A 144,179-nucleotide genomic window follows, 5' to 3' on the forward strand; every position below is an offset into this window, starting at 1 on the left:
GATCATGCTGCTGTTCAGTTAGCGATGAATTGTAACTTATCAAATAAATTCATGATAAATTTTAACTCATGAAATAAAACAAATTATCAGTGAAGGCTGGCTCATTACAAATGAAAGAAATGAGTAGAAAAAAGTAATGTTTTCAAACCAACTATAGGAATGAACCTTAAGGATATAAAACAAGTTTAAAAAAAAAAAAAAAAAAAAAAATATATATATATATATATATATATATATATATATATATATATATATTATGAACTATAAAATGTACAGCGAAGTTAGAAGACACTGTACACTTAACTGATGATATATTACAAAAACAACAAATTAATCTGAAAAAGATAATATTACACTGACCGAAATACAAGCAAATGTTATGACTAAAGGTGATTATTGACAGATACAGGAAATAAGGGACTCCTGATTAACACGAATATATAAGTAGAAGAAACAAAGTATGCAAATACTTTATGTTGGTCTACAACTAGTGAAATTTTATTCTCAGAACAAGAGATTAAACAAAAATAAAAAATAACCACCTTTATAATAATTCAAAAGTTCTGAATATTCAGAAAACGTACGAGGATAGTTTAGATTAAAACATTTTTCTCAAGAAGACATTTGATGTTTAGAGTCTAACATAACTCTAGCAGAAATAAAAGAATTAACAAAATAATAAAATGAGGGCCCAGATGGTTTTCTTATCAAATTTTGTTAATGGGGACACCACAATTGTATGCTTTATTAGCTAAACTCTTTAATATGATTATAGATAAAAATAAGTTGAAATGTTTATGTAAATGGCTACAATAATACTTCTCCCAAAATAAAAAATAAATAAATAACACTAATGAGTCAGTGAACTATAGACCAGTTTCATTATTAAATACAGACATCAAAAGTCTGCCTAAAATACTTGCTAATAGGCTAGACACAATTTTATGTAAAGTGATTTTAATAAGACAATCTGGATTTATATGTGACAGACAAAGTATAGATAACTGGTGGTCTTTAGTCACTTTTAATTGGAAAGAGGAAGTTGATGATGCTCATGTAAGTAATAAGTTATCTGACGTCAGGAAAAACATTTGATGCATTCAACTGGGAAATTCATGTTTGATTCTTTTAAAAATAGAAACTTTGCCAATAGTTCCCAGGTATGGCTCATTAATTAATAACAATCAGTGGCAGATTACAATATGGGCATTTTTAGCAGGTATTTAAGGCCTGTAACTTCAAGGGGCCCCATTTCAATAGTGAATGCTTTGCAATTCAATATTGCTTCATTGTAGTCGTTATTTTAAATATCTTTTGTTTCATTCAATAAATTAATAGCCATGTCTTTATAAGTTAATTTTTTTAAAATCCCCTTAAACTATTTAAATGTCACTTATTTTTTATACTTGAATGGCAAAATCTAATGTTTTCATATGTGCAGTATGTGCCTGTTACACTCACTCACACAGAGAAGATAAGTACAGTTTGCATGGGGGATTTAGCTTTGGCAGGAAATTGTGAATGATAAACTCAGGAAATTGGTAAGTAAATTTCACTGATCGGACAGAGCATCTTTTATTTTAATCTTGAATTTGGGGTAAATTCCTGTAAGAATTATGGTTTTAGGGATAATCACTGAGGTTTGCAGTCACTTATGGTGTGTACCCACAAGTACAGACCATGTGAGTCTGCATTATTTTAAAACAAGGGAACAAGAAAGTGCACAGGTAATTTATTATTTGTTTTTGTTGACCAGGAAAGTCCAACTGGGCAGAGCCCATTTTCAGTGGAAGCCTGGGCAGAAAATATCCATTACAGTACATTTATGTTAACAAGTGAATTTCAGACAGTTTTCAAAAAAAAACAACAGCTACATTTTTCATGAAACAATAAACATATTTACAAGACAGGTATATGCAGTAAAGTATTTACATCAACTATTATAAGTCTCTACAGTCTTTCTATCTGCAAAATCTTGCAGAAATAAATGGAATGATACTGCAGAAGGGAAGCATTATTGTAAAAAAAGTTTAGTGTTCTTTCATTTCAATAAAGAAAGCTTTGCAAGGAGTTCAAGATACTTAATGAAGTTAGTTATAAAATTATGTAGGAAGGGAGATTTTAGTATTGTATAGGTATGTAAAGAGTTCAAGAGATATACTGCAGTAAGTTATAAAATTATGTAGGAGGGGATGGAAGATATTAGTATTATATTGGAGGATAGTGGTAATAACATATGACAGAGAGCATGGTGTAGGATTGTTTCTATTTAGACTGCCTGTTCCAAATTGGTGTATCTAGAAAGGTTATAAATTAGGTATCCTGGAGATGCCTGAAAGGGGTAGAGCTGATGGCAGTAAGAAAAAGAGCAAGATAAGAAGTGTTGTTTAAGGTGGGGGGTGTGAAAGGGGATGTATTAATTCAGGTGCAGGAGAGACAGTTGTTAAGGGTGTAATGATTCAAGCAGAGGAGGGCAAAAAGTTTGTGATAAGCAATAAGAAGTTTGTGCGTTTACTAGAGGTCTCAAACTGGTGATGAACATGAGCATGACCAGAACTGGGTAAGGTATTGTTTGAGCTGGATTTCATAGCCTGGAAGTTTGTTAATCATTTTTACTTATGTAGGGATGGTGTTCCAGAGCTTGGAGATGAAACAGGAGTACAGTGAGTCCCTTGACAAATTATTTGCTTTATTAGTGGCTTAGTGGAAATTTATCACCAGAACAGTGGTCCCTTGTGGGGTGTAAGGCAATAATATATATATATATATATATATATATATATATATATATATATATATATATATATATATATATATATTTTTTTTTTTTTTAATGCAAAGCATTGCTCAGGAAAATATATTACTTTGTATGCCATAACTAGCTGAGAGTATGTTATGTAGTTAAGTTCTAGCCAGTTTAGCTGTTTTAAGGCTTGGCAGTGGTGAGCTTGGTGTGCAGTGTTTGTAGCAAATTTAGCTACTTTGTTGTAACAGGAGGCTAGTTTGGAATTTAGTGTAGAGCTTAGGTTTGTAAGGATAGAGGAGGCATATAAGAGGGCTGGAAGAAAATAAGATGAGGCTAGGGTTTTTCTTTTTGGGTCTGTAAGGCGCTGTTTTGCCCTGTAAAAGGAGCAAAAGATTGTTTTTGATGGAGATAATGTTTTGGGGTGAAGAGCATCAGTTTTTTTTTTGGGGGGGGGGGATTAAGGAGTAGGTTTGAATTTTTCAGCCAGATTTTGATTGAAGAGAAAGAAATTTTAGTTATTTCTTGTAGTCTGGATGTTGTGGGAACTACACATATTAAAGATGAATCATTTGCATATTGTATTATATTTGCTTGGTGTATGGCTATGTGAAGCTTGTTTATAAAAATATTAAAAAGAAGGGGTCCTAGTATAGAGCGCTGAGGGACACCTCTGGTAACTGGAAGAGAGGAAGAGAGGTCCTGTTGCCGTTTGACTATTTGTTGCCTTCAAGATAGATAACTAAGGAACCATTTAATGAAGAATAGAGAGAGAGAGACCTATAAAAGACAGTTCAGCAAGGAAATGTTGATGTGATACAGTGTCAGAAGCTTTGGATAAGTCTAGGAACACGGTACTTGGTTACCATTATTCCTATGCTGGTTTATAGTGTTGGCAAACTGAGGAAGGGCGGTGGTTGTGCTGTGCTGGGGTCTGAAACCATGCTGTGTTTCTGTGAGCATATTATTTGAATTTAGGTGATGTAGAAGCTGTGTTTAAATACATTTTTCAATTATTTTTGATAGGGGAGAGGATTGCAATGGGCCTGTAGTTTTTAAACTCTGTAGATGTGCCATCTTTGTGTAAAGGTATAATAATGGATTTTTTCCCAGATGGAATGAATGTATTTTTGGATATAGATCTGTTTATCAATACAGAGCTTGGAAAAGCAATTGCATCTGAGTCATTTTTAAGTAGTCTGAGGTTGGTCAGAAGCTAGGGTGGTTGGTTGTAGCTCATGTAGCAGTTTTTTAATGGTGGGCTGAAGTCAAATAGATATGGATATTTAGAAGATGCTGCAGGTTTGAGAGTGTAGTGGAAGTATTAATGTTTGTAAGGAACACTATAGTCTGTATAAAATAGTTGTTAAACTGTGTGGCAATTGAATCAGTATTATTGTTGGATATCAGGGTGGGGGTGGTAATTTGGCCTGGATGTAAAAGCCTGTTTATGGATGTCGAAAAGAGTTTTGGGTTGTTTCCATGTTTATTTTGCTTGTTGTGTTTTATTTGGTATTTTTTCCTTTTCCTCAATTGCTTGAAAAAATTGAAATGTATTCTGTGTTCTATTTTTAAGCCACTCTTTCCAGGCTTTGTCATGCTATAGTATCAATTTCTTAGTTTCTTTTGTTAGCCATGGTGCAGGAAGGGAATTGACCCTTTTAGTACATACTGTGGCAAGGCTACTGAGAGTTTTTAGGAATATTTCAATGAAGTGTGAGACAATTTTAACAATTGGCTAAAGTATTGGTGTCATTCAAAGGGGATCCAGTGTCTGTCAGCCTGGGATGACATGCTCGACAAGCCACGTTGCTTCGCTAGGGACGGCTTGCACCTGTCACCCCTGGGTTTTCGAATACTGGCTAAGGCTCTTGCCTCCCCCATAGTGCCTTTTTTAGGCAAGGCTCAAAAGACAAACCCACCCCCATAGACAACACAAAGAAAAAAAAACTAAGGGTAATGCTGCTCAATGCCAGAAGTCTAAACCTCAAGATGCACACACTCGAAACTCTCCTCAGTATGGAGAATATCGATATCTGTGCAGTAACAGAAACCTGGTTCAAGACTCCCGAGAGCACCCCAGCATTACCAGGCTATACTTCATACCATGCTTTCCGGCCCCAAAACTCAGACCGAACCACAAAAGGAGGGGGAGTATCCATATTTATCAAAGATACCCACACCTCCAGGCTAGTGGCACTGCACGAAGCTTCGGAGACCATCCATGTGCAACTAACAGTGGGCAAAACTGCCTTTCAGTTTGTAGCCTGGTACAGACCACCCTCCCAAACACAGGAACCTCACTCGGCTTTCCTGAGAACACTGGAGAATATGAAGGTCTCTCCAAACACTATTATAATGGGTGACTTCAACTACCCAAACATCGATTGGGAAAACTACTCAAGCCCAAACACCCTCACCCAACGGTTCCTAGAATTTATAAACTCAAATGCTATGGAGCAACTGGTCACCACTCCCACAAGAGGGGAAAACATACTGGATCTGGTCATCACCAACATGGGGTCTCTATGCTCCACACCAGAGATATACCCCTCATTGGTAAGATCAGACCATAAACAAATATCACTGGACATCCATATTCTGTCCCCACCCCTAGCCAAGAAAACCACGGTGAAGAACTTCTCAAAAGCAAACTTCACACTTCTCAAAACTGAGGTGGAATCCTTCAAAGCCACCAGGCCAGTGGACAATACGGCCTAAAATGCAGAATCCTTTACAAAAGCATTCTATGGACACCTACAGGAATGCATGGAACTTGCTATCCCAAATAAAACCAAGACTCACTCCTCCAAAGGCAGGAGACCTGTCTGGTGGACCCCAGCCATAAATAAGCTATACAACAGAAGGAGAAAGCTACTACATGACAGAGCAAAATCCCAAAAAGGGAAGACGCCACTGATCAGTACTAGCAAGAAACTACGATCCCTCATAAAATCTTCTAAGGCCAACTTTGAAAGAAAAATTGCACAAGACACTAAAGATAATCACAAGGCCTTCTTTAGTTATGTCAGAAACCTGGGAGGCAATTCCCAGATATGCTCTGAGTTAGTGCAAAATGACAAAAAATTCACTGAACCCACAGACATTGCCAACATTCTGGCAGAAAGGTTCAGTGCAAACTCCCCCCCCAAAAAAAGAGCAAATGTCTATCCCAACAGAGTGTAGCCTTCCTGAGATCACAGATGCACAGGTGAGAGCTGCCCTCTCCAAAGCTAAAAACACAGCATCAATGGGACCAGATGGTGTCCCGGGCTGCATCTTACATGAGCTCCAAGAAGAACTAAACCCTCATATAAAGTCACTGTTCAGTCTCAGCCTTACTACAGGATATGTTCCCAAGGAATGGCGTACAGCAACAGTGGTCCCACTCCACAAAGGTGGTGCCACAACAGACCCCAGAAACTATCACCCTATAAGCCTGACTAGCCTGGTCTGCAAAGCTATGGAATGTATCATCATGGAAATCATAAACAAAGACATTGGGAACCTCCAGACACTGGATCCTACCCAACTCGGCTTCGTTAAGGGCAGATCTTGCCTCTTGAACCTGGTCGACTTCTTTGAAACAGTTACCAAAGCCATAGATGAAGGGAAGGTAGTCCACACAGCCTACCTGGACCTTGCAAAGGCCTTTGACACAGTACCCCACTCGGGCATCATAAATAAGCTCACCAGCTTAAATATCAAACCCTATGTCACAAGATGGGTTGTAAACTGGCTCAGGGATAGAACCCACATGGTCAGAATAGCAGGTGCCATGTCAGACTCTAAACCAGTAACAAGTGGTGTCCCACAAGGCTCAGTCCTGGGACCTCTCTTGTTCGGTATATATTTCTCCGAGGTACAGGCTAACACGGGTAGACTATGGCTGACCAAGTTCGCAGATGACTGCAAACTGGGTGCTATAATTGACTCTCCGACTGACACAAGCATCCTCCAAAAGGGTCTCACAGAGACGGATAACTGGTGCCAGAGCCATGGCCTAAAGCTAAATGCCAAAAAGTGCATAGTCACCCCCTTTGGAAAAAACAAAGTGCCCACAAATTACCACATAGGTGGTAATCCATTAAGTACGGAAGATGTAATTAGGGACTTGGGGACCCAAGTAGATAGCAATCTCTCCTTTGACAATCACGTTGCCAAAGTGGTTAGAAAGACCTTCTATATAGCCCACCTTATCATGAAAGGGTTCACATCTAGATCAAGAGAGGTCATTGTGCCCCTCTACTCATCACTTATCAGGCCCATAATTGAGTACAATTCCCTGTTTGGGATGTACCTTACCCGACACCTTCAGCAACTGGAAAGACCCCAAAAGTATCTCACCAAGAGGATCAAGGGGCTCAAACAGGTGCCCTATGCAGTTTGGCTAAAGAAACTCCAGCTCTACTCAGTTGCATACCGCCTACTCAGAGGCGATCTGTGTCTGACATATAAAGCCATGTCCAACCCAGAATTAATGAACATGCTTCACCTCAGGAAATCTAAATCCCTTAGAGCTATATGCTCCAGGGACCTGAACCTCAGCACAGAAATAAATAGGACATGCTGAAGGAACAGATTCATATCCCAGAGGCTCCCCTCACTCTGGAACAAAATCCCAATCCATGTCAGGCAGAGCCCCTCACTGACCCTCTTCAAGAGAAATCTTGATGAATGGATGGGAGATCATAAGTTTACTCCTGGGATCTCTTCTGTGTCGCTGCTTGACAGAGGTACAGTAAACAAACCTTAAAAGGGCTACCTTCTGTGACCTACTATACAGAGGTACAGTCAACTGATCTAAAAGGGTGGTGTAAGCCAAACATACTCTGGCTAGGCTTATAAATGTCCTAGGGTAGATAGCCTAGTATCAACCTATGAACCTAAGTAGAGTCTAAGGGTGTAGATCTTAGTATTGTACAGCTGCTATATTCTCTTAAGGATTTGATAAAAGTGTGTTTGTCAAAGTATTTTTGAGTTAAGAACTTGGTTGTTAATTATATGTTTATCTTGGATATTGTAACTTCTGAGAGTGTAAGTAGGTTGATGATCACTTAGGCTGCATGGAAGGCTGCTGGCTGCCCTAGTTTTGTTAGGTCTATTAGTAATAATCCAGTCTAAGGTTGATTGCCTATCAGTACTTTTCTGGACTCTAGTAACTGATATAATTAACTGTGTGAAACCATACAGGTTTATGGAATCAGATGGGATGTTGCTATTAATAATCTGCCAGTCTATATTCAGGTCTCCTAGTATTATTGTTTTGTGTTGTATATGGAAGGGTATCCAGTTCAGGATATTTTCCACAGTGCTATTGTTTTAACCTTGTGGGATATATATACCTGCTAAACAAAGGGTTTTCCTGTTATTGATTCTGAGATGTGATACAATGAGTTCTGCATTATTAAACTGAGGTATCTCCTGTGCATATGCAGTTATATTTAAGGAATTCTTATTGGTGATGGCTGTGACACCTGCTTGCTTATTCAAGATTAATTATACTGAAAGCAGGTGGGGTCATTTCATTATTGTTTATGTCTTTTTTCAGCCATGTTTCCATAGCTATGATTACATCTGGGGAATGTGTGGCAATAGAAGCATATATGTCTTGGATTTTATTGCCTATACTTCTAAGATTGATGTTTAGGAAGAGACGACTGGAATTGGGGGATGGGAGAAGAAACGAGAATGGTTCATTTAATATTTTAATGTTTTGTGGGATTTTTGCTGTTGTGTGGGGCCAGGGTTTGGGTGAATGTCTCCACTGACTTTTTGGGGTGGAAATTTTATGAAGGAAAGTATATATCCAAATGCATTTGTGCTTTTATTTTAATGAATTTCTTATGGTAATGTACTTGAATTTAATATACCTGTAACTGAAAAAAATCTAAGAAAGCTTACTGGTTCATTGAAGGGGCTGTGATGACTGACAGACTTGATAACTGTTGGTGTAGCAAGTATGGGCTTGTAGGACTATTAACTATATTTACTTGGGAGGTATGGTAGTTGGTAGAGTGTGCTAATATGCTGAGGAGGCACACTAATAGGATTTGAGTCAGAGTCATTTTTATAATATGTAAGTTAGATTTTGCTGAATATATTAGTTTGCACTGTAAAATGCTACTGGGTAAGTGTAGTTCTAGTTACAGCAGTATAACTTCTAAAAGGACAGGCTGAATACAGCACGCTAAGTAAAGGAGTTACAGATACTAATTGTAGGGCAACTGTGACTGTGTTATGTTTTGATTGTTTTGATACAGAGATGGGTTGGAAGAAATCTAGAAATAGGGATGGAATAGTTTAAATGCAGAGTAGAAGGGGTGGGTGGGAGTTGGTGGTAGGGTAAGGTAGGAGAGTGAGCTTGTGCATAGCAAGGGTGAATGGAGCAAGGCCCAACCACACTGAATTAGCAAAGTAATAATGTTGACAGAAACAATCAGAAAGCTTTGGCTATGGCAAAAGGTAATAAGGTTTCCTAGAGATAACTGTATGGTTCATCTGTGTGAAATAGAAGCTGAGAGGGTGAAAGGAGAATTTCAGGGAGCAGTAAACAAACCCAGGATGAGTAAGCAATATTTACTTGTGTGGTTAAGTATTTAGAGAATTAGATGCAATAATTTGTAATAAAGGAAGAAAAGGAGGAGGGAGTAGTCTGAAAAAGAAAATAAAGCATATAGTCTGTCCTATGTCGGTGGCGGTGACAGTGAGGGTGGGGTTATCAACAAGCTGTGTATTGAAGGTTATTTTGGACTACACAAAAACTTGCTAAACTGATTGCCCATTATTATGGGCTGCAGTATATACCAGTGGTATAGGTGTTGGGGGTTCTATGAAGCCACACCCTCGAGTACAGTGTATACATCAGTACAGCTACTTATTTCAAGTGAGTGTACATGGACACTCAGCCGCCCCTACAGTCTGATTCTACATACTGTAAGTCTTAGCTTTTGTTAACTTTGCTGTATTACACATACATATTTACTTTAATTGCAGACTCTTGGTCCTTTCTGTTGATGGACAGTGATAGTTCCTTTGCAACCTCTGCAGTATATTAGCTAGGATTGGTTTAGTCAGTGCTGACAGAGGAAGAGTAGAGATGGCTGAAAGGGAAGAAATGTTTACTTAACTCAGATGCTAAATATATTACTGTGTTTGAAGAATTCAGTTTAAATTGAAAAAAAACAAAAGATGGGAACAGACTGTGCTTGTTACCAGGACACACATTCAAAATACTGTTTGCAGATATTTATGCACCACTGCTAAAGGGTGATTTTAGAGGTCCCTGTATATCTAGGAGCTCTTATTAGCAAAAAAAAAATAACTTTTACAGTCCGGTAGAACATGATACAAAAATGCACAACAGTATAGCACAGTGTATTTAGCATTCTGTCTGTTGCATCAAACTGGCATTAAACCCTATCTGTCCATAGAAATTAGTACAGCAACATCTGAGGTCTACAATTAACTCTTAGCTATAAGTTAATAAATCACAGTTGAGAGGGTAAAAAGGAGGATTACAGGGAGTGGTAGACAAGCTCAGGAAGAGTAAGCAGAGATTTAGATGTGTGGTTAAGTATTTAGAGAGTTAGCTGCAAGATACTGTAGTAAAGGCCAAAAAAGAGGATGGAGTAATCTGAAAAAGAAAGCAAAGCAAATAGTTTGTCCTGTCGCAGTGGGGGTGAGGGGGATAATAAGCACATATCTCTCAACTATCTCTCATTATGAGGAATGTTCCTCATTCTAAGTTTTAAAAAGTCCATGTTCCACATTTAAAGGAGTCTGTTAGACAGTTGTTGCTAAGACGTTTTGTTTCTTCTCAATTGCTGAATCATATTGTTTCATCAATTGACATTGTAGAAGCATAAACTAAATATTCTAATCATATTGTGATCTTAGTAACTGAAGTACAATGCTCCACATTTTGGAAATGGATGTTTGATAGCTATGGTATGGATAAGGGGAGTACCAAAATGCAGGTCCCTCTTTCTTTCTTTTTTAATATATAATGTAGGGAGTTAGCAGTAGATATTAATTCTAATGCAAAATGTGTAATTCTCACAGTTTTCTAAGTATATAACATCAATATTTAAAATCTGTTCTTATTTTGGAGGATTTTATCTTCATCATTTTTTTGGCTTTGTCCTTGATTCTTGTGCTAATAGGCTGAGTGTTTTTTTTCCTGCACTCAGATGAAACATATAAAGCAAAGGAAAAATGTTTTAATGACTGAGCTGGGAAGGTGGAGTCTGTTTGTGGCTGAAAGTGTTTCCTTAGTTAGCTGTTTGGTTTTTCAGGGCTAGTGTAGTGTGCCTTTATGTGAAATAAGTTTGCATGCTTGTGGCTATTAATTTGTGTGGAGCAAATTTAAATTTGCATAGCTCACAACTGTCTCAGATTCGTGCATTAATACGCTGAAATATGCTTTTATTATTCTGTCTTTCTCTCTATCTATTTGTCGTCATATGATATGTACACAGTAACTGCTGAGTGAGGGCAGAGAGTACTTGTGGGAGAAAGTAGCTTACTCTATTGTCTTTTGATCAGTTAAACCCCTAACTTGCAGGGTTAGTGTACACTTGTGTAAAGCAACTATGAATAATTTACTGTGGCCATTTTTTTTTCTTTGGTCACTATCAGACATCTGATATACATGGTCAGGTTCCTGTAATTGATGGTTACTGAAATTAGTGAATTATGACAGCAGTTTGAAATGGTCTTTTATTGTTTAAAACATTTAGGAAGGTGAATCCAAAGGGGCATATGCATTTATGAGGGGTCCACAAAAAAAAAAGTTTGTGGCATTGGTTTGAAAACCACCTGTGGCCCAAGGTAGATTTAATCTACCATGGATAACAATATGACAAACATACAAACATTAGTATAAGTAGTAGACAACATTGTCCGCTGTCATATAGACCACTGATGCTATGTATTCCGAAGATTGTTTTCAAATCAATAAATAACTACAGATAATGTTTCAAGAATCTGATGATTGTAAAAGTCAGAAGGGATAAACAGTCATGCCAAGAATAGTAAACATATTCCAGCATTTTTTTACAGTATTCAGTATTTAATTGTAAGAAAAAAAGACAAGATTTCAAGATTTACTATAATGAGGAAAGAAAACATATGGGTAACCATAGTGAGGCACAAGAGAAATATGGCAAAGGTTATTCAGGTGTAACATTAAGAAAGGACCTTAAAGACATAACTGACAAAATAATCAGAATACTGAAGAGAAAATCATGGGCAATTTTGCACTGCAAACATTTAAAACCAGTACTTTAGCAGACAGAATTCATGCAGTTAAGGTTATGATTTCCTGAATTATTTTATGTCTGATTAATTAAGTTCCTGTTCCACATGGTCAGGATGGACTAGATAAACTACAGAACAAGATTATAAAATGTATAGAGAATTGTAACAAAGCAAGGGTATCTCTATAGGTAAATTATTTTAAAACAGCAGAGATATGGGGGCTACTAATGTACTCAAAATACACTGATGATTTTAACTTGGTTCAGGGTGTTAACTTAATCAAAGAAGATCCCCCTATCTGGGGATGTATCAGGTGGGATCAGGTTAATAAAAAACAACATTGATGCAACAGATCTAACTTGGAGCTCATCAATTCAGACTAGAAAAATGCTTTAAGGAAAACAGGAACTATGAAGTGGGAAATATCAGTAAGAATAAATTGAAAATTATACCTTGTGAAAAATAGAAGAATGCTGGAAAGGAAGAAGTACAACATTTTATGCTGACTTGTTGGAGGAAAAGGGCACTGATATTCGATATGAATAATCTGAAAAACAGAAAAATAATGAAAACGTTAATGTTACATTTAAAGATGGGGGAAAACTATGGGATAGATGTTATTTCCTACAAAAATTGGGCATATATTTGTGATCAACAAATGACACTATTGCATATGTGTTTTTTTTAATTTATTTCAGATTTTTAAGGAAAAACGTCCTTACTATAGTTGCAGTTGATTTTTTTCCCTGTATACCTCAAGACATTGGCCTGAGATGGTTTAATGATGCCCTGATAGACTGTAATTTTTGATAACCATTGAAATTACTATTTTAATGACTTTGATGGAATTTATTTTGAGCAACAACTTCTTATTGACTGAAGGGAATATTTACAAGCAAGTTAGACGAATAGTGATAGGAGTAGCTTCTGCTCTTGTTTATGCCAATATGGTTTTGAGCAGCTGAGAAAAGAAGATGTTTTTTGACTAAATTAGAGTATATACATGAGATATTTGGATGACATCTTTATTATTTGGAAAGCTGCATCTTGTCTAATACCCTAATTTGTGGAATATTTAAATAGTTCCACTGATTTCCTTAGTTTTAGTTATGACCATGATGTGGTAGTAATTTTTTGGACATTATTATTAAGGAAAATGGACATTTTACATATAACATATTTAGGAATCCAACCTTTTCAAATAGTTAATTACATTATTCTAGTTGCCACTTGATGCACTGCAAACATAATTTAGTAAATTGGCAATTTGTTAGTTTGTTGAGAATGATTTCTAGGAAGGAGATTTTTATGGAAGAAAAAATGGAAATTGGATTTGGTTGGTATTGATGGAGGTTCACAAGTTGCTAGTGAGTGGGGAAAAACATGAACCCCTGCTTGGAAATGAAACAAAGTTTTAGTTGTGGACTATTATTCAGTGATGTTGTTTTTTGAAAGTGCTATACATCATTGGAGTTTCCCTTGGGTTACTAGTTCCTGTTATGCTTTTAAACTCAGCGACTCTTGAATTGTGTACCCCTACTATAAATCTGACTTTGGAAGCTCTCCCCATTATCACCTCATCTGCTCATACTGCTGGGTACTAAAATGTCAAACTGGGAAGGCCCTCCTACTAGTCTGCTAAAGTCTGAGTTTCCTTCTATTTTGTATCTTTCTACTGAATTAATACTAACTACAATATATAAATTATTAACCCCTTTTTCCATCTTACTACTGAAATCCGTAACATCTGGGACAAGAATACTGATCAGCAAAGACCTTACAAAGCACTTCTCAGGAATCAGCTAGGGATTAGTGCTTTTGTTTTGCTCTTGGTGAGAGAAGGAGTAAAGGTACATTATTTCCTAGCCTTCCTTGGGAATACCTACCAGTCACTTGACAGTCTGATAACTGCTTAAGAACCAGCATGGAAGTACTACTACTATTTTTCTCCTGGTGGAAGAAGCAGCACAGGACTTTGACTTTTGGCTGACTCTGATTGTACAGTGCATATGGCACTTTGCTAACTGACCTTGCTGCTGTTTTGGTGGGAACCTATTCAGTTTTAATTTTGAGCCTTTGTGCAACTTGGTCTTCTGTTGTGCCAAGTTGCTGCATGTGCTTTCCAGGGCATCTACCAAGAGATGACTATAATAAGTGTACTGAGCTCCAGCAACATCTGAGACTATACTACTTTTCAGGAACTGGCTTGGAAGCAGTGCTACTCTTTTGCATCTGATGGCAGAAGGCACAAAGGGCCATTGATTCCTTGCTGTGTCTAGCTGTGGTGAGAGCAGCAGTAGTAGCCAGATAGTAACCAGTAGGTAAATCATTAGTATACATCATTCTTGGCAGACCTAATTTTGAATTTTCACTAAGTACTGCTATATTAGCTACCATCTAATCTAAAAGTATCTATCTAAATACTTCACCTATAAATCCTCAGGGTCTGTTGTAATAGTCTCCCTCCAACCATTGAGTACTGTGACAGGCTCGAGTCCTCCACCCTGTGGCAAAATTGCTGAAAATTCGTTTCTCATCCCATCTGTTACTACTCTGATCACATTAGGCATTTTAAAGCAATGTAGCAGCTGCCTTATGCTTCCTGACCATTCACTGCTTCTATCAGTTGATAGTACAACCTGTGAGAGATGTAAATATTTAGGAAATGTGGAAGCAAACCCTTACACCAGCACAGTATTGATAAGCATCATACCTCCACAACAACACATCATTCACCAATCACCCCTAGGCCCAAAATATATGCCAAATCTGGAGTCTCCTAGATCACACTCCCTAAATTAATATGCTTAAAGCACAAAAGGCAATGCCTTCTCCACCTTCTCACATACACACACACACACACATACTGCAAATCGATACAGTTCATCCAATAGTCACCGGGAAAGCAGGCCCAAGCCCTTGGGTCCACTTAAGTCTTCTCATGCACAGGGAAATGTCTTAGTTATAGGTGATTACATAGCAGACTAGACAAGAACAGGGTGACTGTATGTTATTTGCCAATGACAAATAAGACTACAACCTTGTGGTTGCCCATGCCTGAGTTAATAACCTGAAAAAATGCACCCAGGTGAACATGCAGAGAGACATGATAGAACTTACTATGCATGTGTTAGTGGCAAAAAAATTACACTACTCTTCAGTAATATCTTACCTTCATCAAGAATGATGTCTAGATACTAAGATAATATAACTGGAATTAACAATTGGCTAAATAGTTGGTGTCATTTTAAGTAGATCCATTAAGTATTGGCCTGAGATGAGATGGTAGATAAGACTTCTTATTTGTGGCTTACACTTCTCATACCAGGGTTTCTGTCCAATAGTGCCTTTTTATAGGCAAACACCCTGTATTGGGTATTCCTAACCAGCAAAGTTAAATTCAAATTTGGATAACATCATGGTGGTATTACTCAATGCTGGGAGCCTAAATATAAAATGCCTGGACTTGAGGCCCTCCTACAACTCATACACATTCATATATGTCTAGTTTCTGAGACATGGTTTTATTGCAGTGATATCAAGGTTTAGCACCTACCATGCCTTTAGGCCCTTGGCTAACTGTGAAGGAGTACCTATACTTCTCAGAAATAACTTTACCACCTGTTGAATTACCCATGACCCTAACTTGGATCACCCTAAGATCCAAATCACTATTAACAAATATATTACTTCATTGCTAGCTAAACATCTGCATAAATATTCCCCCAAAATCATGCAAATTACTGTATCATAATTGAGAGGTTAAATAACAAGCCAAATACCTTCTTGCTAGGATATTTCAGTTACCCAAACATTAAATGGCACACTTACATCTTGAGAATGGATCTGTTCAACATTTCCTTGACTTTGTTAATGTCAGTACAGTAGAACAAATTGTAAAATGTTGCACCGGATGTTCTAATATACTTGAATTAATCCTTATTAGTATAGCCCCTGCCTGTACCCCACCCCACATCTAATCATCTCTTTTTAAATCTGAACATGAACCATGAGAACTAGACCATGAAAATACTCTGTTAAATAAATTAACATTTATTTAATCCACATTAAGCGCTTTTGTCCACCAAAGGGATTTTTATCAGAATGAAAAAAAAAAACAGAACAAGTACATAGGCACCTTTTATACTCTTAAAACCCCTCCTACTTAATTGAACAAGTTAAGCTAATTAAAGATGAACCATTAAAATTTAAAGGCAAAGTGTTGAACACAATGATTACCCCTTTGACAAACATTGACTGATAAACCAAGAAAGATACATAAAACCAAAGAAGCTAGTACACAAATTGAATAGTTTCAATCTGATCAAGACTGAAACCACCAAAACTGAACCTAAAATCAAAAATATCAATTGAAACAGAATAAGCACATGTACAAAATGGAGGTGAATAAAAAATGAACATTTACAATGTATAAGACCAAGGCCACACTAAGCCTTAAAACTTGGCATCAACCAAAACTGGTAATCAGTACTATCACAGCATAATAGAAATAAAATTAAAAGAACACTGAAAAATCACATGTAAAAGAAGTTCTGAGCCAAAAATGCTGCTAATAGACACACTGTTATTAAGACTATGCCCACTGGTTGAATAGTTTTAGTTGCCACCTTAGTTCTTTGAGTTCCAAGAGGTCCGTTCAACACCCCCCAGCCATTGCTGTCAACACAATCAATAACAAAGAATTTAAAACAGTAGGACTTAGTAACTTAATATGTCTAAAAAGAGCATTCTGCTCATCCTTCCCATCAACATCATATATATGCTGATGAATACTTGTTTTAAGGGGCTTCACTGTTTTCCTGATATGGAAAGTGGGGCAGGTCTGACATTGTGCTATGTAAACAACCCTGAAGCTTGAACAGTAAAATCTCTGCTTTGGGAAAACATCACCACAGCCTGTAATATTAAAAATGGAGCCCTCCTTAATAAATCTATATTGATTATAATGCCCACATTTCATTATGTAACAATAAAAAAAGCATTGAACATTGTTTTCATAAGAGACTGAAATGATATATCCTTCTTGTAAGCAATGCTAGGGGAGGGACCCAGGACCTGAAACTTCACCAGTCATGGACAAAATGTTCCAGTTTTTTATAATAACAGACGTAATGTCCGAAAAGTCCAAGTTGAATGTAAGAACTATGGCCTTTCCGTAGTTACCTAAGGTCATATCTTGGGTGTTGCTACCAGTGCAAGAAACCTCTTTCACAATTAAGGGACAGAAAATAGACTGGTCCTGTTTGAGTGTAACCTCACACCTAAGGTCATCACTTGGGCATTGCTGTCAATGCAAGAAACCCCTTTCCTGATTAAGGGAAAAAAATAGACTGGTCCCGTTTGAGTGTAACACTGCACACCTCTACAGAGACTCTTGGGACTTTCTGAAAAGAGTTTCCATGGACATACACAGTGAGAATCTTATTTTTGTCACCATGGACATCAAGGACCTCTTTTCAGTTATTTACCATAATTTGGGTCTAGAGTGGTTTTATGATTATTTTTGTTTTCAAAGTACACTGGAGCATAGTAAGATCAAGCTTCTCAGGGACTTAATGGAAATTGTTCTGTTGAACAACTTCATGTGTTTCAAGGGGCAGTTTTTTAGACAATGTACCAGGGTAGCCATGGGGGCTGCTCATGCCTCGATCTTTGTCAACCTTGTAATGGTTCATTGGGAATTTAATTTTGTTTTTAAATCCTGTTACAGCAGCATGTGGAGTTTGTACAGCTGCTACTTGGATATCATCATCATTTCCTGGACTGGTGGCCTTGAAAAGCTCAATGAATTTTTTTGTTATTTGAACAACAGCACTGATTTTCTCAGGTTTACTTTGAACTAATCCATTGAGCACATCAACTTCTTATAGGTTCATAGGTGTGTACTAGGCTAATGGCCCTGGAGCCTTTACAAGCCTAGCCCATAGAAGTGCCCTGGTATCATTCTACCTGACTTTAGTTCCCAGTGCCTCTATCAAGTAGAGCCACTGCAGTGATCCCCGGGGTGAACTTTCTATTTTCCATCCCCTCATCAAGATTTCTCTTGAAGAGGGCCAGTGGGGTGCTCTGCTTGACATGTATGGGAAGTCTATTCCAGAGCATGTGCAGTCTCTGGCTTATGAACCTGCCCCTCCAGCATGTGTTGTTGATTGTGGTAATGAGGTTGAGGTCTCTGGAGCATGTGGTGCAGAGGGATTGGGATTTCTTTAGATGTAACATTTCTAACAGAGATGGGTTAGACATGGCTTTGTAAGCCAAGCAGAGATTGCCTATTCATAGACGATATGAGACAGAGAATAGCTGGAGATTTTTTGAGTCTGCCCATATAGGACATGTGTTTAAGGCCTAGGATCCTTTTTGTGAGGTACTTTTATGGCCTTTCCAGCTGTTGTATGTGTCTAGTGAGGTACTTGCCAAATGGGGCATTATACTCAATGATTGGCCTAATGAGGGAAGAATAGAGAGAGATGGCCATCTCTTTCTTCCTGGAAGCAAAACTCTTGGTAATGAGATGTGCCAAATAGAAGGTCTTTCTGTCCACACTGGCAATGTGGTGGTCAAAGGAGAGGTTGCTGTCAACCTGTGTCTCCAGATATCTTATAATTCCTTCAGTATTCAGTGGGCTCCCATCGATGTGGTAATTAGTGAGAAATGAGTTTTTCCCAAAGGGGATGATGATGCATTTTTTGGCATTAAGCTTAAGGCCATGGTTTTGACACCAGTCATTGGTCTCAGTGAGGCCTTTCTGTAGGATGTCTACATCACTTGGGGAGTTAATAATGGCTCCCAGCTTGCAGTTATCTGTGAACTTGGTCAGCCAGAGTCTCTTCATGTTGGCCTGAACTTCTGAGAAGTAGATGCCAAACAGGAGAGGACCCAGGACTGATCCCTATGGGACTGCATTTGTGACTGGTTGGCAGTCTGACTTGGAGTCTGCTACTTTCACACTGTTGGTTCTATCTGTGAGCCAATTTGCAACCCACCTAGTGATATAGGGGTTGATGCCTAGTTTGGTGAGTTTATCAATAATTCCTGAGTGGGGAATGATATCAAAGACCTTGGTCAGATCGAGGTAGGCTGTATGAACTGCCTTGCCCTCATCCACAGCTCTGGTGACTGACTCAGAGAAGTCAACCAGGTTGAACAGACATGATCTACATTTCACAAAAAACAAATTGCGTGGAATCTAGAGTTTGGAGATTCCCTATATTCTTGTTAATTAGGTCCATGATGATGCACTCAATAGCCTTACATATCAGATTCATCAGGCTAATGGGGTGATAATTCCCATGGTCTGTAGTCACTCCCCATTTATGGAGAGGGATGACTGTAGCAGTGCACCATTTGGTAGGGACAAAGCCTGAGGTGAGGCTGTGACTTAACAGGGCACACAGATGTGATGCCAGTTCACTTTGTAGTTCATGTAGAACACATCCAGGGATATTGTTGGGTCCCATGGAAGCTGTATTCTTGGCCTTGGACAATGCAGCTTTAACCTGTGCTGCAGTAATGCTGGGTGCCTGGCATTCCTCCGGTATTGTGATTGGTCCTTTAAGGGGGGGGGTAAAGTTGGCACTGACTCTGTCTGCCAATATGTTGGCAATATCTGTTGACTCGGTATTGGATGTACCACTGTGCAGTAACTCAGAGCAAACCTGGGTATTGCCATGGAGATTCTTGATATAACTATAGAAGGCTTTGTGGTTGTTTTTAGTGTCTGCCACAATTCTGCCTTCATAGCTGGCTTTAGAGGTTTTGATGAGGGATATCAACTTTTTGTTGAGGCTACTAAGGGAGTTTTTCCAGGCTTGGGACATCACCTCTTTCTGCAACAGATTCTTCCTTCTTATTTATGGCAGGGGACTACCAGATTGGCTTTCGTTTTTGGAGGAGAGCATCTTGGTTCTGTTGGGTATGGCTAGTTCCATGCATTTATGTACGTGTTTGTACAGTGCATTGGTGTATGATTTGGCAGTCATGCATCTACTTTACATTGACATGAGTGCTGTGAAGTTGGCCACCTGTTTGTTGGAGCCCAAAGTCAGCTTTGGAGAAGTTTTTCATGGTGGTTACCTTTGTGGGGGGGGGGGGGTGAGATGTGGATTTCTATGGTGATTAGTTTGTGGTCGGATCTAACCAGGGAGGAATTGACTATTGGTGTAGAGCAACGGTTGCCCATGCTAGTAATAAGCAGATCAAGGATGTTGCTTCCTCTAGTGGGGATAATAATAAGCTGTTCCAGGGCATTGAAAGTGATGAATTCCAGGAAGCGTTGGGCCAGTGTATTAGTGCATGAGTAGTTTTCCCAGTTGATGGAGGGGTAGTTGAAGTCACCTAGTATGAGAGTGTTGGTTTGGACCCTAATAGTTTCCAGGGTGCTTAGGAACATGGAGTGAGAGTCTTCTGACATGGTTGGGGACCTATAGCAGGCTACGACCTGAATTGCCATTTTACCCAATGTTAATTGTACCTGAAGTATCTCAGATGTGTTATGCTGGGCTACTAGTCTGGAGATGTGCATATCCTTTATGAATATGGAGATACCACATCTTAGAAGTTATATTCTCTAGAAATAGAGAACATTATTGTTTTGAATCACATGTCTATAGAAAGCCAATTTATTCTAACTCTTTGCTGCACTTTTCTAGTTGGCATCTGCTACACCAAAAAAGGCACTGGTCTAGGATCAAATGGTTAGGCTTGTTTATATAATTTCACAACAGGAGGCTTTTCTCCAGGAGAGTACTAAATTAAACAATGTGTTTGAGATACAGGGCTACCCCCTAACCTTAGTGTTATTATGGGAGAGCTTGCATTCAAATGGGACCAGTCTATTTTCTTTCCCTTAGTTGGGAAAGGGGGTTCTTACACTGGTAGCAACACCCAAGTTACAACCTTAGGTAACTACAGAAAGGCCCTGGCCCTTAAATTGAACTTGGACTTATCTGACATTGTCTGTTATTATAAAAAACTGGAACATTTTTTCCTTGGCTGGTGAAGAGTTTCAGGTACTGAGTCCTTCCCCTTGCATTGTTTACAAGAAGGACATATCATTTAAATCTCTTATAGAAAAAAACAGTGTCCACTACTTTTAATTGTTGCATGATGAAATGTAGGCATTGTGATCAATTTGGATTTATTAAGGAAGTCTCCATTTTTATTATTGCAGGCTATGGTGATGTTTTACAAAGCAGAGATTTTACTGTTCAAGCTTCAGGGTTGTTTACTTAGCACAATGCCAGGTTTGCCCTGCTTTCTATATCTGGAAAACTGTGATGCCCCTTTGAACCAGAATTTATCAGCATATGTACGATGTTGACAGGAAGGATGAGCATAATGCTCTTTTTAGACATAGTAAGTTGAATAAGTCCCACAGTTTTAAATTCTTTATTATTAACTGTGTTGACAGCAAAGGCCAGGGGAGGGGGGCCTGGAAGGACCACTTGGAGCTCAAAGAACTAAGGTGGCAACTAAAATTTAATTCAACCAATGTGCATGGTCTTAACAACATAGTGACTATTACCAGCATTTTGCGGCTCAAAGCTTCTTTTTACATGTGCTTTTTCAGTGTTCTTTTTATTTTATTTTAGTTATGCTGTGATAGTACTGATTAATGGTTTTGGTTGTTGCTGAGTTTTATGGCTTAGTGTGGCCTTGGTCTTATACATTGTAAATGTTCACTTTTTATTCACATCCATTTTTGTACACGTGCTTATTCTGTTTCAATTGATGTTTTTGATTTTAGGTTCAGTTTTGGTGGTTTCAGTATTGATCAGATTGAAACTATTCAATTTGTGTACTAGCTTCTTTGGTTTTATGTGTCTTTCTTGGTTTATCAATCAATGTTTGTCAAAGGGGTATTCAATGCATTCACTCCTTTGCCTTTAAATTTTAATGGTTCATCCTTAATTAGATTAACTTGTTCAATTACGTAAGGGAGGTTTTAAGAGTATATAAGGTACCTATGTACTTCTCTGTTTTTTTTTCTTTCTGATGAAGTCCATTTGGGGGACAAAAGTGCTTAATGTGTATTAAATAAACAATTTTTTAAGAGAGTAGTTTTAAGATCCATTTCCTGTCTTTCAGGTATGAATTGCTCAGGTGAATTTTGCGGCTTATCTTTTTCTCTTTAAATCTGACTATAAGTCAGTCATATTCTCTGTCAGGCCATGTGGTGTCACCTCAACCTAAAAATAAGCCCATCTTTAGGTACTTTACCAGGGCAAACCTTCTACATCTTCTAGAAAGCCTGTGCAAAATACCCAACCTCCTGTACCAAATAGTAACAAATAGTGACCAACCCAATATATACTGGTCCACATTTAGTGACACTTATTTTTGTGGTATGCTATGGAATCTCTCTGTTTTTGCCTGGGTTAAACTGCTGGGTTGGGGCAATGGCCATCTTCATAAGCTTGTAAAATGGCACTGTTTTTGCCATCCACACAGACAAACTTATCGAGACTCTGGCCAGGAAAGGACTGAATTTAAACAAAGTATAGTTTTGGAGGTACTTACCGAATCTCACACTTTACTGCACATATGGTGGGAAGAGATGCTTCCATGGACTTAAATCCATTATTTTTCTTTTCTGCATCACAATTGTTGTCCTCTGCTGTACTGTGGATGTGATTAACCTACTCTCACTAGAGCTATGTGCACTGGAATAGGAGAGTGCATGGCATCCTAGGATTTTACTCTGCCACGGGATTCTTGCATTTTTTCATATCTACAGTTGGAAGCAAGAATTCTGCCATGACACTGGTCTCTGTTATGTTGCCCTGAGCTCCTGCAATCTGGTTCTGTGACTGTTTGTGTATAATGTTGTAGTTTATTCATGGTAGGGATTGTGTTGTTTAGGCTTAATTGTACAACTCAAGTCAGTAAACCAGTCCAGTTTCTATAAAGGGGGAATTAAGTTGGAATCTTGTGTTACACTGCACACTGTTCAGGGCAGTTATTTTGTCTACACTCAGTTGTAGAGTAAATGGCCTATGACATGGTTAAGGTGCTAAAACTCTCCCCTTTCTGTCTTAGATTAGAAGTAGGTGAGGCAGTACTTTATAATAATCCAGGACCATGATGCCAGTGTCATGCTTACTATCTCATTGTTTAGCAATAGTGTAGAGGAGTTTGGCTGTCATTATGGTAATTATGATAAGATCATTTTACTTATCAACATGGTGGCTGGAGAGAGTAGAATTCAGCAAAGAAATGAATTGAGAAGACCTCTAAAAGTCATATATGATTACTGAAGAAAATAGCTGTCACTGAATCAAGAGAGATGGCAACAGTTGATGTGACACCTTGATCCCATGCAGAAAAATAAGAAAAAGGGAGTCGGTGGTAACGGTGGCTGGAGAGGCAATACAGCATCCTTCTGGCAATCATTTTGATATTTCCATTGCGTTTGATGCTATATACAACTATGGTCTGAGTTAGAGGACTTTTGTTTATATGTTTCTACTGGTTTTCTTTTAACTTCACCCGAGCAAAGTAATATGCAGAAAGAAGAAAATCTACAATGTGTTGCTGCTGATGAAAGCTATTACTTTTTTACTAGAATTCTTTAAAGGAATTGCTTTGAATATAGCTAAATGAATGCTTCCAATTTCTGACATATCTGATTGGAATGTGTGTAAATGAAGATTATCATTTGTTCTGCTTATTTGAATGTCTCATCATGTGGTGTTTTCAGTATGCAATAAAGGCATCTGCTTAGGTTTTAAAGTAATGGGAGTCAGATTTTGATCTAGTCCATATAATATATTGTTGATTATTTCTCCAGGTTGTTACATCATCAATGAATTTTTTTTACAATGTATTTCACTATATATATATAATTCTGGATTATACTGGCTAACAGATGGTATATTTCTATGTATCCCTAATAATGATGTATTAATGTGACAAAGCTTTCAGAACTTTTTATAGGCAGAAGAAAGAGGTATGTTCTGGTGAAGGACCAGTTAATTTAAGTGAAGAAGATTGCTATGGTATAGATTCAAAACTCAGTGAATGAACCTGTTGATATGTTACTCAAAAAGTTATAACACCTGGGGGATGGAGGAAAGAAGGGATTTATATCTGGTGTTAAATGAAGGAAGTAAGGGGAAGGCTGGGTCTGGAGGTGCTAAGATAAAAAGAGTAATAGATGAGATTGTTTAAGTTCGGTGAGTGATGACTCCTATAGAGATCCTGTTATGTCCATGTCTGAGGAGGAGGAGAAGGAAGCGGAACGATATATGACTAAGCAACAGATGGAGTGGGAGACAGAATGAAGAAGTGGAATCAAAGACACTTTAGGTAAGGAAGATTGGAAGGGGAGTGGAGTGGTGGTGATAGTGTGATTGATGCATATCCTTATTAGAGGATATTTTGCTTCTTCCTCTCACTGGTCATGTGAAGCAAACTGCAGAAAACAGAGAAAGCAGGACAAGTGCTATACCTAAGGCTGTTGTAAAGGTTAAAAATATTTGTGCTGAGCAACTATCCTGAAACAAAAGGTTCTTTATTATATTTTTATATATCTATGGATGCTGGCTGTAACAGCAGCAGAATGGCATATTATTGCTCATACTTATTATTCATACATGTTATTCATCAATATTATTCAACAGAAATTATTCTACCTTACATGGCAATTACGACCTGATATAAAAGGTTATTTGAACAAGATGTTCAAGGCAATTCAGGTTTGTAAATCCATGCCTGAAGTTACATATTGATAAATGTGCGTTAAATTAGAGTAACTATACTCTTTTATATAATTTGTTATTTCTTTTTGTTCTTTGCAATGTAATAACAAAATAGTAATTGTTGATAGATGTGTTGAATGGGTAAAGTATGTAGAGTGTTTTTTTTTTCTGGGTTGTTGCAGGTTTGTCTGGGCATATACATATGGGGTAGGACCTGGGTGGCATTGTAAGCTAGATTTTAGAAACCACAGGTGAGAGAAGATAAGCAGCTGATTCAGAGGAGGTGAATGTGATATAGGAGAGGGCTCATAGACTGGTTAAGTAGAGATGGAGGCACTACTCATTATTGGAGATCTGCAAATCCTTTTTCAAGTTTGTTTTGTCTTTCTTGTCTGTTCTGAAGGTTCAGAAAGGACAAACTAATGTATAACGTTGCAGCAATGCAGTCAGTTGTTGCCAGACTAAAACACAAAGGACAGACAAACTCTCCTATACAAGTTTATATTATTGAAATGCTTAGGTAATATATGCTATAAATATATGTGGAATGTGCTTCTGATTTTAATAATTTGCACTATATAGTTTTCATATGCAATATGTTGCATACTGAGCAATTATTTGTGAAGGATAATTTTGAGGACTGTTGTGTTTAGGCAGAAGGGTGTGGACAAGTTTTTGAGGTTCACTACACTTTATATGTTGGTAGAAGAGTTTCATGAGAGATGTTGTATGGGAGAAGTCATGGACTCAGCACCTGAGATGTCAGTTAACAGGGGAGGAGCAAGTAAGTAGTGTGGAGGCCAGAAGGTGGAATTCATTGTATTTTTGGATACTGATGGGCCCCTTGGACCAGGCTTCAAAGGAGCATTTGTGGGCTGTGGTGGGATACAGAGTATATGTGGCCTCCTGGAAAGTAGGGGATTAAACAACTTTTTGGCCAAGGTTCAAGAGAGGTTGAATAAAAATTACAGCTTTCCAGGAAAAAATAGATTAAGCTAGAAGACATTGCTAAGCTGTGTAGGAAAGGATATGAGGTTGAAGTGGTTGATGAACCCTGTGGATTGCAGAAGTAGGACTGTTTGGAAATGGGAGATTAGTATATGTGGCTACAGGGAATGGAAGAGGGAGTATTTGGAGAGAAATGGGGGATAGTAATGTTAGAAACAGAATTAAGTGGGATGCACCAAATGTGACCTGAAGGGAGTCATTATGTAAGAGAGGATGGTGCAGAGGAAAAAAAAGAAACATAGGCATGGAAATTGTAAATATAACTTAGAAAGGTGAAAGTGAGTTGGTTCAAAACTTCAACTAGCCAAAATTAGCAGTAGATAAAACTGCATGAATTGAAGTGAAAACTACAGATATCAGAGAAGACTTAGAGTAGACCAGAAGTGGGAAGGAGGAACACAGTATGGTGACAAGAGGGAGACAGGGTGGGGGTGGAAGTTATTGCCATGGAAGTTGAAGAAAGAGCAGAGAAGGAGAACATTGCTAGATGAGGGGGCTAGTGGTGTTACAGATAAGTGGGTGTGACAATGATGGTGGCAAAGCGCACTGCAGGTCTGTATGCATCAGATAGAGTGCAAGGAGAAGATAACAGGCAATTGAGAAGAAAGGTTTAGAAAGTGGCCGGTCTGACTAAAAATGGAAGCAATAGACTGGGGAGATGTAATGAAGAGGAGGAAGCATATTTAATGATTTAGCATCTTAAGGTAAAGGTGATCAGGCAGGAAGGATTTGAAGCTTTAAGAAAGTTGTGAATGATATTTTAGTAGGGAAGAGTGCAATCACATACTAGGGGAAGCATATGGATTGGATTATGCTGCAAATTACAGACCTAAAGATCAATGCTGATGCAAAACTAATGGCAATGGTGCTGGTAGTCAGATTAGAAGTGGTGCTGGGGAAGATGGTGGAGTAGTGTCAGACTGTCTTCATGATGGGGGGGAAATCATCCACAAATCATCTAGAAAATTATTGGATTCAATGGTCTGTGTAGAAATGGATTGACAAGAAGGGTACAGGGTGATATTATTTCACATTAAAACATTTGATATGATTTATTGGGATTTTATGAGAAAGTGCTAAGAGAAACAAATATGGGTGTTTCACTAGGGGTATTAAGGTTTAAGGAATTATATAAGTAGCCCAGAGTGAGAAAACCAGTCAGTGGAGTTAAATAAATCTAAGTTTAAGCAGGTAGATGGATGATGGAAGTATGCTCGGCCACTGTATTTCTTTTTATTAGTTATGGAAGTTGTGGGGGAGTGTTTGGCAGAGTGCAGAGTTCATATGCAGCTTTAGGGAAAGCATACAGACAGTGGATCTAACTTCTCATTCTAGTTAGACTTATTTCTTGTATGTATACACCTGCAAAACTGAGAAAATTGTGTAATTTTTCTGTGGAATAATAAAGGGACAGATTCCAAAAGAAATGTTTTTAGTGTAAGTTACCAGTTATCACTTAGAGCAGGCTGAATGCAGGTGTTTTGGAATTTGGCCCCTGTGGAAGCCTGTTTATACATAGGTCATACATTGAAGTGGGTCATTAACACTGAGAGCAAGTCTTTTGGAATCAGGGCAGACTTGCACTGAATGCAACTCTTAGAATCTGGCCCAAAGAGTCAATTAAAAACACAGAAGGGGCTGATTGGCATATGTTTGATTAGAGTGTTTTCTTTTGTGAATTTTCTTGGATGTTTATAAATGTAAGCTTTCAATAACTTGTGTAGTTGATTTGCCTATGACAATGTTGCATTTAAGCGAATGACAATATATAATCATTAAAAGGTTTACATATTATCTCTGTTTTGGCCACAATGTGTTACTGGTTACCATTAAATCAGAATATGAATGCTTGTAGATTTTACAATATTGTGACACTTCTGGAGATTTCTCTGTAATATTTTGCCTGCAGTGATGGTTTCAAGGGTATATTCTGCCATTTAGAAATGCAAGGTTGCATCTGAGGATCAAAGGAGAGGCTTGTTTATCTTCCAAGTGCATGTGTTAGCTATCTAATGGATGGAGAACTGCTGGAACAAGTCATGCTACTGCTGCTGCTTACCTTTGCAACTAAATAAAGTTCAAGCCCAATACCTATCAGCAGCAACCATTCAGCAGGAGAGTCATACTAGAAGCCTTAAGCATTTCTGCATCTATTACTGCACACATGCTTCACTTCCTGATTATGACATCTGTGTTCTTGTTCACATCATGAATGCCACATGATCAGGTCTTTTCTATAGAGAAATCCTAAACTCTATGAAATGAGGCATCATGGATTATCATGGCTTATTAGCCCACAGCTGATGGCACTTTAGATAAGAAAATATGCAGATGCCAAATTTATGGTTTCATCGAGAGGCGCAGAAATGTCCAGATATTTCATGTTTTCATAAAGAAATTGTTTTTGGTTATTTTTCAGTATAACAAGCAAACAATGACTTTATTAAAAACAGGATTATTTCAGGAAATTTTGCTGTGCTGCAGTCATTTTTCTAAAGACTAATACAACAACTGTTAATAGACTCTAGTAGCAAATAAATTATTTCACAAAATGGGATAAACACTTTGAAATGGTTTTCATCATAACCTTTATTAAGCAAATTCTGCTGTGGATTTTTCAATGGTTTAATGCAAATTTGCAGTTCTGGTGTTTGTTAACAAGGTTCTCCCATGAATAAAGTCTGTTGAAATTACTTCCTTGAGATAAACTAAAAATATCAATAAATAAAGTCATCTTAAGGCTAATAAGGAACAAGGTCATTTTATTTTTGGCTCAGTTGATTCTTTGCATAAATACATCTTAATGGCGCTCTTCTGATGTGCCCATCCAGCAAGTGAGGAACGTTCTCTCTCTCTCTCTTTTTTTTACCTCTTTCATGCATTTCGTTTCATTCCTCAAGAGCTGCAAAGGGTACACGTCATGAACTTGCATGCATTTCCCCCATATTGCACAAAAGTAACACAGTCTTTAACCCCCCATGAGAGAACCAATTCATATCTAAGCCCACTGAAGCTGTCACTCACATGCATTGTGTAGCTGTCATTGTAGCATTTTGATATTTCCGACAAACCCAAAGTTCATTCACTTCCCTTAACTTCCTTTCTTATGGCATGTGAGGTGGATTTTTCTACCATTTTAGTTGTCTTTATTTCCTGTTCTAAATGTTCATCAAATTGCTCTACTGTCTTAGTGATTACTACAGATTCTGTAATATGTTTAGTACCATCAATCCCTTCTGTTGTAGATTTTTCAATTTTTTTTACTACTATTGTTTTTGCTGTTGTATCTCCTATATCCTCCTCTTTGGATGGACTCACATCAATGCCATTAACAATCATATTTTCTTCCTTCTCTTCTTCTTCATTTTCATCTTTATCATCTACTTCTCCATTCACTGCAGCATCTTTCTCAGTTTCCTCTTCTGAAGGTTTCTCTTCTTCATGTCCCTTTGAGGTAGTGTCCTTCTTACTTTTCACTGCACTAACAGTTTTTGTTTTTGTTTCTGAGATGACCTCCTTCACTTCCTCAGCTGGAGAAGAAGGTTTTGATTTAGAGTCTTCTTCTGTGGAAGCAGCATCTTCATTTTCTACAGTTTCATCTTCTTTCTCTTCATCAGCTTCATCTTCTTTCTCAGAAGCTTGTTTAGATTTGACAACTTCTTCCTCTTCGGTGTCCTCTTTGGCATCCTTTTCATCATCTCCTTGTTCACCTTTTTCATCAGAATCACTTTTATCTTCTTCTGTTTCTTTTGTTTCTTCTTCCTCATGTGCTTCTTCTTGTTCTGAACCTTGTTGAGCTGCAGTAACACTTTCAATTTTCTCTTCTACAGTGTCTTCAGTTTCTTCAGCAGTGGTCTCTGCATCTTCAGTTTCTTCTTTTTCTTTTGCTTTTTCATCTTCATCAGCTGCTCCTTCATCTCCCATATCCTTTTCTTCTGTTTCAGCATCTTCTTCTTTCTCAACTTCTTCCTCTACTTCTTCCTTTTCAGCCTCAGGCTCTGCTTCTTCCTTTTCTTCCTCAACTTTGGCTTCTTCTTCCTCCTCAGCATCCTCTGCAGCTTCTCCTCCTTCTGCACCAACATCCTCCTTTTCTGCTTCATCTTCTTCCTTTGCTTCTTCTTCACCTTCTTCTTCCTCTGCTTCTTCTTCAGGAGCTGCAGATTCAACTGGGGCTTCCTTGGAGGCTACAATTTCCTCTTCTACAACTGCTTCTTCTTCTTCCTTGACTTCTTCTTCCTCTTGTTCAAGTCCTGCAGCTAATTCTTCACCGACAGCTGCAAGGGCAACATCCAGCTCAGACTTTTCATCTTCCACTTTTGTCTCCTCAATAATTTCCTCTACAAATTTATGTTGCACTTTTAGCTTTGGAGCTTCAGCTTTTGACTTTTGTATTTTGGTTGGAAAAGTTGGTTGTTTATAAGGGAATGATGGAACACTACTGCCAGGAAATGTGAAAAATCTTGTCTCTTCACCTTCCAAAAGTTTTCTGAGAGACAGAGAGAGAGAGAGAGAGAGAGAAGGAAAAGAAAGGAATGTCAGTAAATGACAGAAGTGTCAACACTCCAATATCTTCTAAACATATTACAGATCTTCATAATTAATGCATTCATAAATGCAAAAATAATTTCAATAATACCCAGTAAGTTCACACAGACATAAATATTCAGGTATTTTAGTCAAAATATCACTGATATTATATATGATGCATTTATACATATTACACAGATTTACCCTGCCCGAGTGTCTGTGTGTATGTGTGTGTGTGTGTTTATAAATATATATATATATATATATATATATATATATATATATATATATATATATATATATATATGTGGTGTACCATCAGAAGGTCGAACGAATGATGGGATCATCGGCCCACTTCCGCGAAACCGACAATGTTGAATTCCAACATTGTCGAAATACAACTCAATGTAAACCTCTGCACAGGCTTTAACATGGATTGAGATGGGGCGAGATTCATACTTCGACAATGTCGAGTTTGACATTGTCACCATTTGGCCTCTGGACTTTGACTGAAGTGGGTTCGACCGAACCCACTTCGACCTTCTGATAGTAAACAAATAATGCTAATATGTCACTATAAAGACACTAATATCTACCAACTGACCCTGACCCTAACCCTAAGGTCCGTCACTATCGCACACTCACCTGACCCGCGCCCTAACCCTAACTCACTTAAACCGCCCCTAACCCCAATATTTGTCACTATTGCATACATGCCTAACCTGCACCCTAACCCTAACTCACTTAAACCGCCCCTAACCCTAACATAAAACCAACCGCACACTTACCTGAACCCAACGCATGACCCAACACCACAGGGCTAACAATAGCAAAGCCACAATGACGTCAGTATGTCCATTTTGTGTTTTCAGGATTTTGAGTTTCGGGATTTTGGGCTTTCAGGATTTTGAACTTTCAGTCTATAGTTTACATGATTTTGATTTTCAGGCTTATAGTGTTTCAAGCCTCTGATAGGGAACTATATATATATATATATATATATATATATATATATATATATATATATGGGTCTACTTCTAAATTTTGAAGTTTCAAAACTTCGAATTTCTTATGGTCGAGACTATAAGATCAAAATTTTGAAACCTCAAAATGTAAATAAAAAAATCTTTTTTTTTTTTTTGCATTTTGTAGGGGGGGCAGCCCCCCTGCACCCCACACATTCCTTGCTAATTAAATATACCAACTCTGAGATTGCACTATAGCGAGGAAAACAGTAAATATACTATTCCGTGCTGTATGGCGATCTCCATTTAAACAGTTCAACGTTTCAAAACTTTAATCTTATGGTCTCTACCAGAAGAAATTTGAAGTTTTAAAACTTCAAAATTTAGAAGTAGACCCCCCCCACACACACACACACACACACACACATGGAATTCTGATAGTCAAGTTACATTTTGCTGTGTATTTCACTAGGTTACCTATTTGTTGATGACAGTTATAGATGAATTTTATGTCCTCAATTATGGTACTTTTTCTTTGTAATTTTTGCTATCATTCCTGCCAACCAAGTTCCACCTCAATCCGATGTGCTCATTCATTCATTCAGTTATTCCTATTACCTAGAGATTTTATCTGATTTCAGGACAAGAACTCTGTGGGGAGGGGTCATCATTCAAGAAGCCATGAGGATGTTTTGTGCTCTTGCTACTATCCTGGCAATGAAGGCATATTTCATGGCTTAATCCAATGGCTTGATTGGGGAGTTGAGTGAATTGCACCACTGCAGAGGCTCATAATGTCTTTGCTACATGAATGCATGCTACTGTGCACCTGTTATGAAGCATATGCCACTCTTTGGTGTCTTATTGAACTTAATGCTCATAGTGAAGCCATGCATTTCCATCCCAGCTCTCCTCCAAAGGGACCTGTGTGGTACACAACTATTGGCAACCTGTTGCTCTTCAAGAACTGTCACACCTATTGTCACTGACTATTTTCATCTAGTCCCGAGCAGCTAATTAAAAGCAGGTCACTCAGGCCTTACTGAAAAACTTATGCCTCTAGTTTCAGCTATAGCATTTTTTACACTTTTTGCCCCACTGCCTGTTGACCATCAGCCCCCTTCTAGCTCATCAGCCCATTCTTATTCCCATCACAGGTGTACGGATCAACTGGACGGGTGTCATTTAGACAGCCTTAAAGGCATTGTTTAAGGGGCTTTTGGTTTTTCCTTACATTACCCTCATGTGGAAACCCAGCTTACAGAATCAAACAGGGGTATGCAATGGTCTGTCCACACTGGACATACCTTGCTTCCACAGCAGACACTGCTAGCAAGGAGCCCCACCTTCTCCCCTCAAGCATAGAAAGACATTTCCCTGGTCTCCACTGGAGAAATATTACTTCCCCATGTGCTCCCCAAGCACGAAGCTAGGCACTGTTTCAATTACAGTAAGATTTGTAGTATCTTACCCTGGTTGCTGTAGTGCAACTATAGAGTTAGTGTATATATAAGTAAGGGACTCGGGCAGGGGGGCTGCAATCCGCCATGTACACATTACTATGTGTCTAGAGTTGTAATTTTTATAAGTGGTGCAGGTTGTATGTCTATAGCATTGCTAAAAGTACTTGGATAAATGTGGCTATAACTTTAGTTGAAAATTAAATATAACATTCACAACATTTAATTGTATCTTGATTCTGTATTGTATAAAATAACATGAAGACAAGGCAGATCAATGCAATATACCATTATTGTTCAGACATATAAGTTTTACAAATGGTGGTGGTTGCATATTCACAGCAATGCCTAAGTACTTGTAGAAATGTGATTGCCTCTGTACTCTCAGATCAAATGTAACATTCATATCATTTCGATACAACTTGATTCTGCAATGTATAAAGTAACATAAAGGCAGTAAGGTTGGTACACTGCTCTTACCTGAGTACTGCTGATGTATTTTAATTGGCTCAAGGGATACTTTGTGAAGGAATGTATTGCATTCTCTGCCGGTTTACATTTTGGCCTATGCGAGTTTGTATTTGGGAATAGTTTGTGTTTGTATTAAATCTAGGGAATTTGTAATTTATAAAGTATTATCGTGATTAGGTGAATGTGTCGTTTTTGTTTTAGCTTGATTTCAGTCAGTGTTTTTATTAAGTTTAAATGGTGCTTCATGTGCATACACTTATTTATTTACAGTTCTTATGTGTGTAAAGACGTTACTGCAGGTTCCAGCTCTCACTATATTGCCTGCATATTTCTATACTGCACTAAAGTTACGTATCACAGAGAATAATGCTACTAAGTGGTAGGCCTATTTCTAAACTGCTGGATTAGAAGTGCACCACAAGCAATTTAAAGTAATTGCCAATGTACTGGGAACGTACTTCACTGGTTATAAGCCATATAGAGTACCAATAAATTATGTCTTCTAGATTCCTTGACCCTGTACCAAACAGATGATTCCCTGCACTGATTTTGCTACTAGTTGCATGGTGTCATATTGCAGTGCTACAATAGACAGCAGTTTACTATGACTGCTAACTTTCTCAGTATAGTGCTTTGCTTCTCTTGCAAATATAAAAATACAATCTAGTTTACGATTCTTACTATCTACGATCATAGTTTCATGAAATGACCATTATAATCCTTATTCTTGACAGTTCAGTGCCCCATTAATCCCCAGATCTTCTGGAATAAATATTTAGTGTTGATGTTGGTCCTGTTAATTGCAACTTCTGCTTTATGAAATACCTCATATTCCACTGAACTGTTTATTGTGCCATTATCATTTCATTCTACCCCAAGGCAGTGAGTGTAACGGTTTACTGCTTGGCTCAGTGGACAGACAGTGAGCGAGCCATGAAGAATCACAAGTTACTCTTCAGTGAGAGACACTGTCATGAAGCAGAAATATAAAGTTCTGAATATAGCCCAGATGATCCAGGTTCAATTAGTGGTAGCTAGGTGTGCCTACTATGGGGGAATGGCATGCACATAGTTACACCTCATGGTAGGTATCTAGCAAAGGTTAGTGATGCACAGGGCATTGTCTAAGGGAGGCAGGGGGTTAGTCACTGTGGAGGTGAGATGACATCCCAGCATGCTTCATTGCACACCTGTCCCAGGGATGTTACAGGACTGTGAAAAGGGTGGGAAAAAGTTAAAGCATTACAATAAAAATGCTCCTAGCATCAGTATGACATTGCACCAGGATCCTTGTTCTTCTCACCTGTCTTGGGTATGAGTTGCAGTTAGTCTGCAGGTGGCTAAGGTGGATCTAGTAGACCTGATGAATAGGAGGACATGATGTAAGCTAATGGTCAGTTGCAGGGGCAATCAATAAATGTAATATAATAGAACAGAATATAATAAAAATGTTACTCATCAGTGGATATTCTGTGGTTTCTACAAGCCTTCCATTGCAGTGTGCATGCAGACAGCTGCATGTAAAGACAGGTAGCTGATTAGACATATAGAGCAATGAATAAGTCCTTTAATGCCTATATGTTGGTTCTAGGTGTTGTCTACAAGAAACATAAACAAAAGTACATACAGCATTGTGTTTTCCTTCAGTACTCTGTAAAACATGGATATGCAAGTGGGAGCTGAGCTGTGACTGATTGTTTCATTACTGAATACAGTAACAAGGAGATTTATTTACAGATTTCATAAATCCCTTTAATATATGGGATAGTCACTACGCAGAGCATTGAGGTTGTAGTGGTCCCTGGAATAACAGAGATACTTCACTGCTTAGTGTACAAGTGTTTGGATTGGAGGATCACAACATAATCATGGTTAGGACATACTGAAAGTAGTGTAGGTAGGTATAAGACTGTGAAGGCAATGGTGTACAGTACAAGGCTGGTCTTGTTTGGGGGAGCAGGTACATCAGTATGTCAAGAGATGTTTTCTGTATCACAACAGCAGTTGTGAGGGTGTGGTGGATGTCACACTGCTACATGTTACAGATGCTAGTGTACACTGTTATTTCTTAACAGATCAGAAGGTACTTTGATCATTACACTCTGCACATAACTTTCATTCTCTTAGTAAAATAATTCTGGACAAAGTCATAAAGAGTGGGGGAACAAAGGATCAAAATCAAGGACAGATTCTAAATACTGCTCTTACAAACTTAGAGAAATGACACGGTAACCACTTTTGCACTGACATGCATTTTCTGAGTGAAAAGAAGTCTGAGATTCAAATGCCTGACATTATTTAGAGCGTTAAATCCTCAGTGATTTGCCAGAAGACTGCAAACTTTATGAGGAATAGACCAAAATTAGTAGACAAAAATCTGGACATTGTACAAAATTCTGGACAGCTGAATTGGGTGACAAACTGCTGCTAGTTTTTTTTTTTTCAACCTTACACTGCTATATCTTGATCTAAGTTTTCACAAATCTGGTTAATACATTAGCATTTACCCCCCCCCACCCCCCAAAAAAAAAGAAAGAATGAAAAATGATTTTAAGATTAGCATCATTCTAAAATGTCATATCGTGGTTTATATTGATTTAATAAACACCATTATGTTTTTATTACTAGATTTTGTGCTTAAATATTTTTTATGAATTACCTCTTGAGTTGTTTTGCTGCGGTAGGGTTGTTGCCTCAGTAAGTACTGAGTTCGATTCTCAGCTAGAGCGTCTTCTGTGTGGAGACATGCGTGAATGGGCGTACCTTCGTTGAAGGTTATGCGTCAGGGTCAGCAACTCGACACGTAAAAATATACTGCCAATCATTAGCGGACCGGAGTTCCGCTGTGGCGACCCCTAACCGGGAAACGCCGAAAGACACAACAACAACCTCTTGAGTTGTTTTCATTTTTTTGTGAGTGCACTTACTATTTGAAGTTACCCAAAACATTGTCCCTAAATGCTGCTTCCACAGAACTGCATCATTCTCCAACCTGCTACCCATTTGCTCCCATAATTGGTACAGCATTGTTATATTATTCTTTAATTAAAAACAGTGCCACCAAAATGTGTTGAGGGCATATAACATAAAATATGTTAGGCCAAATACACAAATAATGTCAAGACCATGCTTGACTGTCTGTAGGTGCAAAATTGCTTTATTTTTCATTCACAGAAAAACTACCTTTACAAAAAGTGAAATATATGTGCAGACTTTGGCAATAATACATTACTGATGAGGAGTCTGTCTGGCATTTTAAAGGAATTGTTTGCTTTATGAAACATATATAATCACTTAATTCAAACAATGACCCTACATTGGACTTTAAGTATATCCTAATTTTTAATATAATGCTAATTGACTAATTTCTACTCGGGGACATGCATTCTGGTTTAAGAGCAAAACTTCTCTGATTCATTAGTAAGATAAAAATGCTAACGCATTTTACATTTGTTCTTGCTAAATTTTCTAATAATCTGTTGAGAATAATGCACAGCAATTTATTTATATTAAACACTCGACGCTTGGTGTCCTTGACTTTAGCTTTGTTTTCCTTTTGAACGTTCATCGTTATGTCTTCGTGGAATTGATTTTACTCACATTTATTGCAATAAAAATATTTGCAATTATGCACGTGTTAGAGTTTGTCCGACAAAAAAAATGTTTGACTACATCTAGAAAAAAAAGCTTTTTTAGTATCCAACTGGATTTTTTGAGGTCTGCAGAAAATTGCTTATGTAACTATGTCTCTTTAACTATATCCTAACTAATGTCTAAGCATAACTTTGGGAAAACTTTCCAGAAACCATTAGACTCTTATCCCTGCCTGTGTTAAGATTACACTTGCTCAGAAATGCACATGACAGTAAAACTGTTTTGTTAAGTGATTGTGCCTTTTCAGTTTAATATATACCTAATACCTCTCGTGTACCTCATTTGGGGTCCTAAAATGTTCATGTTCCTCGAATTTCCACATTGAAAGGGTCTTTTACACATCCAGTGTTAGGAATTTGTAACTGATATCCATGGTAAATAGAAATTAATAATATTAATTCATTACAATATCTTTTTTCATGAGTAAAACCAGCTAATTGAAGGTATTAGTAAGCCTTCAGTAAGTGTTCCACATTTTACCCATTTGTTCCACATTATGAGGGTTAATGTCCCTCATTTTGGGGATGGGAGGTTGAGAGCTATGCCTACTCAGTATAAAGATTGTTCGTTTCCTACATCCGCAGAGAACATTTTGTCTCATGTCTGGATATTTATACCGTAAATACTGCATTTTTAGCGTTAGGCTACGGACAATTCCTGCATTCCTGTAGAAAAGTACATGTGCAAAAAAATTAACATAACTGGTAAGCAGAGATTTTGCCCCACCCAACGCTCTCGCACACGTAAATATAGACAGTTTACACACATGCTACATACATTGCAGTCATGGTTCTCAGCTGTGCATATTTTCGCAGATTGTCCAGATTTTTGCCTCGTTTTTGGTTTGTCTCTCATAAAATTGTGTTTTTTCCGGCAAATCACTGCCAGTCAGGTCATTCTATGAAGTTTCTAGATTGTAAAAGCAATATTTAAAAACTGCCCCTATTTTTGAGCCTTTGTCCCTCCATTATTTATGGCTTTGCCCAGATTTCTTGCTCCAAGAGGTTGAACGGTATGATTGCAATGCCTACCACATCCCCCGATTTATTAATTAATAACAAGACCTTAAAAGTAAATGTAAGTCAGTGCTGCGGATAACTACAGTGGGGAAAACTTGCAAATTCTGAAACATTGTATAATGAATACTGAAATTCCCAACAAATTGCTTTATGGTCATTGTATAGCTCACCGTGGGAATTGCATTCTTTTTACTTTTTGGGGGTTAAATAGCGGACAGTGAAATCACCTCTACAGACATTGCAATAGCGTTTTAAAAATAAAGCAGGAACGGTAGTTCACTGCTGAGAAAACTTGTTATAAATATGCATCTAGTCAAAGAGAAATTCTACAAGTTAATAAAAAGTTTGCAGTTTAAATGTCAGTACTGATTATTACTAGGCAGGCAATTAGTAGACCAAAATAATAAAATAAGCTGTAAATGTTCAAACTGTATGCTGGAAAGAACTTTGGGGGATTGTAGTTCAGTAGAAGACACACCCACAGAAAGCTGCTTCATATACCCTTTTGCCAGTAAAGCAAATACGCAATATGACACTTTTCCATAGTTTCAAGTCTGAACATCTGCAGTACTCATTCAGAACACACTAGTGTGCTATGCCTAGTAAACTTCCGGTGACTTAGGCCTGTGCCCTAGGACGCCTAACCCAGCATCTGCAGTGTCATTACTATTCAGAACGTTATCTGCAATGTATGCGCATCACTACCTGTAGGCTGCGATCTCAATATCCAGGGCCATTTTGACATTGAGGAGGTCCTGATATTCCCTCAGGTGGCGGGCCATTTCCGATTTGGTACCCCATAGCTCATTCTCCAGCTGATGAATTGTTTCCTGAAATAGAAAAAAAAGTCTATTAGCTAGCTTCCATTAGGAGGGGAACTCCTCTATGCTGTATGTTCAGAGTATAACATGCAGGGTGTAGTTATTGTTAACTATAGCTATGAGATATTCACTGTCTGTTAGATGTAAGCAGAACAGTGATTTGCAATGCAATCTGAAAGTAATTACAAAGTGGGCAGTTGCTAAAGTTTCATCCACTGAAATGCAGCAAACATGCAGTTGAGTGGTATTGCTCTGGTCATTGAAGAGTGCGTGTAACATGGGCATGTAGATTCTTTTTCAGCTTTTTTAAAGAAAGGACAACTAACTGCAAAAAGGACCTTTCAGTACATTGCATTTCTAACTAGGGCACTGATTGGAAAACAATTTCCAAACGAGACAAAATATCTTCAAATTACAACTATATGCAGAATGCTATGGTTCATAAATGCTATGCATTAAAAATAAAACGGTGAACTTATAACATCCATTTCACAATACTGTATATGTTCGGTAAAGAAGCTAACATCTACACAGAATTAAGCCGCAAGATATTTACCTGATAGCTGGTCAAGTCATTACTATGACGTTCCTCAATGTCATTCAGTTGCCTCTCCAAGGACTCCTTGGTACCCCTCACAGACTCTAACTCAATGGTTTTACTCTGCAGTTGACGTCGGTACTCAGCAATTTCTTCCCTTGCAGACTTGATGGCATCCTTGTTCTGTTCTGCAGCTTCACTGAGCTTGGCAAAGCGGGTCTTGAACCAGTCCTCAGCATGCTGCAAGTTTTTGTCTGAGTGGCACTCCAGCTGGGAGCGGATTTCTTTCAGTGCTGCGCTGATGTCAGCCTTTAAGTAGTCTTTCCTTTCTACTGCGATGTGGGACGCCTGAATCTGAGCGAGCAGATCCGCAACTTCTTCCTCATGATTGCCTCTCAGGAAGGCAACTTCATCCTGCATGGACTGCACTCTCTTGTCTAGCTCTGCTTTAATCAAAGCGGTTTCTTCTATATCCTTATTCATGGCTCTTATGGTGGCATCAGTGTCATCCTTCAGACGAACCTCTTCATCGTACCTGTCCTTAAGGCGTTGTAGGTCTTCTTCAAGGTGTTCGGTGTCGAGCTGTATTTGAGCTTTCTCATGGTTTACCTGTTCCAGCTGGGATCTGAGTTCCCTGATCTCCTGGTCGTATAGATCTCCGAACTGGGACTGGGCAGTTTGCTTCTGTCTGAGAGCCTGTATTTCAGCTTCGATTTCCTTATTTTGTTGCTCCAGGTAATGCACTTTTTCAATGTAGCCAGCAAAACGATCATTGAGCCCTTGGAGTTGTTCCTTCTCTGATGACCGAGGGGAGAGTTTAAAGTCCCCATTAAGTCCGGAAGACTGGCTGAAATCAAGGCTATCTACAGATGAGCTCAGGACTGTTGAGCTATATGCCCTGGGAACAGCAATGTTGCTTCTCTTGTAGGAGGATCCCACGGCAGTGCTAGGGGGACCTCTGGACCAGGTCTGGGATCGAAACCCGCTGGAGGGGGAGCCGGCTGCTCGGCTGTAAGACGTTCGGGTTTCCACCATCCTCCTGTAAGAGGGCGGTTTGCTTAAGGTTTCCAGAGTATAGCTCATCTTGGAAGACTTTGGGACGTGTGTGGCTTTCACAGCGCGTCTAAGTACTCTGCTTTCCTTTATATACCCAGACCATATTCGCTAACATGGCAAGAATGTGCACTCTGCTGGCTAATTGATCCGCTGAAGGTTTTTTTCGTAGTTGATGAATGAGCCACGTGGATTGGGCATCAGCCGTTGTCCCCGCCCCTTTTCTGCCTGGGTACCGGATTCTCCATCCTCATAAAAAAATGGATGAACAAATAAAATGCGGCGTCTCAGAAACCGGATTAAAGCTGCATAGCGCCATTTACTTTTTGTAAAGAAGGTATTTTACTTTTTGATGGACTTAGATTTTATAGACCAGCAATATATTTGCCCCCGAGAAGGTGAGGGGTTTTGAATGAAACATGAGATGCGGCTATTGTTCGCAAGCGCCAGAATCCTTGTTTGGGATGGATGGCCTAGGTATCCTGCTCGCTTCCTTTAACTCCAGTCGTACGAGTATAAAGTGAAATGTGCACCGATGTAACTCTCAAAATAAACATTTTTTATAATCAAGTGCGTGAGATGTGGTTTTACTTCTTTAATGGGAGGTGAGCAGGTAACTACAAAGACAAAGGACGGTTCTTGGGAGGAGATCAAATGATGTGTGTCATCCCCGAAAGTGGTTTCATCGTATTTACGATGCATATATTTTCCATTTACAAAGTAATATCTGATGTGTTGAAAGACGTTTAACTGTTATAAATGTATGCACTTAGATAACGATGCATGTTTTGCTTTTCTGTGAGCTTTGATTACTTGAGATTAAAGGTAAGAGAAACAGGCCAGGTTTAAATATCTCATCAAAATGTCTCTCAATAAGCTATTGCAAGAGCTAATAAAACAGGGGAGGCATTAAAAGCAAACATGTTGTATGTGGACCACTGTGATGCTTTTCGCCATTATATAACATTGGGATCCGCGAATAACTGGAATTTATTGCCTTTATTAACCAAAGACCATACTTCATATAGCTGGAGTCCACATTGCTTGTAAATGTCACTGAGTGCTTATCATCGGTTTGTGAATTGGGACTTTAGCAAAAAAAAAAAAAAAAACGTTTTCGAAGAGATTTAAGCACTTGCTAAAACTGGTACTGTTGTTAAAACTGTCTTGCTTTGTGATGCGTTCAGATGGCTTTCACTGGAATAAAATCTAACATTAGGTCAAATAACTCAATATTTAGCTGCAGACATAGCCCACACCTGTCCCTGATTTTGTAGAATGAGTATTATTGTTGTCTATATTTTTGCACTGTCTCTCGATTTTTTTATTTTCTATTAAATCACTGAAGTTGTCGAGCAGTGTGGTGCCGAGCATTACAGTCGTCCAATAATGCCATTACCATACATATGAGTCTCATACCATCTTATTGTTCAGGAAATGCATGGTGAAGCAAAAAAAAAAAAAAAAAAAAAAAAAACAGCTGTTCTTTTAACTTTTTAAGCGAATTTGAATCATATGCAAAATTGTCCCTGTTTTGGGCCTTTGTCCTGTAATTATTTTTTTATCTTAGTCAAGAATTCTTGAGCAAAGAAGTTGAGAGATATTTTTGTCACACCTCTCGACCTCTCAGGAGTACAAAAATTCTGGACAAAACCAGAACTAATTTGGGGTTGGGGGTGGAGGCTGGACAAAAGCCCCAAATTGGTGTCAGATTTTAAATATTGTTTTTATAAACATAGCAAGTTGCTAGAATAACACGTTTTCCCAACGCATGCATTCTCTGAAAGATATGTCTGCCATTTACTGAGTTAAATCCTCAACTATTTGATAGAAAACTACACATTTTGTGAGGAGTAGACTAAACTAGGAGATAAAAATATGGACATTCCGCAAAATTCTGGACAGTTTTAAGGTTGCTAGGTGGAGAACTGACTTGTTTGAGTTAAAAATTGTATAGAGTATCTTGTCCTGGCTGAGATCTTCTAGAGCTTCATTGCAGAAGTGCCCCTCGGCTTTTCAGAAGACTTAACTACGTCATAGGCTGGGGAGCAGGCTAAATCCTCTCAGGGCAGTGGAAAAGCTGCATTAAAGACTTAAAGTGTGAAGTAACTGATAACTTGCAAATGCACTGTTCTTGTGAACTGGAGCTTCGGATCACCCATAGTTAACTGTAAAGGTACATGCACTGTTGGTTGTTTATAGACAATTGCGAAGATGCTTGCTTACAATTATCATTACACTTATATTTAGCCTTATTCAGGGAATACTGAATCTTATACAGCCCAAGATGGGTTTGGAGACAAAACTGCAACATATGTTGGGGCAGTGCTACTACAAACGTAGACTTTAGTTCAGTCGGCCACCATCTGCATACCGTTTTACTATAAATAACTGATACAGCTTTTTCGTAGTCAGAGAGCAGACTATATAAATGAATTAATAAATAAACGAGTAAATAACCGCCTCCCAAAAAGTGTCAAGAGGGTCTGCCGCCTGATTAAACTAATTTAAACGTATGCATGAAAGAATGGGTAACCTTTGCCCCTCCCAAATATGCTAAACACAGGTAGTTGTGGAAATGTACATTTCTTCCACCTATTTTTACTATACGTGAAATAACATAACCTGCTCATAGTTCTCATCCTTTTTGTTCTAAAATAAGGGACGAGCAAAAAAAAAAAAAAAGCAAAAACTAAGACCCTCTATCAGCAACACTTCTAAACTATTGACAGTATTCACCTGAACAGTTTGTCAAAATAAGAGGAACTGTATTACCAGCATTTTTTGATAGACCTATCTATGTACCACTGGTGCCAGGAATTATGTAATGACTTTAATTCACAAAATGTTGTCACCAAATCATTCATTTTTTGAGGCATAAAACGCACTTTATTGGCAAAATCATGGACGTCCTTGAAAATTAGGGAAACCTGAGAGCTGGCACTCTTTATTTAATGCATCAGCTATTTTATTGAAATCACCGAGGCGCGGGAGATGAATGGACAAATGACTGCTTGCTAGGACCGAAATATGGGCAAAACGACCTGGTGCACAATGCAGCATAAAGTGGCCGGTGGTCTAGAGGCAGTGAAGCAGTCCATGAAATGCATGACTGAGCTTGACGTCGTGACTTTTTACACAGGAGCAGCGTGGAATAATGAAAATATATTTCAAAAATATTTAAGTGGTAATGTTAGAACTGTCCTGTATGTGCATTTGTTTCTATATATTTGTTTCCATCTGTCTGTGTACACGCGCGCGCACACACACACACACACACACACACACACACACACACGGCAAATTTATTTGGTGCCTGAAGTCAAGGCACAGATAGGGCATTCTCTGATGGCAAATACAATACACGTAGCCCTGCTTCGGCACATATTTCCGTCTGCATATTTCACAAAACAAAATGTGCAGTTGCACCTTTTTCACAGCATATATTTGCACTTTCTTTAGCTATTTGACTAAATATTTTAAGACGAGGGTAAACTGAATCCATATTTAAGTTCGTTGCAAAACTTTTCTGACTACCTCCTTTTATAAAAAGGGTAAACAGCTCCCCTTAAAAGATAACATTTTAACAATAATTCAGATGTCAGTGAACATCTTTTTGCAATTAATAGGGAAGCAAAAAAAACGCAGGGCGAGTTTATTAAAGAAGACATTTTCGAGCATGGATGTTAAAAGGTTTGACATTAAAGCCGTACTTGCTGCCAGATGATTGCAGCAGCTGATAGAGGTGTGTGTGTGTGTGGTTAGTAAGAGTACAATGCGTATAATAACTGTATTTTGTGGACATTTTTATTTATGTCGGTACAAATTCTTGTTTATGGGCACTTCTCCGAGGCAATCCATTGCTTCCACTTTGTGGGCGAGAGTTCATGGTAAGTAAGCGTTGTCATTCAATGTTTGGAACCTAGTTCAAATATTTTGTAGACAATTATACTTCTCATAGAATAGATAGATAATTCAAATTGTGTGGATCAGGATTACTAGCGACTAGATTTTTTTTGCTGGATATTCTAATGATTTGGACCGTTAAAGGTCTGTCATTTTAGTATGAAAACATTGAGCAATTTTTCACTAAATGTTACAGAAAACTGTTACCGAGGCCGAAAAACAGCAATAGTGGCAACGATCAATAGAAATAATGCAAGATTTGCAATAGAGAATCTTTATTATTTATTTATTGAATATAAGTTGAAACAAAATCATTTTCATTAGTCAAGTATGGGCTTTTCTTGTCAGAAGTCAAGGGATAACAGGATCAAAGAAACTACAAGGCCACTCAGTCTAAAGATTATCAAAGCCTTGCTATATACCCACCCTTTGGCTCTGCTTCCTCCCTCAAGGAGTGTAAGGCCAGTTAGTCCTGGTGTAAATTTGAGGGCACCCATGCAGTTGTCCAGGTTTGTATGAATGAGGGTAACACAGTAAGTCCCATTGCTTAACCTGCAGGTGAAAGTTTTTTTTTTCCAGAGAAAAGGGAGACACCGGTGATATACGTCTGATTTATGTACTGGTGTAGGCTAAGATCGCTAATTCTAGAGTAAGACACTGATATTTATATATTACATCAGCATCAGTGCAGAGCAACGTCTGTCCTTATTGAACAGCAGAGTGTAACGACAAGCTCTTCAGATAAAGAAGCAGTTTACACAGACCAAACGGGATGACAACAAAAGTTGTCAAACATTAAGATGCCTGAGAAACGAGCAGGTATCACGTTAAGCGAATTGATATTTCTTATATGATCCATAGCTCTCATTCTGTTGAAAATTATTAATTAAACATATGTGCCAAGTCTCTTCAGTGTGTAAGAGATGGGAACACATGATTTTTAAGACTCAAAATGAAGAACGTTCTTCATGATACGGTGCATCTAAAACTGGTGATAGGATCTGTGCATAAATAACATATCCAGTGGGAGACCCAGAAGCTACTGGCAATGTAGATAATAAAGAATGATGTCAAACATATGTGCTATATATGAAGGTAAATATTTTGTTAAACAAAAACAATAAAATTCCCTTGTTCCCAACAGAGGCCCGTATTCGGTCTCCCAAGTTGCTGTACATATCATTAATACAGTTTGTTTAAGAGCATGTTGGAGTTCTGAAATAAATCATTACATGTTTGCCCAGCCAGGTGGTGCATTTAAAGAAGACAGTGAAGACTAACTATTGATCTACTAGTTTTCTTCTCAGAAATTATATGCATTTCTGTTACCAATGTTTATATATATGTGTGTATGTGAATATATCTATATCTCTACACACATATATATATATATATATATATATATATATATATATATATATATATATATATATATATACATATACATGTATATGTGTGTGTGTGTGTGTATGTCTACAAACACACATACGCAAACACACTTTTATATATATATATATATATATATATATATATATATATATATATATATATATGTATACACACACACACGCGCACACACACACACACACACACACATATAAAAATAAAGTGATCTAAACAACATAATACTGACAGTCGAATGATAAACAGTCAAAATAATAACTAAACTGTAAAATACCTAAACACAGAATTTTGACAGAATCAAAATTATACTGCAGAAGGGTTTATGCCCTTTCCCCACTGTTGTGCGACCTTGGAGTTGATGTATATAATTAACAGAGGGTGTGTGGGGTGCAGGGAGTGTGGCCTCCCCTACAAAAACTTTGAAAATGTGGTAAAATCTAACCATGTAGAAAACACCGAAAAATCTGAAAATGTCAAATCACATTGTGTCAATGGTTTTGTAGAGAAGCAACCCACCTGCACCCCCACACCCCCTCCTAATTATATATACCAGCTTCAAAGCTGTACAACAGTGGGGAAAGGGCATAAACTCTTCTCCAGTATAATTTGATTTTGTTGATATTTTGTGTTTATATATTTTGCAATTTAGATATTTTGGCTGTTCATTTGACTGTTGACATTATGCTCTTTAGATATTTTTATATAGACCCATATATGGATGTATATTACACACACACACACACACACACACACACACACACACACACACACACACACACATATATATATATATATATATATATATATAGAGAGAGAGAGAGAGGGAAAACAGCAAACTCTTAACAATAAATTACTAGTAAAAAGAATGATCATTCCTCTATTGGCTGTGTTTTGAAATTGAAAGCATTATTGAGACGAAGTTTACAATAATATTTAGTTTGTATTGTTTTATTGTTTTATTTTATTTTTAAGAGTTTGCTGTTCATTTTTTATTCTTTTTTATATTTTTTATTATTTAGTATACATTTAAATTAAATAATTATGAGTGTTCATAGTATTTTAGATCAGTTCTACTAGGATTTGTATAAGTGAATTTAGTATATGTTTGAGTTTTTCGGGCTTGTCACTTTTAATAAGACTTGTGAAGTTACAGTGTTGCATGTCATGTGATTTGAGTTGAAGAGTTATTTAAACTGTGGATCTTCTCTGTTTTTAATCTGATGAAGTCTTTTAATTCTGTGGATGAAAGCACTCATCACAGTGGATTTACAGACTGCTTTATTTGGGACCATAGCTGTTTGGTGTTATTCTCATAATCATTATGCCAATTTGCCTAATATACCAGCATAATTGTGTTAGGTTGAGGTGGGGAAACAATCACACTTAATGCCATGAACAACAAAACTAGTTTGACCAGTGTAGCAGTTTTTTTTTTCAAAATTAGACTATTCACATTGGTTTTGATTTAATTTGTTTCCATAACATTCTTACACATGCTACATCGTCCATATTTTACATCCCTTCTTGAAATATAATGTTCTTACTTAATAGAAAAAAAATTCTTATAGTATTAATGCTCTCTTATAAGATAATGAGGGGGAATGTTGGTAGAATTGTTCTAAGCTTAAACATTTGTCCTCATAATTATCCAGTTATCCCTTGTAACTTTACAAAGTTGACTTGCAAAAGCAACATCCGTGGTCAAACAAAATATCTTTTTACTTTTCTTCTTCTTGTCTTCTAACTTTATGCTGTTTACTGCTCTTAAACCAAAATTCACCATAGCTTCCTTCAACTGCCTTTTGTAGCCCTCATTAAACGTTCCCTGTGATATGTCAATAATGTCCTTAAGATACATTTTCATAATTATCCACCATTGTCATGCTTCTCATTGCTAGTATAAGTTCTCCAATAGGAAGGGAAGAAATTAAGTCAGGTGGTTATCCACTCTCAAAGGATGATGTACTTCTCTATGCTACATACAGGAGATTTTAAAGCACAGTGCCCAGGTACACAACAGATTCATGATCTTTGGGCCTCTGGAGGGACCAGGGAGGACTTTAGTTGGAGTTATGTAGACCAGAAGAAAAACAGAAGGCAATTTGGGGGTAGCTGTCTGAGGGAAGGAAGTTATTTCTGTCTGGATGGAAGGTGAAGCTCTTTAGTTGTTCCCCATTGCAGAATTGAAGGTTAAGCAGTTTTGCTGTTTCCTGTAGCTGAAATCAGGAAAAAAGTTATTCTGCTGTCTGGAAGTTTCAGCACTTTTATTACCTGCTTTCCAGATGCCTGTTTAGAAAAGAACATAAAGTATAAAAATTTGTATTCAAAATACTGATTGATGGAATTTGCCACTTCTCTACTGTTGTACAATCTTGGAGTTGGTATATATAGTTAGCAGGGGGTGTGGGGGTGCAGCCCCCCATATGAGGGGCACGGTGGCTTGCCCCCTGCATTACAAATGTGTTTGGTATTTTGAATATTCAGTCTTTTGGTTTGTCAGTATTCTGAAGTAGACCCGTTACTTTGTATCAATCCACCCTACTACATACTGCATTACACACTGTGTATGTGTATTATGTATCTCTTGAATCAACGTTACACTGACATGCTCATCGTCAACACAGTAATGTTGAAATGTACAGGGGGAAACACTTCTGTGCATGCACTGAGGTTATTCCTCAGAACATGCAGAGTTAAAAACTGTGTTTTTGCAGGGGCAAGCCCAATCTCCAGTAACTACTTACCCCTCCCAACACCCAGCCAAATAAATTTGTATGGCTTTACCAGAGCCCTAACTCTAACCCTAAACTCCTACCCAGTTCCTGACCAAAGTCCTCAATTCCTTACGCTGAAACTCCAACCCCTCCCTTCCTAAAACTATATTCCCTGATTGCTTTCTAACCCTTAAACTCTTCTGCTTCCTTAACCTAAGGCTCCCTTTCTGCTCTCTAACCCTAAAACTCCTTTCCCATTCCCTAAATCTGAAATTCCGCTCCTGCTCCCTAACTGTAAATCTCCTTACTGATTGCTGCCTTAATCTGTACTCCTACTTCCCCAGTCCCTCATCATGGCTGCCACCCTTACCTTGCACAAACTTAAATAATGTGCTCAGGTAAGATGTGGCAGCTGCTTGCCCAAACTAATATTTAAATTCAAGTGTGACTGGCAGCCTAGACAAGCTACAAGATGCTCGAGTCCCTGATTTCATGTCAGCTGTCTTCAGGTATATGCTTGTATTAGAACCTATATATATTTATACATACAACATGTTATACACCCAGCAATTCTTGGCATAAGTTTGTGTCATCCTGTGAATCGTATAATGACTTCAGTCCAACTCTTCAGTGCAGAAATTATATTGCCTTTTTGCCTTGCCCCACAAACCTGTTTGAGCAACACGTCCTGTTTTCATTCTTTTCAGCAGGACTCACATCCCTAAGTGTATTAGCATATCATTTTAACCTGTCTTGGACTGTATAGCTTGGTCTCTCATGATCCTATTTTTATAATTTAGGAGTTTCCTGCATTCCCTTTCTTGAACCTAATTATTTTTAGGAGGTTACATTGATCAGCATTGTTACTGAAGAAGGTACAGTTAATTTACAGTTCATATTGATTTATTTTATAGTCATATCAAACATTTATATAAATAGGCTCTGATGGTGAGACAGTCCCGCTGTGATATGATGAGAATGTATTTTGTTGGCTTATTGACTGATGCAACATTATCAATTTGTTGTACAATGAAAAACCTACTATTTTTTCCCTGATAAAGAACTTTACTTTGAATTTCAGATAATCAAGCCAATGTGTGTTTGCATGGTTGTATAAAGACATTTAAGCTATTAATTACCTACTATGCATTTTTTTGCTATTTACTACTCTACTTATATCGCATGCTCACACACGTGCATACATGCTTACACACACACACACACACACACACACACACACACACACACACGCACTCATGCAGACACACACACACACACACACACACACACACACACACACACACACACACACACACACACACACACACACACAAACACACACACAAAGCACCATTCCATTCCATTTTGATTGAGGTTAAACTGAAGAGGCTAAGGGATTTTACTGGTATATACAATGAACTGAACTGCTGCTCTGGCTTTTCCATAAGCTGTTGTCACATATCAAAACAGCAAAGCTAAGTAGGTCCAGGTAATCAGAGTTGGGGGAATGTGGCTGTAACAGTTTTTTTAAATATTTATGAACCCCCCCCCCCAGTCAGCACCAGACCCTAGCCAAGTACTTAGGTCATCTAGTGCTGGATCCAGCCCTGCTTACTGCTGCCTTCTCCACTGCTAATCTGCAGAAAAAAAGAATATAAATAGAGAAGAAAAAAATAACATAACTAAAGGAAGAATAGACAAAAAGAGCATAATAAGTCACAAATCCAGTGCCTGGTGCTGGCTGGGGGGGGGGGGGGGGGCTCATAAATGTTAAAAAAAATAAATAAATGGTCACAGCCACAACCACATCTCCAGTTGTCTGGATCTACTCAGCTTTGTTGTGTGATGGGTATCATTTATTAAGGCAGATATTGGAGGAGAAGTTGTGCAGTATCTAGGGAACATCCATCATATGACTGAAGCTAAAAACATCAGGGTATATGAATGGGAATGTAGCTGTTGCAAGTGTGCGGGACAGTAGTAAGTATATGGATGGAAACCAGTGTGCATGGCTAAGCAGCAATGAAGCACTGCTGAATTTATTAAGTGAAAACATGAAGTGTCCACTACTGTGGTAAACAGGCTACATACAGTTGTCATGCATGTCATGGCATATGGAGGGATAACTGGCAACATTTAGGACAGTAGCAGAGATTATATGTCTATAGTCTAGTAATCCTTCATAGGCAATGAGCAACTAAGTAAAGGTGTGCTAGGCAAAAGGAAAATAATGTCCCAGTGCTGTGCTAAACAGATTCTGCAAATTTATTATCCATATGGAAATTGCAGGAATAAGCAGAATATGCAACATTAACAAAGTAGAAATGCACAAAAAATAATACTCTGTAAAATAAATGAACAACTACACAAGAGAGAAGTAGTAAAATTCAAATAAAAAAAATGGTCACTGCTGAGGTAGTCAGGCTTAGCACAGATACAACCATACGAGCAAGACTGTACACTTACTCCATCTCATGGAAAGTCTGAGTTGACTTCTGTCACAAGCTTTTCTATCTACTGCAATTTCTTCCTTTGCTGCAGAACAGAAGTATCCCATTAATGAGCACGGCATACTCATGTCAGCAGAAAGGAGGTATTCATGTACTCTGAGCACTAATATACAATGATTCAGCAAAAAAATGAAATCTTACTGTTGTAAAAAGGCTAACCTTATTTTTTATTCTCATTGGAGAGAAGGTGTGGGTGTCACCTCTACAGACCACTATATTTATACTGGTAGTGCTTGCCAAGGGTAAATTATACTCATTGCATCACTTAGTGACCTGGTAAGTGCATGCCAAGCATCTATTTGTACATGAGATCTTCAAAGCAATTACACAGCATGAGCTCTCGCCACTATATTTGCAGCAGGAACAAAAATAATTTTGGTCTTCTTGTTGCAACACGTGGCAGTCCTGCCAGAAACAGATCTTGCTGTTGCCATGGACACTTGTCACACATTGATGGCACCATGTGTGCATCATCAAGAAGCATAGTAGCACTATGTCTGTCTATGGCAGTAAAAGCCACATGGTCATTTGAGTGGCAAGGATGACACTGCATGGTGAAGCTCCACAAGCATGCACACCCTCTGTGACCTAAATACCCAAGTATAGACACAACAGGCAGCTGGGTGGCATGATGACCATGGTCAGTAGCATTATGTAAATGTTTAGTAGCATGGCCAGGCTACAAAGCCCATGATCTCAGTGCTCATGCATAAGCTAGATCAAGTCCTGTACCATGGAATAGAGCTAATAGTGCATTCTGTTATTGCAGAAATTCAGAGACAGTCATGCTAAATTACCTAATTTGAATAACAGCTATGCTAAGAGACCCATTATTGTACAATAAAATACAAATTTACCATTTTATGGAATACTGCACAACAGTGAGAAACACAGACTACAGAATCCAGAAGATATCTGAATATACTAGCACAGAGAAAGTGGCAGCAGACAGGATTAATGGCAATGCTCACCACATTGCAGGGACAGCTTCAGGGTGCATGACTACCTCACACATTTGTCACACATTGTGGAGCATTATGTATGCTAAGAAAGCAATGGTTTTGCCAGGTGTATGACAGGGTGTGTGTGTGGAGAGGTCCAAAACATAAAGACATAGGAAACAAGCAGGACAGGCTAGATCCCCAAGGTGGTACAACTAACAGAGGAACAGAGAACAGACAGGACAGCTGCCATTCCTGGGGGTCACATCTACCAATGATTTGCAGTAGAGACAGGACAGGTTGCAGTTCTCATAAATCTCTTAAGTCTGATACAGTGTTCAGCAGAAAGACTATCTAAGAACATTGACTCTGAATATGCAGGATTATAAACATTTATATTTATATTTACCCAGGTGTCTAATTTGTTATTACACACATATTGTGTTTGTGACTTATATGGCATATCCTTCCATAAGTCAGGTACCTTTCTTGAGCTAAGTTGTTTGTTAAACACAGAAGAAAAAGATGGGTCTAATTAATTTCTAACATTAGCAATCATAATTGCTAGTATATGATCTGGGCCCATAGAGGCATCTGATTTGATCTTTCTTGTCTGTTGGCTGTATAGTAATGACAGGACATAAATCTTGTGGTGCTAATTCCATGTCTTTATATTTCCTTAGTGTAATATTCATGAACATCTCAAATCCCAATGTTTAGGAAGTGCACATCAAATATGTCTGCTGTTGGCTTAGGCTTAGTCAAAGATGAACCATCTATTGTTATTAATAATTTTTTTTTTAATTTCCTGCAAGAGTTACTGTAATTATAGTAATCCTTTTTATTTGCTGAACTTGCCAGCCTGTTTTCATGTTTCACATTTCCTGACAAAGTTTGAGTTTGAATTCCTTTGAGACTATATTGAATTTCATCTTAAATATCCTAGTTAGATGTTTACTATAAAGATTATGGGTTCTTTCTTCTCATTATTTATAAATTTGTATTAGTTTTAAGAACCAACAATGGACACATGCTATAGTGTTGGTAGAGGTGCAAGGGATAGTGCACTTGGCTAACACGTATAGCTGACACACTGTGGCACAATGTTAGAGCAGTCAAGTCATAGCATTCACAAATTTGTACCCCTACAGGTGTACTAGGGCCAGTGAGGTTGTAGGTGTTAGATAACATAAACATTCTTGTACCCAGGTGCTCATGAGCTGTCATTACACCAAAAGAATGTCAGTACCTGGAAAAAAAAACACCCCATGGGAGACCAAGGTACTGCTGCAAGCCCTACAAGCCCAAGGCAGGAGAAACTTGAACTAAGCATAGGGGGTATGGTCTCTCAGGTGCACATATGGCAGGAAATGGTGTGAGGTATCAATGTGGTAGGTAGGCACAGCTCTACAGTGCTAAAAGTGTATTGTATGGTCACTGATATAATTTTCAGTTGCAAGAACCAGGCCCAAGACATAACCATAGGCAGGTTGCTCACTGGGAGTGCACTCCCTGAACATTACCAGGTCACAGACTAGGAGGAGGTCTCTCTAGACTCCAGCGGTGAAAAGTAGAAGACACTAATGCCTGGTGGTAGGTTGGCTGTGACAGGTGGACAGGCAGAACTGCCTGGGTATCTGTTGGGAATGCTTCAGGTTAGTAGTGGGAAATGCAATTCCAGCAGAATATTTCCTAGCATATCAGACATTCACACATGACCATTTTTTATTTCACCCAGGAAATATCATGTCTGCAGATAAGAACACCTGCACCACAGGGTATAACTGCCCAAGATTCTGTGGGTGATGCCACAACTGAGTAGTGTGACATGCATTCCAATAGCACATTGCTTAGCACCTAAGTACAACTTACTTCGCTGCACCATACCACAATTCTTTCATCCTGGAACAGTGGGTCTGCAACAAAGACCTCCTGCACCAAAATGTATGTATGTACTGATAGGCTATTCATATTATTGGCATAACTGTCCAACACATGGTGTGTGTCACATATGCACCAGGTTGCATACAGATACATTATCTGTATGCATTCACTGGTTCCACAGATAGCAGTTATGCACATGCTTGATGATAGTAAATATCTGTCACCAAAGACTACCAAAGACAACCTAAAAAGTTGCTGATCATGCCATAGTATCCATCTTTCATAAACTGTATTCCTCACCTATGAATATCACCATTTTGGCCCTCTTGCTCTTATTTTAGTAATGTCTCATCCCTCTTAGTCATTTTATCCAGGTAATTACCTGTCACCCAGTCTTAAAGATATTTCTACTGATATATTACCTGTGTAATAGGTTCATAGGTTCATAGGTTCATAGGTTCATACTAGGCTATCTGCCCGAGGGCATTTACAAGCCTAGCCCATCGTTTTGTGGCTTAGGCCACCCCTTTAGTATGGGGAACTATACCCATTATTTTTCTGTGCCTCTGTCGAGCAGTGACACTGAGGTAATCCCTGGGGTATATCTGCGATCTCCCATCCATTGGTCAAGATTTCTCTTGAACAAGGCCAGCGAGGTGCTCTGCCTCACATGTACCGGGATTTTGTTCCACAGCATAGGGAGTCTTTGGGTGATGAATCTATCCCTCCAGCACGTCCTATTAATAGCCGTGTCAAGGTTTAAGTCTCCGCCCTTGTGGCTCTGATGGATCTAGATTTTTGAGGTGAAGCATATTCATCAAATCTGGGTTTGACATGGCCTTGTATGTTAGGCAAAGGTCACCTCTGAGCAAGCGGTAGCGACTGAATAGAGCTGGAGTTCTTTCAGTCGGGCAGCATAGGACAGATTTTTGAGACCCTTTATCCTTTTGGTGAGGAACTTTTGTGGCCTCTCCAGCTGCTGCAAGTGTCGGGTCAGATACATTCGAATGGGGCATTGTACTCAATCATTGGTCTGATGAGTGATGAGTAAAGGGAGACTATGACCTCCCTTGATCTAGATGAGAATCCCTTCATGATAAGGTGGGCAATGTAGAAGGTCTTCCTAACTACTTTAGCTACATGGGTGTCGAATGACAGACTACTATCAACCTGGGTCCCCAGGTCCCTGATAACTTCTTCTGTGCTCAGTGGATTGCCACCTATTTGGTAGCTAGGGGTAACCTTGTTTTTCCGAAGGGTATGACTATGCATTTTTGGCATTTAACTTTAGGCCGTGGCTCTGGCACCAGTTATCCGTTTCTGTGAGACCCTTCTGAAGGATATCTGTGTCAGATGTGTTTTCTACTATGGCCCAGTTTGCAGTCATCTGCAAACTTTGTCAGCCATAACCCTCCTGTGTTTGCTTGTACTGGAAAAGTAGATGCCAAACAAGAGTGGGCCCAGGACTGAGCCCTGTGGGACACCACTTGTGACAGGCTTTGAGTCTGACATGGCGCCAGCAGCTCTGACCCTGTGGGTTCTGTCACTCAGCCAGTTTGCAACCCATCTTGTGATGTATGGGTTGACATTTAAGCTGATGAGTTTTTCAATGATACCCGAATGGGGTATTGTATCGAAGGCCTTAGCCAGATCGAGGTAGGCTGTATGGACTGCCTTTCCCTCATCAATGGCTTTGGTGACTGTTTCAAAAAGTCAACCAAGTTTAAAAGGCATGATCTGCCTTTGACAAAGCCAAACTGGGTTGGATCCAAAGTCTGCAAATTCCCTATGTCTTTATTTATGAGGTCCATTATGATCCTCTCCATGGCTTTGCAGATAAGGCTTGTCAAGCTAATGGGCCGGTAATTTCCAGGGTCGGTGGAGGCACCGCCTTTGTGAAGTGGTACCACAGTTGCAGTGCGCCACTCCCTGGGTACGTATCCAGAGGTAAGACTTTGATTAAACAGCTGTCCTAGCTGTGGGTTTAATTCCTCATTGAGTTCATGGAGCACACAGCCGGGGACACCATCAGGTCCCATGGATGCTGTTTTTTGCTTTGGAGAGAGCAGTTCTCACTTGGGCGCTGGAGATGTTTGGGGGGCTGCAATCGTTTGGTATAGATATCTCTCCTTTTGGGGGGGAGGGGGGGGAGAAGTTTGCACTGAACCTGTCAGCCAGTATGTTGGCAATGTCTGTAGGATCAGTAATCTTCACACTAAATGTACTTACAAATATCACTTTCTGTTTTCTGCACAAATATTAACCTAGATGTCAACTCTAACACTATAAATAAGTTTTATGCTTCTACTGTTCCAACTTAAAAATGTTGTGATTTGTCTATAATTACTTTTATTATAATTCTTGGAGCTTTTCTCCCTGGGTCAACTCAGCTGGACAAACCCAGTCAACAAATGCAAAATAATAATAAATAAATGTGCAGAGGCTGATGCTAATGGCATTTTGTGCAGGGTATAGTTTGAAGAAACAATGCCATTGTCAGCAATGTTAACAGTGACAATAGCACATCCCTTTCCCACAGCTATGGAATCTGTAGATGATCAGGATGAACTGTCTGAATCACCCATATTTAGTGTGGGACATCCTAGCAATGTGAGTTCCACAAATGGTACACATTCAGTACCAGTGCTTCTGACATCAGAGGGACAAATTGACTCTCCTGTGAATGCACAATTCATTGAGGTGACATTTTGGTGATCATCAGTGCCTTAAGGTTCATTTATTCTATGATGTGGGCATTACCCTTGGCATCAACCAATAGATGTTCAAGGTTGTGATCCAGACACAGCTAGATACTATTTAGGCCATGTCAGTGTTGCTTGGTGTGCTGAATGGCCTGCATGAATTCCTCCATGGCCTTTGGTAAGACTTCCAACCACTTCAAGGAATGCAGGAGGGAAAATGGGTAATTGCAACACAAATGGTAAGCATTACTGTGGCCCAGTGGCTGCTTAGAACTGGCTGACGTACCTGAGGTAGTGGATGGTTGCACATAGCAAGTGTGCATGACCACTTTGACAGGTGGCACATACCATTCCTCAGGCAGCTATATGTCCATAGTTCCCTCCACCTTTGGCAATGAATGCTAATGTGGACACGGCTGACAGTCATCTAACTCCACTGTGGCCTCAACCCCTAGTAATGGATGCTCATGGAAACATGACCGACACTCATCTGGCTGCAGTGTGGTCCCCAGCCCTGGCTATGGGTGCTCATGTGGATGTGGACAACATTCATCTGGTTCCACTATGGGAGCACCCCAACAGACATCTCTATCAAGGCAGCACAGTTTGACCACAGCCCACTACCCTGTAGGTGTCCCCCAAGTAACAGGAATCCCTTTGCCTGACCATGGAATAATGGTGGCCGTCCCCTTACCAGAACCACACAACAGGCACCAAATTGACATTACCATACATGCAGGAACACAGGCAGATGGCATACTACTCTATCTCATGAAACACATAGTGTCAGACGTGACAATACAGTGACACATGCTAGACACAGTGAACATTCTACCCCTGGAAGCTCCATCTCATCATTGGAGGAAATAATCTCTGACACCCCCTCACCTGCTTGCCATGTGCAACTTTACCACAGGTACCAGTTATGACTCTTCCACCTATGTTAATGCTGTTGTCCCATGTCACTGATTGCGCACCATCACTATCAACAATCCCCTTTTTCTCATCTTCTACATGGGTTTGGCATACCACATCAGCTGCTACCATCTCTCTCTCTCTCTCTCTCTCTCTCTCTTTATTCAGAGCCATTCTCTTACCTTTGACAGTCATTGCCAACTGTTGCCGGCCTTCTCTCACACAATATGTCCATCTCCTTGTTGGATGCCCTTGTTTCTTCTTGCCTTCTTCATGTTTGTCTTAAATCTTCACCAGATTGCCTTCTGCTTTCTTGCATATATGCCTGGACCACTGTAATCTGTTATCTTTGACTTTCTCTGCAGTTTGAGCTACTTGGGCTTCTGTTCTGATGTCCTCATATTTCTCTTGCTCTCTCTCTCTTTCTCTCTCTCTCTCACAGTGTGGCATCCTGCCACCTATCTTGAAACACAGTAGTGATAGTACCCAGTTTCAGACCACAAACGAAGTTACACCAAAACCAGTTTATTCGATAAAGCTTTCGGGTCTACACCCTTCATCAGTATAATTTTACAGCAGAAATGAGACATTTAAGTAGGAGAATCAATTAAACAAATGCTTCAGCCCAACCCACTCACTCACTAACCTAAAATTATTTAAAAGGGCAACCCCATACATACAAGAGAATTTTTATATATACATACAACGAATTTTTATCTATAACTTAAATTCACTTTAAATATATCTTAAAAATATGCACATATATACATACATACAACACATACATGCATGATTCACATTATTCAAATAAATTAATTTAAACATATATTTATACCTATAAAATATATAATTATTATAATAAAATAATGCCCTCTTACTATAGCTAACAGCTTCATAATTTTTCTCTTTGCTTCTTCACTAATAAAGGTTTTAAGTTCACAGCATTACTCAAACCTGGACTCATGTCTGCTTGAAGCCTAATGATCCATTCCAATTCCTTTAATTCTAGGAGATTATTAATGTCTCCTTTTCTTATACTAATATTGACTGCTGCCAATACCCTAAATTTAAATATATGATTACTTCCTTCTTCCATAATGTGCTTACTTAAAGCATTAGTTTGTAGCTTTCTTCTAATGTCTGACTTGTGTTCTATTATCCTTTCTTTAAGTTTTCTAGTAGTTTTGCCTACATAAAATGAGGTGCAAGCTAAACACGATGCTAAATATACAATTTTTTCTACATTACATGTGGTCAGTGTAATTATTTTATAAATCTGTCCATCAGTAGGATGTTCAAAATAATCTCTACCCTCAAATAAGTCATTGCAGCATGAACAATTATAACATTTCCTAGTGCCTATCTCTTTCTGAGTTGTAGGTTTACTCTTAAAGTCTTTATAGCAAAGCTTTTGTTTTAAAGTTTCAGCACTTCTATATGCCAAAGAAGGTTTACTTCCCACTATAGATTGAATTTCAGGCATAGCTAACAGTATAGGCCAGTTTTTTCTTAATATAGCATTCATAATATATGTATTAAGGTTATAGGTAGTTATATACCTAACAAATTCCTTACCTTTATACACTTTATCCTTTTCAGATGTTATACCTCCTAACAATATAGGTTTATAGTATCCTTCTCTTTCTATTATAACTTTATTTAACTCCTGCTCAATAAGTTCTAGGGGGTATCCACTTGCTGTGAACTCTTGAGCTATGCTGTTAACTTGCTCAATAAAATTACCATCATCTGTGTTTAACTTACACAGTCTAATAAATTGTGATTTCATAACACCTTTATAGATATGAGGTGCATGCATACTATTCTTAGTTATATATCTTAAAGAGTCAACCTCTTTCCTATATACCTTTGATGTTATTTTGTTGTTATTTTTTGAAAGTGTTACATCCAGGAAGTTAATACTATCCTTAGAAGCTTCTAATTTAAATCTCAAAAAATCAGTCGAACTATTTAAGTATTGCACATATTCCTCAAGTTCTAATAGTGTACCTTTCCATAACAAAAAACAGTCATCGACAAATCTTTTGTAAAAAACTACCAACTGATATAAAGGGTTGTCATTATGCATTAGCACTTCTTTCTCCCATTCATATAGTACTAAATTGGCATAAGTATTTGCCACTGATGTACCCATCGCAACACCTTTAAGCTGTAGAAATAGTTTCTGATCAAAAATAAATACATTGTGCATCAATACTACTTCTAAAAGCGCACATAAAGTTTCTATTTCCCTACTGTGCATTTTTATTTCATTATTTAGAAAATTCCTTACTGCATTAACCCCATATTCATTAGGGATAACAGTGAATAGGGATGTAATATCTAAAGTAACCATAATACAATTGTCCATATTATTTTCAGACTGCCATTTATACAGGCATTCTAGGAAGTCATCAGTATTTTTTAACACTGTATTACAAGTTTTTAAATACTTTCCTAGCATATTCTGTAGATATTTGGAAATGGGTTCTGTTATCCATCCACCACCTGAGACTATAGACCTCAGGGGTGGATTTAGCAGATCTTTATGTATTTTGGGGTTACCATAAATTTGCGGTATTCTAGGGCATGAAACAGTCAGATAATTAAACAATTCCAAACTAATGTCATTTGTTAATTGTAAATCATAAATCATCATGTTAACATCAGCTATAACTTTCTGCACTTGGACATATGGAATTTCTTTAAAAGTCCCCTCATCATTCAAGATCTCATAGAATTTTTCATAATAATAATCTCTTTTCATGATCACACTTGCACCACCTTTATCTGCTTGTTTTATCACAATAGCATCATTAGTCATCAATTCATTCATGGCCAAGTTCTCCTGATATGTGATATTATAAACTTTCTTCTTACAAGTTCTACTTTTGTAATAATTTCTTATATCACACTCAACTACATTTGAAAAAGCAAGCAAAATCGGGCATAGTAAAGGCATAAATAAACTAGATCTTTTAAAAACAGGCTTGTGTTCATTTTCATTTTTAAAAATCAGTTTCAGTGCAATACTACGTATAAACATTTTCAAGTCCATCAACGCTTGCACTACGTTGTCTCTCTTATTCGGAATGAATTTTAGCCCTTTGCTTAAAAGTGAGCTTTGCGCTTCTGTTAATATAATGTTAGATAAATTTAATGTACCTTTGATTACTCTAGTTAGCGTTTGTTCGGTTTGTCATGAATTAATGGACTGCTGACCTTCCGTTTCCCGCTCGCATTCGGTAGATGTTGCTGTTGGAATAAAAAAGGGGTCTCCTTTTGTATGGAAGGTGAAACGACCTTCTCAGGAAGTTTTAACGAAAAAGGTGAAAGCGAAGTAATTTCCTTTTGGATTAATTTCTTTTTACCTGCTGTTAGTTCCGGCACCATGTTGGTTTTCACTCTAGGGCGTACTGCATCATTTTTATTAACGTCGTCGTCATTGACATGCGTATCTTGTCTTCTTTCAGCTTCAGCAGTTCTTAAAGTGACAGATGTACTAATCCTACCAGGATTAGAAACTGCAGTAGAAACAAAAGTGGTGAACCAACCACCTGGAGTAAGCAGCAAAATTGTTCATAAAACTGCAAAAACTTCAGTTGAATAAGAAGATAGTGCTCCGTTGTAAAATCCAAACAATCCTTTATTGAGAACAGAGAATAAGCGCTTTCACGTGGTAAATCCACGCTTCATCAGATATCATTAATCAGTGTAAAAATCCTGTTATTTATCCTGCTAAACGCGGGAAATCAGTCAATTAACTAGACAATTTTAAAATTAGATCAGCTGGGTATGCGTTGCTAAGCATTAAATGAGAGTTTTCATTATACTGCAGAAATCTCATTGCTATATATAAACAAAGCATGAAAAACAAAATTAAAATTATCTACACACGTTAAGAAACTACATCATGTTTCTTTAGTTCGTGACAATTGCTAATATTCCCTTTGTAAATACAAAGCGGTAACTTTCATTATCTGACAATTAAAATGTAAAGCTTTCCTTACGCTAAATCTCTCAAAAAACACACATAATAGGATAGTATTAGGTGAAAAAATCATCAACACAAGCCTGGCAGTCATCAAAGACACAATAGTCAGAAAGGACTGTACAGGTCATAATTAAAAAACTTTATATACAGATGATTTCGGACCCTCAGTATACATGTGATAATTACGAGGACCCTAATCACGCTTAGCTTGTATATATTTGCAAATTTAACTCAGTTTCAGCAAGTAATAAAAAGCAAAGGCTGAAACTAAGCTAAGAGTAGACATTAACTCTGACTGAAAAGAAAACGGAGAAGTTAGCACGTTTCCTTAAACAGCGTCTGTAAGTCAGTGCTTTCAAATACATAAATAAATCACTGACATATTAAAACTAAGCACTAAGCATAAATCACCATTACAAAAAGAAGCTGATACCTTCAGACATATCCAAATCTGAGATAATTTAAGATATATACATATATTATCAGGCATGCTACATAACTCAAATGGCATAATTAATATATATCCAACTGTAGACACATTCATTCAATGGCTATAACTCAAGTGCAAAAATGCACAAGCCCAGATGCACTAAATAAAGCGCATTATCAGAAATAGATTAGAGAAGGCGCACTGTAAAAAATGTGCTAAGGAAACAAGGAAAAAACTTAAAACAGGACCAAAGGCTGTCAACTATCAAATCATGATAAGGCTTGGAAAAGCTAAAAAACTAAAAAACTGAAAAATTTGCATGAATAAGGCAAATATTCAAAAAAGAACAATCTGTATGTCTAATGGTAAAAATGTTCAAAAAAAGAAAAAAGAAAAAATGTATACATTATTAATATACAGTCATTCAAAGAAAAATACTTAAACTAAAAATAAAAATATAAAAAACAATAATCCTAGATGAATAACAATATTAATGCATAAATATCTAGAATGTATATAACTATATACTGAATCAGAAAATGAAACATAAAGTTCTTTAAAAATTAAAATTAAAACAGGCCATATATATTCATGCATGACATAGCAGATATGTCCAACTACATGGATCCCTACTCACATCAACTGTATGCATGATAGTGAGAATTGATAATTTATCTAGATAGCAAGACTGGCTTTATGGATACAGAATTATTAATCCCTGGTGTCAAGTGGGCTCCTAGTTTCAATATCCAGTATAATTCATTAATGGCTAGATTATTTTCCTTATTGCCTTCCCTAGAATTGGCAATTACTATTTGCAACACTCTAAAAGTGAAGGAGTGTGATGGAAAATCCATAACATGTTTCGCTAATGCATTTACTTCTACTTTCTTCCTAATGTCATATAAATGATTATATATGCGCTCCTGTAGTTTCCTTTTCGTTAAACCTACATAAAACGCCTGACATTTAATGCAGGTAGCAAGATATATGACATTACTAGTGTTGCAATTAGCAAAAAAGTGTGGTGTAAATACATAATCCATTGTTGGATGTTCAAATGATTGTTCCTTGGTAATGTAACTGCATCTGTTACAACTGTAACATGGAAACGTACCTCGTTTATAGGAAATAGGATTACAGGAAGTCATTCTATTGCCATCAATTATAGTATGTATATCACCACACAAAATCCTCTTTAGATTTTTGCTGTTCTTGTATAGAAAATTTGGGTTCCTACCTACCAGCTCTCTTGTACTGGCATCTATGGTTAGTATATGCCAATTATCTCGGATGACCTGTTGTATTTTATTAATATCACTAGTATAGGTAGTCACATATCTAACAGGATTGTTATGAGGGGATCTCATTTTGTTGTGACACCAAACCTCATGACTTTTTGATTCTATTCTAGGTGGTTCCATAGATATTCTTTGTCTCAATATATCATATTTAATATTCCCAACCATTACAGGGTCATAGCCTCTATTTAGAAACAAATCTTCTAATATTTGGGCCTCCCTAATAATATCAGCCTCTTTGCTACAAAGTTTCATAATCCTAAGAAACTGGCTTTTAATTATCCCCTGAAACACATGTCTAGGGTGCATGCTGTCAAAGTTAAGTAGCGAGTTACGCCACATGGGTTTCCTATATAACGATGAAACAATTCCTCCCTCAGATGTAAAGCTAAGTGTCACATCAAGGAAATTAATGTGAGTAGTGGAGGACTCCTGAGTGAATCTCAGAAAGCTGCTAGTGGTTTCTAAGTAGTTCAAGAAAGCTTCAAACAATGACAGGGTGCCTTCCCATATGATAATAATATCGTCTACAAAACACCTGTAGAGTTTAATACGCTTGAAGCTTTCATGGGTGAAAAGAAACAGCTTCTCCCACCACAAGACAACCAAATTGGCGTAGGTATTGGCACAGGGGGTGCCCATGGCTACCCCCCATTTCTGTAAATAATACCTATCTCCAAATAAGAACACATTATTATGCAAAATAAGTTCCAATAGTTGACTAACCAAAATAATTCTATCATTACTGTAGGTGGTCTCTTTACTCAAAAGCTGTCTAATATACTCCATCCCTTCTATATTAGGTATTGATGTAAACAGGCTTTTGACATCTAAAGCAATAAACATATATTGTTGATTACTATCTAGCTTAATGTCCTTGATGGTGTCTAAGAGATCGTAAGTGTCTTTTAATATGGTGGGAAACTGACCAACAACTGGTCTTAATAGATCCTCCACAAACTTAGATATATGGGCTGTCACCCAATTGTCACCTGACACGATAGGTCTATAGGGAATCGGGGTGACCTCCTTATGAATCTTGGGAAGGCCCTTGATGATGGGTATAGTAGGAAACTCTATATATAGGAAATTGTAAATTTCCTGGCTGACTTGACGACACATGACTAGATCATATACAGTATCTTGGACCATACTAATAATCTGTAGCACTTGTGAGTAATGGTTGTGTATGTGTCGTCTTCCGAAAGCATGCTATGCATGCCTCTTAGATAATCGTCCCTATCTAACACAACAACCCCCCCTCCCTTATCAGCTGGTTTTATTACTATCCGTGAATCTTGCTTAAGATAATTCAGGCTGCTTACTTCCAAGGGACTAAGATTATAATATCTTCCTTTCTTACTAATGTTACTGAAAATTTGATAATACTGATGTTCACAAGCCTTTAGGAAGCATTCAACATGTGAGGGCATGTTAGGTGTAAAGGTGCTGTTAACTTTGTAACGTAATGCATCTTGAGCAACATCTTTATCATTTGTGTCAGTTTTAAAAAATAACTTCAAACACAAATTCCTACAAAACACTCTTAAGTCAATCAGAGTCTCTGTTAATTTCGCATTAGTAGCTGGTATGTAATTAAGGCCTTTGTTCAAGACCTTAATACTAGAAGAATCCAGAGAGACACTAGAAAAATTGAACAAAATGCTATGTGTCAGTTCTTTCTCCTTCTGTTTAACGGATATTGTTCCGTCGAATTCTTCCTTTTGCGAGAGTCTCTGCTGCGAGATCTCCCTCTGTTGTAATGGGTAACCTGCTTCTTTAGATAAGGTAAAAAAGCCCCAGAAGAAGAGGTCATGGTAGTTGTGTTCTTAGGAATGGCTCCAGTTGAATGTGATAAGGCACGGTTGGTAAAAGCTTCCTGGTTCGGGGGAGGCGTGTCAGCCAACTCAACAGCAGTTTGTAAGTCATTTGATGAAGTCGATGTCAATGTCTCTGCCTGAAGTGAGTGGAGAGGTAATAGGGGCAAGGGTTGAACAACATTGGCTGATATTGAATTGAAGGTGGGAAGCCTGTCATTATGATCAGTAATGGCTTCAGTATTGGCTGTTTGTGTAGCTTGATAACGTGGCCAAATGAAGACTTGACCCCTTTTAAAGTCATTATAATCCCGTATCAATTTCTTCTGCTTAGTAGCTTTCAGCCTTTCGCTGAACATGTTGATTTGTGTAAACAAATGGTTAACTTTATCTACACAGAAACTAGAGGTAAAGCGTTCAGTCAATTGCTTGTACAATGAGTCCGTCTTATCTCTTAGTTCATTTTCCAAGGGTTGGAAATAATCTAACATTAGTTTAGCGTAACTGAACCCTAGTTCTATGTTCAAATCTTGCCAGCGTTTCAAAAGTAGAGGATGCGAGTCCCCATAAGTGGGCATACAAAATACCCTCATACCCCTGGGGACTATTTTGAAATGTATACATGCTTCCAAATGAAGCCGCTGCCAAGCATACCTTTGAAGTTGGTAAAGGTTATCCTCTAACAATTTTAGCATAGGAAAAAATTCCGTAAGATTCTCACCATTAGCTTGAGACTGTGCACTGTTGGTATCCTTCGACAAGTCCAGAGACAATAAAGGGTTATCAATTGCATGTATCAATCCTTTCCATAAAGATAATGTTTCCCTCGACTCCGGTTCTGAATGGATGACAGATTCCATGGTGTACGGAATGTACCGACCAAAAGAAAAAATGAAGCTGAAGAAAAAGCCGGTAACGCTGTTAAATGGTTCACTCACCAAAAACTAACAGTAGTAGAAACAAAAGTGGTGAACCAACCACCTGGAATAAGCAGCAAAATTGTTCATAAAACTGCAAAAACTTCAGTTGAATAAGAAGATAGTACTCCGTTGTAAAATCCAAACAATCCTTTATTGAGAACAGAGAATAAGCGCTTTCACGTGGTAAATCCACGCTTCATCAGATATCATTAATCAGTGTAAAAATCCTGTTATTTATCCTGCTAAACGCGGGAAATCAGTCGATTAACTAGACAATTTTAAAATTAGATCAGCTGGGTATGCGTTGCTAAGCATTAAATGAGAGTTTTCATTATACTGCAGAAATCTCATTGCTATATATAAACAAAGCATGAAAAACAAAATTAAAATTATCTACACACGTTAAGAAATTAGAAACTGCAGTAAATTGCGTGGAATCTTTAGTTATTACATTAGTGGATTCAAAAGTATCCAGTTGATCTAATGTATTAGATTTTCTGTTACTTTGAATATTAGGTTGCATCTTCTTATTATTAACAACACCCTTAGGTGCTTCTCTTGGCCAGGAGAAGATTCAATTATGCTTAAAATCGAACATGTCTCTTTGTAGCTTAGTTCTTTTTCTTTGCTGCAATTTCAAGTCTAGTGTTTGAATACGTGTTAAAAAATCTTGATAAAGTTCTATTAGCTCATTAAAGCAAGACATAGATGTTATTCTTTGTTCTAGTACATCTATTTCTTCTAGTAGTGCATTCTCTATAGGCTCAAAAAAGGTATTCATTAGAGCCATATAGTCTGCACTTAATTTTAAATTAAGCTTTTGCCATTGCATTAATAAGTCACTATAAGTATTGCCATATGATGGCATTTTCAAGATTTTTAAGCCTCTTGGCACAATACCCAGCTCAATGTACGCTTGGAAACTGAGCCTCTGCCATTGCATGTGTTTATAGCTTTGCACTTTCTTCTCTAAAATGCCAAGCTGCTCTTTAAATTCTAAAGTTTCATTATTCATCATAACTTGTTCAGGAACAGGTTCAAACACTAGTTTAAGTAAAGGATTCTCTTGAAGTTTTAGCAGTTTCTTAATGGAATTATTAGATGCATCCTTAGCTACTTCCATACTCAGTACCAGGAATACTAGCCAAAACCAAGTGACAAATGGAAGAAATATATAAAGTTAGTTAGTCTCAATTGGTAGTAATTCCACACCTCCAAACACCACCAAAAAAACACACAATCCTCCTCAGGCTGAAGCTTCTCCTTCTTAGCAGGTGCTGGTAATAAACACCACAACAACGAAATCTTGAAAGTGATAGTACCCAGTTTCAGACCACAAACGAAGTTACACCAAAACCAGTTTATTCGATAAAGCTTTCGGGTCTACACCCTTCATCAGTATAATTTTACAGCAGAAATGAGACATTTAAGTAGGAGAATCAATTAAACAAATGCTTCAGCCCAACCCACTCACTCACTAACCTAAAATTATTTAAAAGGGCAACCCCATACATACAAGAGAATTTTTATATATACATACAAAGAATTTTTATCTATAACTTAAATTCACTTTAAATGTATCTTAAAAATAGCTTAAAAATATGCACATATATACATACATACAACACATACATGCATGATTCACATTATTCAAATAAATTAATTTAAACATATATTTATACCTATAAAATATATAATTATTATAATAAAATAATGCCCTCTTACTATAGCTAACAGCTTCATAATTTTTCTCTTTGCTTCTTCACTAATAAAGGTTTTAAGTTCACAGCATTATTCAAACCTGGACTCATGTCTGCTTGAAGCCTAATGATCCATTCCAATTCCTTTAATTCTAGGAGATTATTAATGTCTCCTTTTCTTATACTAATATTGACTGCTGCCAATACCCTAAATTTAAATATATGATTACTTCCTTCTTCCATAATGTGCTTACTTAAAGCATTAGTTTGTAGCTTTCTTCTAATGTCTGACTTGTGATCTATTATCCTTTTTTGTTTAATTGATTCTCCTACTTAAATGTCTCATTTCTGCTGTAAAATTATACTGATGAAGGGTGTAGACCCGAAAGCTTTATCGAATAAACTGGTTTTGGTGTAACTTCGTTTGTGATCCTGCCACCTATCTCAGGCACTTAATTTCTTTTACTTCTAGCTTTATCAGCTGCTCTGCCTTCACTGCTTAGGTTTCTGTGCCATAAAACAGGACTAGTCACACAACTGCTTTGTACATCTTACTTTTAAGGTTTTTGACATTCTTCTGTTACACTCTGTGCCAGTTGGCTGCATCGCCTCAGATTTTAGCTTGACCTACTCGTTCTGACTTCTTTTCTCCTCAACCACCCCTCCCAGATACTTGAATCTGTTAACCTGTTCCACTATTTCCCTTCTATCTCAATTTTCAACTTCTTTTGATTTCTACCATTTGCTGCCATGACATCTGTCTTACCTTTACTGAGTTTCATCCTGTGTGCATTCAGTTTTGCATCCCATTTCCCTATCATTTGCTGAAGTCTTTGTTCAGAGTGTGCTCATAATGCCACATCATCTGCATACAATAGCTTTGTTGATCTGTCCCCTTAGACCAGTATGAACAGCAGTGGGATCATAGATGAGCGCTGATGCACATCCACTCTCATGAGAAATCCCACTGTAAGTCTAAACAATGATTGTACTTGTGTTATTGGGTTCTTGTACATAGCCTGCATTAATTATACCAATATTTATGAGACTTCAAACCATCACAGGACTGTCAAAATCATCTTTCTTGAAGCCTTGTCATATACTTTCTCTAAGTCTAGGAATGCCCAATTGAACTCTTTCCTTCTCTCTAGCTTCTTCTCTGCCTGTCTCATTGCAAACATTGGGTCAGTCATGCTGCATCCTGATCTTAATTTGAACTTCTCATCTCCCATTTTACTTTGTGCTTCTCTACATATTTGTTTATTAGTCATGCTCTCCAGCACTTTCACGCAATGTGACAGGAGTTTGTTACCTCTGCACTGCCCACAGTTGTTAATGCCCAGCTTTGTTTTTGTACATTGGTACTAGAATGCTTATTTTTTCGTCATTAGGGATGTGCCTTCTCTTCATACTACTATGAAAACCCTTTGGAGCAATTTTTCATCTAACTCGTCCAACATCTTGATCATCTCTGCTGTGACCTCATCTGAGTCTGCTACTTTCCATGACTGATCTTTCCTTACTGCTGTTCTTATTTCTTGTAGGGGTAAGCTCTTATTCCTCTTTCATCATATGCTGTGTCTGGGTATACAACTTCTGTAGGTTTTCTTCAGTCAGAAGCTGTTGGAAGTACTCCTTCCATCTGCCTTTGATGTCCTGTGGATTGGTGAACAGGTTTTGTTGCCATCATAACTTATGAATGGTGTCTGATGACTGTCTTCTTTATCTTTTTGTCTTTGTATACCAACCTAATAGGGTTTTCTTTGTTTTCTCTTCTGAGTAGCTTTCCGGAAGCTGATAGAGTGCCTCTGGTGCCTTAGGCTTTGCTCTCTTAGCCTCCTTGTTAGCCAGCCAATGTTCCTTTTTAGCAGAGTCTCTTTTCTGTTTCCCACTTTTTCCTGCACTCATTCTTCCTCTTGGTAACTTCCAAGACTTCTGAATTTCACCATCAGCTTTCTTTATGTTTCTTATTTCCATACCTGGCCCAGTTGCATATCTGCTCTGTAGTCCTCAGACATGCTGTTTTCAGTTGCTGCCATTCTTCTTCAACTCTACCTGTTTCTTCTTCTTACTGAGGTGCTAAAACCCTGAGTATTTATTTGGACAGTTGTACTTTCACTCCAGTCAATTGTTGGGTCTTTAACATAGTCTCTGTAGACCATAGAGTCTTCTCTGACCATTGCTTGCAGATGATGGTGGCCACCCGTGATTTATCCTGTGGGACTTCTCTTTCACTGGGGATAACTTTGCAGCTGCTGATTCTACCACAGTGCCCCTTTCTTACTAGGGTAAAGTCTATCTGATTTGCATGTTGGCCAGTCTTGTATGTGATCTTGTAACTGGTTGTCTTGCTGAACCATGTGTTGGCCACCGTCAAGCCATTTGCCAGACATAAGTCTAGAATGGTCTCTTCTTCTTTATTCCTGTTGCCCCGACCATGTGGACCAAAGTAGCCCTCATGTCCTGCTCTGTCTGTTGTGATATGACCATTCAGGTCCCCCAATAGCAACTCCATGTCATCTTGATTTATCTAGTAGGTTCTTCAAGTGCTGTCTGAATGCACTCTTTTCCTCACTATCACAACCCTGCTGTGGGGCATAGGCTGGAATTATGAATATCGCCCTATTTTTTCACCGGAGTCTGATTGTCATGAGTCTGTCACTAATTTTGATGACAACCCTCACTGTCTTCTGTAGACTCTCCCTCACTACAATGTCCACACAATGTTATGTCTGTCCTCTCCTTGAGTAGTAGACTGTGGATCCCAAGCTAAGTGCCTGTGCTGCACTGCCCTTCCATCTTGTCAGTTGGAGACACAGGATGTCCAGCCTCCGCCTTACCATTATGTCATTCACTTCCAAGGTACATCTTGTCAGTGAGCCTATATTGAGTGTAACATGAGTTAGTCAATCACCGACTCTCCATCCATCTGACCAAATGTTGATGACTGTCTCTGCCCACCTGTCTGGCTAATGTGAGTTTCATAATGTGTAACGTACAACATGGTCAGTCAATGAATTGCAGTGCTCAGCCTAGGTGTGTGTGACTTAATGCATCGGTTTTGTTCTGTGGTTTGTTTTGTCATGGCTGATAGCTGTAGACCAGATGCCACCTCTTTGCCATAACCATATCATTTTGCACCCAACTCTGCCCCACTTGAGAGGCTGCCACTGGAACATGTATGTCAGACAGTGCTCCAGTCTTTCCTGGTTGTAACAGGTTTTGTAACATTATGTTGTGTGGCATTGTGTACACCACAAAGGCCTTGCTGTACATCATCTTCATGAAACTTTCTCCACAGGAACATTTGTAAGTTCATTTATTGCTCTTTATGTGTCTTCTGTGTTAGACTACATATTATTCGTGGTGCATTATTCTGCACACCCTTCATTCTGTCAAATTATTTAACTAGTTTGCATCTTTAGATCTTATGCAATACTCCAGATGTGCAGTCACTGAATAACTATAAAAAGGAAAGATTCATTCCATGGGTTATACTTCTCCTCATGCATGTTCCTTACTACTTTATCCCATGTTTACTGCTTACCTTTAGGACAGTTAATATGAAAATCTCTGTCCAGTGCTTTTTTGCACATTTTTGGCTCCTCACATCTGACTATAAGCAAATTCCAGGATCTCTCCTCATTTACCAGGCCTACTGAACCAGCCTTAGCCTTCTCTAGTCTATCTGTGACCTATGTTTTGGGCCAGTAGGGAGATCAAGGCATCTGGGGCAACATCATACTGTTTCCAAGGTGTGTTTTTCTCCTACATTCCCATCCCTAGCCTGCCCAGTAACATCCTTTGCATGGTTTGTGTAATGGGTGTCAGCCACACTCCACTCCTTACTCAAGCAAGGGGCTGCCATCAGGGGGACTAACCTTTCCATCTCCAGACAACACATATGCTGCTGCTGCCTAATCTCCACTATGGAAATAACTGTACAAATGTGTCCTGAACATGAACACCACCCCCCAGAATGGGCATGCCCATCTTTCCTACCTGTGCTGACAACCATCCAAGCTGTTAATCAGACTCCGGTCATCTAGGCCATAGTCAGGACTTTATCCCTATATACTACCAGCTCAGGCATAGTTCCCTTTTCAGTGTTATTGTTTTCACAGAGTCGTAGAATCATAGACTGTACAATGCAACTGGGCCATGTGGCCATTTATGCCTAGCCAGTCCCCACCCTTAGACCTCACCTTTTTTTTCAAGGAGTGATAGGCCAGTCATACTGGGGTGAATTTATGAATCTGCATCCAATTGTCTAATTACAAATTAAGGTAGTGTGTCACCTTGTTAAATCAGGGAAAGGAAGTTTATTCCAGAGAATGGATAGTCGGTGTGTGACAAATCGGTCTCTACACCATGATTTGTTTATTTGCTGAAGCAGGTTCATATCTCTAGTTTTTGTGTATGTAGGACTGTTTGATTTGTGTAGAAATAAAGGCCTTGGATTGAGGATCCATAATGGCCTAGAATGCAAGGCATATATTGTCCTTAAGAAGTCTGTAGGACGCTGAATATAGCAATTATGCCTCCAGCCTCACTTGATAGATCAGGTCAGCTAGAAGACCCTTCTAGTTATACCTACACTGACCTTCAAAATATGCATGCTCTTAAAGATGCTTAATCACTTGGTAACATCACTGATAAGGATATTGGAGATGAACAGTTTCAGAGTAGAACTCTGGGACACTACTTTCATCTTCCCTTTCATTATTATAACCTCTGTTTACTATTTTCTGAGCTCTGTCACATAGCTAAACATTAACCCATTACCCTATCCTGAGATCTGCTGCACAACTGACCACCTTGCTTAATAATCTTTCATGTAGGATAATGTCAGATTCCTTGCTAAACACATGGCAGGTCATATCTGTCGCATCTCCAATATTTATTACTTCAGTATTCCGGTCAAAGTAGTCTGTTAGAATTAAACCAAACTCTTGGTTTCTCCACCATTTAATTATTAACTTCAACACTAGTGAAAAAAAAAAAAGAGTGGGCACACAGGTTTTTTTTCGGAATGTAATTCATCAATACTTACTGCCTAGGCTAATATTTAGCCTTCCAGAGTTGCACTAAAATGAAACAAAATATTTTTTTCTTATAAATTACTGATGAGCAATTTACTGTATTTTATATGGATATTTTTATAGTAAACATTTAATTAAAAAAAAATCAGAAAAATCAGAAAAAAAGATTATTATATACTCCATTCATTTAATCAGTCGGGTTACATGCATAGAAAAGTTGCTGTTTGAGGCATATTACATCATTTAAAAAAACACTAGAAAACCTACTTATTGTAGCACCTTCTTTTATGCAGAATGCATGCATCCCAAGCATTTTTGAGGTCTCTTACCTTTTGGAAATGCTTAGTTCTTCAGTAGATATTTTAAAGCAGACAGTTGAAGATACAATATGTAGGACTAAGAGTGAGAGCTTACTTAGAAGACCTCTTGGTTACTACATATTAAAGAGTGGCCATAGAATGGCGTGCCACATCTTAACAATCCCTTAGAGTTTTAAACAGTGTCAGTGGCTCCAAGGGTTAACACATTCACCACTGGTGCAGAAGGCTGCAGGTTCTGTTCCTACACCCAGAAGATGGATTGCTGACACTGCAGTGCAACATATGGGAGGCTGTACTTCTGAGTGTGTCATCTTTTGGATGAGATGTTAAACCAAGGCCCCATCTGGTTGAGCTCTGGTAGCTCAGGTGGATATAATAGGTTCCATGACACCTATCGAAAAGAGTAAGGGAAATTCCTTGATACGCTGGCCAGATTTCCCAAAGTAGTATAAATACATCCTCGGGTTTATTCTAAGAAATGACTAGTAGTCTAGTGGGACTAACCTGGTCAATAAAGAAATTGCAATAATAATAATTATAGAGTTTGCTGTTGCAGCTACAGAATGGAGTATGAGAATAATAAAACAGATCTGTATTTTGTAACTGATTTTTCTCCCTGTGTTGAAACGACATTTAAAGTTCTACATGGACATTACTCTATGTTATTGGGGCGGGTATTTAGTTGAGGGGAAACTATTATTTTAGACAAAGTCTTTTTCGGTAATTCTAGGAGATGGTCTGATTATTTAGTTTTCATTAGAGATCATAGAAAAGGGTACATTCCATTGCAATGGATGTTTCATCTGTCTTTATGCCATGAGTCAACATGGGTATGAGAAAAATAGGAATGTATTTTTTCAACAGGTTATTGTAACTGCATTTTTTTTGGTTTGGTATATTCTGTCATGGCCTCATATACTCCCCCCAGAATGATGTGCAGAGAAGAGTGCCAGAAAACTACATTTTAGGTTGTTAAAGCTTGAGGGATATCAGGAACATTTCTTTGTATAGTCTTATGGTTAACCACAGGTTTTAAATGCACTGTTTTACTCTAGACAATAGTATGTTTAGGCATTAGATGCCCAAAGAAGCTGACTCGGTAGAAAGAAACAAATTTCACATTAAAATATGCTGCATTCATACCAGGGCACTACCCATAACTGATTAAGAGTTTGTTATATTAGTGGAGTAAGTATTATATAAGTGAATTTTAAGAGTTTGATGATGTCATTAGAAAGTGTGATATTGCTAGGAATCTATGGTTTTCTGTATAAAGTTTGAAATATTTTACTTAAATAATTGATTTATTGAATGATTTATATATGTTCTTTGATAACTGTGGTACAATATATGTTCACATTCAGTTTTTAAAGCTAGACATCAGTCCAAGTATTACATAATATTTCTGATGACTGATTTGATACCTCCTGTCCTCCTGTTCACCTTTGCGAATATTAAAGAAAAAAATACCATCTCACCATCTTTGTCTTCCCCATCCCATTCTGCCTACACTCACTGCTCTTTGTTTGTTCATACCATGTTTTCATTAGTTTTTCTTTGCTCTCTAATGTATTTTTTGAACGTTTATGTGCCTTTCTTATAGAATCTGCCATCTTTTACTTGATTTTACCCTTTTTTATTTGTGTTATTTTCTATTTCACCATTTTATTCAATTTGCTTTTCCTGTTTCCTTCTATTTAGTAACTGAGTTTTGTTCCATCTCTGGCTTTTTGTTTTCCTTTTACTTCTTGCAAGCTCTCCTTTTTCTTTAAATTCTTTATCGACTTTTTGAGAACCACATCAGTTGTTTGTCTTTTTTTGTGATTTAATTTGTGCATTAATTTGAAGCCTCTTTGATGACAATTTGGATTTTCACTCAGATGTTTTGCAACTCCTTCTAGCTTGTTTCCGGATACCTTTGTAATGTGTTCTCCTAGCTTTCCAAAGGCAGACAACTTAAAGTCTAATATTTTTTTCCTAGCATAGCTTGATGCTCCATCTGTATTTATTGTAAATGACACTGTGAAGTGATTACTCCTTAGGTGTCCATCTTCTTCTGATCCAAGATTATGTCTGCATTATTATTTAAGAGATCTAATATTTTCCCTTGATGATGGCTCTAACACTAGTTATCTGATGAGTGCTTATGCACAGTATGACCCTGGACCTGAGATTTGCAACAGTACAAGCTCCAGCTAACATCTGGGATACAAAAGCTCTTCATAATATGCATCTCACTTTTTGCCATTCTGCATATTCTGTCTGTCATTATGCTTGATTTTTCATTTCCTTGAGAAGGTTAACTGCAAGTAACCAAAAAGTAAATTGTAGTACCAGATTTGGAGTAATCCATCCTGTCTACTTTCCTACTTATTTATCTGCTACTATTTTTTTGCTGTGATCTTTACATGCAGCATTCTCTCTTGCTCTTTTTCCCGTTCTGTTTTCCAGGCAGAGCGCCAACCACTGGGGTATTCATACCCCATCATGCTGCTGCAGGTTCTACGTTTTGGGGGCTGACACAAGAGGCAGGCAGTGCACTTCTGTTAAGGTCTGCTTCTCACAAAAACTACGGGTGCTGCTTGATGTTAGTTAGTTTTCCATGTTGGCAGAATTTTTAGATGTGTCTTTTGTCTTGCTGTGGCTATGCATGTTAATGAAACATTTACATTTTTAATCTTGGATCTCTTTTTTAAATTCTCAGATAGATGTAGAATAACATGACAACTGTTTGGCAGTATAGGCTATATCCACCGGTCTATGAAGATTTAGAGCCTGTACCTTCTTGTATCCCTGCAGTCTGTGCTGATTTAAAAACTGCACCTTGTTGGATTTGTAGTTTTTATTTTATTGATATTTGTTAAGCTCATGGGTTAGCTAAACTTTATAGACTTTTATCAGCTATCAGTCAGGCCATATGTGCAGTACCCCTTCATGACAAGAGTTCAAGTCTGTTGTTACTGATCATCAAAATACTGAGCACAAAAGATATAAATCACTTGAATATGAATACTATTTGTTGTTAAAAGGTAGAATGATTTTTTTGCAGGGGTGTAAGCTCCATGCACCCCCTAATGTTGGGAGGCTACAGCCACACACTCCCACTGCTGAAATATACTGACTTTAAGTTTGTGCCATCTTGAGAAAAGGCAGTACCCCTGGGTCACTGCAGTCTCTCCTTGTAGGAAAAAGCATTTACACACTAATGATTGTTCATATGAATGTTAATCATTATTGTGCTGAATACATGCCTAGCATCTACAGTACAGCTATACACAGTAAAACATGCATGTAAAATACATGATACGGTGGCATCAGCCGTACAATAAAAGAATCATATCAAAAGGTATTTCTGCTACATCAAACAAATCGAAGTATGTTGGATACTAATGTAATAGTTAAAGAGAAAGGAGAGCCAAAGTGAAGGACAAGATATGTAAATGGTCTTATTGCCTTTTTGGCCATAGAAGATCAGTAATAAACTTTCCAGTTATGTGGCAGCAGTTCTTGAACCCATCACTTTCAGTGTATACAGAATAACAGTGAGTTTTCCAGGAGCTAACCAGTGGCAGGTTTAATTCAGGTCCATGCTGAGTTGTTCATCAATTACTTAAGGGCTCTTATCTTCTCTAAGAATTGCTAAGTATTCCACAAAAATAGACAGATCCCAAGAAAAGCTGATATGGATGAAAAACTGCAGCTGAAGCAGTACCTAATGTAAGTCAGAGCATCTGAACAATTGCAGTGGATGCTAGATCCCCCAAAAGCTATAAATCAGAGTAATAAAACCTGCACTCTGGAAAGCATTCATTGAAACTTCACCTCAATGTTTTTTTTTTCATGTTGTGCTAGCCACAGCATTAAATCTCCCTATGTTACAGAATCAAATTTGTACAGACATTCACAAGAAATAAATAAAAAAAATTCTAAGCTTGTTTCCTGCCCTTCCTATAAGTTGTCTAGCCCAGATACAGATTTGCTGTATCCAGGACTGTTTGTAAGCTTCTGAGTCCCCAAGCCTTTCTGTGTTGGGGGGAAGCCTTCTAGCTTAATTTTGTTTCTTAGAACTAACCCGTTTTCTAGTTTCAGCACTCAAATCTGTTTCTTTAGCACATCACTTGTTCAGAACTCATTGTAAACACTAAATAAGCTACAAATTACCACAGCACTCAACTTTCCTCACTTGTCTAGAGGAAAACAGTTTTTAGTACTTAATAAATAAGCACCTATCCAGGCATGTCTAAGGGTCAGCTCCTGGTGTTTTCTCCTGTCTACCTGATGAATCTGGGCATCTTGGGGCAATGCAGCAATTGCCTCATGTACACAGACAACCCTCTCCTCCTACCACCCAACACTACAACCTGTAAGAGATGCACTTATATAACCAAACTGGAAGCAAAGCTCTCTTCACCCAATACTGGACTAGACAGTCAAGAGGAGAAGGTAAACACTTGCACCACGCCACACTCATCACATAGTCCCTCAAAACCTACACCACCAAAACACACACATAGAAATACAAAACACACACCTACATTCATGGAGGCTCTCAAAAAAATCTACCCAAGCAACAGGGATCTCCAAAGCAGACCCAACACAACCCAAAAGACACATAGCCCACAAACTCAGTGTCCTACTCAACCACAGCCCATAAGGCATAACAATGTACCTAACACTCTAATCATAGGTGACTCTATAGTCAGGCACACTGATGTTCCACTCACAAGGCTAAACAAGGAGAAAGTCACTGTCAGCTACCTGTCAGGTGCCAGGATCCGCCACATAATGCATGCTCTCAGGTCACTCCACAGCAAGTACAAATATGACTCTGTCATTGTCCTTGTTGGTGTGAATGACCTGAGATGTACCTCCCTGGACTACATGAAAAGAGACACGAAGGAGCTTTCTGATCTTGTAGCCCAGGCAGGTATGACCCTAGCCCTGAGTAGCATCCTGCCATCACCCAGAATGATACCACAGTACAAGGACAAAATGATTGACTTCAACAATTGGCTAAGCTTCTGGTGTCATTCTAAGGGGATCCAGTATCTGTCTGCCTGGGATGACATGATCAACAAACCACGATGCTTTGCCAGAGATGGCCTGCATCTGCTGCCCTTGGGATTCCGGATACTGGCTAAGGCTCTTGCCACCCCTATAGTGCCTTTTTTAGGCAAGATTCAAATGACAAATTCACCACCGTAACAGGTACAAACAAGCAAAATCTGAGGGTAATGCTACTCAATGCTAGAAGTCTAAACCTCAAAATACTCACTCAAGGCACTCCTTTAAATGGAGAACATCAACATCTGTGCAGTGACAGAGACCTGGTTCAAGGCTCCAGAGAGCACCCCTGCATTACCAGGCTATAATTCATGCCACACCTTTTGGCCACCTAACTTGGACCGAAGCACTAAAGGCAGAGGCGTGTCCATATTCATTAAGGATATCCACACCTCCAGGCTAGTTGCTCAGCATAATGCATCTGAGATTATCCAAGTGCAACTAACTCTGGGTAAGACCGCAATGCAAATTGTAGCTTGCTACAGATCCCCCACCATGCCCCAGGACTCCCACTCTTCATTTCTTGATACACTGGAAAATATTAGGGTACAACCTAACACCCTAACAATGGGTGATTTAAACTACCCCACCATTAACTGGGAAAACTACTCATGTACCAACTCTAGTGCTCAAGTTTTCTGGAATTCATAAATTCCAATGCCTTTGATCAACTTATCCACACCCCCATCAGGGGCAGCAATATCCTAGACCTGGTTATTACCAACATGGGCAACCAGTGTTCCACACCAGAGGTCAATTCCTCGTTGGTTAGATCTGATCATAAGCAAATCACCCTAGACATCCACATCCCAGCCCCACCCCCCATTAGGGAAACCACTGTAAAAAATTTCTCCAAAGCCAACTTCACGCTTCTTAAGACAGAAGTGGCAAACTTCATGACACCCATGCTGATGGACAATGGAGATACGACTGCTGAATCCTATACAATTGCACTTTATAAGCACTTACACGAGTGCATGGATTGTGCAATCCCTAACAGAACCAAGATGCTATCTTCCAAAAAAAGGAAGCCAATCTGGTGGTCCCCTGCTATAAACAAACTCTACAACAGAAGAAAGAAACTGTTGCAAAAAAGAGTAAAATCCCATGATTGGAGGAACTCCGTGGTCAGCCTCAGTAAGAAGCTGAGATCCCTCATAAAATCCGCCAAAGATAGTTACGAAAACAAAATAATCCCTGATTCTAAAGACAACCACAAAGCATTCTATAGCTATGTCAAGAATCTCAATGGCAACACTCAGATCTGCTCTGAGTTACAGCACAACAGCACTAAATATACAGAACCAACTGATATTGCCAACATCCTGGCAGATAGGTTCAGTGCTAACTTTACCCCTCTCTCATCCCCTAAAGGGCCCATCTCTATACCGGAAGAATGCAAAGTACCTGTAATCACAGCTGCACAGGTAAAAAACACACTCTCCAAAGCCAAGAACACAGCATCCATGGGACCTGACAACATCCCAGGCTGCGTTCTACATGAACTACAGAACGAACTGGCACCTCACCTAAGTACCATGTTCAATCATAGCCTCACCTCAGGCTTTGTGCCCACTGAATGGCACATAGCAACGGTTATCCCACTCCACAAAGGGGGAGCCACCACGGACCCTGGAAACTACCGCCCCATTAGCCTGATGAGCCTAGTCTGCAAGGCTATGGAGCGTATCATCATGGAACTTATAAACAATGACATTGGTAATCTCCAAACTGTGGACCCTACCCAGTTTGGGTTTATAAAAGGCAGATCATGTCTCCTAAACCTGATAGACTTCTTTGAACTGGTCACCAAAGCTGTAGATGAGGGTAAGGTGGTACACACAGCCTATCTAGATCTCGCCAAGGCTTTTGACACCATCCCCCACTCTGGAATTATAGACAAACTCACTAAACTAGGTATAAATCCCTATGTCACAAGATGGGTTGCCAACTGGCTCACTGACCGAACCCACACTGTGAAAGTAGCAGACTCTAAATCCAACTTCAGACCAGTGACAAGTGGAGTACCCACAGGGTTCAGTCCTAGGTCCTCTCCTGTTTGGTATCTACTTCTCTGAAGTACAGGCTAACACAGAAGGTCTTTGGCTAACAAAGTTCGCAGATGACTGCAAACTAGGAGCCATAATCAAATCTCCTAACGATGTGGACATCCTACAAAAGGGCCTCACTGAGACAGATGCCTGGTGTCAAAGCCACGGCCTCAAGCTCAATGCCAAAAAGTGCATTGTCATCCCTTTTGGTAAAAACCCTGTACCCATGAACTACCACATAGGCAGTAGTCTACTTAACACCGAAAGTGTGATAAGAGACCTTGGGACACAGGTGGACAGTAGTTTCCCCACTGATAATCACATTGCCATAGTAGTCAGGAAATCCTTCTAAGTGGCACACCTCATCACAAAAGGTTTCTCATCCAGGAAAAAAGAGGTCATTGTTCTCCTCTACTCATCACTCATTAGACCCATTATAGAGTACAACGCCCCTTTTGGTATGTACCTCACAAGACATCTACAACAACTGGAAAGGCCACAGAAATACATCACAAAGAGGATTACCGGCCTCAAACAGATGCCCTACGCAGACCGTCTAAAACAACTCCAGCTTTACTCTGTCGCATATCGCCTACTCAGAGGTGATCTCTGCCTAACATACAAAGCTATGTCAAACCCAGAGCTGTTGGATATGCTCCACGTAAAGAAATCCCAATCCCTTCGAGCTACACGCTCTCGGGACCTAAACCTTGTCACCATAATAAACAGAACATGCTAGAGGGATAGATTCCTGTCTCAGAGACTTCCCATACTCTGGAACAAACTACCTATCTATATCAAACAAAGCTCCTCATTAGCACTCTTCAAGAAAAATCTTGATGATTGGATGGGAGATAGGAAATTCACCCCTGGAATCACTTCTGTGGCTCTGCTCGACAGGGACACAGGAAAATAATTTTATTGGGTGGCAAAAGCCAGGATACCATTTGGCTAGGATTATATAGGCCCTCAGGCCAATAGCCTAGTACCTACTTATGAACCTATGAAATATTCTTGGAGCATGGTCATCACAGCTATGTGATAAAGATAACTGCTTCTTCCCATCTTAGATAGGATTCACATTCTTGAGTATATTCTATCAAATACAGTTTGGTATCTCATGAGTATATGAAAGACCCACAGATGGTTGCATATTATGGATTCATGTGCCAAAACTCCTAATTTAATGTTTAAGCAGACATAATCTTTGAACAAGGATGTTAATTAACGTAATTGAGTACATAATTTTTTTTTATTTCTGAGGTATGGCAGTAAATTGAAATTACAGGTCTCTGTGATCTCACCAATGATATTGTTTTGGCATAGGTGTATGTGTGTGTGTGTGTGTGTGTGTGTGTGTGTGTGTGTGTGTGTGTGTGTGTGTGTGTGTGTGTGTGTTTTGGGGAGTCTTCTTTGTAGGCTGAAGAAAGATGAACTGTTTGCTGAATGAGCACCTGCATCAGCTAATGCAGTACCTCCTGAGAAAAAGTGTGTGGGTGGGTAATGGGCAAGCTCTTCTCATAAACCTATAACTGACCTTCCAAAAATTCATGAAATGAGTGACGGAAGAAGACGAGGTAGAAGAAGAAGAAGACAAGGCTTGTTGGAAATACTGTGTCTTGTACAAATATGTTTGCTTCTACAGAGATTTTTTTTCATGGTCTCCCCACCCTACCTTTGCACTGTTTCTAGCTTTTCCTCCAAACGTTCCAAGCTTAGACTACCTATAGCTCATTTTCTGGTACTCCCAGATGTAACTTTCACTAGTGAGCCTCCTGGTTCTGAGGAAGGTGACCTTGCAGTAAGTCAATGTTAGCCTGAGGAAACAAGGGATTCTATGGGTGCATGCCACACTCAGTCATGTCACTTAGCTGCGGGAGTGGCTGGTGCAATGATATCAGGACATTGCCATAGCCTCCTTTTAACCCCGAGCTGATCTCCACCATGTGATTAACAAAATGGGTACTTTTTAGGAGATGGAACATGATCCCCTGTTTATATTTAATACTGCTGTGTCAGTTGTGGAATCCTTCAAGTTTTTGGGATCTATAATATCTCGGGACTTGAAGTGGGAGACCAGTGTAGGGTCCATCATAAAAAAGGCACAACAGTGACTGCAGTTTCTGCAACAGCTGAGGAAGTTCAACCTCCCACAGGAACTATTCATTCGGTTCTCTACAGCAGTCATTGAGTCTGTCCTCAGCTCATCCATAACAGTGTGGTTTGGATCTCTGTCTAATCATGACAAAAATAGGTTACATCAAATAGTCAGGTCTGCTGAAAATAGCACTGGTGCTAGTTTGCCCTTCTTACAGGACCTGTACTATTCCAGAGTCATGAAAAGGGCAGGGAAGATCATCACTGACCCTTCACATCCAGGCCACCATCTTTTTGAACTATTACCATCTGCCAGGCATTATGGATTAATATGCACCAAAACAAGCAGATACAAGAACATTTTGTTTTCCACAGGCCATCAAGTTCATAAAAGGTTAACTCAACTTATTAGGCTGGTGTATTCCTTTTCCCAAGCCTCCAAGGATTCTGCAGTATTGTTTACATATCGTTAATACTTTTTCTTTCAGAGTTTATTTCAGCATTTCTTGCACTGAGTTGCACTTTGCACTTTGTATGTATATTTAAATATATGTATATTTACTTTTATGTCTTGTTCTTAATAGTTGTATGCATGTCGTTTATGTAATTCATACTTGGAGAGTCACTAAAACTGGAGTCAAATTCCTTGTATGTGTGCATACTTGGCCAATAAATGTGATTCTGATTCTGATCAAGGAGCAGAGGAGTACATTTGTCAATTAAAGTGAAAATGGCCTGGTAAGATGGTATTGGCCAAAAATTCATAGGTGATAAAAAAGCTTAAAGGGGGTTTACCCTTACCCTAAGTTGGAAAATATCTCTCCATAGATGATTATATTAATTACAGGTGTGGAATATATTTCCCTATTAGATGATTATATTAATTAAGGGTGTGCATGGGGTATAAACTGGGAAATGAGGGCTTTGCCTCCCCTCAAAAAATAATAATTTAATCTAATTTGCCTTCATGCCTTTTTCAGTTAATACTGTAGTTTAAACATTTTTATTTTGGGTGAATATATTACTTGGCCAAAGTGCAATAAAATAAATAGTGGTGTCAGGCAAAAAATATGTATGACAAAAATATTTAAAGGGGTGTCCCCTTTTTGCTCAAGGTTGGTGTCAGAAGTGACAGAATGGTGGAGCTTGTAGAAAATAGGAAAGTAGAGTTCAAGTTTATTATGCTTTGAGTTAAAGAAAATTATGATTATTAATTATGGCTAGAAGCAGTAAGGGGTTCACTCTACCAGAAGAAACTCTAATGTGGAGCTACAGAGCTTTAGGATTAAAGCGACTTCTAGGGAGTAATGTGGTTGGCAAAAATCAGAAAATGGAAAAATCAGTCACAGAAAGTAAACAAGTGAGTTGCAGATCAAATGAATACTGAACAAGACAAGCATGGGATAAATTTTGTCCTAATCTGTACCTCTGAATGTATAATGGACTCCTGGTATATCCAGGTATGTAATGCATTTCATCATTTTACAGGCACCATTCCCACAAAATAGTTTTTCCAAGATTGTTCATGATAATGTCATGTTTTGATTAACAGGGTCATATAGGGTATAGTAATTATTATTACACTGTATAGTATCATACCAGTGTTTTTCTCAAAATTCTATAGGCAAACCATACTTTAAAAAGAATTATTAAATGAGTGATAGTCATAAAAGCAAAGCAAAATAAAAATGTTTCAATAAAACTTCCAGTTAAGGCACTACTAAATGAGAATATTCTAAGGTAACAGCAGCTTGAGCAGATGGCAATTAACAATTAATGTTCTGCCTTCATGAACTAGCATAACAGCTTTACAGTTCAGTCAATAGACTTGAAATGAGTAGAATAGCCTTGATTTGGCAGTTACATTTTATCCTTGTAATAATTTGTCTCCATGCTTCAGACATGATTTTTATAGAAAAAACTTTCAACACCACAAAGTCCAGTGGTCTACCAACGAAGATGACTCACAGCAGTTCAAACAGCAGGTTTTCAAACAGCAAGTTTTAATGAATGGACAAGGCAAACAAACAAAAAGACTAAGCATTAAAGGATGCTTTCGCCAAACACATAGGCATCATCAGAGTCTTGAAATACAAAGGAACACTACTGTGTGCACTATTATAAATACCCCCCTACACATTCCTATAGGATATAACAAACCCCTCCCACCCTAAAAATAAAAATAAAAACCACAAATGTTTCTTAGTTAAAAAATCATCCATACATCAAATTTCTTAACAATATATAAAAACCACAACAATACATCCATTTTACTCCACAATTTGACCAGTTCATAAATACATAAAACCACATCATATCACTAATAATGTTCTTAACATTTGATAAATCAAAGAGATTTATTTACTGAAAAAAATTATTATATATGTTTGTACATAGTAACAATATATAAAAAATATGAAAAATATATATAAAAATATGTATCATATATATATATATATATGTACAATATGTTGTAGGTAGTAATTTGAATAAGTTAATTAAATTCCTCATTTTATCAATTAATTTATACCAAATACCTATAACTGCTGAGATCTAAGCCTTAAAATTGGTTTGATGGAGATGTAGTCGTTGAGCCCTGGCGGCCTACAGGCATTTAACCTAATCTGCCACTCAGTTTCAAGGGCACCAACCATATTGTCAACATCACCCCCATCACCTAAGTCAATCACATGACCAATAATAAAAAACAAAAACTTTTTGAAACACTTGCATTTTGTAGTGTGTGTGTAAAGTGCGTTGTGCAAATCCTTCTTCTTAATGGACCTAAGATGTTCCGAAATTCGGTCCCGAAGCCTCCTAATTGTTTTACCCACATAGTAGGAATTACAAGAAGAACAACAGGCTAGATATACTATATTTTTAGTGCAACAATTGCACTGTCCCGGACATTTGATGGAATATTTGTATCCTTCTACACACACATATGAACCTTCATAAATGAACCTACACATCCTACAAAAAACACATTTCTTCATATTCGACCTATAATTTCTTAATCCACTTTTTTCCAAAATGTCCTTCATATTCTCACCTCTACTAAAAACTACATTTGGACTATTCCCCAATATCTTTTTAACCTCTTCACTTAAGGAAAAGTTCCAAACTTCCTTCACTATTTTTATAATAGCTGGTGTCATCTCACTAAATTTCACCACCAACCGTAAATTACTATTTTGTTCTTCTTTGCTATTCTCTAACACTTCCCTGGTGTTTAATCCACCTTTGAGAATTGGGGCATATCTATCATTTCTCCTCCTGTTGATATCCCTTTTGACACTTAATAATAGTTTTAAAGGGTACCCCCTGTCAATAAACATCCCAATTAGTTTAAACATTTCTTCTCTATATTCATCGTCTTGACTAACTAACCTGGACGTCCTAACCATTTGGGCTTTAATTAATCCTTTCCGCTGGTGAAATGGGTGGTGACTATTGAAATGCAATAGGGAGTTGGAATAGTTCTCTTTTCTAAAGATGTTACTCTTAAAATCCCCGTCACTCTTACAAATCAATAAATCCAAGTAAGAAATGCTCTCTTCCTTCCATGTAAAAGTGAAGTTCAAAAAATTAGTAGTTTTTCCCAAATAATCCACAAATTCTTTTGCTGAGTTTTGATCACCTTTCCATAAAATCAAAATGTCGTCCAAAAACCTATTATACATCAATATTCTTCCTAAGTGGTTTTTGGACGCAAAAATGTGTTCCCTCTCCCACGTCAATAAGACCGCGTTGGCAAATAAGGGGGCACACTTGGCCCCCATTGCTACCCCTGACACTTGCTGAAATAGGTCACCTTCAAAATTCAGGAAGTTGTTCCTCAACACTACTTCCATCATGTCTATTAAGAAGTTAGTTTTCTGACCACTAAACAACCCACTTTGCACTATAGCTTCAGAAAATAACTCAAGGCCTTGTTCTTGCGGAATGACCGAGAACAAGTTGACCACATCTATGGTCAAAAAACCAAAATCTTCTTCGACACTACCTAACTCTTTAAACCTTTTCAGACAGTGCCATGAATCTTTAATAATATGATCGACACCGTCAAAAATAGTTTTTAATGAAATGTCTATAAAGGCAGCAATGGGTTCCGTTTTGGATCCCCTTGCACTGACAATAGGCCTATATTCCAGATGCTCTACACCCTTGTGGGTCTTGGGGATACCAAACAACTTCGGTGTTTTTGGAAATTTGACCGTCAAAAAGTTAAATTCACTCTCATTAACTGAGCCTTGACAAAGTGCATCACGTAAAAACACATCAATCTTCATATAGGCCCTGTTAATCTCGTTTCGTGACACAATTTTGTATGTTTCATCCCTGTTTAACAACGAAGTAATGTCAGAAATGTAGTCTGTGTTAGTCGTTATCACTGTGCCCCCTCCCTTGTCGGGCTTCATAAATCTGTATGACCCAGATTTTTTCAACGTGTCCAATAATTCCCTTTCTTTCTTTGTTAAATTGTCATCTATCATGTTACCATTTTTTAACATTTCTCTCACATGGGCCTCAACTATCTTTTCAAAACATAACACATCCTTATGAAGTGGAGGCATAAAAGCACTTTTCCTTTTTAATTTACTGTTGTCTTGGCTGATACAGCCACCCTGACTTGTGTCACATTTCCCTTTCCCTGCAAAATACATTTTCAAATGCATCTGCCTAGCGAACATTTTTATTTCCACCAATGTTTTTACAGTGTCCGGTCTAAACTTTGGAACAAATTTAACTCCTTTCGAAAATAAATCAAAATAGTCATCATTAACATTTAAACTGGTATAGTTATAAATGCAATAATCATTCTTACGCAGGATTTTAAAATTACTACCTTCTTTAATAACATATCCATTGTTGTCACCATTTTCAACCACAGTGTCTGTTTCATATATACCCTTTTCAGACACTTCATCTGTGTTACTGAATAGGCCACCCCACATTTGTTCATTTACACAACAATCTGTCACGTCCGTGTTACAAACACATATATCAACATAGTTGTTCTCCATACAACTTTTGTTTTTAACAAAATTTGCACAACAATTCACACTACTTTGCTTGTTAATGACCAATTCACATAACATTATCTCAGCAGAACTACCCACTTCAATTGTTTCTTCTTCGAATATAAAATCATTCCCCAGGCAGTCAACCTCTACTAATACCTCCCTCTCCTGTTGCTTCTCCCACTGTAACTTTCTTGGTGTTCCCTCTGGTGTGTCTCCCTGTTGCGCAGCCTCTCTGACCGTCGGGGCTGCTCCTCCATTTCTAAAAAATCATTAAACCTGCCAGACCCTTCATCAAAATCATTAACATCATTACAAACACAGATGGCATTGTTTGCTTCATCACCCATAGGTTCACTTTCCTCACTAGTGTTAAATCCAAACCCCCGATGTTTGATCCCAGGTGGGTATGCACATTTGAATTTGTAATCAACACTATCCCTCTTAAGTTTCCTTTCCTTAGTCTCAGAACTTTTAATAACATACATTTCAATATTTTTAATCGTCTTATCAAAGTTACTTTTGTACTGTTCAAACATTAAGTCTGTAGTGATACTCACATATAACAGTTTAATTTCACTTTTAATTTCACTTAGCTTAAGTTCATTGTTCCTCAAAATAATGTCCAACATTTCCAAGCCTGTTCGATCAAACAAGCTCACAAGATCTTTAAAGGCCTCCGATCCTTCCTCCACACCCATCGGTCGCTTCCAGACTCATAGCCCCTTTGGAACCTGCTTCAGACCCCTAGAGTCACATAAAAACTTTGAATCCAACTGAATGGCCCGATACTTCTTACACAACTTCTCGTAGTTCAAAATCTGCTCCCTCAAACACGGTCTCACATCCGCCATTCGGTTTCTACCAACAATCTCCAGAATAGATGGTTCATTAAACCAAGAAGAAATGTTAAATTCGTTATTCAACTCATTCGCCTTCAAGTCCTCGGCATCACCTCCTCGTTGTAGGTTCCCCCCTTGGGAACCAGTCGCTCTGGCATACGTCCTTCCTCTAGTCGGTTGAGCACATGGAATACTCCCAACAGGGGAGTGCAGAGTAAAACATTGAACTTCCGAGTCGGTTGGACTAACCGGCTCAATTAAACTCTCTCCCCTAGAAACTCTGCCGCTGTTAGCAGTTCCATTACCCAGTTCCGTCTCGTAGGCTTGTATCAATTTATTCACCACAACAGCCAGCTCCTTTAAGATAACCTGCATGTTCGTCCGTCAAATCGCCGGTAATAGCCCCTGTACTAGTGGTTTGTTAGCAAACGAAAAGTAGACAGCACAAACACCCACCAGGGCAGAGTCAAATGAAAAAACTTTCAACACCACAAAGTCCAGTGGTCTACCAACGAAGATGACTCACAGCAGTTCAAACAGCAGGTTTTCAAACAGCAAGTTTTAATGAATGGACAAGGCAAACAAACAAAAAGACTAAGCATTAAAGGATGCTTTCGCCAAACACATAGGCATCATCAGAGTCTTGAAATACAAAGGAACACTACTGTGTGCACTATTATAAATACCCCCCTACACATTCCTATAGGATATAACAAACCCCTCCCACCCTAAAAATAAAAATAAAAACCACAAATGTTTCTTAGTTAAAAAATCATCCATACATCAAATTTCTTAACAATATATAAAAACCACAACAATACATCCATTTTACTCCACAATTTGACCAGTTCATAAATACATAAAACCACATCATATCACTAATAATGTTCTTAACATTTGATAAATCAAAGAGATTTATTTACTGAAAAAAATTATTATATATGTTTGAGAAATTTGATGTATGGATGATTTTTTAACTAAGAAACATTTGTGGTTTTTATTTTTATTTTTAGGGTGGGAGGGGTTTGTTATATCCTATAGGAATGTGTAGGGGGGTATTTATAATAGTGCACACAGTAGTGTTCCTTTGTATTTCAAGACTCTGATGATGCCTATGTGTTTGGCGAAAGCATCCTTTAATGCTTAGTCTTTTTGTTTGTTTGCCTTGTCCATTCATTAAAACTTGCTGTTTGAAAACCTGCTGTTTGAACTGCTGTGAGTCATCTTCGTTGGTAGACCACTGGACTTTGTGGTGTTGAAAGTTTTTTCATTTGACTCTGCCCTGGTGGGTGTTTGTGCTGTCTACTTTTCGTATGATTTTTATAGAACTTTTCAAATGAGGATTTGTAGCAATAGCACTGGTAAGATAAGAAAATAAAATAAGGTAATAGTTCAGTGAATGAGACTAACTCTTGCTATATCTAGTATAACATTTTTTATTCCACCTGAACATCATGGTCCGAGAATATCCTTCTGTAATGTCTGCTGCTTCTCCAACATTTTGTTCATCCTTATTGAAGGGCCATAGTTTCTATCAAATGGTTAGGTTACCTAACAAGAAAGATAGTACCAAGATGTTAAGGGATTACAGGGTACTCAGTCACAGTTTTATTACATAAATAGAGATGATTATTAAGAGTTCCATTAATATTTTATTAAATTCAAAGAATTTGTCCAGGGTTCAGAAACAGGCCCAGTTGTGAGCATTAAAACTGTAGCAAAAATGACCTTTTAGCACAATTGTGGAAACCAGCAATTCTGAGACATATTACCTGCAATGAGGTAAGTTGTCATTATCATCCAATCTGCATGTCTGTGAACTGCTGAGTGATTACAACAAACTCTCAACAGGCCATTTTCAGCTGCCCTTGTAGCAATCACTGCTGGTGGATGTATATAGTGTTAGCATAAGCACTCCCATATTCATTTTTCTACATACTTACACACATCCAAACAGACACACACACACACACACGTGTGCACACACACACATACACACACACACACACACACACACACACACACACACACACACACACACACACACACACACGTGCACACACACACACACACACACACACACACACACACACACACACACACACACACTCTCTCACACACACACACACACACACAGGCACGCGCGCACACGCACACTGATACACCACCATACCTCAGACCTGTCCAAAGGTTAACAAAACTTCCCTGATGTTACCTGTTATATTTCCCTGTCCCTCATAAATTACACATGATTACAGTCAAACAATGATGCCAGTCATTAGAGTTTTATTCTTATTATTTTTCAGAAAATGCATTGCAATGCAAGCTCTGTTGCTCTAGTAACTCTTTAACTGGATTAGGGTAATACTGAGAATGATGCCTTGGTGTATTCAAGTGTCTCCACCCGGCTTTGTTAAGAAGGGTTGAGCATGGCTCCTATTCGTCATGGACCATTACATTTAGTTAATAATACCAGATATTAAGAGTTTCATACTTCTTGGTATTCTATACTTCCTGCCCCCAAACATGTGTTTTATTAATTTCATAAATGGTGTGATGATCTAGTGGCAACCTTCTTCTTTTGGCTTTTTCCCGGTTAGGGGACACCACAGCAGATCACCTGTCCGCTCATGATTGGCAGTAGAGTTTTTACCATGTCACTAAATGTGAAGTAGATGCTGTTACTCAGTCTGTTTCAGTGAATAATCCACAAAACACAATCTTGGCAATAAATGCCTAGAGAGATTGCACACTACTGTCCTGGGTATGGATCTCCAGCCTCCACATCAAAATTAGACTGCACACTGTTCACTTACAGAGATACATCACTGTCTCTGTGAATCAATGTTTCCCAGTGCCCCTCTATCCGCAGTAACTGCCTTTCACTCAAAGTATTATTTTTTCACATTCACACACATGCACACAATTTCCAGGGAAGGCTGTTGAATCCTCCAGTTCTACACAGCTTTCTTTTCTGGACCTGGTAGTACCACCACCACTCTGAAGAAAGTTAGAGACTTTCAGTTACTGGTATGCTCTGATTGTGTCACTTGATATCACTTTTACAAGTAGTCGGCTGAAGCAGTCTTGGAGATGTGGCCCTTACAGTATGTTATTCCTCACTGTAAATGGTTACCCTCTTTACAATTAAGCAACAGTGCATAAATACTCTTGTAATAAATAAATACCAGCCACGACAGCATAAAGATAACTAAAATGGGTTTTACTTAAATAATAAAGAAAATAGCACAAATACCAAATTAAATATAGATAGGATGGCACACGAAGAAGACTAAAGTAAAGTACAATAAATATAGATAGAAAGCATACAGAGAAATCTAACTCCAGCTATCTATGTTTCCTAGCTAGCTACTACAAGGTATACTGTACCTTAAAATGACTAGCTAATTTCCACAGATAGGATGTTCTCATAGCAACTACACATTAACCTCTTAACATCTCATTAAAAGTCACAATAATATAGCCAAAGTCCTTGTATAACTCCATTGCTGCTACAGATACTGACCATAAACCAGCTAGCCCCACACCCATCACAGCAGTAAGAGTTTGTTCCAATACCTTCACATCTGTTTCTTCTCTACTTGATCCTAAATGGGTCTTAAAAAGTTCCGGTGTCCATTGCATTCAATGCTGTTTCATCCTCATCTGTTATCTTAGGTGAAGGTGTCATCCTGTCTGTGAATTAGCCCCTCACTTTGTCCTTTAACATCTGGACAAACAAAAGTGTTTGCTAGATAACATATATATTGCAAAACAACATGTCAGAAACAGAAAAGAAAAACAACATACAAAGAGAAATACATTTTGCTTACTTCAGCCTTGCATAAGCACATTTCACAATCATTCACAATCATTCACTTTTAGCCTGGCATCACCTCTGAATTCACAAATGGATCAGAGTATTATTCAAGATATAACTTTTGTGCAGCAGATCCAGTTATTCTATTAAATTTTGAAAATGTTTAACAGTCCCTGGGGTCTACTACCTCCCCTCCCGACTGCAGGATTTGCTCTTTAGTCAAGGGGAGTTCAGCTATATCAGCCACCCCCACACACTCAGGCATTACCAAACACACAGATATATACTCATGATACACTGAAACTACCCACCCTATTACAATAACTCACACATCCACTCTTTCATCCCCAAATACACACACACACACACACACACACACACACACACACACACACACACACACACACACACACACACACACACACACACACACACACACAATCATACACACATACACACTACAGCTTAGAACACTGATACCTCTACATACACTCGCACATGCAGCCACATGCATAAACATGCATACCCCACCGACGATACCTATCTGTTCAGCTCTTCGGTACTTACCTCTAACACTTTCCATTGAGACTAATGGGTGATCATGAACTTTCAGCCTAGTTAGCTAACACAGCTGATGGTTAAGATTTACCTATATGGTAACTTAAACTAAGCATGAATAATATATTACTTAGTTATGTTAAGTCTGTTACTCTCTATGAATGTGAACACCTCTGTATTATTTGTAATGATTAGCTGATTTGTACTGTGTAGCTTTTCTCCCCGGGCCTCCGCTGAAAATGGACAGGCATCTAGTCAGATTTTCTCAGTCAACAAATGTCAAATAAATAATAAATAAATAAATTTATTACACAGCTGAGCAGTTCTATGAATCAATCAGCTGTGTAAAACACTTACGCAGGTATTTCTGGGAGAGAACGCATGGATAATTAACAAATGCCACTCTCCTAGAATGACTCATTAGCATCTGTTGTAGGCAAGAAATATAGCCCTCTCAGTACTGTACCTCTTCGAGGTTAGGCTCTGTGGTAGGGCTGACTCTGAATCAGAAATAGCTACCACCAGTAATAAAAATGGTTTACCACTACTGGCAACGTTTCTGAATCTTAGCCTTTGTTTTCTATATAGACTGCAGAAAAATAACATAAATAGCATGAACCAGAATGCATAATTACATACCTAAAGTTTGCATGTAATATGTTCTAGTATCTGATTTTGACATTTATATCTGTGAAAAAACATATTAGGGGAAATAATCTCCTGGGTATATTTCAGAGCTGCAGCATTTAGAGAAGCTATTGGCAGTACTGATCTCCTAGGCCTACACAGCCTACAGTAATTTTCAATGTCAGATCGTCTTTTGCAGACTCTTCTTTGTCTGGATGTTATCCCATCCACACCACTGTCTTGTATTTAATATCTCTGCATGATATTCCTATGAGTTGTGTAACATAACAGTCTTTGCCTCCTTAATTTAGCCTCCTTGAGTTTTAAGCAATCGCTGATTTTGACTTCTTTGTCTTTTAACTTTAGGTCATACACAAAAACCTTTTCTTTTACAGTTGTTAACATATCATGAAATGCTCTTTGTAAGATTCAGTAAGGAGACTTTAGACCTCAACAGAGGAAAATAAGAGATTTATTATGTGTTCTGCAGACAGAACCAGTATTACCAAGCTAATTTGAAGAAACACGTTACAACAGCTTTAGGTATAATTCTGTTTCTTTGTTTCTTTTTCGTTTTCTTTTTTGTGCTGGCTATCCAGTGGGTGATGTAAGGGTTTACATATAATTTAGTGGGCTTGTCTACAGTGCCCATGCAGGGTATTGTGCTGAATGCCTTGGCCAGTTCAAGGTAGGTAATATGCGCCATTTTGTCCTCGTTCATTGCATTAATGACCTTGAAGAAGTCCACCAGGTTAACCTCCCCTTGATGAAACCAAACTAAGGTTGATCCTGTGTCTAAAAGTTTCCTATGTCATAATTTGTTTTATTCATGATTATTCTAATCACGGCTTTACATATTACACAAGCCGGGCTTTTGGGCTGATAGTTTTCCATTTGCTTTGTGCAGAGGGATAACTGCTGCAGTCCTGCATTTATTTGACATGAAGTCTGTTTGGAGTCTATGGTTAAATAGTGATTCTAGTGGGCCTGATAGTTAATACATCACACTACAAATGAGACATCTTGGGATCTTATCAGGTCTCATCAGTGCAGTGTTTTTGGCCTTAGAGAGTGTATTTAGAGGACCTGTTCCCTTCTGATAGCTGAGGGATTTATGGTTGGGGAGATTTTCTGAGGTGGGTCTAGGTGTGAAAGTTGAGTGAATTAATTGGTAAGTAAATTTACTATATCCCCTGGCTCAGTATAAGTGGCTCCAATTACAATTAGTTTATCACGTTGTGCATTGCTGTTGAGTTGGTGGACATAGCTGAAGAATGCCTTGTGATTATCCTTTGCCTGGGTAGGCTTGGTTAGTCTCCTGAGTTGCTTATTTAGTTTGATGAAGGAGTTCTTACTCTGCTGGGCTTTGCACTTCCTATTCTTGGACATGATTTTCTTCCTTTTGTCATACAGCCTATTTATGTTGGGATTCCATCAGGCTGGATACTTTTTGAGTTAGTAAAGTGCTTATTTCTGTTATGTACTACTGTATACATTATTGTATACAATTTTTGTGAATGATTCTGCATACAGAATGGGCTCCTTGGGTTGGGGAGCTTGAAATTTTGTCAGAGTGTCACTTGAAAGCAAAAAGTTTGCCTTAGAATAATTCCTAAAGGTACTGTCTTTGTCCCAGAAGAGTGGAAAATAGCAAAAGTAATTCCCTTGCACAAAGAGGGTCCATCAACCAACTCTGAGAATTATAGACCCATAAGCCTAGCTGGCCTTATCTGCAAGGCCATGGACAGAATCATCATGGAGCTTATCAACAAAAACATAAGATGACTTTCAAACTCTTGACCTGACCCAATTTGGCTTCATTAAAGGTAGGTGATGCATATTAAACCTACTGGACTTTTTTGAGAATGTCACCAAAGCCCTGGATGAAGACAAAACAGTACATACAGCCTATCTTGACTAAGCCAAAGTTTTGACACAATCCCCCACTCAGGCATCATTGAGAAACTCATGCAGCTGGGAATGATCCCATTTGTCACAAGATGGGTAGCCAACTGGCTCGCCGACAGAATGCAAACAGTCAAAGATAGGGATTCTGCCACTACTAGCAGACCGTTTACCAGTGGTGTACCACAAGGATCTGTGCTGTGCCCCCTACTGTTCAGAATCTATTTCTCAGAAGTCCAGATGAAAGTAGATTGCCTGTTGCTCACCAAGTTTGCAAACTAGGTGCAATCATTGAGTCCCTCATACTACAAAAAGGGCTTACACAGACAAATGATTGGTGCCAAAGCCATGGACTTAAACTAAATGCAAAATAAAAAAAAATGCATTATTATCCCTTTTGGCAAAGGGAAAGTCCCTGCGAATTACAATATTAATAGTAGCCCCCTTAGCTCAAACCCTGTGGTGAGATATTTGGGAATACAGGTTGACAGCAACCTTAACTTCGATCACCATGTGTCCACAGCGGTATGGAAGGCCTTCTGTGTTGCACATCTCATAAGTAAGAGCATTGCATTCAGAGGTAAGGATGTTATAACTCCCCTGTACTCATCCGTCATCAGACCACTAATACAATACAATGCTCCCTTCTGTATTTACCTCACCAAACACCTGCAGCAACTGGAGAGGCCTCTGAGGTTTCTCACAAAAAAAATTCAGGGCCTTCAACACATGGACAGACTGAAGGCCCTGTCACTGTACTTTGCATCTGATAGGCTGCTGAGAGGAGACTTATGCCTGGCCTACAGAGCAGTCTCGAACCATGCCCTAATGGAAATACTGTATGTCCGCAAGTGAAATGGGACGAGATTCAGTCACTCTAGGGATCCTAACCTAGTCTGCAACATTAACAGGACATGCTGGAGAGACAGATATGTCTCTCAGAGATTGCTACTACTCTGGAACAAGCTCCCAATTCATGTAATACAGAGGTCCTCAATGACCCTATTTAAGCACAACTTAGACAATTGCATGGGAGACCATAAATTTACCCTGGGGGATATCACCTCTGTCCCTCTTGGATAAGGGCAGTTGGTGCTGATCATAGACTCGCGCTGCAAATATAGACCATACAACTTGGTCAATAAGGGAACAAGGGTATAACATGGCTAGGCTTATAAAGGCCCTAGGGCCAATAGCCTAGTAACCTCCTGTGAACCAATGAATAAAAGCATTTGTTGACTGGTGTTAGATTCTTGGTGTCAGGAATATAGTAAATGACATTTAGTGCTGAACTTTTAATATTTGGTAAGAATTTATAAATATGTATCTGTTTATATCTTTCAGACTTAGAATAAGAAGGAATGAAAGAACTATGATTCAGAGTGAGAATAAGTTAAATAATTACAGTGCTAGTGGTACAGCATGTTATTACAATTTGTACCAACTGATTGAAGGCAATGGTACAAAGTAATGAAAATTGAAATTATGAGACCAAAACACTAAAAAAGTGAAAATACCTGCAAAAGAAAAGAACAAGTAATTATAGTGGCAGTATGCTGTTCATATGCCACATGTAGGGGACTATGCCTCCTCTACACTTTTCAACTTAAACATACTGTGGTTTGGCAAATGATCATTAGCAAGGCCTAAAACAGCAAGATTCCTGTCGATAAATGTTAATTCATTTTTATAACTTAGTCACACCAAAAGTTGACAAGGGGGATCCTGTGGATGTGATGTATCTTTTCTTCACCTAGGCCTGTCTATCACAATTTGGTCTACAGGAGGTTGATGATGATATGAAGAAAACTGAGAGGGGTTCTAAAATGGGAAGAGGGGAATGAAACTGGCTTAATGACCAGGAACAAAGGTGGCAACTAGGAGGAAGTGTCTAGAGAAAAGCTAGTAAGCAGTTGAATGCTACAGGGTTCACAGCTGGCTCTTGGCCTGTTCATCATATTTGTATAATATATAGTGAAGGGGATGGTGAGACGGATTAACCTTTTCTGCTAATGGAGTTACAGTTAGGTGGTGGTCATGGTTAGAGGGATCATTATCCAGTAATACTTAGTATGGCTTGCAGGTAGAGAGACAGCTGAGAATATGCAAAAAAAAAAAAAAAAAGAAGCAAGACCAGGCACTTTGATGGAGAGAATCACGTGAAAATATACATACGTAAGAGTGGGATCTTAAGGAGCAAAGCAGAGGAAGGGATCTAGACCTCATAATCCTCACAGGCTAAATCAAATAATAAAGTATTTCATTATTTTATTCTTTTATTTAACATCTAATTGCATGGTGTGATCCATGTGTTTAGTTCAGTCCTGCTTCAAACTGATAACACAAAAATAAGAACATAGTACAAACAGAGTACAATTACCATGTGGCAGTACTGCTAACAATAAAGTCACCATCTAAAATAGAGTGCAAAAGAAAAGGAATTCAGGCTTAGGAAGCCAAAATAAATAACACTGCATACATAAAGCAGACAAACATATACTGCTACCTGACAAGTACCCTGACTGAATCCCTGTAACAGATGGTAGGAAAACAGAAGGGATACAGAGGGTAGCTAAGATGGATAGATGTTTAAGATCACAAAGGCATAGCAGTTAGGTATTCAGGCTGAAAACAGGTATATAATACTTTCGAATATAGATATGATCTGTAGTCTGTAATGAAAGATAAGCGAGGTTGGTGTGAAAGGGGAGTGGGAGTGGTGAACGTCAGCATAATGGTGACATACACAGTGTAGTGAAGGGATTCCAGGGATGCTAAGATCGTCTGCCTTTTTGTATCCACTTTACTGGGCACATGTGAGACTTTATTTGTGGAACTGTGAGTGTGGTAATTACTTATCTTTTTATTTATTTAGTAATTTAATTTTCTTTGTTAACCAGGTTAGCATACTGATCACCATGGACCTTTTTTAGGTTTAGCCTGAAAATTAAAAAAATGAAAGGAACACCCTAGTAACAATTTAACAATAAGCGCAAAATACATTAACATTAAACAGTTTGTAGCCATACCTTTCAATTTAACAATAGTAAGTATGTTGATAAACAACCTAAGTATTTAATTTTAAGCATTTTTTGCTGGACAACAAGCCCCCCTGCATCCCCTAATATGAGAGGCAAGTCCATCATCATAAAGCACTGTGGAGGGTTGGGCACATCACTGCTTTTCAGAAAACACTGAATATATTTCTGAAGAAATGAAATCAGGTATTGTTTTGGCAGTGTAGTAGTCCTTTGGTACATGGGTGGTATGGAGTAAATGGGAGACAAAAGTTAAGAGATGAGAGAATATGGCTTTAATGAAAACAATGATTTTGACAGTGTTTGAATTAAGCCATCAAAACTGATGATTTTCAAACAGTTTTACTGCTGCACTGCAGAGTCTAAATTTGGGAATTTGATTTCTATTCAATAGACGGTAAAAAAAAAAAAACGTAGACTGTACCAGCCCTGATTTAGCCATACTATTACCGATATACAAGCAAAGATAACAAAGGAAGAATGAGAGTGTACATATACATACTTGGGGGTGTGCAGGAAAAAAAAATAGTAATTTTTTTGTATATTGAACCCTACCTGTCCCAAAACAATGGATGAGAAACAGATCTATCTAATCTATATCTATTTCGATATTTTTATATATTTATCTAACTATCTATCCATCCATATATAGGCCTGGATCTACTTCACTTTGCCAAAAACTCATTTAATCGAATTTCATTGAGAGCAAATTGCCGAGAGATCAAATAACCAAAAACTCATTAGACCGAATTCTCACAGAAAACTAAGCAGTAGTAAACCACATCACTAAAAATCACATACACAAACATGCACACAGATGTACACACACACACACACACACACACACACACACACACACACACACACACACACACACACACACACACACACAGTCTCACCTATAAACAAATTCTTTTGAACTTCCTAAATAACTTTAAGGATTTTTTAACAGGAGAACAAGCCCCCCTGCATCTCCTGTTGTGAGAGGCAAATCCATCACCCATTCTGAACTTATATATATCAATTCTGCACCAGCTCCAACAAGGAAGAAATCCCCCCAACAATGCAGTTACTGTTGGCATGCTTCTAGACAAAGCACTAAAACTAATTTCATAATGATTAAAATCTTCTGCATGGAAGATTACTCTTGCATAGCAACACACTACCAAGTATTCCACATATATATATATATATATATGCTGTTACTGATGAAAACACTTTTGATAATGACATATACAAATAAATGATACACAATATAAAGTGAAAAAATTTCAACAAACTGGCATTTCGGTACATTTTAGGGATACCATGTGTATGTATTTATACTCACACACACATATCTGTCTCTCTCTCTCTCTCTCTCTATATATATATATATATATATATATATCTGCACACACACACACACACACACACACACACACACACACACACACACACACACACACACACACACACATATACACACACACACACACACACACACACACACACACACACACACACACACACACACACACACACACACACACACACATGCGCACGCACACACACACGCAGTTAACACTCATATGAGCGAACCTCTAAATAGCCATCAGTTTAAAACAAATACTCCCATTCCCTTACCCCACTGTACCGCAGTCTCATTCAAAACACTGCCTGCAGAAACTCCATTAGGAAAAATGTGCAGTCGGGCACTAGGTTAACATCTGTTTGGTCAACATCATTTGGTCAACAGAAGCAGATGGTTGATGTGTATGAGATCAACAATCTCCGGGTGGGGGAGTATTTTCTTTCTCCAGGAATTGTGCGATCTGGAGTTTGTATATTTAATTTGCTTGGGGTGAGAGGTATGAGGGTGATGCATGCCCCCTTGCAAAAACTCTTATTGTTGGTTTAGCCTTCTCTCTGGTAATCCTTGGAGCATGCATTATATGTTATTGTTCTGTGTTTTGATGTTTTTATTTTGACGTTATGAACATTTGATATGTTATAATAGATCTATATATATATATATATATATATATATATATATATATATATATAAAAAGAAAGAGCGACAGAGAGTATATGTGCGTGTGTCTGTGTATGTGTTTTTATATGTGTGTGTGTGTGTGTGTGTGTGTGTGTGTGTGTGTGTGTGTGTGCATATGTGTGTGCGTGTGTGTGTGTGTGTGTATGTAATGCATGTATGCAATTTTAATAATAAAACCATAACATAAAGTGACAAAAGCAAAGATATCATTATAAAAAACAGAAAAAAGCAGATACATTTTTAAAGCAGCCTACCAAATATAGCTATTTCTAATTAATAAAGGGGAAATTAGTAAATCAGTTTGTATAAATATGAGAATTAACCTTCACCTTCTATGCCCTACTGCATACCAAATTGTTACAAGTCACTTATGATTCTTTCAAAGGAAGAGAGCAAGATATAGGTATATATAGAGAGAGAGAGAGCTAGAGAGAGAGAGAGAGAGAGAGAGAAAAAAGGCCAGATATACAGTGAAAAGGTATGTGAGTATTGATGTCAACACTAACTGTGTTGTAGCACAGACCCTGTGTAATCAGTTGCATTTGTAGTACTAAGAAATGCAGTGTGAAACTATGGGATGCATAAACATCTGCAGGGGAGGGTGTCAAAGTGAGCTGCAACAAAAGTTTAAAAAATGTTTTTGAGAATGCCTGGTTCTAGCAAGGTGTGAACATGCAGCCTGCTAGTTTTAAGCTCAATGCTGTAGCTTAGAAATGAGACACTTAGTGTGATGAATCAGCCAAGCAGACAGTGAAATATTACTTTATTCTTCATATGGAACATCTAGTCCCTGAAGCAATACCTGCTAGAGCAAGAGTGTTGCCCCTTGACACTTGCTAAGTAAGTACTGCTAGAAACGTCTGTGGTGCAGTGCTGCCTACAGCTATAACCAAAAGGACAGGGTAACATTGGAATCACATGAAGCAGTGTCATCACACTAAAGTAAGAGATGGAGCCATATGTTTCAGAAATACAGCATGCAGTGAAGCTATGACCCAGACTGGAAAAGTAAACATCTGTGTGCTGTTATTTTAATTCTACTTGATGCCTGCTGGTAGAGGAGAGGAACTAATGTATTGAACTACACTTGATCTAATTCTGACTTTTTTGTTATCTACCAGATTTTACATCCTGGTTTTTATAGATGAAGCATTACAGACTTTTAGAAAAAAAAATGCTGCCTTACCTTCTCATCTGTCTAGCAGTTCACTATCTGCCTTTCTACCTGGCTGTTTTTCTGTCCAATCTGTTAAATAAGTGTATACCTTAATTATAAACTGAAGCAGAAGCAAGAAATACCTCGCAAGAAGAGCAAGTGTTATAAGCATGATGGGGATGTATACTAAAGATAAATGCATTCAAAGTCAAATGATAGATATACATCAAAATCTTATAGTGATGGTACATAGTGTTACACTAAGAACAAGATAACATGAATTAATATGCCATTTGTCATGTAGAATTACTGATTTAACTATTTACAGGTATACCAGGTGGCATCAGTTTTTGGGAGGTGTTTGAACAGGAAATGGTTTGCAGAGTTATGACTTAAGGAATGGTAATGAGCTCAGGCAGGCATTTATCTAGCTGGGGCAGTACATCAGGGTGAGAGTTGCAGGAAAAGCACAGCATGTTTTGGGGCTTAATATGAGAGTAGTCAGCTAGACATGTAAACACTCGGGGGGACTAGCAACACGGCAAGTAAAGTTGTTTCAGGGTTCTATTTATGTATTGTATTTGGTTAATATATGTGTACTGGAGTAGAACACAATCACAGATGTGGAATGGCAGGCTCAGTCTGGGTTATGTATTAACAGCAGGGGCAGCTCGTGCTATTGGACTGAAGGACTGCAGCCCCTCCATCTGTAAAAAGAAAAAAAAAAAAAAAAAAAAACAAAAGAAAAAAGAAAATTAAAACAAAATGATAGCAAGTCCCAGAATTCCGCATGGACTGCAATGTCTGCAGGCTGGATATGGATAGCTTGCATTTCAAACTCGGGGGATGAGACATTTAAGCAAGCTGCTGCAGGAATTTCAACTGGGATGGGCTCCAAACCCAGGTAGAGGTGTGTGTGTGTAAAAATGCCCCAGTTAAATATACCTGGTGGCTAGAGAGAAACTCAGGAAAGGTTCAAACCCAAGGATATACCTGGTGACTAGAGAATAAATCAAGCTCAAACCCTGTACCTTGGGTGCAGGTAGCAAGAACCTCAAGTCCCTACCCACCACCACATGTGAAAACTATTCAGATTTTTGCCTCATATTTTTGATCTGTTCTTCATAAAATCTGTGGTTTGCTGGATTTTGAATTCACTAAATAATGAAAGACATTTGTCTCCACTGAAAATGGGCATTTGGCTCAGCTGGACCAACTCGGTTAACAAATCACAATAAATAAATAAATAAACAAATAAATAAATAAATTTGAATTTCAGACTTCATATTCTTCAGAAAGCACATGGTAACACAAAACTTTTTATTCCAGCAATTTTCTAAGTTTATAAGATCAATATTTGAAATTTGTCCCTATTTTTGGAGCTGTATTTTCCCATTATTGGCTTTGTCCAGTTTTTTTTGTGCTAAGAGGTTGAGAGCTATGGGGAGAACTGAATTCACTGAATATGTTTGGGGCTGTATTCCTCCATTATTGGCTTTGTCCAGGTGTTTTCTGCTAAGAGGTTGAGATCTATGGTGAGAATTTAATTCACTAAATGATAGCCATTTAAGTTTCAGTCTTCCTGTCTTTCAAGAAACAGCTGATCTGGCAGAGTGGTATGTTGCTCTGACTGTAGTGCACAGGGTCCTGGAGCCAAGAATTGGCAATGAAATGCATGGTGGTAACACATCATTTTATTCAAGCAACTTTCCAGGATTATACAAGCAATGTTTAAAATGTGTCCCTAGTTTTGGTGCTTCCCCCCACCAATAAATTTGTCTTTTCCAGATTTCTTGTGCTGCAATGTTGAGAGATACAGTTGAGTGTCAAGTGGATTTTACAAGGAGCTGAGAGCTTCAGGGGAAGAGAAGTTTAGTGCTGCTTATGCTGATTCTTCTTGCATTGTTAATAGCAAAACAGGTAGTGTACTTGCTTTTGATGCAGAAGGCTGTGGGTTCTACTCTTACAGTATGTAGATGTATTGCTGATGCTGTACTGTGTTGTACTTTTAAAGGGGGTAGATGCTGTAGTCCTGATAATGTCCTCTTTGGTGGATATGCCTAGTAACTATGAACCTGTTATCAGTTTGCCATCCATTCCCTATTGCAATATTGCTAGCTTATCATTTTTTTAATGTAACATAGGCAATTTATTCCTCAAGGGCAACAGGCACTTTATTTGTAGATGAAACAATGAAATATAAAGTTATTTGCTAGTAGCAACCTCTTCATTAGTTACAGATCTCTTTAATGTGGATTTATTTAGATGACTTTTACTTCTGCAAAGATTGTGCATATTTACTGATACTAATGGATTGTAGAAGTTTGAGTAGACTTTTATGATGGAAATGTTCTGAATTGGGCAGTTTTGTCATTATTGGTGAATGCATTTTATTTCATTGTTTACTGGAAAATGTTCAAAACAATACATTTAAAACACCCTCTAACAACTGTACTCTATTATATAAGGAATATAATTTAATGCACTTAGGAAGGTGTATCAAAGAACACATGTATGTTTCATGTGCAAGGGGCCTATGGTTTGAAAACAGCCCAGAGTTAATCTTTATCTGCCAATGGACAGATGTATTTTCTTTGAATGTGGGTTTCAGTGCTGTTTCAATTAATGTGAGTTTCAAGGGCAGAGAAGTTTTAATGCTAAGTCTATTTTCATTGTGAGACTGCATTGCTTTGCTTAGCAGATGTCTATTAGTGTTTGTGCTGTAAAATGTAAAATAAAACTTTTAAATTAAATCAAAATCATTGTAGAAGTAAATCAGTATGCACATTACAGTGTTTCTGGTAAATGGAGTGAAATAGCCAAGTAATGAGACATTGGAATGGCTGCAGAGGGGAGGCCCCATTCGACCATGATTTTGTGAGGGGAGAAGCATGGCAAACTCAAAGACAGCCCCGGCTGAGCTATACTTCTCAACTGTCCAGATTGTCACAGAATGAATAGATTTTTGCTTCTTATTTTTGGTTTGTTCCTCATAAAATTTGTGGTTTTCTGGCAAATCATTTAGTAATGAAGTCACTAAATAATGACAGACATTGCGTTTCAGACTTCATACCCTTCAGAAAAATGCATGCTAAAGCAAGACCTGTTATTCTATCAACTAAGTCTATACAAGAACAATTTTTAGTACTGTTTGTATGTTCTCCCAATATATTTGGCCTTGTCCAGATTTCCTGTGTTAAGCAGACACCCAAGCAACCGCTACCCCAAAACAAAACACGTGTAACACATAGCTCATAAAGCCAGTGTGCCGAACAGTCACAGCCCTTAAGGCTAAACAACACACCTGATACACTTGTAATAGGTGACTCTATCGTCAGGCACACTGACGTCCCGCTCACCAGGCTGAACAAGGAGAAGGTCACGGTGAGCTGCCTGTTGGGCGCTAGGATCCGCCACATAACACAAGCACTCAGGTCATTCCAAGGCAAGTACAAATATGATACAGTCATTGTCCATGCTGGTGTGAATGACCTGAGATGTACCTCCCTGGACTACATGAAAAGAGACATAGAGGAGCTCTCTGAGCATGTAGCCCAGGCCGGTATGACACTGACCTTGAGTAGCATCTTACCCTCACCAAGAATGATGCCACAATATGAAGACAAGATGATCAATTTCAACAATTGGTTTAAGTATTGGTGTCATTCAAAGGGGATCCAATGCCTGTCAGCCTGGGATGACATGCTCGACAAGCCACGATGCTTCACTAGGGATGGCTTGCACCTGTCACCCCTGGGCTTTCGGATATTGGCAAAGGCTCTTGCTACCCCCATAGTGCCTTTTTTAGGCAAGGCTCAAAAGACAAACCCACCTCCATAGGTATCACAAGGGATAAGAAACTAAGAGTAATGCTACTCAATGCCAGAAGTCTAAACCTCAAGATGCACGCACTCGAAACTCTCCTTAGCATGGAGAACATCGATATCTGTACAGTAACAGAAACCTGGTTCAAGGCTCCCGAGAGCACCCCAGCACTACCAGGTTATATCCCATACCATGCTTTTCGGCCCCAAAACTTGGACTGTACCACAAAAGGAGGTGGAGTATCAATATTCATCAAAGATACCCACACCTCCAGGTTGGTGGCACAGCACGAAGCATCAGAGACTATCCATGTGCAACTAACAGTGGGTAAAACTGCCTTCCAGTTTATAGCCTGCTACAGACCACCCTCCCAAACCCAGGAATCCCACTCGGCCTTCCTGAGAACACTGGAAAATATGAAGGTCTCTCCAAACACAATTATATTGGGCGACTTCAACTACCTAAACATAGACTGGGAGCATTACTCTAGCTCCAACACCCTAGCCCAAAGGTTCCTAGAATTTATAAACTCAAATGCTATGGAACAACTTGTTACCACTCCCACAAGAGGGGAAAACATACTGGACCTGATCATCACCAACATAGGGACTTTACGCTCCAGACCAGAAGTGTATCCCCTCACTGTCCCAATCTGGTAAGATCAGACCATAAACTAATCTCACTGGATATTCACATCCCGACTCCACCCCCTGCCCTGAAAACCACAGTGAAAAACTTATGTAAAGCAAATTTCACACTCCTCAAAACCGAGGTGGAATCCTTCAAAGCCCCCGGGCCTGTGGAAAATACGTCCCAGACCGCAGAATCCTTTATAAACGCATTCTATGAACACCTTCAGGAATGCATGGATCATGCAATCCTAAATAAAATCAAGACCCAATCCTCCAAAGGCAGACGTCCTGTCTGGTGGACCCCAGCCATAAACAAACTATACAATAGAAGGAGGAAGCTACTACATGATAGAGCAAAATCCCAAAAAGGGAAGGCATCTCTGATCAGTATTAGCAAAAAACTATGGGCACTCATAAAATCGTCTAAGGCCAGCTTCGAGAGATAAATTGCACAGGACACTAAGGATAATCACAAGGCTTTCTTTAGTTATGTTAGGAACCTGGGTGGGAATTCCCAGATATGCTCAGAATTAGTCCAAAATGACAAAAAATACACCGAACCCACAGACATTGCCAACATCCTAGCTGACAGGTTCAGCGCAAACTTCTCCCCCCCTCCCCACCAAAAGGGCAAATATTTATCCCAGCAGAGTGCTGCCCCCCTGACATCTCAGATGCTCAGGTAAGAGCTGCCCTCTCCAAAGCAAAAAACACAGCATCAATGGGACCAGACGGTGTCCTGGGCTGCGTCCTACATGAACTCCAAGAAGAGCTAAACCCAAACATAAAACTATTGTTCAATCTCAACCTTACTACAGGATATGTACCCAAAGAGTGGAGTACAGCAACAGTGGTCCCTCTCCACAAAGCTGGTGCCTCAATGGATCCTGGAAACTATCGCCCCATAAGCCTGACTAGCTTGGTCTGCAAAGCTATGGAAAGGGTCATCATGGACCTCATAAATAAAGATATTGGGGACCTACAGACACTGGATCCTACCCAGTTCGGCTTTGTTAAGGGCAGATCCTGCCTCTTAAACCTGGTTGATTTCTTTGAAACAGTCACCAAGACCATTGACGAGGGGAAGGTGGTCCACACAGCCTACCTGGACCTCGCAAAAGCCTTCGATACAATACCCCACTCGGGCATTATAGATAAGCTCACCAGCTTAAATATAAACCCCTATGTCACTAGATGGGTTGCAAACTGGCTCAAGGACAGAACCCACATGGTTAGAATTGCTGGAGCCATGTCAGACTCCAAACCAGTTACAAGTGGCGTCCCACAAGGCTCAGTCCTGGGACCTCTCTTGTTCAGTATATATTTCTCGGAGGTACAGGCCAACATGGAAGGACTGTGGCTGACTAAGTTTGCAGATGATTGCAAACTGGGCGCCATAATCGACTCTCCAGCCGACACAAGCATCCTCCAAAAGGGCCTCATAGAAACAGAAAACTGGTGCCAGAGCCATGGCCTCAAGCTAAATGCCAAAAAGTGTATAGTCATCCCCTTTGGCAAAAACAAAGTGCCCACAAATTACCACATAGGTGGTAATCCATTAAGTACAGAAGAAGTAATTAGGGACCTGGGGACCCAAGTTGATAGCAATCTCTCATTTGACAACCACATGGCCAAAGTAGTTAGAAAAACATTTTATATAGCCCACCTAATCATGAAGGGATTCACATCTAGATCAGGGGAGGTCATCGTGCCTCTTTACTCATCCCTCATCAGGCCCATAATTGAGTACAATGCCCCTTTCGGGATGTACCTTACCAGACACCTGCAGCAACTGGAAAGACCCCAAAAGTACCTTGCCAAGAGGATCATAGGGCTCAAACAGATGCCATATGCTGCCCGGTTAAAGAAACTCCAGCTCTACTCAGTGGCATACCGCCTGCTCAGAGGCAATCTGTGCCTGATGTAAAAAGCCATGTCCAACCCAGAATTAATGGACATGCTGCACCTCAGAAAATCCAAATCCCATCGAGCTACGCACTCGAGAGACTTGAACCTCAGCACTGAAATAAATAGGACATGCTGGAGGGACAGATTCATAACCCAGAGGCTCCCTTCACTCCAGAATAAAATCCCAGTCCAGGTTAGGCAGAGTCCTTCATTGACTCTCTTCAAGAGGAATCTTGATGAGTGGATGGGAGATCGTAGGTTTACCCCGGGTATCACTTCTGTGTCACAGAGGCACAGTATACTAACCTCGAAAAAGGGCATAGCAAAATTAATTTAAAATGGGTGGCGAAAGCCAAACACACTCTGGCTAGGCTTATAAATGCCCTAGGGCAGATAGCCTAGTATGAATCTATGAACCTATGAACCTAAGAGGTTGAGTGGCACGCGCAGATAAATTGCTTTATAGAATTAGGTATATCCAAACCTCTTAACTGTCCCTGATTTTGGCTCAAAATGTTGCTCTCCCCCTAATAATCCCTCTGCAAAATGGCAATTTTGGAAGAAAACGTGGCGGGTTTACAATTAATAAATAATTGTAACGATCAGCGTTATAGATTACTTTTATTTCAGAAACGCATGTAGATTCTCTTATTTTGTCAGCTGCTCAACTTAACAGTACTAATACAGGTTCCCAGCTGTATTGCGTGGCTATTTTATATTTTTGCATCACATTTTTGGTCCGTTTTTCATAAAATTGTGGTCTTCTGGCACATTAGTGGCAAATCATTAAAGACTGAAGTTAGAAAATAATGACAGGCATTTGAGTTTCAGATTTCATACCCTTCAGAAAATTCATACTAATGCAAGACCTACTATTCTATCATCTTTCTAAGTTTGTAAGAGCAATATTTAAAAATTGTCCTTAGTTTTGGGCCTTAGTCCCATTTCTATCTATGGCTTTGTCTAGATTTCCTGCTCTGAGGTTGAGAGGTATGACAAATGTGTCAGGGCCATCACTGCCAGCCAGAGACATTTCAAATTGTGACATAGTTGTTCCACCCCACTCCTCCATGTAGTGACTCTGGATGTATCCAAGCAAGGCAAGTAGCAGTTATGCAGTGTAAGTGTGCAAAGTATCCCCCCATCCAAGGCAGACACAAGTACTACAGTGGCTTTCCATCTGTCCTTGATTTTTCAGAATGTTCTGGTTTTCTGTCATATTTTTATACTGTTGATTTATGCTTCTTATTATTCAGAAAATGCATGTTGTTTCAGTGCCTGTTGCTCTGTGTTTAAGTAGCAATGCTTTAATGACCATCAGGCAAGCTTGCCTGAGATTGTAAGATGCAAGTAAGCTTTAATAAGCATACTGTTAAAGAATTACTAACATTGAAAGTCTTTTTGTTGTTGCCATGCAGAGAACATTTACATAACTAGATAACGTATACGCTTTAGATATTGAAAGGCATATGACAGTTTTTGTAATAAGGGACAGGATTACAGTATTTTTAGAAGCTCATTACATTTGTTGGAGACTTGCAATCATCTTTGCAGGCTTTACCCGTAAACTAAACATAATGTCAATCCATCATGTGTGGTCCATAACCTGTGCAGTAATCCTTTAAGCAATTTATCTGGAGCTTATTTCTTGTTTGCTGTTCATTTTTTACTTTGATCAACTTTTCCCCATGAAACAAGTAGATAGTTGTTAGGCAGCAGGTCTTTTTTGGATAAGAAACATTTTTATAAGTGGGGGTATCACAGAAATTGCTACTTTCAGCATGTTACTTGATACTTTTATAAAGCTGAATATAAATTATAAGTAGAACTACAGTGCAAAGAGAAGTGGTTTAAGTTGAGTGCTCCTTGTTTTTTTATACTTGATTTTGACTGGCATTCCAGTAAAGTATTTAAAAAGTAATTTATTTTTTCATGCCTCATAACATTTTTGTTTCCAACTAGATATTAAGTAAGCTGTCATGTAGCCCATGCACTGAAATATTTTTTTCTTCTACACTTCATTTTGTCTTGATTGGACTCTCATAATGATGGTTTGGCACCCAGGACAGCATATTTAATTAAAATCCCAGTTTTTTTGGTTTTGAGTATAGCTTCACCCCTTTCTAGTTGGCCATACCCCTTCACGCTGGCCCCACCCATTCAGCTGTCTCCTGCAGCCCCCTCTTTGATTTGAAGTCACCAGCTGCCACTGATTAACAGTTACACAAAATTCTACACATGGCATTAACATATAAATTACACAAATATAGGAAACTGTATATATACATAGAGGCAAAATCTAATACATGAATACAGGAAACTGCATTTACATGGAGGCTGACATAATTGTTGCAGTAAAAATGTTTCAAAAGTACAATGCAAAATTAAAATATATAGGGGGTAGAATAGGAAGGAGGAAGGGATAAAGAATTGGAGTTGGAGTGTTAGCTGGAGATAAAGAGAGGGGTTATAGAGTAAAAAGTTGAGAGTAAGGGTTAATTGAAAATAGAACCAGTGGGGGAAGTTAATTTGTACTCAAATGCAGACAGCACAACATAAAATTCAGAGCACAGCATATTCAAGTGAGAGAGAATGCTATCGCTGACCCACTTTCTCATTTTCAGTGAGAACAGGTTCAAACAAGTGATACCAGCAGCAAACCCAAAGCCTTACAGGATTCCTCAACACCTGTGGGACCTGATGAAAAATGGATCTGGAGCACGATAGAGAAAGCACTCCATCTAAGTACATGAATGTGGTATAAGAAATGTATTGTCCATTTTATAAAAACAAGGGTTGATGCAGTGTGGAAAGTAAAATGGTCAGTACCTATACCGCAGGTATTAAGTTACATTTTTACTTAAAAAATAAAAGTTGGGTATATCTAGGTGCAGTGCTGGTGCTCACTTGGCTTTAGATAGTTAGTACCAAAGGGTGTGAGGGTGCCAGGACACCATGCAAGCATTTGCAGTTAGAAACATGCTCCAAGGTTGGGCAAGAACAGAAGGTCAGAAGAGCAGATGTGAGTCAGCCCATCAAGCTGAGTATTTTTGCATGGCTATGGGAAGTTCTGAGAAAGGCTTTTTCGAACAGCATACTTAATAGCATTTTCTGGAGTGCTCCGGATATCTGAGATAGTGCAGCACAGTGAGAATGATAACACTCCATGGTTCAAGAGCTCAGCAATAGTAAGCTAGAGGCTAACAGGGTGTAGGTCCATATGAGGAAGAGTAAAATGAACCAGCTGGAAAAGGAATTTGGCAGAAGCTCGAGCCCCAAAAGGATACAAGGTGGGATATAGTTAGATGTTTTAAGAAATACCGGGTGATGCATCCAATTGGCAATGCACAGTTTTTGTGTCACAGAGATCATGGTCCCTTATCTAGTTATCAATTCAGGGCAGTCCTGAAAAAAAGCCATAGCAAGACTGGGTCTTGACATTTACAAGTTAACAGCTCATTCCTTTAGAGTAGGAACTGCATGACATGCCCACGCAAAGGGGCTTCAGAAATTTAGGTAATGTGCTTAGGTTGGAGATTGCAAGAGTGCAGAAGACATGTCAGATCATGATGACTAATCAGCATTCTCTTTTGCAGTTATAACACAGCCAACAGAGGTGTGGATTCTAGGGCATTCTTCCATGTACCATACAGCCAAAGAATTGAGTGAATCAGGATGGAACCTGGGTTTCAAAGAAGAAGAAGAAGACGAAGAAATGCTGATTCACTGCCTGCAAAGGAAAGAATGCAGTGAAGGCACCTGATGGCATCTTTAACAGAGTATTCAGAGTCATTACCTGAGCCAAATGTAATTGTATTACATGTAGGGGGGAATGGTGTTACAAGTTGTCCATTGTTATTGTACTTCAAAAAAATAGCATCTTTCAAAGATTAAGGCAGATGTGGCCAAGTATTAAACTTGTGTGGTTGGATATAATTCCAGGACCAGTCTGTCAAGGAGCAAATAATGTCAAAGCAGTGGAAAGGGCTAAGGAATTAAATTTATTAACTAACAGGTATGCACACTAGCGGTTTGGGTACTGCATCAAACTAATTAATATCAGTTCACCATAACTGTACAGAAATGATGGAGTTCAGTTGTCACATCAAGGATGAAGTTATTTATAGGAAATCTAAAAGGAATCACAAAGTTGGCAAATGTGTTGGGTGGAGATGGCATGTAGGACAAGCCATCTTCCTGTGACAGAAGAGCAGGCCTGGAAGACTAATATTGCAAAAAAGTATGCTTGGCCTGCGAAGGGATGCAAACTTGGACAGCTTGGCCCTTCTCTGGGTGGGCTTCCCCCTGGTGTACCAGGCAGGCTGTGGTCCACAGCACTGGGTCTCACAAGTGGCAGATCCCCTCCAACCACTGGTATCTGGCTAAATGGTGACAGGGGACTGTTGGTGTTTGGTTGTAAATCCATTCAGCCATTGGTGTTGGCAGAGCATTTACAGGGACTGTGGTGGTATGTTATGGCCTGGTTGATATGACTTATTTCCAAGTTGTGCCCTTTTCCTACATCTGAATATTCTTGGTTGGCATTGATTGGTCTGATTGGCATTTACTTCTGATCTGGTACTGATTTAATACATAATTTGATCTGACTGGCATAATAAATACATGGCTGTGGCCATTAGTTCCAATCAAGTGTGTGGTGTGATTTGTTAAATGACGTGCATACTTATTTCCATCCAGACAATTAATTCATGCACAAATATGTCATATTCATTAACCAGTTTTGAAAGCCTGATTTTTAACTAAATTTCTTTAACAAATGTTTGGTGAATAACTGATTTTTTTTTTTTTTTTTTTTTTTTTTTACAGTTAATATATCATTGGAAGAAATTCAGATTTTAGATGCTGAAATCTGTTTAGGGAAAGACTGTAAACTCTATATGGGAAGTGAACCATTACAGACATATACTCAACATACAGATAGTCATCATCTTTACAGACATTTATTATTTATTTATTTAACATTTGTTTTCCAGGATAGTCGGACTGGACAAGTGTCCGTTTTCAGCAGAGTCCTAGAGAGAAAAATTCCTTAAGTTTACAGAGAGAAGAAAAATTTACAAAAGAGACATTACAGAGTAGTAGCATACAGATTATAGACTTTACAGCAGTTAGTATACAATAAGAGGATATTACCCCTTTTGGTTGAAAATGTAAGTGTACAAAATATACAATGAGAGTAGATAAGAACCTGGTAGAGCATTGCAAGCTATTTCACAACTGAATAAGAGTATATAAATGTTTAAGTTTCCATATATACATTCAAACAAATACACATGTAAGAGCATATACACACACACACACATATATATATATATATATATATATATATATATATATATATATATAAGGGATCCGTCAATATATTCAAAGTTTCACTACTTCGAACCCCACTTCACCGAGTCCACTTGTTCGAAGTAGTGAAACTTTGAACATTGACTTCAGCAGTCACACTACAGAGCAGAATGGGAATATTCCCTTTTCCCCACTGTAGTGCAATCTCGGAGTTGGTATATTTAAGTATGGGGTGTGTGGGGGGCACAGGGGGACAATGCAAAAACATGTTTTAGTGTTTTTTTTTTTGGGGGGGTAACACGGGGAACTAGACTTCAGCGAAAGTGTACTTTTGTTTAAGTGGATTTTCACTGAAGTGTAGGGTCTACTGCTCTATTTCAAAGAAGTGTATTTTTGATGTAGAGCAGTAGACCCATATATATATATATATATATATATATATATATATATATATACACACACACACACACACACATACACACACACACACACACACACACACACACATACACACACACACACACACACACACACACACACACACATACATACACACACACACTCACTCACACACACACACACACACACACACACACACACACACACACACACACACACACACACACACACACACACATTGATATATAGGTTATTGCTCACACATGGATAGGTATAGTTAGAGTGTGTTGTTTGTGTTGTCCAGGACAGATGGGGTGTAGAAATAGTGAGTTGATGAAGTTTCAGTGGGTTAATTACAGTTGTAAAGATGGTTGGTGAAGAGGTATATTTTAAGTAGGCTTCTGAAGGAGGGTGTGGAGTTTTGTAGTCTGAGGTTAGGGGGAAGGTTGTTCCATATTTTTGCTATTTCATGCGCAAATAGTGATTCCCCAGAGCTGTTTTTACATGTGATGGGTTTGATTAAGGATTTGTTGGAGGGCCGAAGTTGTCTATTTGAATTGTAGAAGTTCAGCATGCCAGTCAGCTCAGGGGGTTTCTCAGAATAGTACAGAATTAGATATCCTAGGCTGAGTTGATGGTACCTTAATCGGTTTGGAAATTCAAGCCAGTGAAAGACTTGTAGGGGAAAGGATTTCTTGTAACAGATGGAAAGTTGATTGAGGTCAGTTTTGTAAAGATTAGTTAGAATTGGGGATGCATAAAGCAGAGTAGATAGGAGGTGGGTCCTGGCTATTGCAATTTGAGATTCGATGATTAGACAACTTTTACAGCGATAGAGGGAGCATAGCTTTGTGTGGACTTTAGTGATGGTTGTTGATATGTGCTTTGTGAATTTGAGTTGCTGGTCAATGGTGACTCCTAGGAGTTTATCCCCAGTGACAGGGGTGATTTGGGTTTTGTTGGCGGAGAGTATAGAGAAGGTAAGGTTGCTCGTTTTAGTAGAGTGGAAACAATAGTTGTGTTTTCTTGGGATTTAGTACGAGTTGTGAGTTGTGAAACCAATTCTCTATTTCAGAGAAGGCTTCTTGGGCTTTTTGTTGGAGAAGTTAAATGTTGGGTGCAGAGCATATCAGCGTTGTTTGTCAGTGTATTGGACTATGTCGGCTTTAAAGGTAGCTGAGTGGAGTTGGTTTGTGAAGATATTAAAAAGAAGGGGTCCTAGGATTGATCCTTGCGGCACGCCTAAGGAGGTTGGGAGTGGGAGGTGGAGAGTTATGCCATTTGACGGATTGTTGGGGGTTATCTAAATAGCTTTTAAACCAGAGTAGCGTGGGGTTGTTAAAGTTGAGGTCAGAGAGACAAGACAGTAGTTTATTATGTGAGACTGTGTCAAATGCCTTGGATAAATCTAGGAAGGCAGCTGAGACTAATTTATCTAGATTCCTGTGGGAGTTTATAGTATTGGCGAATTTGAGTAAGGCAGTGGTGGTGCTGTGGGATGGGTGAAATCCATATTGGGTTGAGGAGAGAAGGCTTTTGGTGAGGAGATAGGAGAGGAACTGGTGATGAATACATCTTTCTAGGATCTTAGAGAGGGGTGAGAGAACTGCAATTGGTTGATAGTTGGAAAGGTCTAGGGAGGGGCCAACTTTGTGGAGTGGTATGATATATGAGGTTTTTCACAGGGATGGAACAGTGTGTTCGGTGATGGATCCATTTATTAGAAGTGAAATGGGATAGGCTATAGCTGTGGATGCAATTTGGAGGTATTTGGCAGGAAGGTTATCAGCTGCAAGGGTGGTTGGTTTGAGTTTGGCTACGAGTTTTTGGATAGTAGAGGTAGGAACAGACTTAAGTGTGAAAAGTATGATACTGATTTGGGCCTGAGGTGGTTGTGGGGTGTTAGAGGAAGTGATGTTGTTTAAGAGTTTTGAGTATTGAGGAGATGAAATAGTTATTAAAGCTAGAGGCTATGTCCAAGTCTGTACCTGTTATATTGGGAGTGGGAGTGGTGATTCTTCGAGACTGTAGGATGTTATTTGTTGCCCAGAATTTTTGCAGTTTGGTACTGTATTTGTTTTGTTGAGTGATACAGTAATTTTGTTTATCTATCTTAACCTGCTTTTTTGCTTTGTTCTAGAGGTCATGAAAGGTTTGCCTAGCTGCGGGTTATCTGGTGTGGTGCCAGATTTTCCAGGCTTTATCCCTGGCTCTAAGTAGGGCTTTTGTGGTTTTCTGGAGCCAAGGGGTGGGGTTGCTACATATCCTGATAGTTTTTAAGGGGGCTATTTGGTTGAGGATATTTAGGAATGTGGAGATGAAGTAATCAATTGCTTTGTCTAATGAAAGGGTTTTGATGGGAGACCAGTTGCAATGTTGCAAGGCTCTTATGAAGTGGTGTCTAGGAACATTTTTGTGACAGTGGGTTTGTAGAAGGGAGGGAGAGTTAATTATTTTAAGTTTGTGCCTGAGGATAAAAGTGGGGCTGTGGTCGCTCAAAGAGTTTGGTAGGGTGCCACATTGATGGTCAGTATTTGGTTGATTTGTGAGGATCCAATCAAGTATAGATTCCCTTTTTGTGGCCTTATCAATGCGTGTGGGAGTATCTATAATTTGGGTGAAGTTATATAGGTTAATGTGGTGGGTGGGGGTGGGAGAGTGGATGGAGTTCCAGTCAATGTTTACATCACCTAGTACAATAGTTTCTTGAGGAAGGGTGTATGAGGCCCAGTAAAGTATGAATTCTAGGGTGGTTAGGTTGTCACCTGGGGGCATATAGATACCCAGTAGGTTTAGGTGCTTATGTTGGTTAAGGGATAGTTTTGCTAATAGGGTCTCTGCATTGTTGAAGTTGGGGGAATCCTTTTGGAGGAGTTGGAGTTCTAAGTTGGTTCTGTGTAGTAGAGCTAAGCCTCCACCTCTTTTATGTAGCTGGTCTGCCCTGAGAATGTTATACATAGGTGCGATGATGGAATTATCTTTAATATGTGGTTTAAGCCATGTCTCTGTGATGAGAATAATATCAGGGTTATATAAGGGGATGGCAGCATGAAGGTTTTCAATTTTATTCATGATACTGCCTGTATTCATCTTTAGTATCAGTAAGTCTGTGGGTTTGTGCTTAGTTGGATTGGAATTGGTACATGGCTTATTAGTAGGGGTTACTGGCCTGGGGTTGGGGTGAATGTCTCCTCCTAGTAGTAGCTGGGTAATTATACAGGTGATAGTTTTTAGGTATTGGATGATTAGGTAGTGAAATTGTAGACTTGGTTAGTTCTTAGATGGATAGAAGTGATACATGGGAGTGGCATGGTATATGGGGGGTGGGTGTATATGGTGGGGTATATGCTTGCATGAGTGGGTGTGATAGTAATGCTGTGTGTGAGGGTGGGGGATGTGGGATGGATACAGTGAGTGATTGTGAGAAGATAAGAGGTGCTGATGGTGGCTATGGAAAGACAGGTGAATAGGGAGGTTAATCCCAGGATGGTATAGTGGAGATGAGACTGGGGGTAATGAGACATAGTGGGAGTGAGGTTGTGGAGTTAGAGGAGGTATTTATATTTGGTGAGGGTGTGTGTTGGGTGAGTAGGAGATATGGGTGTGGATATTGATCTGGTAGGTGGGGTGGAGTGGTGGGAAGTGGAAGGGTGTGTGTAGATGGTGCTGAGGGATGTAATTATTGGATAATGGAGGATGAAGAGAGGGTCTTAGTAAAGTAGGTTTCCTATAAATTCAGAGTACACAGGGATGGATGGGAATTGGAGGCAGGGCAGGGGAGTGGAGTGAGCCCGTAGGGTAAATGGAGTGGGACGAGCCAATCAAGGTATTTGCAGTTCATAAATAAACTGTCAGTTGCTCTGAAGTCATATCTATAATGTTAGTCCTTCTTTTGTTACTAATGTTTTTTTCTTTAAAAAGGAGTGAGAGCCCTTTTTAATGTTACCAGTTGGATGCCCTAAGAAATTACCTTGTCTGAGGGCTGTGAGAGAATGAGTCAGCTATTGTTGAGTCAGAGACAGACTGGGAGGGTAGTGGGGATATATCACATAGAAGAAGATAGGTAAATGTTTCTTTAGAAATAGGAAGGGCTAGAATTACAGTTTAGAGTGGAGTGTTTTTACAGACTTCTTCTTCTTTCGGCTTTTCCTGGTTAGGGGTTGCCACAGCAGATCACCTGTCTGCTCATGATTGGCAGTGGAGTTTTACGGTGTCGAGTTGCCAGCCCGGTGCCCAACCTTCCACAGAAGGCACGCACACACACACACTCACACCTAGGGCCAATTTAGAGTGTCCAATCCACCTACTACATGTCTTTGGGATGTGGGAGGAAACTGGAGCACCCGGAGGAAACCCACACAACCACAGGGAGGACATGCAGACTCCGCACAGAAGCCACCCCAGCCGAGGATCGAACCAGAGAACCTCTTGCTGTGAGGCGGCAATGCTAACCGCTGCACCACCGTGGCCGCCCAGTGTTTTTACAGACTTGAAGGGTAGAAATCAGAATATTTCTGCATGGGGGGACTTAAATTCCTGCTGCTGGCTTATGCATTTATGTTCAGTACATTAAGAATTACAGCAAAAAACACAACCTACTAATGCTTTTTGTATTATAATGAGACATACATTTTAGTTCTGCAAGGTTCTTCAGTACAGTTGGAAGTCCCACTGGCTTTACTTATATTAGTGGTGTTATTTGTCACAGAATAGGTGCCATGAATTCTATGCGACACAGCTGGCTTGGGGATTTAAGTTCTGCAAGGTTCTTCAGTACAGCTGGAAGTCTCACTGGCTTTACTTATGTTAGTGGTGTTATTTGCTACAGGATAGGTGCCGCAAATTCTATGAGACACTGCTGGCTTGGGGATTTAAGTTCTGCAAGGTTCTTCAGTACAGTTGGAAATCCCACTGGCTTTACTTATGTTAGTGGTGTTATTTGCCACAGGATAGGTGCCGCAAATTCTATGAGACACTGCTGGCTTGGGGATTTAAGTTCTGCAAGGTTTTTCACTACAGTTGGAAGTCCCACTGGCTTTAATTATGTTAGTGGTGTTATTTGCCACAGGATAGGTGCCGCAAATTCTATGAGACACTGCTGGCTTGGGGATTTAAGTTCTGCAAGGTTTTTCAGTACAGTTGGAAGTCCCACTGGCTTTAATTATGCTAGTGGTGTTATAAGCAACAGGATAGGTGCTGTGAATTCTATGAGACACAGGTGGCTTGGGGATTTAAGTTCTGCAAGGTTCTTCAGTACAATTGGAAGTCCCATGGCTTTAATTATATTAGTGATGTATGTTATGGTGACATGTACATGCATTTAAAAAAAAGAAACAATCAAAGTAATCAAATCTCTTTTTATGTCTAAAGTGTAGTTGCTTTAACTGATAGAGCTACTTTCTGAAATTACCTGTTCCTGTTGTATTTTGTTTTCTGTTTTAGAAAATCTGTTTAGCCTGGTGATTTTGTTGTACTTGACAGACAGACACTTAAATTACCTTGGCTTTACAGTTCAGTTGTTTTTTTTCCCATTGGTTATTTTGTTTCCTAAGTGATACTTAAATACACAGGGTATATCTGTGCCTTGTCTTCTCTTATAAGACTTGAGGCCTGCAACAACTACAAGCAATGTTGAATCCCTGTTGGTGATTTGAAACAACAGAGCAAGGGAAGTAATCTAATTTACCATAAAAACAATGTAACTTTCCGGACTTACATGGAGTAACCACTTGGCTGGTGTGCAAACTTTAGAAAAAATTACTTTTAATAAACAATAAAATAAAAAAATAACATCAAGAAATAACCATCAAGATTATTTTCCGCCACTTTCTGTTTTGGTTATTAGTTATTTTCTGCCACTTTTGGTTTTGATTCTAAGTAATCTAATTTCTTTTTTTCCTAAAGTGTAGTTGCTTAAACTGACAGAACTGTTTTCTGTATTACCTGCTACTGTTGCATTTCGTTTTCTATTTTGAGAAATCTGTTTGATCTGATGATTTTGTTCTGGGTGGCAGATTTACACTTAAATGATCTTGGCTTCATATTTCACTTTTGTTTCCCCACTGATTATTTTGTTTCTTGAGTGATACTTAAATACATAGTGTGCATCTGTGGCCTTGTCGTCTCTGAAAAGACTAAAGGCATCCAAAAACTACAAGCAGTATTGACTCCCAGCTGGTAATTTTTCCACTCACCCTCATATTCCTTTTTAAACTTGGTGATTTCTGACCTGCCCACCATTACTGTAAATTGAGCTTTAAATGCTCTTTCCTTACTACACTGCTGTTGCTATCTTGAATTATTTTTTGCCTGTTTCGGTTGCCATATTTAATTGTGGCTGAAACCAGACCAAGGCCACACCTCTCACACTTCCTGTTGCCCTGCCCATCTCCTTCTCTCTCCCACCCACTTTCCTCCCATTTTGTGACAGTACGTTCATAACAGGGGGAGGAGAAACATCTTTCTTTCTGTTTACATTGTCTTTTTTTTCTGCAGATTTACTATGCTCTTCTGTAAAAAAAAAAAAAAAAAAAAAAAAAGCAAAGTAAATCTGCCATTTCAACAAACTCCAGGAATCTGTTTCTTTTTTAAAGCAGAATATAAGCGTTTGTACAGTGTTTTCTGGACTACCAGACAACTGGTTTGATTTCAAGATAGTCAGCAAAAAAATGAATAGGTGGCAATGCTATTGACTTTTCTTCTGCTTATTTTGAAAAAAAAATGCATTTTGCCTCTTATTGTTTGTTCTGCTGATTTACTTGCTCTGAATTCATTATCTAGCTACTTGCTGGATAAATTAGTATATGTTTGACTCCAGCAAGCCCATTTCTTTGTTTTTATATCAAGAGGACTGCGGAAGTAGTGCAGTGGATAGTATTGTTGCCTCACAGTAAGAGGTTCCCTGGTTTGATTCTCAGGTGGATGCCTTTTATGCCGAGTTTGCATGTCCTCCCTGTGTTCGTGTGGGTTTCCTCCAGGTGCTCTGGTTTCCTCTCACATTCAAAAGACATGCAAAAGGTGGACTAGAGACACTAAACTGCTGATAGATGTGAGTGTGAGTGATGTACAAGAACTGCCGTGGCAGGGCCAGCCACCCGGTGGTGTAAATCTTGGCTCTACGTGATTGTCACAGTTGAAGTGACACCCCAACCCCATGTGCAAAAATAGGAAAAAGAGGTTGCAGATGAATGAATGATGGATGGATGGATGGCAGTAAGTAGTATCCTGGTCTATCCAAGTTAGAAAACGCACTAGAGATGCTTGAGTGTAGTCATTTTATTGGCCAGAGTGCTTATTATTCAGATTACCTTGTTTTTAGTGCCTACATAGATTTGGTAGATTTATGTAGCTCTTGGCTCATTTCTATAGTGCTCAGCAATGCTTTGTATCCTTGCCTGTGCCTGAGAAATGTTTGTCTTGCCCCTGGTACCATCCAATCAAAGGTAAGCACTTTTATTGAATAATTACACTTCTGAAAGCTGTTTAAAATACACTGCTGTTGATATCTTGAAATATGTATTACCTTTCCTTGCGCTTGTTTTGAAAAAAGTGCATTTTGCGTGTCATTAGTTCTGTTGATTTACTTGCTGTAAATTTATTGTCTAGCTAGTTGTGGGATAAAGTAATACATTTTTTAACACTCCAGCAAGGTCTTTTCTTTGTTTTTACATTAAGAGAACTTAGGACGTTCCATCTAGTGGCAGTAGGTGGTAGCCTGGGTGCAGGTCAGCTAATAAATGACCTGTCACGATGGATAAGCATTTTTCCTAATTTCTCTGAAGCCAGTTTAATGGATATGGGCATCCTGTGACAATGTAGCAATTGTTTCATGCTCACTGACAACCATTCAATCCTTAATGAAACAGATGCAATGTGAGAGATGTACATATGCATTGTCACTGGAGGCAAAACTGAAACATACAGGAACTCATAAAAACAACCAGGTTGTCAGAAACACACACACTACACCCATCACACATAGTATGCACCCCACACAGAGACTAACATATGCTGAGGCACGTAAGTGCAATATTGCTAAACCCCAAAGACACCCCAGACACCCACCTTGTACAAATCTATACATTCAATCAAATTAGTGCCTCATCTACTAAGCCCATAAAATAAATCTACATGCTACCCAAGACTCTAGTTATAGGGGACTTCAATGTGCAACATACTGATGCCCCTCTAAGCAAGATGAGCAAGGCAAAAATAATGGTCAGTTGCCTCTCAAGAGCCAGGATTCAATAAATTAGATATGAGCGCAAATCACTGCACCACAGGAACCAGTATGATACAGTCATAGTCCATGTAGGAGTAAATGACTTAAGATGTACCTCTAGAGTTTATGAAGACAGACATTATGGCGCTCTCAGATTGTGTGTCACAGGAGGGTTTCTGCCTAGCTCTGAGCAATATTCTACTTTCACTAAGGATGATGCCACATTATGAACAGAAAATGATTGACTTTAATAATTGGTTCAGTTTCTGGTGTCATGCTAAGGGGACTATATGATTTGTCAGGGTGAGAAGACATGGTTAACGAATCACACTGTTTTGCCAGGGATGATCTGCACCTGTCCTCTCTACTCTTTCAAATATTGGCAAAAACATTGTAGTCCCCCACGGAGCATTTTTTAGGCAATGCCAAATTGACAAACCTTTCAACATAGTAAAATCTATCCAATGCATTTTAAATGTATACTACTCAATGCCAGGAGTCTAAACAAGATACTCCACTTCCTCCAAGCTCTCCTCACCGTGGAGAATGCAGACATATGTGCAGTTACTGAGAACTCGTTTAAAGCCATAGAGAGTACCCCAGCAGTGCAAGGCTTTAGTGCCTTCCACACATTTAGACCAGCAACTGCACAGGCACGGGCCAAAGGTGGTGGTGTCTTAATCTACATAAATAATAAGCATACCTCAAGGTTGGTTGAACAGGATGACATACTGGAGTTTCTCCATATATAAATTATCACTGACCAAATCCCATACCATATCTTAGCATGTTATAGGTCGCCCTCCATGACCCAGGAAACCCATAACTTACACTTAGACTTACTGGAGACAGTCACCATTTAACAGAATACCATACACATGGGTGACTTTAATTACCCCTCCATTGACTAAGAATCCTACATGACCCCAAATTTGCAATTACATAGACTTCTAGACTTTGTTAGAACAAACGCCCTAGACCAGATAATGCATGCACTCACCACAGGTACAGCATATTGGACCCGGTGCTCACAAATATGTAAAAATGCTGCATCCCTCTACCCTCAGTGTCATGTCCTCTCTGGTGAGGTCAGACAACAAGATTGTCTCTTTCAAGATAAAAATCAATTCTGTACTCCTGCTAAACCCTGTAACAGTTAGGAATTAATCCAAAGCAAATTACCTCTTATTAACTGACAACTTGTCAAGATTTCAAGCCCCTCCAAACTCAGATCATACAGCAGCCTATGTGGAACTGTTCACAGAAACTCGGTACAACCATGTCAATAGCTGCATACAGGCTACTGTGCCAAGCAGAAGTGAGCCCAAATCAAACTCAAAAAAGCAAGCCACCCCAGTAGCATCAAAGATTAAGCAGTTGTGCAATAAAAGAAAAAAAAAATCACAGCTAAACTTAGGAAGTGCAACATGTAAAAAGAAAAAGACTCTTACATCAAGATGAATAGACAACTAAGGAGGCAGATTAAGACCAATAAAACCAAATTTGAAGTTAAGATTGCTTCACAGGCCAAGGACAGCCATAAGACCTTCTTCAGCTATGAACAAAACCTTAAAGGCAGCACACAATAGTGCGCCAAACTGGTTGTAGATGGAGCCATCTGCATGGAGCAGGAAGATATAGCAAATATACTGGCTAACAAATTCAGCTCCATCTTCACCTCCACCAACTCCCCCATCCACTCTCCCAGGAAATACCATTAAACATAACCTCACCAGCTATCAATAGGGAGCAAGTTGCAAATGTACTCTCTAAGACCAAAACACAATCTCAGTGGGCCTCAAAAATATCCCAGGATGCCTCCTAAACAGTCTAAAATATGACCTATCAGGGCCACTAGCATCACTTTTCAACCATTGCCTCCAAACAGGCTTTGTGCCACGAGAATGGAAGAATGCAACAATTATCCCTCTGCACAAGAGTGGACCATCAGTGAATCCTGGGAGCTACAGAACCATTAGTTTTACTAGTCTCATCTACAAATTCATGGAAAGAATTATCATGAATATTAATAACAACCTTCAGACACTGGACCCAACCCAGTTTAGCTTTGTCAAGGGCAGGTCATGCCCACTAAACCTGATGGACTTCTTTGAGAAGGTTGCCAAAGCAATGGATGAGAGTAAAATGGTGCATATTGCCTACATTGGCCAGACTATAGCATTTGATACAATACGCCACTCAGGCATTGTTAATAAACTCATGGAATTAGGCATAAACCCCTATGTAATGCACTGGATAGTCAAGTGGCTCACAGATAGGACCCAAGAAGTTAGGTTTGGGGACACCTCCTGCACTAAGAGGCATGTCACCAGTGGAGTCCTTCAGGGCTCTGTGCTGGGTCCACTCTTCTTTGTCATCTACTTCTCAGAAGTCAAGGCCAGTGTCATTGAGCTGTGGCTGATCAAGTTTGCAGATGATTGCAAACTAGGAGCAGTCACTGAATTCCCCCAAGACACAAACATCAAGTCCTAACACATACAAATGACTGGTGCCAAAACCACAACTTAAAACTCAATGCTAAGAAATGTATAATAGTACCTTTTGGGACATCAGCCACACTGGGAAACCATCTCATCAATAAAGCACCCTTAAAAGTAGACACAGTAGTCAAAGAGTTAGGGATGCATGTAGATAGTAACCTGGTTTTCAACCAACATGCGTCTAAGGTAGAAGAAACTCATTCTTATGTTGCTCAACTTGTAAGTAAGGACATGGCATCCATATCCAGAGAAGTCATTGTGCCACTTTATTTGGTCTTCATCAGACCCATCATTGAGTATAACTCACACTTTGATATTTACCTGACCAGGAGCATGCAGCAACTGGAGTATCCACTGCCCTTCATCGCAAAAAGACTACAGGGTGTAAACAAAATGTCCTGTGCAGATCATCTGAAAGCCCCATCCTACAGACTGTTGAGAGGTGATGTATGTTTGGTATACATGGTATCCTTGGACCCTGCTTTGATGGATCTTTTGCATATCTGCAAACTGGACAGTGTCAGAACTACTTGATCCAAGGACTTCAATTTTGCTTACAATATAAACAGGACATATTTAAGGGACATGTGTGTGTCTCAGAGAATTCCCATTCTGTGGAACAGGCTTTCCATCTATGTAATGGATCAGTGGATGGGAAACAGAAATTCATCTTTGGTCTAGCACCTATGTCTTGATGGACAAAGGCAGTAGTGAAATCATGCCCTAGCTAAGATATAACCCCTTCAAATAACCTCTAAGGCACCATAACTCATGGGAGACATTTGGGTTGCACATCTAGGGTTTTTAAGACCCCAGTGGTCATTAGCTTAGTATACATCTATAAACTTATGTAGCTAGCAATAAACTTGACATAAGAGGAGGAGATACTGATAGCTGTTTGGAAGAGAAAAAGTTAGAGTGGCAGTTAAAATAAAATGTTATTTCAACATGGTCATTAATGATGACAAAGGCATTAAAGCTGCTGTCATGCGAAGGGAAGCTATAATTTAAATAATACTGCAAGAATGAAAGTATGATGTATTCAGTGTTCACATCAATGCCTGAAAGTCACTATGAATTTCCTTTTGAACTCTGTTGAAATTCACTTTTTCTGATTTTAAAGAAGCCTCTGTATTTAGTGTAGTGAGAATAGCACTAAATAAATGTGTATAGCATTCAGCATCCTGTTTCTAGCTGACAGCATGCTTTTGCTGCTTGTGATGTGCATTTAGGAGAGCTGGTCATTCAAAATCTCCTTTTAATTAAGGTTAACTGCAGAAATCATATCTTAAATACAAAGTATAATGCTGTAATAACAATACTAGTAGTCATATCAATACTGTAATACACATTTTACACAGTCACTATAAAGAAAATTAGCTGTAAGTTATTTTTAATTGAACTTGCCAAAACTTGCAGTCACTTTTACAATTGTAACTGTATTATTATGTGCTTGAGACATGGATAACAAGAAATTTAATCTCGAGAGCTAAGCTCTCAAGGTGAATCTTGGCATTCGTGTGAAGAACACATAATAGTAGGTTATGAATGGGGACTCAATCGTAATTCTTTGAAGTTTAGGGCGTTTTATCTGCTCTAGATATTATTTGTAACAGAAGAAAAGTAAAAAAATGCAAAGTGTTTTACTGGCTTTTAAAGCTGTAAAACACTTAGTGGGCACTGTAAAACAGAAAGCAAAACATGTATTACATCAAGAATTACCATATAGGTGGCAGTACACTAAACACAGAAAGTGTGATAAGAGACTTAGGGACACAGGTGGACAGTGGTCTCACCTTCGATAACCACATCACCACAACAGTCAGGAAATCCTTCTATGTGGCACACCTCATCACGAAGGGCTTTTCATCCATAAAAAAGGAGGTCATTGTCCCACTGTACTCATCCCTCATTAGACCCATTATAGAATACAACGCCCCATTTGGTATGCACCTCTCAAGACATCTGCAACAACTGGAAAGGCCTCAGAAATACCTCACTAAAAGAATCACAGGCCTAAAGCAGATGCCCTACGCTGACCGCCTTAAAAAACTCCAGCTACACTCTGTCGCATATCGTCTACTCAGAGGCGATCTCTGCTTAACATACAAGGCCATGTCAAACCCAGAGCTGTTGGACATGCTACACTTAAAGAAATCCCAATCCCTCAAAGCTACACTCTCCAGGGATCTAAACCTTGTCATCACAATAAACAAAACATGCTGGAGGGATAGGTTCCTGACCCAGAGACTCCCCAGACTCTGGAATAGATTGCCCATACATGTCAAGCAGAGTGCCTCTTTGGACCTTTTCAAGAGGAACCTTGACGATTGGATGGGAGAAAGGAAATTCACCCCAGGGATCATGTCAGTCGCCCTGCTAGACAGGGGTCCAGGAAAGTAAATAATGTGGGAAGAAATAGCCAGGGAATTGTTATGGCTAGGCTTGTATAGGCCCTAGGGCTGATAGCCTAGTACCATCCTATGAACCTATGAACCTATGAACCTAAGAAGAGAGAGAGAGAGAGAGAGACAGACAGAGAGAAAGAAAGTCAGGGACAGATCACTGGCGTAGACTTTAGGTAAAAACAAATCTGTTTTAAATTCTGACACTGCTGTTTGCTGGCTGATACTAACAGGTCTTAGTGCGTAGTGCAAGATCTGATCTTAATGGCTCTTTCGGGGGTGCTTAACAATTGTTAAGAGTGGGTCTCGCTCTACAGAAGTGCTTAACTAGTTTGTCCTTTTCCTGGTAATAGAGTGTAATCACAGTGCTCAATGCACTACAAGTAATACTGAATCATATAATTTCAACAAGCAAACATTTTTATAAGTATAAAGTAATACATTTTACACATGCTTTGAGCTTTTCAGTTAAGTGCATTAGTAAAAGTTTCAGATTTTGACTATTTGTTTCACATTCGAAGAAAGAAGGTTGAGTGTTGTGCAGAGAAATAATCTATTTGTTTTCAAACTAACTGTTAGAGTCATCTGGCTAGGGTTTGGCATGGCTGCGAATGATATCAGCAAGTGAAAACACAGTACTGTGTCCATTATTTTTGTGATCACAGGGTTGGAGAAAAGGGTGATTTGTATGAGCTTTGTTTCGAAGCTAACCATCAAGCTAACTTTGCAAGGACAAAGAGTCTGTATGCATACATGTGTGTGTGTGTGTGTGTGTGTGTGTGTGTGTGTGTGTGTGTGTGTGTGTGTGTGTGTGTGTGAGGATGCACATGTGTGTGTGTGTGTGTGTGTGTGTGTGTGTGTGTGTGTGTGTGTGGTTATAGCTCAGTGTTGCTCTGTTGCTTTCCATTTTATGAATTCTGACTTAGCTCTTAATGGGCACTAACAGCCAAGCTAGACCCTTGACTTCTGATTCTGGTTCAGGAATGTTATTACCTCAAGTCCTTCTTAAAAGTAGACAGTGCCTAGTGGAACTATCCTGTCAACAAAAGTTAGGAAAAATAAAAGGGACTATTATTTCTCACAGACACCAAAACATATAGTGAGACGCAGTATTAAAACAACAAATACCATATAAAACACATCAATCCACTAAACCAAAGGAAAAGGCCATTTTCCTAGCACAGTAGTACATTGCAGCATGAGTGTTTCAGGGAAGCAATGAGTTTTACAGGGGAGAGGAGGGCTTCTGACTACAGTATCAGGCCTCAGAAGTACTTTGGGTGCTCTGTTATGTCCCTAGAACACCCTCCCTGTAAGGCATTTATTGCTTACATTCTACAACAAAGAGGGATTTATTACAGTGATTGGAGTTAAAGTACATGAAAATGTCAAAGCAGGCTGAAACGTAAAGATATTTTTAATGTACAAGTCTACTGAGGTGTAGTAACTACATAAATGGTTATATTACTAGGAGTAGAAATGCTGCACACATTGAAGATTTTGAGGGTGATTTAATCTTTTAGGCAATTTCTCTTTTGTTTTTTCCACTATCATCACTGTTTTGCTGTGCTGCATTTTTGACATTCATCCCCTCTGATTATAACCTTCTAGAAACTTCATGTGTAGTCCATTTAAAGTAATGTCTTCCTACTGAAATGTCAGCAGTCAAAATACTAACTTCCAATAAGGAGAAGAGCGAATCTGGAAAATTTCTTTTCTCCTTAAAGCTTCTTTTTGCATGTGGTAGGCAAGCTCCCCTGCACTCCCCTATGTGGGAGGTAAGCTCCCATACCCCCTGAACTTATATATACCAACCCTGAAATTGCCATACCTCAGAGAAAAGATAATATTCTGAGAAATGGCTTCTTGGACTTAGTATATGTGAGTCCATTCTTTTGTCTCTTCAGTCTACATATTTTGGGACTCTAGCAGATCCCGACATTTCATGTGGTTACCGACATTACAAATCACAGATGTGGGCTAGTCAGCTGTGTGTCACAGAGGGATAAACCCCCCAACTGTGATTAAGATTACTCAGGATTGACTAGTAGTATGGGCACTAGAAGAGGTGAGATAGGGTGGAAGCAAGTAGCTAACTGACACACGTCATCCTGTGGGGTGGAGGTGGTCTAGCCTGCTGCAATGATGGTATCTACAACAAAGAGAGATAGAGAGAGGGACAGAGACAGAAAGACGGAAAAATAGGTGCCTGGCATATAGCATATGGGTCAGAGATATGCCCTTGACTTTGCCAAGCTGTGTCCACATGCAAGCTTTCATGGCACAGGAATGGAAATGGCAACACTCAAAAGGAAGTGCATTGCAGGTCCTTGCTACTACAAGCATGCATGCTAGCTCCTCATTGGATTCCCGGATCATGGATGTGCAGCAACCATCTCTTGCTGCCATGATGAAAAACAAAATGGCACATGCTTGGCAGTGGTCAGATAGTTGGTAAGCCAAGGGAACATAACAAAATCATTGTATAAATCACAGATGTGGGCTTCTATATCTGTATTAACTCTGTACTTATTAATAATGATTATTTAAACCCACCTTATTCTTTTATTAAGAACTTTGTCATATTTCATTTTTTTTCAGATTAGGGATGTTCATGTGTTTAAGAAGAATTACATGGTTGGTGGGGAATAGTACTGTTTCATTAATGACAGGGAGCTGGAATGATTCTTGGGTGGTACTTTTTGCATATGTAATGCTGCAAAATCTAGAGATGAAAGTTTGTATTATACAATCCAGAAGTACTTTTCAGTGGCAGGAAAATGCTATATGATAAAGAGGGGCAGAATGAATAAGGTAACCATATCCAAGGAACTGAATTAGTAATTTCTACTGAAAGAATTATGGAATTCAGTGTACAATGGGTTTTATAATGTCTAAAATGCTTCCATGTGAACTGTGCAACTGTTAAGATATCTGGAGCAGCAGAGACATTTTCTGCTGTAAAACAACAGCACTGTTTGGCTATATATATCTGTACCATACACCATTTATATAACACAAACATGTCAAATAAATAACTGTGGTTACAACTCAAATGACATTACAGTGCTTACATTGTAAGATGAAAATAGCATGCAGTGTGTAAAGTGTAATAGCTAGGACATGCCACCTGATGTGTTATCAATGATCTGTATAAGTTAGGACATGCCGCCTGATGTGTTATTCATGTTCTGTATAAGTTAGGACGTGTCACCTGATGTGTTATTCATGCACTGTATAAGTTAGGACATGCCACCTGATGTGTTATCCATGCTTTGTATAAGTTAGGACATGCCACCTGATGTGTTATCCATGCTCTGTATAAGTTAGGACATGCCACCTGATGTGTTATCCATGCTCTGTATAAGATAGGACATGCCACCTGATGTGTTATCCATGCTCTGTATAAGTTAGGACATGCCACCTGGTGTGTTATCAATGCTCTGTATAAGCAGCTCAGGTACTAACTTCTCACATTTCTTTTTTAACTTATTATTATTGCAAGTTTAACTGAGATTTTAATAATTTATTTATTTATTTATTTTATTTTACATTTGTTGACCGGGCTAGTTTAACTGGATATATGTCCATTTTCAGTAGAGGCCCGGGGAGAAAAGCTCCAAACATGAACAGTAACAAAGTTAACAATATATAAAAGGACATGTATATAAAAAATACAGTACAGAGGTAGCATTGGTTAAATGAAAAATATAGTAATATAATTATGGACTATAACCTAAAGGTTAACTAAATATAAAATAAGAAACACTTGTTCAAAACACAAAACAGAGTAAGATCATTGTAATTTTACTTTTAATATAAATAATGAGGAAAAAAGTAGGTTTGGAGGCTTAGGTTAGTGTGAGGGGAAAGGGATTTGAGCAGGAGGGGCAGAGGATTTCAGTCTGGGTTAGCACAAGGACAGAGCCACTGGGTTTTAAGATGCTCTTTGATATGGTTTTTTGAATAGAGAAGTAGAAGCTAGGGTAGATAGTTCAGTAGGGAGCAGATTCCAGTTTTTACCTGTAGTATTAGAGAAAAGAGAGTCACCAGCTTTGTTGTTAGATTTGATTGAGGATACCAGAAGTTTATTGGCAGAACGTAGTGTAGCTAGATTTTTATATGGTGAAATCAGATCAGTGAGGATAGGGGTATTATTGGGATAGTGCAAGATCTTATGAGTAATAAGTAACTGTTTACTGAGTATATGGTTCTGTATTTCTAGCCATCCTAGTTGTCTGAGGTTAAGGCAGTGGTGAGTTTTAAAGGTAGAGCATGTGATGAATCTAGCTATGTTATTACAACAGTGAGAAAGTTTGGAGAGGTTGTTTTTTGATAAGTTAGTATATATGGCAGAGGCGTAGAAGAGGGTAGAAATGAGGTGGGTTTGGGCAATAGTTTTCCTGGCTGAAGGGGTAAGGAATGGTTTAATTCTATAGAGAGTACCTAGTTTTTTTGTTAACAGACTTTATGGTGGAGTTAATATGGTCATCATAGTTAAGCTGATCGTCAATTGTAACTCCTAGTAGCCGGGTGGTAGAATCTGGGGTTATGTTGGTGGCATTGTTAGAGGTAATGGTAAAGAATGGATTGGGTGATTTATGAGTTGGAGTAAAAAGTAGTAGTTTTGTTTTTTTGGGATTAAGGAGGAGGCAGTGTTGCATAAACCAGTTTTCAACATTTTGGAATACAGTTTGGGTAAGTGACTGGAGGAAGGCTAGATTTTTAGCAGTACAGATTAAGGTTGAGTCATCTGCATATTGAATGCAGGTGGCTTGGGGTGTGTTCAAGTGTAGGTCACTGATAAATAAGGAAAAAAGAAGGGGACCTGAGATAGAGCCTTGTGGGACTCCAATATTTACGGGAAGTGATGATAGATTGTTATTCCAAAGTACTGCTTGTTGTCTATTTTGAAGGTAACTCCTAAACCATTGTAATGCTTGTGGATTAAGAGAATAGGAATTTAGTTTGTTTATAAGTAAGTTATGGTTGACCATGTCAAAGGCTTTTGACAAGTCAAAAAATAGTGCAGAGGAGAAGGAGTTATTGTTCCGATTTTTATTTATAGAGTCAGTGAAGGATAGAAGGGCAGTCGTAGTACTGTGGAATGGTCTAAAGCCATGTTGGCAGTTTGCTATTAGGTTATTTTGTAGTAGGTGGTTAAGTAGTTGTTTGTGAATACATTTTTCCATTATTTTAGATAATGGGGAGAGTAAGGCAATAGGTCGAAAGTTAGACAGCTCAGTAGAGGATCCGCCTTTATGAAGAGGGATGATATGGGATACTTTCCAGATGGTAGGAATTTTACCTTCAGAGATAGCTCTATTAATAAGGATAGATATGGGGTAGCATATAGCTTTTGTGGCAATTTGTAGGTATTCTGATGGGAGACGGTCAGCTGATGGGGTACAAGGTTTCAGTTTTTTAAGTAGCTTGTAGATAAGAGATGTACTAACAGGTTGTAGGTGAAAGGTAGGAGTTGAAGAATTGGAAGTATTTGGTAGGGAAGTAGAAGAGGGAGGTAAAGAATTGGCTAGGGTTTGTATGGCTTCTGTAAAGTAGTTGTTAAAGGCATCAGGGATTTGGTTGGAATTATTATGGTTGAAACCTGATGGGACAGGAGTAGTAGGGTGTCCTGGCTGAAGAAGTTTGTTTATCCCTGACCAAAATTTTTGTGGGGTATGTTCAGTGGATTGTTGGAGGTGAAGGTAGTAGTCTTTTTTGTCCTTAAGAGTGTCTTTTTGGTAGCATTTCTTAACTGTTTAAAGAGGAGGTGATCAGATGGACATTTGGTAGCTCTCCATTTTGCCCAGATTTTATTTCTGAGAAACATTTTTTTGCTTTGTTTGTTTAGTTAGCCATGGAGCAGTTACTGTTCTTATTCTCGTAGTGCGATAAGGTGCATGGTAGTCTAGAATTTGAAGAAAGTTAGTGCTGAAGTAGGTAACAGCCTCATCAAGTTCAAGATGGGTTAGAGGTGACCAGTTACATGCTAGCAATTCATTTAGGAAGCTATCTGGGTTAAAGTTTTTTTTTTTAATGGTCAGTAAAGTGGGGTTAGAATATGGAGGAAGAGTGAAGAAGCTGGGTTTGTGCACTCTGGAGGCCAAAAATATACAGAGGACATGATATTGGCCCAATAGCAGTGGTCATTTGGGGGGTGTCCTTAAGAAAAATTACATTGTGTGACAAAGACAAGACAGGTGTCTACTGGGAGGTAAAGATTTTGTAGAAGGTAATGTAGTTCTGGAGTCATATTTGGAGAAAGTACTGATGCATGAGGATTCAGAAGGATTTTGGGGATAATGAGATTGGATGCGGAAAGTAAGAAAAACCTGCTGTGGGATGGAATGAAATGCAACAGTTAGAAGGACATGACTGATCACTGACATTTTGTTAGCTTACATGTATGTTTGTTAGCTCCTTTTCCATTTGTGAACTCTAATGATATTCTGCCTGGTTTAACTAACTTTATCATAATTATATACTATACATGTGTAGACTGATGAACTCAAACTTCGGGCTACAGTGTGTAGTTTGTTAGCTGCTCATATGCATATACATGCATATGTATATCCATATGCACTTATGTATACATATTGGTCCACAATACTTTATGAGTTGTGCTTGACCCCCTATAGTGACCCTTAGAATAGCTGTCACTAATCATGGAGTTTGAAAGGCAAGGAAGGAATAGAGTCAGTTGTGAGACGTTTCCTCTGTATAGCCTTCTCTCTCTGTCTCTCTCACACACATACACATTCTCTATATGTACATCCAGGGAAAATTTAAAGTCACAAGGTCGCCTACTACCTGTCTTTTGGAGATGGGTTGAAATCAGAGTACCCAGAGAAAAACAATGTGAACACAGGGAGGATATGCAGACTCTACACACAAGGCACTCCAGCCATAAACTGAACTAGAGAACCCCTTTCTGTGAGATGATAATGCAAGTCACTCTTTCATTGTGTTGCCTCATGCATATCTATATCTATATCTATATCTATATCTATATCTATATCTATGTCTATATCTATATCTATATCTATATATATATATATATATGTCTATGTCTATGTCTATATCTATATATATATATATATATATATATATATATATATATATATCTATATCTATGTCTATGTCTATATCTATATCTATATCTGTATCTGTATCTATTAATATCTATGTCTATATCTATGACCAATGCTGTAGCTGGCTCAGTTGGCACTTGGTGCCATTCCCCCAGCTTGGTGCCTCTCAACAATAAGTTGAGAAGCAAAAAAAAAAAAAAAAGAAGTCCCTTCTTTGACTGGTGCTAGCACCATGACATTCTTGTTAGACCCTCATGTCAATGTGAACAGCAAAAAAAAAAAAAAAAAAAAAAAAAAAAAAAAACATAGCAGCAATAAAAAAGTTTGTTCTCAGTGCTCAGAGTTGTGTCTTCTAATACCATGTGCATAAGGTGGTTGACCATTTGTCCCACTATAGCTACACTTTCATCTATATCTATGAGTTATATGTGTACCAATACGTGGATCTTTATGTACATATGTATAGCTATTTATAGCTGTCTCTCTCTTTATATATATATATATATATATATACATATATATATATATATATATATATATATATATATATATATATATATATATACATATATATATATATATATATATATATATAGAGCTGCCTCTTCATCTATGTATAATCTCTCTCTCTTTCCCTGTCTATCTATCTCTCTATCTCTCTCTCTATATATATAATTCTATACAAACACATATACACACACAAACACACACACATATATATATATATATAGGGTCTATATTACATCGTCAAACTCACAGCAACAGTAACCCATTTCTGTCGTCTGTTGGTAGCTCCAATCTGATTTCTATGGAGTCATTCTTGTCAGCTTGTCTTGGTCTTGAAAGAGCAACCTCCACAGCCATCACTGCACTACATGACTCCCCCCACTAACAATGAACCATCAGTATGAGACCCCCCATTATAGCAGCCTGGGCAATGTGTAGTCTTGTATTTGAATTGTTGGAAGGCTAAATGCCCAATGACAAAACGTAGAATTGCCATTATTCCATCTTTAAAGCCACTGCAGAATGTTGTGGTCTGTGACGAGGGAAGACAGTCTCCCAGAATGAGAACATTTTAATATTTGAATGACCCATTTGATTGATAGGCATTCCCTTTCAGTTGCTGAGTATTGTCATTCAGAATTACTGAACTTTTGGTTAATGTAGCTAACAGGGTGTTCATCCCCCCTACATTTTGAGTCAGGATAGCCTTGATTCCACCTCAGAGGCATCTGTAATGACAATAAATGATTTTGTGGCATCTGGAGTTATTAACATGGGTTCTGAGCACAACATGTCCTTCAAATTTTGAAATGCTTGTTCCATAGCATCTATCTGTTTGACACTCAGTGGGACCCTACTCTGGATTAGATCAGTCAAGGGACAGGCAATATGGGCAAAGGCTGGAGCAAATTTAAAATAATAATTTTCCAAGCCAAAGAAAAGGTAGTCTTTTTTTTTGCCCTTTGCTTGTGCCACTTCTGTATTGTTTATACCTTTTTAGCCTGAAGATTTACTATTTCCTTGCATATTTTGTAGTCCAAGTAATAGGTTTCTGCCATGCCTGTTTTGCACTTAGCCAGGTTTGAGTCCATGTTCAGTTACTGAAAAGGATAAAACTCGAACGGGTACATTTTGAATGGGACACAGTGAAATGGAAAATTAGCAAATGATGAGAACATAGAAAATAAATGCATCAAATGCCCATAGTTGGCCAACAACCAGGACGTAACATGATGCATAAGGTAAGTGAAGAGAAACCTTTTAAATTTGCCTTGTTCTCCACTGTAGTGCAATCTCGCAGCTGGTACATATAGTTAGGGGGGTGGGGGCAGCCCCCATATAGGTCTTTTGCGTTTTTGATGTTCTTATTTAGTATTATTAAAAGGGTTAAAAAAGATGAAAAGGGAAGTTTTTGGGAGAACAATGTGGAAGAACAAGAATTAAAGTGGCAACTTAGGTTGAATGCTACAAGGACACCGGGTATTAATGAGCATACTTCTATTGTCCCTATTCTAAAGAAGAGGGCTATCGTTTTACAATTCATTATTATGTTATTATTATTGTTTGACAATTGTTGTGTTTAGTTTTTATTTGTAATGTATTGGTGAAGTTTATCTTTAAAATGTAATTAATCAGTTTTATTTGATTAGGTCACATGACAGTTTTTTAATTATTTAAGTGAATTGGAAAAAATGGAAATGGTTCTGATGAAGTCCAATGTTTTGGGGACGAAAGCACTTGACCATTTCTTTGTTTTGTGTGTTTTTTGGCTGCTATTTGGTCTGCATACAACTTGACCTTATTGGGAGTATACCGTCTGTTGGCTTGTTGTTTTACTGGTTTTGGGTTGCCTTCAGTGTTAATGCTGTTTTTATTTAGTTAAAATTTTCCCTATTCCCCACTGTAGTACGATCTCAGAGTTGGTATATATAGTTAGGGGGAATAGGGAGCAGCCCCCAACATAGGCTGGTTGTTTTTTCGATGTTGGCTGATTTTGGCCATTCAATGAATTTATTTTCAATGTTCTCATTGTTTGCTAATTTTCCATTTTGCTGTGTCCTGTTTGAAATTTAGCCATTCAAGTTTTATCCTTTTCAGTAGTCAAATATAGACCCAGGTTTGCTGTTAGTCTAGGGTGCAATGAGTACAAAATAGCCTGAATCTTAGGGTGATGACTTTTCCAGTCCTCAGAAAAAAAAAGAATATATATTGTCTGAAAATGCTTGCCAGATATCTTCTGAGGGGTCAGGGTACCCTACTGATGAGCCTCTAGAATGCTGCTGGTTCTCAGTGGAGATCAAATGGCATAACTTTATAATGGAATATGCCTTTTGGCTTGAAAAACACAATTTTTTGACTTTACATCTGGGTCTGCTGGATTTTGTCAATTGCTTTTACGTAGGTTTAAAGTGAAGAAAAACCTAACCTTTCCCAAATTTTCTAATCACTCATCCACTGGGGGCTTAGCATATGAATTAAATTTGGAGATGCTTAGTTTTATGAAATCTTTGTAAAATCTGGAGGTTCCATCAGGCTTAGGGACAAATAAAATAGGGCTAATTGACTCGCTTTAGGATTTCTGTGGTACCAAACTTCAGCAATTTGGTACCTCTTCATTAACTACTAGGCTTTGTAATTCTGGTATCCAATACGATTGTAGTTTTACATTCTCAGCAGATGCAGTTTTGAAGTTGTGTTGGAGTGAACTGGATCTGCTAGACAACTCTGAAACTATATTCTGATTTCAAAGTATAATCTCCTTAACTGACTGTTTCTGGGACACCAATAGTGCATCACCATCATGACATCAGAACATATTGAGGAGACTTATCTTTTGCATACATATTCACTACAGATTTCTTAGTTTATTTCTAGGGCTTCAGCACATGTACTAGTCTATTTGCTGTAGTCCCTTTTTTCCAGGTTCTCACTTTAAATTCACTTATCTTTTCTACAACTTGAGAAGGTGCTTGCCACTTTATGAGAACTTGCTCTTGGCAGAGGACACCATCACAAGTACTTCATCCCCTGCTTTGAATTGTATAACCTGTGTAGTTCTATTCTGTGTTCTTTGTCTTGTTTCCTGTGCTCTTTCCATATGTTCTTTTTCTGTAGACACTATTTTCTTAACTGCTTGTGTAAGTCTGTGTAATGTTCTATCCCACTTTTAAAGGGAGCATTTTCCTCTTCTCAAATTTTCTTCATTATATCTAGCAAGTGTTGGGGATGTTTTGAATACACTTGAGGCATGGGGTTCATCCCTAACAGCAAAGAGGAGGCATCAGAGCAACTGGTGCCATTTTTTCCATTCTGTTCTGTTGCTTTCATTAGCTTATACTTTAATGTTTTATTAAAGCATCCAGCTAACCCATAGGTTTATAGATGGCATGCTGAGGTCTTCAGCTACTTTACTTAAAGAATTGGCAGATTTGAACATGACTGGGGTGCTCTGGCCTGTAAGAATAACAAAATGATTTATTTTAAGCCTTTTTGATTAATGTAATAGACAAAGAAGATGTGACTGTACTTTTAAACTCATATGCAACTAAGTAAATATCTAAACTAGGAGAAATCATATACATAATTTACTAATTATAGATTAAGTAGCTGTCTCAAGTGATTAAGACAAAGATTGTTAGGAGAGTGATTAGGTTCTAACATTTTCTAGATTTGTAGCCAAGGTAGGAATGACAGTATTCATGTAGGTTACCAGAGACTGATTCAAATGTAGCAAGTGAACATTTATAAATATTATAAATTCAGTGAAGGGTAGTCTTATACTAAAAGGAGTTTTTAATTGTATTACAGATAAGTTGGATACAAGTAGCAATCAAAACAGCAGAATTCTTGCCCCAGCTAAAATTATAAACAAATGGACTGCTAACAATAAACTCAAAGACATTACGGTAAAGGCTGAACGTAGAACCCCTTTTCTTACATTACTTTTATGTATTTGAGACACAATCTTGTGCTGACATAATTTATGTTTCTTTAGACTTAATGAATGAAACTGAAATGAGAACACAAATCCCTGCCCTTTATCAGATCATAATGCTATATGTATGAAAATAACATTACATCCAAGAAAGTCTAAACATATATATATAGAATACTGGCATATATGACCAAAACAGAAGATTTCAAAAAAACCTTAATGAACAAACAGAAAAATACATATCATTTAATAATAATGAAACTGTTAATGACATCATATCATGGGACACCTTTAAAGTTCACATTACTGGAAAGATGGGAAAATGGTGTCATAAAATTTAAGAGTGGGACAATGAAATATTAAAATACAAGAAAATTTACAATGTACTAAATTAGTTTAACAAAGAAAAAAATGAACAACCTACATACAATTAAAAAGCCAAAAAAGCAGTATCAATATATGTTAAGTCATGAAACAGAAATTATTTTATAAAAAACTTAGAATGCAAACCTACACTATGGGCCGGATTCACGAAACCTTAAGAGTTAATATGTCTTACATGGAGGCTGCAGTCTAACGGTATGACGTCAGCATGCCATGCATATTCATGAGGGCATGCTGAATCATACCCTAGGCTAACACGGTCCGTGTAGGAAAGTAGGGGGCATGTCCGAATGCTGAGTTCTGCAAAGGGACACGCCCCCAGAAGAGTCAGAGTCCTGAAAGTAAACACCCACGAGTGAGTCCGCGGAAATGTCAAGGAACACAACACCACACATGCCCTCACAGACTATAAACCCAACTGTAATGTAAAATGTAAAAATAGCAGTTTAATTTTTTTTTTTATAATTTCCAAAATGTTTGCCCATAGTTGCGCTCATTTGCACGGGTATGCCCTCCGCTCAGCCACAGTTAGCAGACATTGAAAAGCATATAAGATCTAAATATGCAAATTAAGCCAAGTAGCAATAGCGTAGCCATAGAGACATTGGCCAAAGAGGAGGTATTCACGGTTCGAGCCCCCACAACATCATTTTCCATTTTTATTTAAATAAGCATGAAAAAATCCCCTGACATATATATATATATATATATATATATATATATATATATATATGTATATATAATTATAATTTAAGTAAAATGTAATGAAATGGGCCATGTATTTTTGAAGAAATCCGATATAATAAAATATAAAAAAAGGATCATAATTGCCCATAGCTTAGCAAGGCTTTAGCAAGCTGAATATGGGTGCCCGTAGGTGAGCAGCGCTTTAACAATCTTAATATGAGTGCCCATAGGTGAGCAGTGCTTTAACAAGCTTAATATGAGTGCCCGCAGGTGAGCAGTGGTTTAACAGGTTTAATATGAGTGAGCAGTGCTTTAATACACTTAAAATGAGTGCCCATAGTTCAGCAGTGCTTCACCCAGCATAATATGAGTGCTCATAGCTAAATAACGCGTTACCCAGCGTAAGCCATTTGCGCGAAGCTACGCAGCGCGCCAAACAGCTTACCGTCGGGCAACATTGGACGAGCTGTATCAAAGCTGCCTTTACACAGACACACCTCCTAGCCTGTCTAGACAGTAGTAAAATAAAAAAAGCAATGCCCAAGGTCGAACCTGGGATACTGTGCACCATAGTCAAAGTACTGAACCAATAAGCCATGACAGTTGTACTAAGAAATGCAGTATTAGCATATATATGGGAATGAATGGAAACAGAAGCATGACAAAGCAGGTTTTTTTAAGCTGATAAATATCCAAAAATGGCCAATCACAGATAAGTGCAGGAAAACCGGCATATATAAGCCCCATAGGTGGGAATACACAGCATAACTGATTGTGGTACCCATTTGCAGTCAGAATAGCAGGTGCAGGAGAGGGAAGTCGCTTTAGAGCACAAAGGTGGGGTGTTGAGGAGTCAAAATATATGGTTTGGCTCCTAGTCCATGATCATGAAGCACAACTCATGCAGGGCCAGGTTCACTGGGGTGCGTACAAGGCAGAGGTGTGGAACCGGTTGGCACATGATCTCACCAGTGCCACAGGCATTCCAAGGACTTGTGAACAGGTCCATCACCACCATGCGGACCTGAAGCGATGGAAGGAGGACTAACTGAACCGTTGGATCCAGGAGGCCCGCCAAATGCCCAACGCCCCACTACTAAGTATCCATGTAATTAAGAATGTAAGAAATGCTATCCTAGCCTATAGTATGGAGACGTATGTTCCAGTATTCCTTCCTTTATATTACAGCTGCAGGTGTTTGTTCCACGAATCAGTGAGCCTATGCTGATAGGCTGCTGAAGTTGCGCCACCAGGCAGGTTAGTAATTATTTAGCTGGTATTGTCATAGAATATAAGTGAGACAGACTGTAAAAGAGTTCAGTGTTGTAACCCACTAATAAAGGTCAAATAAGCCTAGAAGAAAGATTCTGCTAGTATTGTAAGATTAGATAAGTGATGCAGCCTGGAAAAGAGTGTAATGCAATCCAGTAATAAAGATTAAACAAGTCTCAAATAGAGTTTCCACCTGTATTGTAATACCAGATAACTGCTGCAGCCAGAAAATGAGTGGTAATCAATCAACAAAGGATAGACAATTGTCAAATACATCCTTGTAAATTCTGCCATATGAAATAAGTGAGTCAGCTGGAAAGGGTTGTTGTAAACCAGTAATAAATGTTAATAAAACCAAGAATTAAGTACCATTCTGAAATGTAAATATAAAATAATTGAGAGAGTGTGAGAAAGACAGTTTGAAGCTACCAAGAAAGCTGTAATAAGTCTGTAATAAAGTTATACTGCAGTCACTACATAATGAAATGAAAGAGACAGCAACAACCAAAGAGTGTAATGTGTTAAATAAAATACAGAATATGGACTGTGTCTGTCCCACAAATTGGATATGTTGCTGTACCCTTGCATTATGGAAATAGTATGGTTGTATGAAATGCTGAACATCCACAGTTGTCTAGACCCATATAAATCAAATGTAGCAGGATGCTGTACCTGAACACAGCCAGATATGAACATATATGAATAAAAATGGAATATATATTAATGTAGCAGTAACGTCCCCATTACCAACATTCCTAAGGTTACATACAGGAAACTGTACTAATACATGTAGGGGATATATATCTGCATCTACTAGGAATGTACAGTATATGTATAGGTAGTTTTAGTTGTTAATGTAAAATTTTTCCACCTTACCCTATTTTCACAAATGATGCCATTCCACACCAAACCGGGTATGTGTATTCACAATTAATTCCCATGGACATTTGTCCTGTTGGTTCATACATATCTGCATGTACATTGATGCATATGCCCCGTTCACATATCCAAACCTGATGGCCTGTTGCCACCAATCAACCCTGCATGCCGTTGGAATGTGCACTGTTGTTCTAAATATGCATGTGTTATGCTTGCTGCTCAATGTTTGGAATTCATGGGTGTTTGGTTAATGGGAATACTAATGCATGCTGTTACAACTAATTTTGAATGGTGTTGTTTGTTACTAACCCAAAATGCCATAAAATACTGCTAAACATAGGACACCAGGGAAGGCGGGTTCCAGCGGACCCACCTCTCCCACCTCAGCTGGCGAGTGCACCTGGCACCAGTGCCCAGGCCGGGACCTCCTCCTCTGGTGGCCCTGTGCCACATTCAGGTGGAAGCTCTGCAGGGGATGGGGCTCATCCCCCCTCTGCAAGTGTGGCCGGAGGAGAGCCTCCACTCACCCTCCATAGGGTCCGGTCTGTGGTGCGTAGTGAGAGCAGGCGTTCTGTGACTGATCCCCTACGCCAGCTTGAGGCGAGAGTGGCACAACTCACTGGTGTTCCTGCTCATCCTATCCATCCCCCAGCACAGCCCCAGCCTGGACTGTGAAGGCGCAGTGGTAACTGCCTATGGGTGGGAATTTCAGTTCCACTGTTGCCATCTGTGGGCTCATGGGCTTGCGATATCCAAACATCCGTCCCCATCATTTGTGTTTACCCCCCACGTGTCATACTCTGCCTCTGTATGCGTCTTGTTTGTCTTGTCTGTTAACCCCCCCAACCTACCTCCCCAAATATACCTACTTCCTGTACCTCACATTCCACTCTCACCTGAAAAAAAATAAAAAAGGGCACTCTGTTCCCACAAAAAAATTATGCCCCATACATAGCTGCCCAATTCGCACACATGTCCACTGGACATGTAAACTGATAATTCTAATTGGCAGTACAACATATTTTGTTGTCCTCACCCCTCTCTCAGGGGTGGAAGGTTTCAAATTTCACACCTAATTTCACACATATGCACAGCTGTTGCTGATAAAGAAATGGGTAGCTATGGGCCTTCCCTACATCCTTCCTGCACATCCCGAGCTTGTTTTCCTACTGTCCTACCCTCTTTGTGCCCCCTTTTTCACCACTTTCCTATCTCCCCATTTTCTTTTCTTTAAAAGAAATTAGAGCGGGTGTTAGTGGGAGTAAGCACTTTTAAGCAGTAGTCAGCGGGTGTGTGCTTGTGTGTGCTTAGTTAAGCGAGTGTGCGCATGTGTAAGCATCGTGCAAACCAGCGCAAACCCGCTTACAGCTGCTTAAAAGTGCCTTAGTCACTCTGTATGACAAGGCCTGTAGTCTGCACATCAGCAAAATAAAATACCCCTGTCATTCTCAAACCCCGGACCTTGGAAACACTAGTCTCATGAATTACCACTGAGCCACGGCAGATATACAAGAACTTGGTGCTGAAAGAAATATATCATGAAATACAAAGAGTGAATGTAAAGGGAATATAGGAAGGCCATTACACAAAGCTTGTTCCCTGAATCCTTACTGGCAATTCTTGTGGAATTGTATTACATTAGTGTGATAAGGGAAACAGCCATGCTAGGAGGTAATAATGTTACAGTAGCACCTTACAAACCCCACACAGTATCAGAGCAGGATAAACACTGCCATATTTGAATAGGTATGAGGCCAGACTTCCCAACTGTGACTGATTTACAGGGATGTCCCTGATTTGCAAAAAAATGTTACCTGTGCCCCACTGACTCCCTGTGAAATGTACTGACAGTAGGCAGAAAGGTGTGGTATCCCACATAATGGTGACTGTCAATAAGTTAAAGTAGACACTACTTGCATGTCAGAAATGGTGTAGTAATACATATGCTCAAAATAACCCACAGTCACAACTGCAGAATATCTGAAATATATCATGGGTGTATCCCACTGATATGTACCTTTCCCCGAGGCTGGTAAAACATATACCTGAGAGTATCTGAGGCCTGCAAGTGTCAGAAATACACAGGCATATCAGCCTGTCTGCTGTTACACACTCTGCGAATAGCTGTAGAATTACTCCCACAAGCACACCCTCATGTAGGAGTACAACACAGAAATATCAAAGGATGTAGTCATCTAACAAACTAATGACAGTATAGCAGTTTACAAGCACTGCATGTGCCTGATATTCATAATTGTTAGTACAAAATACAAGGCCCTAGTACTGCTCAGCAGCAAAATAAGATACCCTTGTAAGTGTCAAACCCCAGACCTTGGGCTCACCAGACTGCATGCAGTGCCACCAAGCCACAGCATACATATAAGAACTTACTGCTGAAGGAAATATATCATGCATTACAAGGAGTGAATGTAAATGGAAAATAGGAAAGCCATAGCAACACATTCCAGTAAAGACAAATATCAGGCCTTCAAGGAGTGAATGTAAAGGGAAAATAGTGAAGCCATAGCAACACATTGCAAGAACTACTGTTGCATACCAGTTAATCCACAACTCCCACAGGAAAGTACATATTCCCATGTAAACAGTGTTAGTATTAGCAGGTGTGAGTTAACATACACACTGAGAAGAGTGAACTGGAAAAAGCAACAGTCAGGTTTCAGTACAACATGCATTTCAGTGGCTACAACACAGCCTTAGATATGAGAGACATACCAACCTTCTGACTGACACAACAGTGTCCACAGCAAACCAGCATGGTCCCCACCTTGCAAAACTGAAAGGCCTACGCCTACCTAACCTAACATTTTATAGCAGTGTCCTGAAATCACAGTGAGAACTGCAATTACCACACAGCAGGCTGCATGCAATTAGTAAATGCTGGCCACCAATTGGTGCAGAGGCCATCACATGCACATGTGCAGATACCTACAAAAGCAGCCTGTACTGCCAGTCCACACATGCAATAATATCATTGCAACAACTGGAGGGAGAGAGAGAGAGAGAGACAGAGACAGAGACAGAGACAGAGACAGAGACAGAGACAGAGAGATAGAGACAGACCAAAATAAAACAAAAAAAAAAGAAAAACCAAGCCAGCCAGCCAGCCAGCCATCCAGGCATCCAGGCAGCCAGCCATCCAGCCACCCAGGCAGCCATCCAGGCATCCAGGCAGCCATCCATCCAGCCACCCAGGCATCCATGCAGCCATCCAGGCAGCCATCCAGCCAGCCATCCAGGCAGC

The 144,179-nt window shown here is 38.7% G+C and overlaps 1 protein-coding gene and 1 long non-coding RNA gene across 2 annotated transcripts; one reads left to right on the plus strand and one right to left on the minus strand.

Annotated features, from left to right (window-relative positions):
* Positions 1-28,302: 28,302 nt before the first annotated feature.
* On the minus strand, positions 28,303-40,349 carry NEFM (neurofilament medium chain). Its single transcript, XM_044083157.1, has 3 exons — positions 39,205-40,349; positions 38,533-38,657; positions 28,303-30,217 (listed from the first exon to the last, which is right to left on the minus strand). The coding sequence occupies exons 1-3, from the start codon at positions 40,267-40,269 to the stop codon at positions 28,810-28,812; spliced, it is 2,598 nt and encodes an 865-aa protein (XP_043939092.1). The 5' UTR covers positions 40,270-40,349; the 3' UTR covers positions 28,303-28,809.
* An 87-nt stretch (positions 40,350-40,436) lies between these two features.
* LOC122811363 lies at positions 40,437-111,967 on the plus strand. The gene is made up of 2 exons (XR_006366242.1): positions 40,437-40,844; positions 110,918-111,967. It is a non-coding gene; the product is annotated as an uncharacterized LOC122811363 (long non-coding RNA).
* Positions 111,968-144,179: the final 32,212 nt, after the last annotated feature.

This window comes from Protopterus annectens, chromosome 9.part0 (assembly GCF_019279795.1).
Source record: "Protopterus annectens isolate FY-2018-M chromosome 9.part0, PAN1.0, whole genome shotgun sequence".
In the NCBI taxonomy this organism is placed as follows: domain Eukaryota; kingdom Metazoa; phylum Chordata; order Ceratodontiformes; family Protopteridae; genus Protopterus; species Protopterus annectens.

What these genes read in the sequence shown, in the direction of transcription:
- NEFM (XM_044083157.1), bottom strand. Translation starts at nt 40,269, where the DNA reads ATGAGCTATACTCTGGAAACCTTAAGCAAACCGCCCTCTTACAGGAGG. An exon ending in ATGACTTGACCAGCTATCAG is followed by an intron (nt 38,658 to 39,204) that starts GTAAATATCTTG and finishes TTTCTATTTCAG; the next exon opens with GAAACAATTCATCAGCTGGA. An exon ending in ATTGAGATCGCAGCCTACAG is followed by an intron (nt 30,218 to 38,532) that starts GTAGTGATGCGC and finishes TCTGTCTCTCAG; the next exon opens with AAAACTTTTGGAAGGTGAAG.